This window comes from Miniopterus schreibersii (assembly GCF_964146895.1).
Source record: "Miniopterus schreibersii genome assembly, chromosome: 4".
NCBI classification, from domain to species: Eukaryota; Metazoa; Chordata; class Mammalia; order Chiroptera; family Miniopteridae; genus Miniopterus; species Miniopterus schreibersii.
This window is the reverse complement of record NC_138105.1, coordinates 64,134,134-64,257,846: the sequence shown is the minus strand read 5'-3', so window position 1 is coordinate 64,257,846 and position 123,713 is coordinate 64,134,134. Positions and strand designations below refer to the sequence as shown.

General features: G+C 52.4%; 5 protein-coding genes and 1 pseudogene across 13 annotated transcripts; 3 read left to right on the top strand and 3 right to left on the bottom strand.

The window, feature by feature from the left end:
- The first annotated feature begins 14,480 nt into the window (after nt 1-14,480).
- On the top strand, nt 14,481-39,159 carry PWWP3A (PWWP domain containing 3A, DNA repair factor). 7 transcript variants are annotated; one of them, XM_081134476.1, is made up of 15 exons: nt 14,527-14,567; nt 15,683-15,807; nt 16,390-16,475; nt 17,559-17,629; nt 18,380-18,446; nt 19,137-19,925; nt 20,920-21,021; nt 23,536-23,606; nt 25,224-25,300; nt 25,954-26,014; nt 28,018-28,093; nt 28,539-28,589; nt 29,183-29,619; nt 34,996-35,084; nt 37,318-39,159. In XM_081134476.1, the coding sequence occupies exons 5-15, from the start codon at nt 18,404-18,406 to the stop codon at nt 37,403-37,405; spliced, it is 1,884 nt and encodes a 627-aa protein (XP_080990602.1). In that variant the 5' UTR covers nt 14,527-14,567; nt 15,683-15,807; nt 16,390-16,475; nt 17,559-17,629; nt 18,380-18,403; the 3' UTR covers nt 37,406-39,159. The 7 variants fall into 7 exon arrangements, with proteins under 7 accessions (XP_080990598.1, XP_080990602.1, XP_080990603.1 ...); XM_081134475.1 differs by having other exon boundaries at nt 14,538-14,702; XM_081134472.1 differs by lacking the exon at nt 18,380-18,446 and having other exon boundaries at nt 14,481-14,567.
- Nucleotides 39,160-42,246: 3,087 nt separating this feature from the next.
- Nucleotides 42,247-50,490, top strand: NDUFS7 (NADH:ubiquinone oxidoreductase core subunit S7). Of its 2 annotated transcripts, XM_081134650.1 has the most exons (9): nt 42,247-42,560; nt 42,754-42,856; nt 44,205-44,238; nt 45,135-45,203; nt 45,739-45,856; nt 47,454-47,633; nt 47,707-47,753; nt 48,632-48,720; nt 50,324-50,490. In XM_081134650.1, the coding sequence occupies exons 2-9, from the start codon at nt 42,841-42,843 to the stop codon at nt 50,419-50,421; spliced, it is 651 nt and encodes a 216-aa protein (XP_080990776.1). In that variant the 5' UTR covers nt 42,247-42,560; nt 42,754-42,840; the 3' UTR covers nt 50,422-50,490. The 2 variants fall into 2 exon arrangements, with proteins under 2 accessions (XP_080990776.1, XP_080990777.1); XM_081134651.1 differs by lacking the exon at nt 42,247-42,560 and having other exon boundaries at nt 42,629-42,856.
- Nucleotides 50,491-51,184: 694 nt separating this feature from the next.
- GAMT (guanidinoacetate N-methyltransferase) lies at nt 51,185-54,553 on the bottom strand. The gene is made up of 6 exons (XM_081136723.1): nt 54,281-54,553; nt 53,255-53,400; nt 53,031-53,094; nt 52,624-52,691; nt 52,372-52,482; nt 51,185-51,828 (listed from the first exon to the last, which is right to left on the bottom strand). Exons 1-6 carry the CDS (start codon nt 54,459-54,461, stop codon nt 51,688-51,690), a joined length of 711 nt encoding a protein of 236 aa, XP_080992849.1. The 5' UTR covers nt 54,462-54,553; the 3' UTR covers nt 51,185-51,687.
- A 3,306-nt stretch (nt 54,554-57,859) lies between these two features.
- Nucleotides 57,860-58,069, bottom strand: LOC308555510 (large ribosomal subunit protein eL39-like pseudogene; annotated as a pseudogene). Its single transcript has one exon. The product of its transcript is annotated as a large ribosomal subunit protein eL39-like pseudogene (transcript).
- A 7,935-nt stretch (nt 58,070-66,004) lies between these two features.
- On the top strand, nt 66,005-116,198 carry SBNO2 (strawberry notch homolog 2). The gene is made up of 32 exons (XM_081135233.1): nt 66,005-66,063; nt 78,831-79,022; nt 84,156-84,229; nt 84,823-84,919; nt 99,527-99,688; nt 101,711-101,794; nt 102,071-102,173; nt 102,617-102,771; nt 102,991-103,124; nt 103,207-103,297; nt 103,368-103,511; nt 105,942-106,059; nt 106,428-106,533; nt 106,954-107,107; nt 107,970-108,146; nt 108,658-108,755; nt 109,427-109,509; nt 109,903-110,094; nt 110,365-110,534; nt 111,019-111,150; nt 111,623-111,758; nt 111,889-112,001; nt 112,118-112,189; nt 112,269-112,377; nt 112,555-112,629; nt 112,708-112,851; nt 113,560-113,654; nt 113,731-113,823; nt 113,988-114,119; nt 114,407-114,483; nt 114,760-114,950; nt 115,038-116,198. The coding sequence occupies exons 2-32, from the start codon at nt 78,903-78,905 to the stop codon at nt 115,514-115,516; spliced, it is 4,110 nt and encodes a 1,369-aa protein (XP_080991359.1). The 5' UTR covers nt 66,005-66,063; nt 78,831-78,902; the 3' UTR covers nt 115,517-116,198.
- Nucleotides 116,199-117,528: 1,330 nt separating this feature from the next.
- GPX4 (glutathione peroxidase 4) lies at nt 117,529-119,962 on the bottom strand. The gene is made up of 7 exons (XM_081135175.1): nt 119,820-119,962; nt 118,728-118,822; nt 118,510-118,654; nt 118,228-118,379; nt 118,102-118,126; nt 117,858-117,917; nt 117,529-117,781 (listed from the first exon to the last, which is right to left on the bottom strand). The coding sequence occupies exons 1-7, from the start codon at nt 119,901-119,903 to the stop codon at nt 117,749-117,751; spliced, it is 594 nt and encodes a 197-aa protein (XP_080991301.1). The 5' UTR covers nt 119,904-119,962; the 3' UTR covers nt 117,529-117,748.
- Nucleotides 119,963-123,713: the final 3,751 nt, after the last annotated feature.

The following is a 123,713-nucleotide window of genomic DNA, read 5'->3' as shown; positions in this document are numbered from 1 at the left end:
CCGGGGTTCTTCCGTGAACTTGCGGGGTCACGCATCCTGCTCTTTTGGACTTAGGTCCTGGAGGAGATCTCTGCATACTTCCCATCACTGATAACTGGGCTGTTCCATTTTCTAAACTTATTTTGGAGTTTTGTGTGTTTTACTCATTTTATGACCTTTAAAAATTAAATGATACCACGTGTTCTGCAGTCCTACATTCAATATCTACTTTGTCTTGCTTTTAAACTTCAAGTAAAGGGAATCATACTCTGGAAAACAAGTAAAGAAAAACTCAGCTCCCAGAATCTAAAAACAAAAAGTAACAGTTTTGTGTTTTTAAAAAAAATACTCAACTTTTGGTTATTCATATTAAAAAATGTATGCCTTTTTCTGGATTTCAGGAGGAAATAATTCTTTTAATAGCTGGTGGCTTCTCTCTAGGACTATTTTTAAAAATTGTATGTTCTTGCCCTGGCCAGTGTGGCTCAGCTGGTTTGGCATCATCTAGTGAACCGAAAGGCTGCTGGTTCAATTCCCAGTCAGAACACAAGCCCAGGTTTCAGGTTTCAGGCTCGATCCCCGGTGGGGGGCGTGCAGGAGGCAGCCGATGTTTCTCTCACATCAATGTTTCTCTCTCTCTCCCTTTCCCTTCCTCTCTCTCTAAAAATCAATTTTTAAAAATTGTATGTTGTTTTATCTGAAAAAGGCAGCACGTCAGCTGAGGCAACTTGAATAGAGATTTACACACAGCAGGACTGGGGTGATTCTGCCCCCAGGGGACACTGGGCCATGCCTGGGGACTTCTGTGGTTGTTGATTGTCCTTGTCAGGACTGGGAGTGCTTCTGGCATCAAGTGGGTGGGCACCAAGGATGCTGCTTAACACCTTATGGTTCCCAGGATGGCCCCCACAGAGATGACTTTGCCCAATGACCCCAGTGTCCAGAAGGTCACCCTGAACATTCCCTTGTGTTTGTGTCTGTATTCAAATTTCCTTTTTTTTTTTTTTAATAAGGACACTATAACATTGGATTAGGGGCCACCCTGCTCCAGTGTGACCTTATCTGAATAAAAAGCATTCTGAGGTCCTGGGGGCTAGGACTCCAACATGTGAATTGGGGGGGGTCACAATTCAAGCCCTGAACCTACCTTCTCTTTGTGCACTGGAGTCCCTGCCACCAAGGTGGCATGTCGATAACTTGTCAAGATCATTTGGATTCTAGTCTTATCTTCCCATGTGTCTTTGTGTCAGGACCATTTGCCTTGGGATCCGTGGGTCTTTCATCTTTGGGGAAGCAGCCTGGAGTGGCTGTCTGTCCCCCAGTTCTAAGGAGACAGTGTCATCAGATGGGACAGGCTCCTTTGGGGAGCCACCGCAGTCCCCACTGTTTTGCAATTCCCAGGCCCCCCCAAAACGAGCAAGGTGTGTGGCAAGCCATGGGGCCAAATGGCTCCTGGGTTGCTGCAACTTGTCAGGGGACTTTATTTTAGGCCACTGCACTCCCTCAGGGGCACAGTGGTAACCTTCTTCCAATCTAGGGAGTCCTGTGGGTTCCACTGTACCTGTGTTTTCCTGATCCTTTGGAAACCTTTGCTTACACAGTGAAATATTAATACCCTCCATTTTAACAAAGACAGAGGAGGTCTATCTGTCACACAGGTGACAAGTTTGCAAAAACACAGTGTACTGTGGGGTTTTTAAATACAGTGCAAGGCTTCTGTCCCTGCTGAGCTGGGGCCCCATCAGTGAATACACACAGTTCTCATCCCCCTGCGCTCTCCACTCGTGTGCCTGGGAATGGTAAGGTCAGCAAGTCTCCTGGACAGATGGGAATTCATCCTGATCAAATGGAGTGTGTAGGGGGACACAGAATCCAGAAACAGGGCAGCTCTGATGTGGGGAGGACCTGCCCACATCCCCACAGCCTCACTCCACTCCCTGCCTCCTGAGGGGGCTCCGTGGTTGGTCTTCCACATGGTGTGAGGTCAGATAGGCACCACTTGTCTCTGTCCACAGTGCAGCCCCACCAGCTTGGGGAGACAACATATTTCTAGAGCATTTCCTTTTTTTGTGTTTTTAAATGTACTTTTAAACTTCTTATTTTGAAATTAGAGTCACTGAAAGGTGCAACAAAATATGAAGGGAGGTCCAATGTACACTTCAGCCAGCCTCCTCCGGTGGTAACAGCTTGTAACTAGCGTGCCAAGATACCAGAGTACTTGGATACTAGAGAACCTAGATACCAAAGTACCTGGATACCAGAGTACTTGGACACTAGCGTGCCTGGATACCAGAGTGCCTGGATTTAGAGTGTCTGAACACTTGAGTGCCTAGATTCTAGAGTACCTGTATTCTAAAGAGCCTAGAAACCAGAGTTTCTAGGCACCGGAATGCCCGGATTCTAGAACGCCTGGAGAGCAGAGCTCCTAGGTACTAGAGTGCGCAGCTACCAGAGCGTCTGGATACCAGAGTGCCTAGGAACCGGGGTATCTAGGCACTGGAGTGTGCGAGCCAGAGCACTGGCATAATACCAGCCACAGAGCCTGTTCGGATCACATCAGTCAGCGTTTCCATGCTGGTCAATCACACGGGCAGATGCGGGCCACTGCTCCTGCAGTCACGTTAGAGAAGGGTGCTGCCCACCGCCAGGAAGGCTGTCCACCTGCAGAGACTCGGGAGCCATGAGGGTCCTGGGGACAAAGTGACTCGCTGAACTAGCAGACAGCATCAGCACATCCGTGACTTGGGGAAATAGCAAATGTATGTTGTGTCACAAAAAAAGTTTCTTATTTTCTCTCCCATTTCCCTTGCTCCCATATATTCTGATGTATGATGCTGTTGAAAGCAGGTGTAGAATCCTCATACAACCAAGAGAAAAAAGGGTGTTTTCAGGTTCGTTTACAGCTGTATTGTACCCAAGAAACGATGACAAACACTGGTAAGCTGTGACGTGCGGTGGCTCCCGCAGCCAGGCAGGTGTTTAATGTGCTGAAGTCCCTAACAAGGAGGAGGCGCCCTAATGATGGGACGATGTTCCACAGACGGACCCCACGCACCCCTGAGCGACCCCCACTGCACACGGGGCCCAACACGGGGAACAGCAGGCTTCTCTTCCTGACATCCTCCTCAGCCTCTTGGAAACCTTACTGTGTCTCCAGCTTTTCTCTCGCTGACACAGACGTGTGGGTTTTAGACATTTTTTTAATTCATCAGTTTCACATGCAGAGAAAGCAATTCTGGAGGGTAGGGATGCCGACACTCCTGATGTCATGTTGTACCACGTCTTAGTGAGACGGGGAAGTGAATCCATCTGGTCCTCATGAAGAGAATTAAAAAGCCTAAGACACTATGGTTCATATCATGAGCTGATCTTGGAACTGCAGCACATATATAATACGAGTCTACTAAAAGGAACGCCTGCAGGGCCCTGGCCAGGTAGCTCAGGTGGTTAGAGCATCGTGCAGATACACCAAGGTTGCCGGTTCAACTCCCAGCCGGAGCACATGCAAGAAGCAACCAATGAATGTATCAGTAAGTGGAGCAACAAATCAATGTTTCTCTCTCCCATCAATGTTTCTCTCTTTCTCTCCCTTCCTCTCTCTAACAAATCAATAAAAACATATCCTCGGGTGATAATGAAAAGAAATGTTTAAAATGGTCAATTTTATAAGATGTGTATTTTACCACAATTTTTAAAAACTGCCCCTCTGTGAGAATGAGACATAGGAATAAACAAGTTTCCTTGGAATCCATTTCAAATCCAAACTACTGAGCTGAGGCACATCTTTCCCATGTGGGATGAAGGCGACAGTTAATATGATTAAGGTCCAGATGATTTGTCCTAGCCGGTGTCCAACCTGCAGGGAAAAGCTGGACTGTGTGCACATATCCTCAGTGCTCTGGTGTGGATGCCCAGGTTCTGCGGGACTGAACAAAGCAGAATCCTTACTTCCACTCAGCGTGTTTTAGGTGGAACTGGAACAGGGTTAGAGTGACCCTGAGAAATTTGCGTTCTGGATACCAGGTGGGGCTCTGGCTTGTATGCTGAGGGGGGGACTGGAAAGGGCGGTTGAGTGGGGGTTGCCAGCTGTGTCCGGGTGTAAGAGTTTCAAACCACCAGGAAAATTATGCCTGGTTACAATGTGAGGTGAGATGATAGAGGACCTTGAAAACAAATAAAAGATGGTGGTAGATTACCCACAGTGTGGGGGAAGAAAGGAAAGGAAAAAAGGAAGAAAAGAAATCCTTGTGAGGTGCTTTTTTGAAATGCAGATGACACTGTGCAGCTTTCCCTGCAAGGCCTAATAGTTCAAATGAAAGGCTTGCTTAAAAAAATCAAAGGCAAACAGGATGGAAATTCAGTGGGCCTAATCCTTGACCCTTTGTTGAAGAGACAGGGCAGCGCTCGCCTTTTCCCAGTGGGGAAGGACACAGAGCTAGGAGAACAATGCAGGTGAGGAGGACCCGGTGGGGGGGCTGTCCCTGGTGGGGTCAGTTCCTGGCAGGGTGTCTTTCACTCTGATCTGAATGGTGAACACCTCCGGGAACATCCCACGTGGTATGGGAAATGTTTGCTTGTAGGAATGGGGTATCAAACAATATTTAATGTGGCAGAAGAAGTACAACATGAAATTTTAACCACTTTAAACCAGCGTAACCATTTTTAAGTGTACAGTTCAGTGGTGTTAAGCACACTCACATTGTTATAAAACTGTCACTACCATCCATCTCCAGAATCCTCTCATCTTCCCAACTAAAACTCCATCCTCATTAAACACTAATCCCCTCGTCTTCTCCCTTAGACCCTGGCTCCTACCATCTACTTAATGTTTCTACGGATTTGGCTCCTCTAGGGACCATGTAGAGTGGAATCGCACAGGATTTGTTCTTCTGTGTCTGGCTTATTTCACTCAGCATAATGTCCTCAAGGTTCATCCATGTTGCAGCAGGTGTTAGAAGGCCTTCCTTTTCATGGCCGAATAATATTCCATTATGTGGATGGGACCATGTTTCATTTGTCTTTTCATTTGTTGATGGACAATTGGGTTGTTTCCACCTTTTGGATGTTATAAATCATGCTGCTGTGAACATGGGTGTGCATGTATGTTAGAGTCCCTGCTTTCAATGCTCTTGTGTATGGAACTAGCGGTGAAATTGCTGGGTCATATGGTAATTCTGTGGTTACCTTTTTGGGGAACCACCACAGTTTTTCACAGTGGCTGTCTCATTTTACCTCTGTACCTGCAGCTCAGGCCCCTGCTGAGCCCAGCAGAGGGTGGCCTCCAGCACTGGTACATGTACACAGTGTCCCCTAGAGACCAGGGGCATGTTGTCTGGAGAGCTCACTGGGAATGAGGACTCTGGGCACAGAGAGGCCTGGTGGCAGCAGGGGCAAAAGAAAAAATCTGGTATTAGTTACCTAAGGCTCCTGTATTTGCCTGCTCTGGCTGCAGTAATGAAACACCACTGACAGGGCAACTTCAACAACAATTTATGGTGCCCAGAGCTGGAGGCTAGAATTACAAGATCAAGTGTTGGTGGGGCTGGCTGCTCCTGAGGCCTCTCTCCTGGGTGTGTAGACAGCTGTCTTCTCCTGGTGTCCTCACATGGTTGTCCCTCTGTGTGTTTCTCTGTTGTGATCTTCTTTTAAGGGCACCAGTCTCCTTGAATTAGGGCCCACCCTAAAACCTCATTTTTACCTAATCTCCTCTTTAAAGACACTGTCCAAATAGTCAAATTTCCAAGTCCCGGGGGTTAGGACTCCAACATATGGATTTTAAAAAAATATATATTTTTATTGATTTTTCTTAGGGAAGAAGGGAGGAGAGATAGAAACATCAATGATGAGAGTCATTGATCAGCTGCCTCCTGCACGCCCCTACTGGGGATTGAGCCCCCAGCCTGGGCATGTGCCCTGACCAGGAATCGAACTGTGACCTCCTGGTTCATGGACAGATGCTCAACCACTGAGCCACACTGGCTGGGCAACATGGATTTTTTTGAAGAGACTCAAGTCAGCCTTTAGCAGCTGCTGAAACAAATTACCACAAACTGGGTGGTTAAAACAACCTAATTTATTCTTTTTCAGTTCTGGGGCCAGATGTCTGAGATCAATGTGTTACAGGGCCCTGCTCCCACTGGAGGCTCCAGGAGAGGTCCTTCCTTTCTCTTCCAGCTTCATGGGGCTCCAGGTGTCCTTGGACTTGAGGCTGTATCACCCCAGTCTCTGCCTCTGTCTTCATGTCGCTTCTCCTCTTCTGTGCATGTCTTATCTTCCCGCCTCCCTCTTATAAGGACACTTGTGGCATTTAGGGCCCACCTAGACAATCCAGAGTCATCTTCCATCTCAAGATACTTAACTTAATCACATCTGTAATTCCCTTTTTTTTTTGCCAAATAAGAAAACACTCAAAGGTCCAGGGATTGGGATGTGGATATATGTTGGGGCCATTATTTAGCCTACCACCTCACATGGTGGAATACTACTCAGCCATGAAAAGGAGTGAAGCATTGACACTTTCTACAACATGGATGGACCTTGAATACATTATGCTCAGTGAGAGCAGCCAGACACAAAATGCCACATAGTGTGTGATTCCATTTATGTGAAATGTCCAGGACAGGCAAACCCACAGAGATAGGAAGTGTGTTAGTGGTTGTCAGGACTGGAGAGGGTGACTGCTGATGGGGATGAGGTTTTCTTTTCAGTGATGATAATGTCTTAAATAAGGTTATAATGATAGTTGTAACTTTGTGAATATACTGGAAGCCAGTGAATTGCACACTTTAAATGGGTGAATTATATGGTATGTGAATTGTAACAGCAGAAGCCTACTTAGCATTTGTCCAAATTTCAATAAAATTAGTTTTAAGTGTTTGATAGAAAAAAAAGGGGGCAGCCAACATCTGTTTTTAAAAATATATCTTGTTACCATTTTTCCTCAGTTTCTGGAACACACACATGCAAACACATACTCACACACATATTGTTGAAAACTTCCCTATTTTTGACAAGACTCCAACTTTGGTGCCTGTCAAAGATTCTTGCAGAAATAGAAGAATCAACGTTATGCCTCCAAGTTCCACTTGTACTTCCCCATACAAGGTCTCTTTGTAGAAAAAACTCTATAAATTCAATTAATAAAACAGGGTTGTCAGTGACCATTATATTTATTTTTTATTTTTTGTTAATACTCACCCGGGGATATTTTTTCCATTGATTTTTAGAAAGAGTGGAGGGGAGGGGGGACAGACAAAGAGAGAGGAGAGGGAGAAACATTGACTGGTTGCATGTGTGAGAGAGACACATCGATTGGTTGCCTCCCGCATACGCCCTGACAAGGGTTGGGGATTGAACCTGCAACCCAGCTACGTGCCCTTGACTGGGAATCAAACCCGTGACCCTTCAGTGTGTGGGCTGATGCTCTAACCACTGAGCAATGCCAGCAAAGGGCCAGTCACCTTTAAATTTCATGGACATAACACTAAATTATTAATTATGTACCTAATGTGTCAAATTTGTATACAATATATATCTAATAATTTATAGTGAATTTGTGTTCCTTATGTATCTAGTATGTATCTGATATTTTGTATATAATATGTAGCTAATAATTTAGTCCTGTATTTTATCTGGCAAAGCCTAATCTATGAGGCTGCTGCTAATGACGTTGGATTTGGGGTTGCTTGATGAGGAACTTCATAATTCATTGCGATATTGTTATAGGTTGAATGTGTTTCCCAAAAAGTTATGCTGACGTCCTAGGCCCCAGGAACGCGTAAATGTGACCTTATTTGGATGTAAGATTTTTGTTGATGTAGTTGGTTAATATGAGGTCGCATCCTGGAGTGGGGTGGCCCTAATGCAATGACTGGTGTCCTCATAAGATATGGGAAATTTCCACACTGACACACAGGGAGAAGATAGCTATGCAAAGACAGAATCAGAGACTGGAGTGATGTGGCCACAAGCAAGGGACACCAAGGGACCTTGGATCCTCCAGAGACTGGAAGAGGCAGGAAGGACCCTCCCCTGGAGCCTGGGGATGGAGCAAGACCATGACACCTTGAGTTTGGACTTCTGACCCCAGAACTGGGGGCCAATAAATTTGTGGTGTTTTGTTACAGCAGCCCTAGGACAGTCACACAGTGGTTGTGTTCTGTGCAGAAACTTGGGCCAAGAACTCCAAGCTGTCACTCCAAGTTGTTAGCATCCCATCTGATACATGTTCACCCATGTCCGGACAGCCTCTGGTGACAGCACTAAGTTGTGAACTCCAGAGGAATTACCTCAGACACACCAAATACAAATGGCTGGTGACAGAAGTGTACGTCGGGTTCTCTAGAAGGAATGTTTTTGGTGAAAAGGAAACCAAGCTATGTTCGCCAAAATCAAATTGGGAATGCCAGGATCTGATGGAGGGAGAAAGGGCGGGCTGACCATGGGAACAGAAGTAGTTCCCCAAGGGGCTACCCAGTCCCTGGGCTGTCCGTTTCTCCCCCCGTGGCCCACCCCAGAGGGGAGTCTTAACAAACACGTGGAGGTTCTGGAGGGAAATTCTTTCATTTGTTCATATCCCAGGTATATGGATGCTGGGCGCAGGACACCCCAGGAAGCAAGCTCACCCCATCACAGCCACATCCAGGAGTGAGGGCCTGAATGCAATTAGTCTATGGTTGTGGGCCTCACCCAGGACAGTGCTGCCCCTCAGGAGACACTGCGCCATGTTTGGGGACACTGGGGGTGCTTCTGGCATCAAGTGGATGGGGGCCAGAGGTGCTGCTCAACACCCCAAAGTGCCCAGGAAGTCCCCCCACAGAGAGTGACCCAGACTCCGTGTCCTCCACTCTGAGGCATTAAAGTTGGTCAGTGACATGATGGGTCAGTGCAGAGAATGAGGTGCAGGGCCCTTTCAGAGCTGTCATCAGAGCCATTGGTGAGCCCTGAAGGCCAAACTAGGAGCCTGGGCTCCTGGGACAGCTGGTGGCAGGGTAGCTATGTGGACAGGGGTCATGTTGTATGGCAGTGGTCAGTTTAGTGGCGCTAGATGACTCCTCGAGGCCCAGAGGGAGGCAGTCCCAGATCAAAGAAGGGTTAGCATTACATAGATGGTTTTAAATTTAACTTTTTTGGTCTTTAAAAACAAAAAGAGAATACAGGTCCCAGGTAACCAAAGGAAGCTGAGGAACCTGAGAGAGTTCTGCCTAACCCCTCCTCCAAGAGAGCCCCATACCCACTGTCCAGCCAATGTCAGCACAAAGTCGTTTGACTGGGCCAGGTCTACAGGCTTGGTTCCTTGGTGACCTGAGCACTTTAGGGTTTTGTTTTATTTAGCAGTTTGGTTCTCCTTGGGTTTCTTGTGAATTGCAGGTGTTTTCTGATAATCAAGTTAATTTTCATTCCTTTTGGCCAGCACTGTCCATCCACTGGGTGCTGGCTGGACACCTGGGTGCCTAGCTCCCCCTGGGTGGTAGGCTCAGGGTTGTGCAGGCTTGTTCTCTGCTTTGGCTGAGTGTATCCAGCTCAGAGAGGATCTGGAAGAGCCTGCTTCATGGCACAGAGGTACTGAATGGAATGTCGATAGTCTCTAACTCCCACCTGTCTGCCTTTGCCCCCCATATTGTCTATCTCTTGATCTCCATGGCTCCCACCTCTCACAGCATCTCCCTCTTCTCTCAAACAGCAGCTACCTGTAATTAGGGCCTTTCTTACTGCCCCCTCAAAATGAGTTGTGGTACAAGCTGGTCAAATTACTTTTTCCCATCCTCTACGATATGATAATGAATGATACACCACCTCTCATCAGTAGGAGATCAGCATCTGGGGGAAGACAAGTGTGTAAACAAATAATTACATTATAGTGAAATTAACCCCGCTTTCTGAGGCAAAGATGCAGTGACCAATGCCCTGCCCATCAGCATCACAACAAAAGGCAATGCATACTGGCCATGGCACTTTGGCCCAAGCAAGTGGAAGTAAATTCACCACATACCCCGCCCCCCAGGAGAGAGAACCAAACAAACAGGAACAGTGCCAGTGGCCACCATGATTTAGGTGCAGACTGGCTCAGAAGGAGGGGCTAAAACTTGAGCTTGGCCATGGAGTACTAAGGGGCAGGCAGAGCACAAAATGAAAACTGAGGAAGGCGGGGGAGGAAACTGGTAATCTCACCATGGTGGATAAAGGGGCTCCTGTGTATTTGTTTCCTACTGTTGGGCTGGGGTCTCTGCTCAGGGTCTCCAGGGTGGCAATCCATGTGTAGGTGGGATTGTGTCATCTCTGAGGCTAGGCTCGGGCCTCTCCTAAACTCACAGGTTGTTGGCGTAATTCCCTGCCTGGCACCTGAATGACCCATGGCATCCTGCTTCTTTGTGGCCCACAGGAGAGCCTCCGTGACCTCAGTAGGACCTCATTCCCTCTTCTAAAGGGTCCCCCTGATTAGGCCAGGCCCACTTTTGATTAAAGGGCAACTCATTAGGGACTTTAATTCCATCTGGAAAGTCCCTTTGCCTTTGCCATATAATATCATATAATCAGGGGTGCAGCCCCCATCACGTCACAGGTTCTATGCACACCCAAGGGGAGAAAAGTGAGCCGCTGGAGCCCTAACCTATTGTTGGATGTTCAGGTAGTTTCTGATTTTTACATGATATAAATCATGGTGCACAAAACTGTTGCACACACATTTTTGGGCATGGTTGTCTGTGCCCTTAATATAAATCACTGGAAGCGGAAAAGGCGGGGCTTGAGGGTCTGAAACATTTTCAAGGAATTTGATAGATAAGTTGCTTTTCAGAAAGGTACCAATTCACATTTCCCAGCTGCCCTTGTTACAAAGACCCACATAACCCCGCGATAGGGCCAGGAGTGGTTTATTTCTTTCCTCTTTGCTAGTTTGATGACAGGTGAAAAATGTTTAAGTCTGTTATCGAACCATGAACTGAATCAAAGATTAAAACCTACTCATCCATACACACCTAGTAAGCCAGCCTGAATCAGAACTGAATCTATATTTTCTAAAGTGATTGAAATGTAACATCAAAATAGCCTCTGAACTGAAACTCACCCAGTGTTTCAGTCCATTCAAGTCCCTAATTAGGCCATAAGGGACCACACTGGAAACCTTGACCATGCCTTGACCTTGTTAACACCGACTACAATCCAATAGGCAGCCATAGCCCTACAGGAGCTTTACAGGTGTCAATGACAGTCCCCCTTAAACTAGCTTAATATAAATTCAGAAAACAAAAGGCAGATGTGACACTGTAGGAGTCAGGTAGGTGGGCAGACAAAGGCCTCAGGGTTCATGCCCTGGGGTACTGCTCCTTCCCTCCTTCCCACCTCTCTCCCATCTGGAGCCCTGAGGCAACATTAGGACCTGAAAGGCCCTAAACCCTGAAAAGATGTAAATGAACCCCCACTCACCAATTTTCATTTTCCACCTGACATGACACTTCCATGCTGGGCCCTTGTTAGCCCAGGATTAAAATATGTCAAGCAACAGAAAATATATACATACATCAAATTGTTACGTTGTACACCTTACACTAATTTATAGTAGACCCCCCCCATGAGTGGTTTCAGTTATCCAAGACCAATTATGGTCTGAAAATATTAAATAGAAAATTCCAGAAATAAACAATTCATAAGTTTTAAATTGTGTGCCATTTGAGTATCAGGATGAATTTTCTCAATGCCTGCTCCATCCCCACCATTCCCTCCAGGTATATCATCACATTGTTCTGGACACACTCCTACCCTTAGTCATTTAGCAGCAATCTTGGTTGTCACAGGGACTCAAACTTTTTGTGTTCAAGTCACCCTTATTTTACTTAATAACAGCCCCAAAGTCTCTCACACAACTTTTATTACAGCATATTGTTTATCATTGTTCCATTTTATTATTGCTGCTATTAGTCTCTTACTGTACCTAACTTATAATTTAAACTTCATGTACCATTGACCCTTGAACAACATCGGTTTGAACTGCACGGGTCCACTTATTTGTGGATTTTTTTCAATAAATACACTTGACCCTTTACAGGTTTCACATCTGTGGGTTTCACATCAGAGAATTCAATCAACTGCAGATTGAAAACAGTATTTCCACATTCCTAACTGCAGATTTTTTATTTTCTTCTGGCCAGCTTGCCAAAACTGTGGGGACTAAAAAAAATAATACTTCTCCTCCCACCATGTAAGTTCTTCTAGCTGGTATAATAATCAAATTAACAGGGACAGGTTAACAGGAGAAAATAAAATTTTAATACATATGCATGGCGAATTTCCGTAAGCATGAAAATTCTAAGGACAGTGAGGCAACATCGGGTATGTGACATTTTGGACAAAGGTGAAAAGGAGGAACAGGGTCTTACATTTTAGAAGTGAGAGCAATTTATAGTAATTGAGGAAGAGCAGAACCCAGGGCAGGTAAATTCTTATTAAACAACCTAGGAACAATGGGACAGGGGCTATCTAGCAAACAGGTCCCCCGTTTGACGCCCTCCCACCCACCATACTCAATGCAAATTAGGCTAAGGCAACATCCTAAGATTTCCCTCCTGGAGCAGATCTTTCCCTCTGAATTTCTCAGGCAGGAAGGGGTGAGGTGTTATAGAAATAGATTTGTGTGTGTATTAGAGTCAGGAGGATAAGTTTGATGTGTGTATTAGACTTGACATAAGTAACTCCATTTTGTGTGACTGAGTGTAACTGCGATGCCTGCGTGCCACGATAAGATTAACACTTTGTAGCCCCGGCCTCCAGCCAGGCCCCCGCGCTCTGTAGGACCCTGATAAGACACACTGAAGAAGCACCACACCCTTCAACTGAACTGTTAAAAGCAGGAGCTTTTCGGCCACATCCTTGGACGCTGGTCTGCCCTCCACAGACTTCGTCTCCAGCTCTGGGAAAGCTGACCCTGCCTTGCTCTGCCCTGCACCTCTCTGCGAGAACTTCCAGAGGGCTGCAGTGACGACGCCATCGCGGCCAAATCCCCAAACCTCGGGTGTGTCTTTCAGCGGATCCTCCGGGTGGCCCTGCTGGTGCCGAGAACCATCGGGAACTGGTAAATAAACCCTGTGTGATTTGTTTTATGTTCGTCTCTGTCTCCCTTTCTTGATCTTGAGTTATTGGCTTGGTCTCCTTGAACCAAAGTGTCTCTCGACCCTCACGGTGGTATATCCACGTATTGGGAGTTAGACCACCTGCGTATACGTCTCCAGAGAAACTGGGACAATAGGTCAAAAGTTCCGTCTGAGTCTTGTTTCTTACTAACCAGCTTCAAATCAATATTACAAAAGGCAGCTTCAGGATGGCAAAGTCTTGGTCCCCTTCAGTCCCAAGCAACATTGGTTGAATCCACGGATGCAAAGGGCCAAAGGTGGAGTCAAAAGGTATGGAGTCAAAAGGAGCCCTGGCCCAGTGGTTCAGTGGTTAGAGCAGGGGAGGGTCACAGGTTGGGTTCCCTATCAAGGGCACTACCTGTGTTGCAGGTCAGATCCCCCGCCCTGGGGTGTAGAAGGCCACCAATTGATATGTCTCTGTCACACTGATGTTTCTCTCTCCCTCTCTCTCCCCCTGCCCCCCTCCTACTCTCTCTAAAATCTATGGGGGGTAAAAATATCCTCAATCCTCATAAAAACAAACAAAAAAGGTATAGGATTTTCGTTGGCACAGGGTCTGCACACCTCACCCCCACCTGGGTCAAGGACCAATGGAATGGGAAAAAAATGTGTGTGTAGAGAACTGGGCACTCCCCACGGTTTCAGACCTCAGTGGGGTCTATGGAAAGTCACGTATAAGGGGGGATGACTGTTCTAAGTCGATTTTACCGCAATTGAACATCATAGAGAGATTCAACTGCACAGCGCGGCGGGCTTCCAGGGTCCACGCAGGAGCCCTGCTTCCCCATGTAGCAGACTAAGTAGGTTATTTGCAACACGCACGGCTCCCTTTGGGGGCCGCTGCGCGGGCTCCCCGAACTTGAATGGTTTCAGCAGAGGCTCCTGAGGAACAAGAAGGCTCTGCAAGATTCTGGAAGGTTCCCTCAGGGTCCTCGCCAAATCGCGAGAGTCTTACTGCAGGCAGCGGGCTCCCCAGACGGGTTTACAAAGAGCCTTGGGCCAAAGCCCCTCACAAACTTGCGTGGGGAAGCGGCCGGGAAGATGGAGGCCGCTTGCCCGCCAGTCAGCCTACCGCGCGCCCTCACCTCACCCAACACCCATCACTGAGTTTGCGCCCGCCCCGCGCAGGTCTCTCAGCCTCACGCCCTAGTCGGTTTGTTCCTGCCCACCCGCGCCCGTCACTCAGCCTTGCGCCCGCCCACCTTGAGTCCACAGTCAGTCTGCGTTCTCCTCGCGCCCGTCAATCAGCCTTGCGTCCGCCCACCTCGCGCTCGTCACTCAGTCCGCGCCCGCCCGCCCCGCGCCCACCAGGCAGTCAGCCAGCCTCCCTTGACGCCCGGCGGAAGGGGCGGGCAAAGGGGCGGTCGCACGCGCCCCATTGGTCGGCTGGTGAGAAACTCGGCGGCCCCGCAAGGCTAGCTCCGCCCCCGGCTCGGGGGAACGGCGGAGGCGGCTGTGGAGGTGGTGAGCGCAGGCGTGGGCGGCGGCGGCGGCGGCGGCTGCTGGGGTGGTGCGGGCGCTACCGCCGTTGGGCCGCCGCGGCCTCCTAGCTCTCCACGCCGCGCTTGGAGACGCCGCGCTGGGGAGGCCAGGCGTCCGGTGAGCCCGGCGCGCTGTACTCGGGTCGGCCGGGTCCGAGGCCTGAGGCGGTCGGGCCTGGGGGAAGGAGCGAACCCCGAAAGAGACCTCTCAGGGCGTTCACCCGCGCTGCCGCGGGAAGCCCCTCCCCTGCTGCGTGAGCCGCTCCTCCGTTCTGACTAACCTCTACTGCCTGAGCCCCCCTGCTGCAACCCGAACCCCCTTGCTGCCTGAATCCCCCTTTGCTGCGTGAGTCCCTCTCTGCTGCCCGAACCCCCTCCTCTGCTGACTCAACCCCGCCTTTGCTGCCCAAACCCCTTCCTCTGTCCCCTGTACCTCCTCTATGTGGACCCTTCCTCTGCTGTTCCATTCCCTTGCTTTACTGCCTGAATCCCTTCTGCTGATTAAACTTCTCTGCTGCCTTAATCTCCATCTCTGCCTGAATCCCCACCTATGCTGACCCTCCTCCCTTCGCTGCTGTGGTGAACCCCTCCTTTACACAAACGACCCCCCCCCCCCTTTTCGTTTGTGCTGACAGCCCAACCAGCATTCCCATTGATGTAAGGACTGCCTGCAGCTGTCCCGTCCTTCAGGGACATGGCGGCCAAAAGAGCAGGCCTTTCCCTCCGATTTTATTTTTTTGCTCTGAGATCAACTGTTAGTTCCCCAAATGGGGGAGGATTGTGGATTTTGTTAGTTTAAAATGCTTCCGGTGCTGAAGTCCGGAGGTGGTCTACAACAGAGAGGTGATTTAGTCAGGAGCCTTTAAAAAACAATCTAGACACAGCCTTTGGGGAGGGAATTTGGCTGTTTTATTTATGAAAAAAACCCAGGTGCCTCCTTGGGTACCAGGGTCAGTCATTCCCTATTTGATATCAAGCATCTGTGTGCAGGGATACAATGTGAGAATAAACCCCCATAACCGTGGACTTGAAGGGCTGTGTCTGCATTAAAATCGCCAGCAAACCACGTTAGAAAACACCCTGCAAATTTTGTTGCAGGGTCCTTCGCACCAGACCTTCAAGCACTTTGTGCCATATCTTTACCATTTGCCACATGAGTCCGAATCATGACGGATGCCAAGTATGTCCTCTGCAGATGGAAAGAGCGATTATGGCCAGCAAAGGTGACAGTGTTATTGTCTAATTTCAGGAATAGAAATGACTTTGGGTGACAAGTAAAATCTTTATCAAGAGAGATTTAGGAGTTGCTTCAGTGGAATAATTGAGCCTGAACAAGTTGGCTGCTGTTTTTGTTGGCATCAAATCTCATTCTGCGTTTAATGGGTTTTTGGTGGAGTGCTTACAAGGTTAAACTGCTGGAAATGTCTTTTTTTTCACACTAAAAAAAAATTAACAGAGTCAGCTTTAAAAGGCATGTATGGCTGTAACTCAAGGAAGTTTTTGGCAGGGAGCCCCGTGATAGTAAATAATGAGAGGATCTGGGGAGACTTTCCAGCCAAGTGATAGGAAGAGAGTCAAACTGAAAGGCAGAGAAACCCATTCTTGTCAGGGTCTGCCAGTGACCTCTCGTGCCTCAGTTTCCCCACTTGCAAAATAAGGGAGATTAGATAGAATATCTCTGAAGTTCTGTGCTTTTATACTTTTAAGAATTATATGCTACATTTGTATCTGTTTGTTGTCACTACATCTTACTCTGTCAACTGTTGTGTCTTAATAACAAGGATTTTTTTTTTTTTGAAACATAGGTTTTGACCAGAACTGAGATGTCAACAACAACTAAGAGAAAAAAGAGATTTTTTCTAAATGTTCAAATACTCTCCGTAGACAAAAAGTTAAGTGTTATGGGTTTTTTAAGACTATTTATTTCCCTTTGAGATTTCTGATACCCTGCCCCCCACCAACAAAAGTGAAGTCCATCCCTAAATTAACTCTTCAGTTATTGTAACTGATTAGTGCTCATAATAACCTTAAGAGGAAAACAACTGATTTTAGTGTTATATCAGTTTGGAAATTGAAGATCTATAAAAGGCATTGTGTGTGATCTCCAGGGAGACCAGTACAAAAATGGAATAAATATAAAATTACAATAGGGTAAACTCTCATCATTGGTGTTCAAATAGGGGTATTTCCTTCCCACAGATTTGTGTGCCTTTTTTTCAGAAACTTGTGTAATAGGCCCATCGGTTTTGAACTATTTGATGTTTGAGCCTGCCCCTCAAATAAACTATTATTTAGAATTCAGAAGGCAAACCCTTGACTCTGGCGGCTCATTGCTGTTTTGTTGATTATCTGGGATGGAAGGACATAAAATAATCTAGAATGATGAATAGATCATGTAAGACTGGCTTCCTGTGTCTGATGAAAGAATTCCTAATTCTAAATAGAGAATTAAAACCCAGTGGGCTCCTGGTGCAGATCTCTACCCCGCTTTTTCAGAGCCTCCTCCTAAACTTGCTTAGTCCCCAGCTCACACTTTTCCTGAGCCTGGAAAGGTAATTGAATACTCGAATTTGAAAGGAAAGCACATCCTTTTAAACTAAAACATACCTGCTGGGCTGTAAACACCTATTAGTGACATTATCTCTACTTAGACAATTTAACAAAGGGGTTATCCGTGCAGTTGAAAGTAAGATTTGCCTTATAAAAGTCACAGTTTGAATTCATTTTTACTCTTAAATTCAGCCAACCTTTTCTGTCTTAAAAGGAGAAAAAAACCCACAAAACATTCACCAGGATCCTTGCTGACTCTTAACTTTAGGCACACAGATTCCTAGTTGGCTGTAACTTGGCTTAAGTGGAAAGTTGAAAAGGAAGAAAAGAGGCCTAATTCCTTTGTCATCTGAAGAAAAACATGTTTGAAAATGTCTCCATGGCCTTGGCAGGTAGCGTATGACAGTCATTTCTGTCCCTGCAGAGTGAGAGTGAAAAGCACGGAAGCCAAGATTCTGAGGAAGTCCCACATCGAGGACATCGCTGCCTTATTGGGTAAGGAACTGTGAGGCCTTAACAAAGGAGAGTTTGGGACATGTAGGGACACAGCTCTCCAGGTCAAAATGACCTGACTCACCTGTTAGTCTTGTCACACAAGGAAATGTGAATTCTCTGAGCCTAAGGAGGGGAAGATAATAGGTGTACTTTCTAGAATTTGCCCCTAGAACTGATCTGTGCTTGACTCCCAGAGTGGCTGGCCACAAGTGTCAGGATCTGCTGGTCACATCCCTGATCTCCTGGGTACACAGGATATGGAATGGGTTTACTTCCTTGAGAGGTAGAGAGAATTCCCCCCCCCCCCCCATCCCAAAGTAAGACCGTAAAATGGTGATGTTGCTGGTCTGGTCTATGCCTGAGATTTCAGAAGCAGTAGGTTGTGTATTTAAATTCCGAAGCTGAGCCCGAGCGGCTGGCCTGCCATCAGCATTCCTGGCTACCTGTAGTCTGGGAAAGGGAACTTGGTGACCCCACCTCCTTTGCATATTGCATAGGTAGGAGACTTTGCCTGGGCGTGTAGCAGGTAGTAGGGTCCTGTTGGGCACTGCTGAGCCACCCCCACTCCCCAGGAAACTCCCATCGAAGGCAGCCCTGAGTTTTCTCTCCTCAAAGTGGGAGTGCTTGTCCCATGTGCAAGGGGACTGTTTGTCTTGTAAAAAGGTCATCCAGAATTCCCTCCCATGGCGTTTATAAAATAGGGTCTATATTCCTGTCTTTGGAAAAGCAGCTGTTTATTTTTCAAAGCAGGTTTCACCCTTGCACACCCGTGGCATGTCAACCATCACCTCTCAGTCACCGCCATCTGTTTGCTCAGGTAGTGTTGGGGGCCAATTATTTGTGGGTGCCTTTATATGAAACACAGGAAGTCCTGTGTTGATGGAGGTTATACCTGCTGAGCTTTCAAGTTGCATCTGTCAGCTAGTTCCCATGAATAGCATCAGGTCTGTGTATTGGAATGAATAAATGACGCTGTTTCTGCAGAGAGGCCAGGCTGAACTCCACACCCAGGGTGCTCTTTCCTGCCTTTGAGATGCCCTTGCAGAGAAGTATGGAAAATTGACCGGCCCACAAGGAGTCCTTTCAGTCTGCTCTTTCCCACCCTACCCCCTATCCCAGAACACATTGCCTCCCAGTTCTTTATTTCCTTGGAGTGGGTTCTCATTGACTCTGATTGAACTGGAAGTTGTCAGGATACAAGAGGATTTGTGAAACATCTGAATGTGTTTCTCTGGCAGGATTGTTTTGTAATCCGGAGGAATTAATTTTTTTAACCCAATCAGGTTAGGGTCACTCAGTTTGTTTTTTAAAAAACCGAGCCCCACAGGCCTGAATGCAGACCCCAGCCAGCTACGGTTTTGTAGCCCTGTCCCCCTTGGAAGACAAGGGAGAAGTGTCAGTTCTCCCTTTAGTGGAAAACTAGCTACGGAGCCTGTAAAGTGATGCTTTTATGGCAGTGCCCGGGCATCTGGACGTCACTAGGCTTTGTTTATTTACCATCCTTCAGCCTCACAGAACAAGGTTTCGGCCAAACCCGTGGAAGAATTAACCTACAGACGGTCACTTCGAGTGGCTTTGGATGTTTTGAACGAGAGAACCAGTTTGCATCAAGAAAGCTCTACAAGGGAAGAAGGAACTGCCGTTTCTGCAGGAGAGAAGCACATGGAACTGGCGTCCTCACTCTGTGATCCCAACCCTTCATCTCTTTTCCATGAGGGGGTGTTGGGCAGGTCAGGACCTGAGAGAAGGGAACGTGTACACCAGAGGCTCTCAGGCTCGTCCACTAGTGAAAATGATCTCAAGTGCCAAGTGGACCACAAGAAGGGGATTGGGGAAAGTGAAAGCCCACTCACCCTGGTGGTCTCAGCTGAAGGTGGTTCTCAGGACTGGAGTAGATCAAAAATACACCTCAAAAATGGGACGACCCTGAGTAAAAGGGGGAAAAATTTGGCACAGGAGCCGAGCAGGTGTCAGAACGGCTCTTCACTTTCAGTGGGAGATCGGGAAAAAGAGATCAAGGAAGAGACAGGCAGCCCTGCAGCCCAGAGCTCACCTTCTGCAGTTAGGGAGCAGGGTCTGTGTGCCAAAGGTCATCACTCAGGTTTGTCATCAGGCAGCCCCACTATGCACCCAGCCTACCCGGATATTGGAAGCCCACCCACTAAGCAGCTGTGCGCTGGTGGCAGCCAGAGGTCTGGGCTAAGGGGATGCATGACTCTGCGAAGTGCCAGTAGGCTTGGCCCGCCCATCCTCCTCACTCCCTCCGAGGACACGAGTCTCCCTGTCTTGGAGGAAGGTAGGTCTGTCTCAGCCCTGGGACGGGGTGGGGTTCTGATCCTCCCTCAGCCAGATCCAGAGCCAGGCCCCTTGTATTTTTAACCAGGTGTTAATGAGATCAGTACCAGAATAGATCCAGAACAGAGATCTCCCAGTTCCTTTTTGTCTGCCTGTTAATGACTCCACTTCTCCCCATATTCATGTTGTTATTTTTGTTTTGAAGGGGAGAAGATGGAGTGGGGCCTGGGGCAGCTTGCCCACAGCCCTGTGCAACCCAGTTGTGGGAGGCACTGTGGCTGTGAAAATGCTCCCTTCCAGGATTAATTCAGTTCTTAAACTGTTGCAGAGATGAGAATACGGGAACCTCAAAGTAATGAACCCACTCCAGAGGCTCCTTCTGACTTCCCATGTAGATACATTTCTATGTGGCTTCAGTCAGACTCTGATTTTTTTTCCATTTTCACATTGTAGCATCCAACTTTTGAAACGTTAATTGAGAAGTCTTCATTTCTGCTTGCTTGGGGTATCTGGAGTTCTACTTGCTAGCCACCTACTTCCCAGGGTTCTGCCCTGAGTATAAACTTCCTCCATGAAGCCTACACCCTGGCATATTCGCAGGTTGCAGAGAACTGGTTCACACCTCCCTGTGTTCTGACTACAGCCTTGCCTTGTCCCCCAGTTGCATCCCTGTCTCTGCACATCCACTGAGTGATTCACACTAGAAAGGAATAAGCCCCACAAAAGGAATCTTGCCCAGAATCCAGTCAACCTCCTGTGACTTTTATTGCTTTTTGTGCTTTCCATCCTTGGCGTAAAAGGCGTCTGTGCCCTCTGTCTCACCCTTTGTCTCATTTGTCTTTTAAATGCCCTCTAATGGAAATGTACCCCACTTGAATCGGGCAGTGTGGAAGTCTGTAACATGGGATCTATTCTCCCTGATGGTCATGGATTACAAAGTGTTTTTCTTGGGATGAGTCACTGACCATGAAAGTCTAATCTGACATTATTGGCAGACCGTCAGTCTTCTGAAGAGTCAATGGAGTTGGATCCCATTAATTCCATCCTGGAGGAGGAGGAGGAAGATGAGGAGCCCCCAAGAATCCTTTTATATCACGGTAAGGCTTGAGAATGATTCTGGGGTGGGGGTAGAGTAGGGGGAATATTCTCCGGTGTCTCGATCCTCTGGAAGGAAGTATGCATTCGTGGACCACTGTGACACCTTTGCCTGAAGGTCTGTTGCTCTTTCGTTTTTCTCCTGCTGAGCCAAGAACTTGGAAAGTGTCATGTTTTTGGTTCCCTGCCTTAAGCTTAACCACACAAAGGAAGGAGGAACTCTTTGTCAGCACATGACTTTCTTCCCTTGTCCTGGTTTCCCGTCATGGGAACAGGACAACCAAATGGACAGGTGGGCTCTCTGGTCACCATTAGGGTGTGGCCTGGCACTTCTCACAGGCGTTTGGAAACAGCGCCTGTGTGTCTTTTAGAGGCAGGAGTTCTTGCCCTCCTACACATGCTGGTGCTCTGAGCAGACTGCCCTGAACAGATCAGAGCTAGGGACCCATTTGCTTCATGAAATAAATAATCAAGAACTGGTTCCCTAGTTAGACTTGCCCATTAACCTCTCAGGTTAAGTCTAGTCTTTTTTTTTTTTAACCTTTCGATACTGAAAGAATTACAGATTCACAGGATGTTGCATAAATAGCACAGAGAGGGATGGGGACCTGTCCCCCATCCTCCCAATGGCAACAGCTTGCAAGACCAGAAAGCCACATGAGTATAGCCCCATGGTGTCACCATGTCTCCCATGCTGCCTGCGTACCCTTGTCACACTGTTTTTCCCCCAAACCACCAAGTGCTTTTCTCTCACTCTGTCACTGTACTTAGAGGTTTGCATTTTCCTTTTTTTAAAATTAATGATAATTCAGACATTTTTTACATTTCCACATGGTGGTCTGATTATTCTCAGTGGAAACTAGTTACTATTTGCTAGGAGTGACGCAATCACATACGGAGCTGTCCTCACCGTTGGGTGTCTGGATTGTCCCACAACTGTGGGGCCACAGTGCCTGTGATGCATGCTTCTAGGAAATAACTCTGTAGCATCAGCTCCTGGAGCAGGGCTTCCTGGACCAGAGACGGGAAACTGCCTTTTTCCAAAGGGGTATTTCTGTCCCCACTGCCACCAGCTGGAGGTCAGGTTGCCTCAATCCCCAAACTTGGATGTTTGTTTTTTCTCCTGGTTTCTGCTTCCATTTGGTGTGGGTTTTCCCCTTCACCCTGACAGTTTGTGTTGGTCCTTGAATTGGCTGGCTGTCCCTGACCCATTGTCTTCTGAGAAAGGGAGGCTTCTCACGAGGTAACAGCCCCTCACAGACCTGTGGAAGGCAGTTTCCCAGTTTGCTTCTGTCCTCCCTAAGTCTCACTTCTCACTCTGTAAACTTTTAACTGTTAGGTAGTTTGACAGCATGGCTTCCCTTCTCCCACAGTAGTGTCAGATGGAGGATCCTGGCTCTGTGTCAAACACCAGCCTTTCTTCTCCAAGGTTTTGTAACCCAATTTATTTGCTCATTTGGGAGTTTTTGGTGGAAAAGAATTTAATTTTGTTCAGAAATAATTTTGTAGATCTCTGATCATTATTTAAATAATTCTTCTTTCCCCTTAAAAGCCTCCAGTTCCTCAGACAGATGAGCTTCTCAGAAACTGAGTTCTCACATTGGGTCTTCATTGTGTGCTATTGGCTCCTTTCTGTTTTCTACCAACACTTAAACATATAAAGTTTATTGCCCTGGCTGGTTTGGCTCAGTGGTTAGAGCGTTGGCCCTCGGACTGAAGGGTCCTGGGTTTGATTCCAGCCAAGGGCACCTACCTCAGTTGCAGGCTTGATCTCTGGCCTTCGTTGAGGCAAGTGAAGGAGGCAACCAATCAATGTGTTTCTCTCACACTGATGTTTCTCTCACACTGTCTCTCTTCCTCTCCCTTCCACTCTCTGAAAAGCAATGTAAAAAAGATCCTCAGGTGAGGATTAAAAAATAATAATAATAAATAAAGCTTATTTTGGAGTAATTTGAGATTTATAGAGATGTTGCTAATGTGGTACAGAGTCCCTGCTACCAGCTTCCCTGTTTTACCACTTAAGTGACCGTGGTATTTTGTCATCTTTTGGAAACCAGCATGGTGCCTTGCTCTTAGCCGTTCAGCATGCTCCTAATCAGCCCGGAGATTCTAGTTCTAGGACAGAAGTTAGAGACCTTTCTAGTCCTTGTGATTTTTTTTTTTTTAATATGTCTTTATTGATTTCAGAGAGAGGAAGGGAAAATGAGTGAGAGATAGAAACATCAATGATGAGAGTCATTGATCAGCTGCCTTCTGCACACCCCCCACTGAGGATCAAGCCAGCAACCCAGGCATGTGCCCTGACCTGGTATTGAACCAGGACCTTTTGGATCATAGGTCAATGCTCAACTGCTGAGCCACGCCAGTCGGGCCTTGTGATCTTTTAAGTGAACTGTATTAACATCACATTTAAACATTGTCACAGTAACTGTTTTCTCAAGCTGATGCATTTGCTGCTTGACATGGATCTGACTTGTCTGTTCTCTAGTTTTATTTTTCTTTATTTTTAATTCTAGAACCACGTTCGTTTGAAGTAGGAATGCTGGTCTGGCTTAAATACCAAAAATACCCCTTCTGGCCTGCAGTGGTAAGAACAACACTTTTTTATATATATATATATATATATATATCTTTATTGATTTCAGAGAGAGGAAAGGAGAGGGGGAGAGAGAGATAGAAACATCAATGATGAGAGAGTCATTGATCGGCTGCCTAGCCCGCATCCCGGGCATGTGCCCTGACCGGGAATCGAACCCTGCTCGCCTGGATCCTCGGTCGATGCTCAACCGTTGAGCCACGCCTGGCCGAGCAAGAACAACTCTTATCTCCTAAGTGCAGTTACTCAGCCCCCTTGACAGTTGGACGTGGACAAATGTTTTCTCCATTTCATTATTACTGGGAAAAGGGATGGGCTTATAAGCAGGATTTCTGGAAGCACATGTACCTAAACAAAGGGAATTTAGTCATCATGGCACCATTGGTAAGGTTTACAAGTCAAATTTTTACAATCCAGGCTTAGAAAAACCTGCTTGAGAAAAATATCCCAATTTGCTCATTTTAAATGTTGTGCATTTCAGTTTCTTCCCTGTAGGAGCTTTTTAATCTTTTAGATATTTGGGTAGGGACCCATCGTACATAAAAAACAGGTGTTTGAAGCCCTCGCTGGGTAGCTCATTTGGTTAGTGCATCATCCTCATACACCAAAGTTGCAGGTTTAATCCCCGGTCAGGGCACGTACAATTATCAACCAATGAATGCATAAATAAGTGGAACAACAAATCAATGTTTGTTTGATTTCTCTCTCTCCCTTCCTCTCTCTGTCTAAAATCAATAAATAAAAGATAAAATAAAAACAGGCATTTGAGATCCTGCCCAGTGCCCCAGTGTGGTGAATAAGCTTAAATGTAGCCACGTTCTAGGCACAAGATGGCGTGACTTCAGGAAGGGCAGCACCAGACCCTGCAGCGTTTATGGGTAGAATTTGTAGCTTGAACACGTCTGGTCAGCTGGGTGTTTCAATACAGCCCCTGGCACAGTTGTGGTGGCCTTTTCGGGGCCCCCCTCCTTCCTCCAGCATCCACTTCCCAACAGATGCCACAGCCCGCTTGCAGTAGGCACCCTTTTCTCGGCCCTTGCAACCCTTTCGGCTCTGAAGGCACCACACCACTCCTCATTTCCACCAGTTCCCTGGGGGCCCTGCTGGTTAATGGGTCACCAACATGACATATTCTTGGGGCATTGGTGTCCACACCCACCCTTGCCAGTGAACCCTGTGTGCAGCCTGTGAGGCACTGCAGAAAGGGGTTTCTTGGCCTTCACAGTCCAAGGATGCAGGTTTGAGTCAGGTCCTGCCTCTATCTCATGTGCCCTCAGGTAGTCCTGCTTAGCCACAGGACAATCAGCCATGATGATTATGTAGAGATGGCTGTCAGCAGCAGTAATGCTTTTATTTAAAAATGTAAGAAAACCCTGCCTGATTCTGCTCAGTTGTGAAATCTCTCCGAGCCGTGCATGCAGCAAAACTCAGGCAGTTCCTAACCATGTTACCCTGTGGGCTTTACCTCAGTCCCCCAGCCAGCGGCATTCCCGTCACACGTGTCAGTTGGTCACCTCTCTCTCTCAGTGAGGTAGTGTCAGAAAAGTATTTAACACCCATAGCTTCTCCTGGGTTCTCAATGCTTTGTTTTCTTGGCTTTACTCATAGGTCAAGAGTGTGAAACGGAGAGACAAGAAAGCCAGTGTGCTTTTCATTGAAGGAGACATGGACCCAAAAGGGCGAGGGTGAGCCCATCATCCCTGCCTCTTTATGGACACTTCCCAGGATAGGAGCTGGGGAGCAGGCATCTCGGGCCTGCCTGGTCACGCAGCTCAGTTTTCTAACCTTTATTTGCTGGCTTTGAAACGCCTCCTAGCCAGACATACATCAGACCCCCAATTCCCAGAAACTAGCAAAGGTGGCTCCCTCCATGTAGGGCATGAGCGGTGATCCTGACTCAGTCTGAGTTTTGTCTTTCTCTACTCACCCTTTGTCCTGGGGTGAGAATACATACAACATGTCACTCGCTCCCAACAGGCTCTGAAGGCACCACACCACTCATCACTCACGTGACTGTGTAGAGCTGGTCCTCTCTGACCCTCTGGCACTTTGGTGCTTTCACCTCTCCCTTGGTCACCAACATTGTGGAGATTGTGCCCTGGCGTTTATCCTGTACAGCGGCCCCAGCTGTGTCCCCTTTAGGGACCCACTCAAGGGTACCCATCACTCCAGGACCTGGCTCCAAGGGGCTTCCTTGGGCAGCTGGGGACAACAGTCACTTTGGGTGACCTGGTCTGGCAGAGGTCCCAGTTTGGCCCCTACTTACTCTGTCAGAGAAAGAGAATGTTTTTTTACGGAGTGCCTTACATATGTGTAACCTTACCTCTGCTTTCTGCAGGATCACAGTGCCTCTGAAGAGGCTGAAGCACTTCGACTGTAAAGAAAAACAGGCGCTTCTGGTAGGTGGCTTGTTACCTGCTTTGCTAAATAGCTCCCTTATGACTGGTGACAGTGTCCTTCACGTAGCCTTTGAAACCACTATCGTGGGGTAGTACTAGGCACCTTCTGTGTCAGCTCTGGCCACTACTCTCAGGGGTTTCTGCATGGGACTCTCAACCACCCAGGAGTTTGCCACCTGTCTGCCCTGCTGTGCAGGGGTGGAAACTGAGGCTGTGGCATGGGGAACCGTTTGTTCTGGGCTGGGGGGTAAGGTGGAAGAGAGCCTGGACAGGAGGCCTGCTCCCTCCAGTTCCTTCTGAGGCTGCCCCTTGGGATGGGGCACCCAAGCCTCTTGGGGTAGGGACCCTGCCCACTTGGTGCCTGAGCACAACATAGATTGGGGTGAGGACACTCCCCAGTGTACCTGCTGTGCTTCCAGTGGCTGTGTCCCCACAGTTCTGTGATCAGTTTTTTTATATATGGGTCCATTAGCCATGAGGTGCTGCTCCATTCAACATGCTGTCTGTTTAGCTTTGAGACACCACTCTTTGTTATTCTAGCTTTTAAAAAAACAAACCAAAACTGGGCAGGGCAGGGAGGCTCCTGCCTATACCCCACTGTAGGGGTTCCCATGGCAGTTGCCAGGGTTTCCAGGTTGGGAAGCAGCCTGTATCTGAGTTGTGTCCTCCGAGTGCTGGGATCTGGAAAGCTCACTGCCCACAAGTGTGCTGTTTTCTTGAGGACAGCAGGCCTTGGGCTGCAGGGACGGGTGGGTGTTTGGAAGATTGGCATCCACACTAGGCCCCATCCCTTCCTTTTTTCCCTGATTTGCCCATCTCCACAACATGAGCCTTGCTCCTTTTGTCTGAGTTTGTTCACTGCTACATCTAACTTACAACCGGTGCTGGGCACCCAGTCCCCATTAGAGTGCCTGTCGGTGGGGCCTGGTTCTGGAAGGGGCCTGGTTCTAGTCTTGCAAGGTTCCAGTCTTCCTGAATGCCAGCCTGTAAGTACAGGGAGCTGTTAACCTAGCCTTCCAGGCCAGGGTTAACTGCTCTAAGTGCTGAGTGCATTCTTAGGATCCTGGTAGCTTTCCCATGGTGGGGGTATGGTGCAGAAAGGAGAGCAGGAATCTTGCTTTAAGATCTGTTGTGAGAAGATGGCATGTGGGCCTCATGTGGCCTATATTCCTGGAGGGCATCTATGGCCAGCTTCCTGTTCCCCAAGTTCACTTGTGAGATTATGTAGGGGAGCACAAGGGGTTGGTTCCTTTGAGTAGCAGTGAGCAGCACATCCAAGGGTTAGATGTGTTGCCTGTTCTGGGTCGTTGACAGATTGGCTCTCATGGCCTCCACTGGCTTTTATGTGATTGTCACTGCTTTGCAGCATCTCTAGGGCCCTGTGTGTCTCCTTCCCTGAGGAGCCAGACCACCTGCCATCCCAGGTGCCAGTCAGTTTGGCCTTCTGGAGCTGCTTGCTGTGCTTGCATCCCTCACCTGCCTCATGTGACCATGAGAGGGTGGCCAGGCCAAGGCAGCAGTAACATAGGATGTGGGTCTCAGGTTCATCTTGAGCCTGTGAATGTTTCCTGGGAGCTCATTCCAGGTTAGGAAGCCTTGCCTGTTATATTGTTCTTGGCTTGGTGGTGGCCGAGTGTCACTTCCTCTAGGCTTATGCTGCCCCTGTCTTAAGTGCTGGGCACAGAGACATCTCTTAGAAAGATTTATTTCACACTTTTAAAGTCCTCTCCTTATGATGGTCATGGCAGCTGTAATTTGGGGTGTTTATTCACCTTCCTCCTTAGAGTCTTCAGGTCTCTGGTCCAGAGCCAGGCTAACAAGGGACCATGTTCTGAGCAGCCTGGCCCCACACCTGGGCCTTGCCGGGCATTCCCTCCCAGCCTTGGGAGCATGGCCTGGGGACATCTTCCAGGTGCCCTTCCTGGACAAGGGCGCCGAGATAGTAGGCAATAGGGAGGAGCCCAGCAGACTCCCGTTAACACCTGCTATCTCTCTCATTGCAGAACGAGGCCAAGGAGGACTTCGACCAGGCCATTGGCTGGTGCGTCTCCCTGATCACCGACTACAGGGTCCGGCTTGGTATGTGGGACCTCCACAGCCTCAGACAAAGGGAGCAGGCCGGGCAGCAGCATGGGGCCTCCTTTACAGACACTCTGGTGGTGAAGGCTGAGCACGGCCCATTCCCCATGATAGTCTGGCCCAGCCCCTGACGGTTGTGTCCCCAGCACAGGTGTATGAGCAGGTGACTAGGAAGAGGTGGTGATGTTGGGCATGGACAAAAGACGGGGCCTTGAACCAGAGCTGGTTTCTGTTCACCCCAAGTTGGGGGCTGTTGGGAATCTGAATCAGGTTTGTTAGTAGAAATGCCTGGCCTTTTTGTGGCCTCAGGCTCCATGCTGCACCAGCCCTCCCACTGGAAGGGGTTTGCTTGGGGCTGACGTCGGAGCAGCCTCACCCTGCAACCTGGAAGGAGTTTCCAGAGTGTATCTCATGTGTGCCTTCTCCCCTCCTCTCTCCTCTGCAGGGTGTGGTTCCTTCTCTGGCTCTTTTCTGGAATATTATGCAGCCAATATAAGTAAGTCCACCAGCTCCTCTTGAAATGCGTTGCCCACTTTTTAATCCAAAAGCAACAGGTCCCCAAGCCTTCTCCTGGATTGTGGGACCGTGCAGCCTGGCCTGGTGTCTGTGGGGTGTCCCCAGGTCTCCTCTCCCTGCCGTTGGGGCCTGGACAGCAGGTTCATATCCAAAACTGCCCTGTCAGTGATAAGCCCAAACATTAACACATTGCAGGTAGTTTTTATCACGCGCTCTACTACCAGTTAATGTAAAACGTATAAATACGTTTCCCGCATACAATGTGTTAAAATACATGCACAGCACTTTCTGTCTGCCTTTTGTCTCTCTGCTTAGTGACAGCCACATACTGTCCCATTCCTTAAAGAGAGAAGTAGATGAATTAATGCTTCATTTGGGGGGCTGGAGGGGCTCTGCTGTTTGAGGTTAAACTTAGCTGAAGGGCAGAGTTGGGAGAGAGATGAGGGCTTCTGTCAGAGGAAGAACCCTTTAGGAATGGGGCTGCCCAGGGTTGGGGTCTCCTCCACACCCCCAGGTCATAGTAAGGGGACCCCACCTGGTCTGCAGTTCCACAGACACATGCCTTCTCTGTAGGCTATCCTGTCCGCAAGTCCATCCAGCAGGATGTCTTGGGGACCCGGTTCCCTCAGCTCTGCCATGAGGACCCTAAGATGCCTGTGACCAGGAGTCCCTGGGGCGGAAGGAAGCCCCGCAGAAAAGTCCTGCCTGATAGGTCGCGAGCTGCCCGGGACCGGGCCAACCAGAAGCTGGTGGAGTACATTGTGAAGGCGAAGGGCGCTGAGAACCACCTGCGGGCCATCTTGAAGAACAGGAAGCCATCCAGGTGGCTGAAGACATTTCTGAACTCGGGGCAGTATGTGACATGTGTAGAGACGTATCTGGAGGATGAGGAACAGCTGGACCTGGTGGTGAAGTACTTGCAAGGGGTCTACCAGGAGACAGGCAGTAGGATGCTGACGCAGATCAACTGCGACAGAATCCGCTTCATCCTAGACGTTCTTCTGCCTGAAGTGAGTGGCCTATGTGTGAGGGTGGTCTGTACAGGGCATGGGGTGGTTTGGTGCTGAGTGTCACCCTCCCAAAATCTGCCTGGAGGCGCCTGCATCGTGGAGCCCCAGAACTCTCCAGGCCATTCCATGGGCAGTGGCATAGAGCCAGGATGTTCAGATCTCATTGCCAGCCCTGGGAGGGGAATAAGATGCAGGCTTCATCTGTGTGCACATGTAGTGACTGTTCCAGAATTTACTTGGGAAAAGGGAGTTTTAACTTTCCTCAGTGCTGGGGCCAGGCTGGGCAAAGAGCAGACATGGCTCCTTGGTTACTGTGAAGTTCAGAAAGGGCGCTGCTGGGCGTGTATGCACTGTGTGGACAAGACACTGTCAAATGCAAATGTGTTGAACTTTATAATTGTAGAAAGTTTCAAATATATACAAAAACAAAAGAACATCATGAATGTATGTGCTCATCACCTGGCTGGAATGGTGACCTCAGTCCGTATGTGCCTCCAGTCCTCCCTTCAGATTAGGTTTTTTTTGGAGGGGGAGGATCCCAAACACTTTAAAAATTTTTTGATACATTATTTATTTTTATTTATTGATTTTAGAGAAAGGAAGGGGGAGAGAGAGAAACATCTACTTGCTGTTCCAACTATTTATACATTCATTGTTTGATTTATTTTTTTTCCTCTCTCAAAACTTTTTGTTGTTGACATTTGAAAAACAAGTTACTTAACATACTACTAATGAACAGTATGTTGTTTGCCTATTTTTTCTTATGGGTAGACTACAAACTAATATTTCAGCTGTCCAAAAGCTCAAATAAATATGTAAGATATAAAATCAGATACATCTTTTTAATGTATCAAGTTATTCTGCAAGATAATCCTCTTTCATACCAACTCATCAGGATTACAGGTTTTGTAAAAATAAGATGTTTGGTAGGAATGGAGTTTTTATTTGCAGTATTATTACAAACCAGTTTCCTCTCTCAAAGAATAGCTGCTATCTAAGACCATGACTCAAACTTTCGAATAAAAATAGAAAGAGAATACTGAGTTTTGAATCCAAATAGTAAAGGCTCCTAAGAGTGGTTTTTATAGGCCACGGCTTGCTTTCAGTAAAGGAAAAAACCCCTCATACTTTGCAGTCTAATTTTTACTAGCTTGTATTTCTTAGTTCTTGGCAAAGCTTTTTTTCTTCTTAAACATTTGCTGAAGTGTTAAACTAGCTTAGTCATTGGTTGATTCTTGTATGTGCCCTCACAGGGGATTGAACTTGCAACCTTGACACATTGGGACAATGTTCTAACCAACTGAGCTACTCGGCCAGGACCCAAACTTTTTATTTTTTATTTTTTTATCTTTATTGTTGAAAATATTACAGATATCCTTTCTCCCCCATTGATCCTCTCCACCCCACATCCACCCCCCCCCCAGGCCTTCACCACACTATTGTCTGTGTCCATGGGTTATGCATTATATGCATATAAGTTCTTTGATTAATCTTTCCCCACTTACTCCCCCACCCCCACCTTCCTGTTGAGATTCATAAGTCTGTTCCATGCTTCTATGCCTCTGGATCTGTTTTGTCCCTCAGTTTGTTTTGTTTATTGGGTTCCACATATGAGTGAGATCAGTGTAAAACTGAATCGGGAAGAATCAGAAAACCTGAATAGGCTAATAACAGCTGATGAAATCAAAGCAGTAATAAAAAAAAACTCCCGGCAAACAAAAGCCCTGGTCTCGATGGCTTCACAGGGGAGCTTTCTAATTCTTTAAGTTGTAGGGTTAGATAGTTTTCTAAAAATTTTTCTTTTTGAGGCATGCCTGTAGTGCTATGAACTTCCCTCTTAGGACTGCTTTCGCTGTGCCCATAGATTTTGGGTTGTTGTGTGTTCATTCCATTTGTTTCCAGGAAGTTTTTGATTTGTTTTTTAAAAAATATATCTTTATTGATTTCAGAGAGAGGGAGAGGGAGAGAGAGAGAGATAGAAACATCAATGATGAGAGAGTCATTGATCGGCTGCCTCCTGCACACCCCGACTGGGGATCGAGCCCACAGCCTGGGCATGTGCCCTGACCGGGAATCGAACCTCGATTTCCTGGATCCTAGGTCGATGCTCAACTGCTGAACCATGGCTGGCCGGGCTTGATTTCTTTCTTGATCTTATTGGTAACCTATTCATTATTTAATAACATGCTATTTAGCCTCAGTGTGTTTGAATGTTTTTGAGTGTTTTTACGGTAGTTGATTTCTAATTTCATGCCATTGTGATCTGAGATGCTTGATATGATTTCAGTCGTCTTGAACTTGTAGAGATTTGTTTTGTGTCCTAACATGTGGTCTATCTTTGAGCATGACCCATGTGCACTTGAGAGGAATGTATATTCTGCAGCTTTGGGGTGAAATGTCCTGTAAATATCAATTAAATGCATCTGATCTAGTGTGCCATTTAGAGTCACTGTTTCTGTGTTGACGTTTTGTCTGGAAGATCTATCCAGTGAAGTCAGTGGGGTGTTAAAGTCCACAACTATGACTGTATTGCTGTTGATCTCTCCCTTAAAGTCCTTAAGGTTAGTATTGATAGGTCCTTATTTATTACCATTTTAATTCTTTATGCCTGTGTTTCTCTATTTTTTATTATTATTACAGCAGTCCCTTTAACATTTCCTGCAGTGCTGGTTTGGTGGTGATAAACTCCTTTAGCCTTTTTTTGTCTGGGAAGCTCTTTATTTCACCATCTATTTTTAATGCTAGCTTTGCTGGATAGAGTAGTCTTGGTTTCAGATCCTTATTTTGCATTACTGTGAATACTTCATGACATTCCCTTCTGGCCTGTAGAGTTTCTGATGAGAAGTCAGGTGACAACCTTATGGGAACTCCTTTGTAGGTAACAGATTGCTTTTCTCTTGCTACCTTTAATAATTCTCTCTTTGTCTTGAATTTTTGGCATTTTAATTATTATGCGTCTGGGTGTGGGCTTCTTTGGATTCTTCTTGTTTGGGACTTTCTGTGCCTCCTGAACTTGTGTGACTTTTTCCTTCACCAAGTTAGGGAAGTTTTCTGCCATTATTTCTTCAAACAGGTTCTCTAGCCCTTGCTTACTTTCTACCTCTTCTGGCACTCCGTTTATGCGGATATTGTTACGTTTGATGTTGTCCCACAGCTCCCTTAGACTGTCCTGTTTTTTAATTGTTTTTTTCTTTTTGGATCTCTAATTGAGTGATTTTTTTCTACCCTGTTTTCTAATTCGCTGATCCAATCCTCAGCTTCCTCTAATCTGCTGTATTCCTTCTAATGTATTCTTTATTTCTGCTATGTCATTCTTCATTTTTGACTGGGCATTTTTCATAGTTTTCATACCATTTTTCATGCTGTTGAGCATCCTTACAATCAGTATTCTGAACTCTATATTTGATAGATTGCTTATCTCCATTTAATTTAGCTCTTTTTCTGGGGACTTCTCATATTCTTTCATTTGGGGCTTTTTTTGTCTCCCCATTTTGGCTGCCCATTTGAGTTTGTTTCTGTGTATTAGGTAGGCCTGCTAGGACTCTCAGTCCTTTTGGAAGGTCTCTGGTGCAGGCCAGTGTCAGATGCTGTTTGTGACTAGCCTTGAGTACCCTGTTTGGAGCTATCAACAACCCACAGCTTGAGGTTTCCTCTTTGGGGCTGGGTGCATTTGGACAGGACCAAGATGCACAACAAAATCTGCTTTTCCAAGGCCCGGCTCCAGAAGCAGATCAGGCAAAGAAAGCACTCTGAAGTCTGCCTCTGCCTGCATGCTGATCAGCCTGATTCTCCTAATGAGCCCCAGGCTGTAGAAACTCCACAGGATGGGGTGGCTGATTGTTATCAGTTTCTTATTGAGCCTCGGGCTATAGTAACTCCAGTAGGGCGAGAGGTTTTCCATCAGGATGGGGCAGTTGCTCCTCCCTCAGGCAAAAGCTGCTTGGAAGGTAAATGTCTGCCTCTGAAAGATGTCCTCTGCAGTATGGGGGAGTGACTTGGCACAGGAATCCAGAAGGATGCTCTCTGAGCTCTGTCTCTAGAGCCCACAACCCTAGATTCTCCCCACGCAGCTCCAGTCCACTCTGCCCTCCCTTTGCTGGAGCCCAAGGTGAGTGGCTGCACCCAAAACTTTGTGTATTGGCTCTTTAAGAGAGGGCCTGCATTTCCAGCCATCTCTCCCTGGCAAACAGAAACCCTGCTGCTTTTCACAGCCAGATGTTACATGGGCATCTTTCTCAGTTCTGGTGTTCTTGGCTGGGAAGCCCAGCCTGGGGGTTAGGCCCCAGAGTCCTCAGTGGGAACCCCCACAGCTGAGATCTCCCTCTGGACCTTCAGCTGCTGGCTGTGGGAGCCCCGCCAGCCCTTTCGCAACTCCATACTTCCTACCAGTCTCTATGTGGTCTCCACTTTTCCTGCTTGGTTATGAGGGTGCTCTCCAGCTCATCTTCAGTTACAGTTGATTATTCAGGATGGTTTTTCTGTATTTTAGTTGTAATTCCAGTTTTGTCCCAGGAGAATGTCAGTGTAGCTTCCACTCAGTCCGCCACCATCTTTAATCTTTGGCCCAAGCTTCTTTTTAAAAAAAAAAAAAAAATCTTTATTGATTTCAGAGAGAGGAAAGGAGAGGGAGGGAGAGAGAGAGAAACATCAATGATGAGAGATCATTGATCGGCTGCCTCTTGCCGCCCCTGACTGGGGATTGAGCCTGCAACCCGGGCATGTGCCCTGACCGGGAATTGAACCCTCATCACCTGGATCCTAGGTCGACGCTCAACCGCTGAGCCACACCTGGCTGGGCCCAAACATTTTTTATTCATAAATACTTCCTTGTATATTTGTAAACTGGGGTGATCCTGCTTCCTGGGGACATCTGGGGTTGTCACACTAGGGTTGCTCTTGCCATTGATGGTGTGGGGTTCGGCATGCTTCTCAACCACCCAGTGCCCAGGACAGCCCCACAGAGAGTGCCTTGTCCCTAATGTGTTTTGATATAACCACAGTGCTGTTATTTCACCTAAAAAAATTGACAGTGATTCCTTGATATCAGGCATCTATTATGTATTTAAGTCATCAGTATTGTACCTAGTTGTTTTTTTAACGGTAAACTCAAAAAATTTCAAAAATGCACTTGTTGGTTTGGGTGCTGCCTTTTGTTATATGCTTTTAGTGATGGGAACTCTCATCTTTAGTTCAGAAGGTAATGTTACTGATTTAATTCATAAACTATTACAAGTGGAGATTTCACAGTTTCTCTATGTATCTTTTAAGCCATAAACCAGAATGTGTCTGGAAGCCAGCATGTGGCCCCTTGCTAATTCTTCAAAGCTCAGCACCACGAATGGGTTGGCCCAAGGTTGACCTGTCCCCCTCTTGCAGGCCATCATCTGTGCAATCTCTGCAGTCGACGAGGTAGATTACAAGACAGCCGAGGAGAAGTACATCAGAGGACCTTTGCTGAGCTACCGGTAGGCTGCTCAGAGCCCTGCCCCAACCATTTTACCACTTACCTCCCAAGGCTTGTATTTGCACACTTGCTCATAGCTGGGACTGAGGCCCCTCTTGACATGTTAGACCAGATGCCCACTTGGTAAATGAGTTACATAAACTTGAAAATACACATTAGCACTTGGCTGATGGAGTGCCAGACGAACCTGGTGAAGCCTGCAGTGGACATTCCTGTCCTCTGGCGAGTTTGGGCCGTGGGCCCTGGTCCCTGCACGGGACACAAACCGAGTGCCCACATAGTGCCCTATAGGGGTGGCCAGGGTGACTGTTGGATGTGCGTTCTGGCCTTTCTGCCTAAACTCCTGTTGCTGAGGGCTGATGTTTGTATTGTCAACTCTCTTCCCCTGTTGCTGCAATGCCGTGGCTGTTTGAGAACAGGCAGTACTTGGCCTGATGGGTCCTCACCAGTCAGAGAAGGCTCTGATCAAGACGTTTCTCTCACATTGGTGTGATTAGCTGCCCTTGGATTTCTGACCCTGGAGCCCCTAATCCCTTCTGGGCATGCTGCCAGGCCTTGCTGGAAACAGGCGTGGCTGCATGCCAGTGAAAGGCTGAAGACTCAACTAGAGTCACAGGCCAGGGGCTCCATCCAGGGCTGACTGGGCACTGTCACAGGACACTCAGGGGTGAAGACACTTGGTATCCTTCCCAGGCAGGGCCCCAGCATGTGTGGGGGGAGCGTGGGGGGTTGCCTGTCAGCCTTAGTGGATGACAGCCCTCCTGTGCGTTGCCCACAGAAGAGTCACTTGGCTCTGTGTGCAGCTCACTTGACAGGAAGGGCCTTTGGAAACAAATTTGGTGTCTCTGTCCCCAGATTTCAGGGGTCTGGCCTGATGTGATTCATACACGAATCAAGATAGTGGTCTTGGGAGGAGGGTGGAGCAATGATATCTGGGAGCTCAGCTTTCTGCCCCTGTGATCATATTTCCATCTCCACATTCTCTCCTCTGCTGGGTTGCCAATATTAAGAGTATTAGGAGTTCTTTGCAGCCTCTGCCTGCCATGAACGTGTCAAATGCCCCCTGGAAGTGAGGTTCATTGGCTGACGTGACTGAATTAGGGTGAAAACACTGGCCCCATTTTATTCCCTTGGGGACTAAGGAACACAATTAGTGACTGGCCTCTGTTTTTGTCCTTTGACCCCAGTTTTCAGCCACATGGTCTGTCTATCATGGGATCCATTCACCCTTGTGTCCCTCTCATCTTAAAAGTTAAGAGGTTGTGCACACATCTAACTTTTTACTCTGTATTGCAAAGATGTGTGTGCTGTTTCCATTGTGCTCATTTTCAGGCTCCCTGTGTTTCTTGTTTTGAACTAATGCATGCACATTTACCTCACCAATGTTCCTGTGTTTAGCTGGGCCACCTCAGAATTGATGTTCCTTGTTTATTTCTATCCGGAATGCAGTGGCTGTCCGAGTGATTATTAACACAGCTTTTCTGAATTGGGAGTCACTTAATAAAGACAATTTGATATTTCATACTTTTAAAAATAATTTTTATTTATTTGTGGTAAAATATATATAACATGACTTTACAATCTTAACCATTAAAGAAAACCTTTTTATTATTGATTGTAGGGTGAGGGGAGAGAAAGAGAAAAAACAACATCAATTTGTTGTTCCCACTTATTTATGTGTTCATTAGTTGATTCTTGTATATGCCCCGACCGGGCATTGAACCCACAACCTTGGCATATCAGGACAGTGCTCTAACCAACTGTTAACCATTTTTGTTTTTTTTTTAATCCTCACCTGAGGGTATTTTTTCCATTGCTCTTCAGAGAGAGTGGAAGGGAAAGAGCGGGGGGGAGCAAGCGAGCTAGAAACATCAATGTGAGAGAGACACATTGATTGGTTGCCTTCCGCTTGCATACCAACCAAGGCCAGGAATCGAACCTGTAACCAAGGTACATGCCCTTGACCAGGATCGAACCTGGGACCCTTCAGTCTGCAGGTAGATGTTTTAACCACTAAGCCAAACCGGCTAGGGCTATCTTAACCATTTTTAAGTGGACAGTTCAGCAGCATTAAACACATTCACATTGTTGTACAACCACCACCACCATCATCTCCAGAACTTTCCATCTTCCCAAACTGAAACTGCCCCCATCATACACCAGCTCCTCTGTTTCATGCTCTTTAAGACATGATTAATTACTAAAATGAAGTTGTCACTTTTTGTCTTCTGAAGGGAAAAAGAAATATTTGACAACCAGCTCCTAGAAGAAAGGAACCAGCGATCCCGATGTGGGAAGGCACCGTCATTCCATCATTTGTAGTGACAGTTGCCAGAGGTCCCTGGTCTGTTGCACACGCTTTCTGAAGATGGGACTGGGGAGATGTGTACATCAGATCTGTCTGTGGGTTCTATTTTCCTGGCTTTTTGGGGAAGGTACAGTTCCTGAAAGGTTTTTGAAAGGACAAAACTGACTTATTTTGCTTTGTTTCATTACTTGTGACTGTACAGAATAGTTTAATATAAGGTACACATTTGTCTTTTTATGTTAAAAAGCATTGTATCCGATATTAAACGGGAGGTTTTTTTAAAAGAGTCCGATATGAATGTATAGCTCCAGAGTTATAGTGTATTTTCCCCCCCTCCTTTGTGTGGTTTCCTCTTAAGGTGGTTCCTGAGTTTGCTGTGCCTCATTATACTTTTTTTTAGGAAAACCAGTGTTTGTAAAAGGCAGAACCTCTTATGCTTTAGCATTTGCTATGTTGCTCGTGCAGGACAAGAGAAGGACATAAATCTTCCCATGGCCTCTTTCCATTCGATCTCATGGTGGGGGGTGAGTCTCCCCTCCAGATGAATGTGGAGGCCACCTGTCCCCTGTGGATTTCCATGCCTGACAGCATGTCCCAGTGCTGAGCATTGTCACAGCCCAGCCAATGCTGTGGTAGTCTTGGTAGTCTACATGGGTGTCTGTGATGATTCTGTGTGTTTGTTGTTCCCACATGGACAGCTAAGGTCATCGTGTACATGCCCTGGCCCTGGCTCTTGGTCTGAAAGCCACAGGATTGGGCTCTTGTTCCTACTCGAAGCATGACCTGGCTTGGGACCCCAGCTGTATGCAAACCCATGCCTCATTTTTACTTGGCCAGGCCTTGAACATGGGTACCAGTCAGAGCCACACACCAATGAGTTATTTATTCTAAGCTGATGAGACACTGTATGTGGCAGTAAACATTGTTGGTGATAACTTCGAAGCCCTGCCCCATTGTCACCACCCTGGCTTCATTGTTACCCATGGGCTGAGGTCAGTGCCCCCACCATGATGACAGCACCCTCTCCCCCAATGTCCCCCTTACCTGACAGGAATTACCACAGAGGGCAGTCAGAAGGAGATTCTCATGCTTGAGAATGCGTGAGGGCAGGTGCCCCGATGCCAGGAGGTTGTCTGAGCAGGAAGGAGCTGCAGAAATCACCTCTGGTTGATTAGAGAATGTGCTGGGGAAATGGTGTGTCACTTTGGGGCCCCAGAATCCTGCCAGCAATCTTGTCTCAGTTGATTTTGCTCAAATCTAAGAGCAGGAAATTGTTACATGCAGCTCTAGCAGCCCTGCCGTCATCCCTCCCAAGATGGCCGGAGGGGTGACAGTTTAGGGCCATGCTTGGCAAAGAGGGACTGGTGGCCCAAAGCCAAGACCATGGTGGGTGGGGGTCTGCATCTGATGGGGAAGGTCCCTGATGCCTAAAAGCCTGGCCCTGCACCAGTCACTCTTCTTGGACAGAGAGCCCTCTACCCCACACCGGAGGGCCCCAGCAGCACTGCCACAATGGCCCTACCTCCATTCCAGAAAAGTTTGACAGCACTGTCTACTGACAGCAAGTCTCCGATGTACAAATACACTGGCTGCTCTCTTGGGTCACAGATGTCCATGAGGCCCCATGGAAACTGGCCCACATGGGGCTATTTCATCATTGTGAAGTATTTTTTAAATTCCTATTTCTTTGATCTTCACTGTGTTTCAAGGCTGTGCTTGTAGACTTGAACCATTCAGACTGGAAGTAAATGCTATTTTGGAGCTCTGACTGCTTTCCTGGGCTCTGCATGTGGTCTCCCTCAGGTGGGCTTGGAGTTTGTAGGGTCCAAACCTGGCCCCATCTGGGGAGGCTTCTAACCCACATCCTGGTCCCACGTCCCAACAGGTGTTTTCAATGCTTGCTATGTTTTTGTGGATTCTAAGGGTGTTTGTGTTCAAACTTTGTCCTGAGGCAAGGTGGCTGTTAGGGTGGTGGGGGTGGGGGTCTATTCTTCCTCTGAATGGATGGATGGTGGCAGTAGTTCAGGAAGTCCCAGCCAGTTTACTTGCTAAGTGAGAAATGCCCTAGAAGGCCTGAGAGGTGGCCACTGCCCCTGGGGAAGCCAGTGCTGCTCAGGTGCTTCTCAAGCATGGAGAAGATAAGACAGACTTCACCCAACACAAGGTGGGGCTGTAGCTGGGGCACCCCACCCACCTGTACCCTCCTGCACCCACCATTCTCAATGGTGATGGCTTCCCTCCGGTGTTCTGGCAGCTGAGCCTGTGTCCCTTACAACAGGCTCTCCCCTCTGCATTGCTGACACAGGGTGGGGGGTGGGGAGTGGGAGGCATCCTGGGCACTGGAGGGGGTGTTGAGCAGCATCCCTGGCCCTAACCACTTGCCAGGAGCACCCCCATAAACCAATGGGGATCTTGCCACCTTTCCCTGTCACCTTTGGTGTGTAGGCGGTGACTCCTGCGTGCCTCCTTCATCCCTTCCCAATGGGCTTTCTCTAGCTAGTTGCTCAAAGCTGCCAGCATCTCCGCTGTGTTCTCTCTGCTGCCCCCTTGTCCTCCCCCCAGAACCTCCTGGACACTTTCCTCCACCCCTGCCTTTCCCAGCCCGGCCATCCACTGAACCTCATCCAGACCCTGCCACCCTGCCACCCTGCGACCACACAGATGCCTTCCCTATAGTCAATTGGCTCCCAACACCAGCCTCCACAGCAGAGCAGTGAAACCCACCCTCAGGGAAGTAGCCAGTTTCTACAGTTTCTACTTTCTGGAAAGGGGATTTCATTGCATAGCATTGGCACCTCTGCAAGTCTGTTATCTTTAAAAAATGATTTTTAAAAAGTAGCATATTGACAGTAAGAATCTCAAGCCACAAGAGACGCATAAGCCTGTCTGCACAATAAACGTGAGTCACCCTTGCACCAGGTTCACAGCCTCTACTGTCCCATGTTTCCTGTGCTCCCTCTCTTCCTCATGCCTCTTGTATCTCCTCTCTCCCTTCTCCCACCCCACTCTCTCCAAAGATCGGGGTTCCTGAGGCAGGCTCTTCCCCTATTTATTGCTATGTAACAAATTGCACCAGATACCCAAAAGTTAGAAACAACATTCTAATTTCTGTGGGTTAGAAATTCAGGAGCAGCTTGGCGGGGAGGCTCTGGGGTCCCCTGAGGTCTCTCTCAGTCAGATATGTGCCTGGGCTGGGGCCTCAGCTCCCAGGATGCTGTGCTCACAGGGCAGGAACTTTGGGGAAAACAGGAAACCCAATAAGACGGGTGTCCTTAACAGTGTATCCACATTGGTTCAGGAGTTGTGATAGTGAATCTCATCAATGTAACATGTTAACCACAGGTGTGTGGTACACTGGAACTATAATACCTTTGTAACTTTTCTGTAAATCAAACTAAGATATAAAGTTAATTTAAATATAAAAATCCAATTGCACAGCATGGCCAGTTGTGGGAACTACAGGGAAAGGTTATTTGTGCATCTGTCAGAATTTCAGTTGTGTCAGAGTGGCCACCCTTTTTTTATTATTATTTATTTAAAAATTTTTATTGGAGAGAAAGAAATTGACTTGTTCCATTTATTTATGCATTCATTGGTTGAGTTTTTTTTTAAATATATTTATTGATTTCAGAGAGAGACAGAGAAACATCAATGATGAGAGTCCTTGATCTGCTGCCTCCTGTACGCCCCCTGCTGGGGTTCAAGCATGCAGTTGGGGAATGTACCCTGACAGGGAATGAAACCTCAATCTCCTGGATCATAGGTCGATGTTCAACTGCTGAGCCATGCTGGCTGGGCGAGTCTCTTTTTTTAAAATATGTTTTATTGATTTTGGAGAGAGAGATAGAAAACATACATTGGCGATGAGAGTCATTTGATCGGCTGCCTCCTGCACGCCCCTTGTTGGGATGGAGCCTGAAACCTGGGCATGTGCCCTGATCGGGAATAGAACCACAATCTCCTGGTTTATGGGTCCACGTTCAACCACTGAGCCATGCCGGCCAGTCTGTTGGTTGAGTTTTATATGTGCCCTGACCAGGGATTAAACCTGGCAACCTTGATGTGGCCGGACAGTGCTCTAACCAACCAGGCTACTGGGTCAGGGTTGGGCCACCCTCTTCATCCACTCTTTCCCTCCTGTGTGTCACCCCATTAGCAGCAGGGTTTTGGCCTGGTGCCAGCCCCACACCTCTCATTCCCAAGGGACCTTGAGCTTCTTAAGAACTGGGACCAGGCCTTGCTCAGCACAGCACAGAGTAGGGAGTGGTCCTGCTAGAAGGCCAACTCTATCACCTGCCTTTGCCTGATTGGGCCTCAGTTTCCCCATACATAAAATGGGCAGAACAGCTACCCAGCAAGATTGTCAAAATGAAACGACATACAAGCGGAAAGTGTGCTTGCAAACTAGTTTTGGTGTTCAGTAGTGTTTGATTTTGCAATTAGCACTGGTTCTAATGCTACCACTTTAAAAAAATCTGGTTGCCCTGGCTGGTGTAGCCAATTGGTTGAGTATGGGCTTCTGCACCGAGGTTTCGGGCTTGATTCCCAGTTAGGGCACATGCCGGGGTTTTGGACTCGATCCCCGTTAGGGGGCGTGCAGGAGACCGCCAATTGATGTTTTCATTATCTCACATCCATATTTCTCTCCCTCGCTCTAAAAATCAATAAAAGTATTTAAGAAAAACACACTAATCGTTGCTTTAAAAAAATCGGGTTGATGAAACGGGACGTTTAGGCTGGAATCCTAGTCTTGGAGGTGGGGACGGGGTTTTGAGTGCGGCGTTTGAATTCCTTGCTCTGTCCGTCCTACGTTGGCATGAGTGGCAGCCCAGCTCTTCATCTGCGGAGTGAAGACATTCTGGTGAAGGGAGAAACTGTACCAGGCGAGAGAGAGGATGACGATGCTCGCCGGGGGCTCTGAAACGCTTTCCGAAATCCGGATCGAACTAGAGACCTTTCAATCTGCAGTTCAGCTCTTCCAATTGAGCTTTTTGGGATGAGTGGCAGGTGTCACTGTCGTCTCCGTTTCATCCCATTTAGCGGGACGCGCAGGCGTATTTCGCCCCGCGCTTACTGGCCGCGCATGCCTCGTAGGGCCGCGTCTGAAGCCAGCAGGCAGCTTGGTCTCTGTGGCGCAATCGGTTAGCGCGTTCGGCTGTTAACCGAAAGGTTGGTGGTTCGAGCCCACCCAGGGACGCAACTTTACTTTTGATTCTCAGATAAGGGAAAAGTGGGCGGAGCGCCCGCTTTTGTGGAGGCGTACTCCCCTTCCTTTTATCCCTCGTGGGGCATCGGGGGCGCACAACATGGGGGACGTCCACGGCGGCGGAACGTTCCGAGCCTGGGTTCCGTTTTTCCACAGCACCCGAACCGCTTTGAGCGACGGCCCCGGGGACTCGGAGCACTAAAACGGACGGACCGCAGAGGTTGTCTGAAGGCCGAGGCCAAGATGGCGGCGCTGGCGGGTGAGCGGGTAGGGGCGCCCAGGTCAGGGTCCCCTTGGGAAAACTGAGGCCCTGGTAGCGACGCAGGGCCCCCAGCCTCGGGAGAGCCTTGGGGCAGGGCCTGAAGGGGCCAAGGCTCGGCCCGCGGTGTAGCCTTGGAAGTTCCCGGGAGAGAGGGGGCCTGTAGATTGCAGCCTCGACTGGCAGGGAAACATGAGGCCCGGAGGAGTGCAGGGATTCCCAAGGAAAGTGACATCACTCGTACAGCAGGGGTCCCCACCTGGCCTGCTCCCTAGACCTTCGTTCTGAGAATAGTGAGTAAATGCATAGGATGAAATCCACAGGCTTGCAAAGAAAAGCAGTTACCCCGAACAGTTGTCAGGATTTTGTTTAGAAACCGGGTTGACGAGTTTCTCATTCAGGTTATTAACGCCAAAATCCAGACGCAGGTCCGATTGCTGTGGTGTTGAAGGATGGGGTGATGTCTACAGCCCTTGTGACATTGTTGGTAAACATCTGAGATTTCCGTTGGTGAAAACCATGGGTCCTGCTAATACGGGTCCTGTGGTTTGTTGGTGACACTCGGAATTGAAAGGCCAATTTTCAGTAATTGGCAAAGAGGGTATTTTTCTTTCCCATGCAAGTTCACAGGTCTGCTGATCTGTGAAGGGCATTTACTGGGCTGTGAGCTTATGCAAAGCCCTAAATTTTCAGGTGGAGAAACTGAGGCTCAGAGAAGGGCAGCTTGAAGAGGAGTCTGGGGCGGGTCAGCTAGCCTGTCTTGTGAGGTGGTGTCTCTGGGTTTTTTTTACTCAACACACACTCATCACCTACAGCTCAGACTGTGGGGACACTGGGGAACCCCTGGAGGCCCTAGCATTGCTAAGGAGGCAGGCACCACACAAGTGCGCATAGGTGGTGATTGAACAGGGTGACAGGATTGAGGACCTTCTGTAAACCCAGTGAGAAGTGAAACCTGCCTCATGAGAAGGGCTGGCTGTGTGCACATGTGGGGCAGAGTGCTCCAGGCAGATGGAATAGCATGTTGGAAGGCACTGAGGAAGGAGCAACCCTGACATGTGAGGAAAGGAAGGTGGCCCTGGTGTGGAGAGCCTGGCTTTTCTTCCAGGGGCTGTGGGGTTTTAAGCAGAGGATTAGCACTATCTGGTTCATATTTTGAAAGACCCCTCTTTACCAAACGTTTGTTAAAGTAAAATTTAGATAGACTGAGGGTAAGACTGAAGGCAGAGGGAAGGTGCACCAAGCAGGAGGCCTGATGGGCAAAGGCCTGGCTGACCCAGGCTCCTGAGTTTGTGGTCTCTGATGCTGTCCAAAACTCACTGTCTGCACCCTGTGGTTCTTTCTGCAGCTCCCAGCCTGCTCCGCCCGATCCTCACTCTGTGGTGAGTGCCTGTGTCTCTGGCCCTGGCCCCCATCTAGAGGCCCCTGAAAGGAGGGCTCAGACTGGGAGGGGGGGATGGGATCAGAGTACCTCAGAGCTGGGAGGGGCTTGAGCAACTACAGACAGGGTCCTGCCTGCTGAAGGTCACACAGCAAGTCGGGCAGCACTGGGACTGTCAGTCTACTTTCCAGCAGGTGGTATGCAGGCCCCTCGGTGGTGACAGTTTATATTATGTCAGAGCCTGGGTTCAGACCCTTGTTCTCCTGTCCTAGTGCCCTCAGGACTCACTCATAATCGAAAGCAATCTGTGCTTTTGCTCAGATGGCAGCCCCATGCAGGCCTTCTCGGGACAGGAAGGCTGGTGGCCACTGGGGCCTCTTCAGGGACAGAGCCTGGAAATCAAACCCCTGGGGTCCCAAGGACATGGCACATCTAAGGAGAGGGTTGTCCTAATGGAGAGAAGTCGGGCTTTGAGGTGGGCGTAGATTTGGGCTGAGTATGGTTTTAATAAAGTCTCTTTCCTAGGGATAAAATACATATACACTATAAAACAAATGGAAAATGGGGAAAATGAAAGAAGTGTAAAATGAAAACCAGGCACCTTAGAGCCCAGGGGTCAGCAGACTTTTTCCTGAAGGGCCTAATGATAAATCTTATTGGCTGTGTAGGCCAGATGATCTCTGTCAAGACTACTCAGCTGTACCTTTGTGAAAACAGCTGCAGACAGCAGAGACAGATTGATGTGGCTGTGTGTCAATAAAGCTTTATTTACAAAAATAGGTAGAGGGCTGAATATGGCCCCTGGCTGCAGTTTCCCCATCCCTGCTCCAGGGTAGCCCCTGTAACAGCATCTCAGGATGTCCCAGGCTCCTCTTCACATATGCTCTGTCTCTGCAGCTCCGGCATGGGTGCAGCTGCTCAGGTACGATGTGTCCATGGGAGTTTGGCTGCTGACAGCCCAAGCAGGTGAGGCCAGCCTTCCCAGTGGCCCAAAAACCCTGAAGCATCCCCCTCCCCCAGCACAGTAGCACCCGTGGTGACTCCAGGGCCCTCTCACACCCAACAGAGCTATGTGGTCCCTGCCCTTGGAGCCCTGTCCAGCCCTCTCCAGGCTAGTGGCTGCACATCTCCAAACCAGAAGGACCTTTGCTGAAGAATATCAGTTGGCCCCTATTCTCCAGATGGGGAAACTGAGTTCCCAGGAAGACAGGGGCCTTTTGGGGCCACAGTAAGGCAGGCTAAGGCACATCTATGCCGTCTTTCATTCCTTTGTTCAGCAGACCCAGACCTGGATGCTGGGATGCTACAGCCCCAGGGTAATCCCCAGCCCCATGGATCCTCCCAGCACTACCTTCAGGACCAGCTGTGACCACAGCTTTGTCCTGTGCTCTGAGAAACTGCTCTGTGTTAGGTTCCAGGGTGGAGGCTGTGGGGGTGGCCAGTGCTCATCTCCTGGGATTCCTGCCTGGCTAACACTCCCTGTGCCATGTCTCATGCCCAGCACACAGCCCGCCATGTCCAAGGCTGGAGCCATGGTCCCCAAACCCAGCTCACTTCCCAGCAGCCGCGGCGAGTATGTGGTGGCCAAGCTGGACGACCTCATCAACTGGGCCCGCCGGGTGAGCCCCCAGCCCTCCTCCATCCCTCCAGCCTCTGCTGCATGCTTGCATACCGTGCACATGGGCAGCACACACACTCACCTGCCCCTGTGGTTCAGGGAGCCTGCTGGGTTCCCCCACAGGCTCGTGATTATGTCAGGATTCATCCTCTGACCCCCACCCCATCAGCTCCTGGCCATGACATCCCCTCAGTGTCTCTGTCCTACCTTCTTGTCCCTCCCTCAGCCCTTAGTGAAGACAGCCTGCCTCCCTTCTGTAGTTGTCTTCTGTTCATACCTTTTTTCTCTTAACATAAAAGTAACCTTTTTAACTAGAAAAGTAATGTGTGCTGAAAACAGTAACTCCTCCCTGGCAAAAATTTTAGAAGCCTGTCCTCCTCCCAGCATCAGCCACGAAACAGTTTTTGTCTTGTATCCACTCCTGTAAGTCGTGTGCATGGCATGTCTCCCACTGGGCACATGTCCTTTCTCTCAAGACAGAGGCTCCTTTCAGTACCCAAGGGGTGCTGGGCCAGGACAGGCCATGTTAACAATCCCTCATTGATGGCCATGTTCTAACTCAGTCTTTTGTGTGTCTGTGTCACACACAGCACCACAGCAAACACCTTATCAGGGCTTCCAGCTCCAGGACAGAGATGTCCATTGCAGCCTTGTTTATGACTGAACACCCAAAGACGAGGTCAGGGTCAGCCAGCTCAGGAGCCGGTCAGTCAGGTGGCCTAGCCCTGTTGGGCAATCCTTGCACTGGCATTCACACTAGCATATCAGTGGGGCATTGGGGGCCACTTCCTAGTCCCAGATTAGATTCAGAGGAGTAGAGAAAAGTCTGGCCAAGGAGCACATCTGTGGGGAAATCAGGCACCAGACAGAACAAAGGAGTCAGAGGGCGGCCAAGGCCATCCAGGAGGGCTTCCTGGACGAAAAGGCATTCGGAATTCTTGAACACCAGGAGGTATCCAAAAGAAGATCCTCAGGGTTAGGCCTATGCTACATGTGGCTGCCAGGCACTCAGAGCACCAAGTGCCCATGTTGGAAGGATGGGGTTTAGGATGTACTAGGTTACATCAATGGTATTATTAAAACTAATTTTACCGTTTTTTTAATTAGAAAGAGGAAGGGAGAGGGAGAGAGAAAGAGAAACATCAGTGAGAGATAACCATTGGCTGCCTCCTGCATGCCCCCTACTGGGGATCAAACCTGCAGCTTAGGCATGTGCCCTGACCTGGAATTGAATCAGCAACCTTTTGGTGCACAGGATGATGCCCAACCAACTGTCCACAGTAGCCAGGGCACCTTTCTTTTTTTAAAGCTTTTTTTTTTTTTTTTGTAACGTGGCTACTGGCAAGTGTTCACCCACAGACCTAGCTCACTTTACCTTCCCATTGGGCAGCCCTGGGCTGGGGCAGCAACCTTAGGCTGGGTCCGAGGGCCCTGGAGGTCACATGGTTGCTGTGTAAGGTATGTTGGGGGGGCGGTAACTGATGTGTCATTCTTCAAAAAAGGCTAGAAATCAGGTTTTTCTATGTGAAATCGCCCAGTTTCTTTAAACACAATGGGCCAATTGTCCACTCATGGGTTGACCAACCTGGCCCCCTCAGAGCTCCCTGTGGCCCATGACCTTTGGCCTGGCCTGCTGTGCCGTGGAGATGATGCATATGGCAGCACCCCGCTATGACATGGACCGCTTTGGTGTGGTCTTCCGAGCCAGCCCTCGCCAGTCAGATGTCATGATTGTGGCCGGGACGCTCACCAACAAGATGGCCCCTGCTCTCCGCAAGGTAGGCCCAGCCCTGACCCTACCCATCTGCCACCCAGGCTTGAGCTGCACATAAACCCTGTCGTGTCTTCCAGGTCTATGACCAGATGCCAGAGCCTCGCTATGTTGTATCCATGGGGAGGTGAGTTCCAGGTGGGGCTGGGGCCAGAGACAAGACATACCTGTGACACACTGGCATGTTTTCCCCCAGTGCTTTATCTGGGCTTCTGTCTGATCAAGGTCATAGAGGTGTAATTTACACAGTAAAACCCCTCACCTGCAAGGGAGCAGGACAGTTACCCTGATGCTTTTGCTGTGTACACTGCCCCCTCCCCAGAATGTCCCCTCCTGTGCGTTATTATTGCTCCTCTACCTCAACAGCTCTTCTGATTTGTCTGTTTCTCTGCTTTATGAACACATAAATGATGTTCCCCTCTGTAGACAGTTTACATCCTCCTTGCTTTTTAACTTATAGTCATTTCCCCACATTGTTAAAACCTGTTAAATCACTTAATTATTTTTTTTTTTTTTGGAGATAGAATTCACATAGCAGAAAGTTCGCCCTTTAAAGTGTGCAATTCAGTGGGCTTTAATGCATTCACAATGTGTAAAACCATCCCATCTGTCTAGTTCCAGATCATTCCATTATACCAACAATAAGTCCCATCCCCCCATCAGCAATCACTCCCTACCTTCTTTCTGAGCCCCTGGCAACCATGAACTCAATTCCTGTCCTGTGCCTGTTCTGGACGTTTCACATAAATAGAATCACACACTGTGACCTTTTCTGCCAGGCTTCTCACTGACCATTATGTTTTCAGTGTCTATCCCTTAGCTTCTGCTCTACCTGGTCTCAAGTGACTGTTATCTTTCCTGTGACTTCATATCCCATTCTTGCCCTTTTTGGCAGTCTAGTCACTTGCTGTAGTTGAAGGTGGGTGTGGATTAGGGGCAGGGCACTGAGGAAAGAGCAAGGCCAGGGTGGCCAGTGAGGCCCTCAAAGCACTCCTTTCACTCCAGCTGCGCCAATGGAGGAGGTTACTACCACTACTCATACTCCGTCGTGAGGGGCTGTGACCGCATCGTGCCTGTGGACATCTATGTCCCAGGTAAGTCCACTGCCACATCTCTGGGCAACCAGGCCTTCAGGTCCCCACAGAGGAGTCCCCATACTCCTACAGACAGAGTGGGCTCTCCCTGTTTTAAGAATGAGAAGATTTGGGTCTAAGAAGGGTGACACTCAAGTCTTTCCTTTTTGTTGTCCCTGCATGGGCTCCCGATTTCATCTAAATGTTGGACCAGGCCAACATTAAAAGGGTTAGGTTGAGCTGTACGGAATTGCTTATATTTGGCCATTTTTAAGCTACAGTTTTATATGATTCTACCTAATATAAAAACAAAACCAAATAAATGCAATTTAAAAAAACAGGAAAAAAGTTCCTGGAGGACATGAACGGTGTCCTCGGGGTCTTATACTCATGATGGGTGGTGAGACACCCCCTTCCCCTTGGACCCAGGATCACCAGGGTGTCTAGATTCAGCAAATAAAAATGCAGGGCACCCAGTTAAATTTGAATGTCAGAGAAACAATGAATAATATCTTTTTCATTATAAATATCCGTGACATTTGGGATATAATTATACTAAAAAAGGTATCAGTAGTTTGTCTGAAGTTTACATGTAACTGGGTAATCTTTATTTTATCTCACTGTCCTACGGGTCTCTCACACCTCCTCACCTGGCCAATCAGAAAGGGGTGTTCTCCCAGGCATGTGCTGGCACTTCCCAAAGGCAGAGAAACAGGTTTCTACTTTGGATTAGAGTTCATTGGAAAATGGAATTGATTTGTTTAGCATTCTGCAAATATTTATTGAGTGCATTTTCCAACCCTGGGCCTGGCTTGGGCAGTACTGGGCCCGAGAGAGGCCTTGGCACCAGACCAAGCCCTGGGGAGCCCCCAGGTTGGGAAGATGGAACCTGACACAGACGTGCCCAGCCCCACCTATTGGGTGGCAGAGGGTACAATGGGTAGGACTTGGAAAGATGCATAGGAGTCTACACTGCAGGCTTGTTAACCTTGATCAGAAGCCAGACCCTTGGTCAGTTACTGCTTGTTTGACTCATGACCTCAGGCAAGTCTCTCCAAGCCTGTTTTCCCATCTATCAAATGGGCCTTTGTGATCAGACCGACAGGCACTGAGCACCCCAAAGTCAGGTGGAAGTAAATAAATGACTGCGACAGTTCTTTATCCAGCCACCCATGGTGGCTGGCCTGTCAGGTCCTGGCAAATCCTCCAGGTGGCAATGTGCCCCTCTGCTTCTTCCACCTGAGACTATGGAGATGGGGACTGTGAGGACTGTTTCTCTGGGGGTTCCCTTCTCAGTCTGTGAGCCTCCCTGCCCACCTTGCTGGCTACTTCCAGTGATGGGCCAAACTACCTGGCCCCTCCCGTGCATTCTTTGAATACTGGGGTGGGGGCCTCTCTCAGTCCTCCCCACCTTGGGAAGGGGCCAACCAGCCCTTAGCCCACCTGCAACTCCCAGATCACTTTTCCTAAGGCCCTGAGTGGCCCAGGCCTTTCCTGCTAGTTGCTGCCCCCAGCCAGGCCCTTTGACCTTCCTTCTAGTTCATGTGCCCTTTGCCTGGCCACAAGGGGGAGGGGTGGTGCCCCTCCCCGTGGGCAGACACTGAGGCAAGGTCCCGCTTCCCAGGCTGCCCACCTACAGCTGAGGCCCTGCTCTATGGCATCCTGCAGCTGCAGAAGAAGATCAAGCGGGAGAAGAGACTCAAGATCTGGTACCGAAGGTAGTGCCGCCCGACTGCCACCCTGTGTCCCCTTTGTCATCCTGAGAGATGGTCAATAAATTTGAGAAACCTACCTGGACAAAAACCTGCCCTCATAATGTATGGACAGGGGGCCCTGGGAGATAGGGAGGTGCCTACAGGGCAGAGTACCCCCTGTGCTTGGTGTGGGTGGGCGAGTGCTCCCTTGGACTAGGTCAGTCCTTAGAGATGCTGAGGCCCTGGAGGCAGATGGCTCAGTCCACACCAGCCCCTCTTAGGGGCCCTGCACTTGGTCTCCATGCCCCACCATGAAGGAAAGCCAGAGCATTTATGGAGCCAGGTGAGGACTGGGCTGCCCCTGCACTGAGACTGAAGGGGGCACTGAGACAGAGGAAAGAAGACAGTTGGAGAGTCAGACCTCAGCAAGTGACACTGCACTTCTCAGGTAGCTGAGGGTCCTGTGAGAGTCCCGGTGTAAAGATTTTGCTTTATTTTGAGGTTCAGCCTGACTTGGTGGGACCAGAAACCCTCTTCAGTAGCCTAAGGACTGGGCCTTGAGCTGCTACCCTCCTTGCTGTCCTGACCTAGTTCTGCACCCCCTGGACCCCAACTGCCAGCCACAGGGAAGGGAGATGCAGCTGCCCTGGCTAGCTGGGGGAAAGGGCCGTAGATGATTGATTGGCAGTATCTCCCTTGGGCAAGATAGGGTTCACAGGCTTGTACACAATGGAGCATATAGCTTGCCCACTGGCTCCCTGAAGGTCCATTAACAGATTTCTTTCTTTTTTTAAAATATGTTTTTATTGGTTTTAGAGAGAGGAAGGGAGAAGGAGAGATAGAAACATCAATGAGAGAGAAACATCAATCGGTTGCCTCCTGCATGCCCCATACTGGGGTTCAAGCCCACAACCCCAGGTACATGTCCTGACCAGGAATCAAATGGAATTGGTGACCTCTTGGTGTATGGGACAACACTCAACCAAATGAGCCATACCAGCCAGGCAACAAATCTCTTTTTTCTTTTTGGAGGATTGGGAGGGGTAAGTGAAAGTATACCTTTACGTTGTGCTGGTGATTACCTAGCCCAGTGTTAGCATTCATTTTCATCCCTATGACCCCAGAAGGAGGCTGGTACTGGTCCCCTGGCAAGGTTAGGGAAGGTGGCCATGGTCACACAGCTGGTGCTGCCTCAACTAGAACTTGGGCTATGAGGCCAGAGCCTGAGCTCCCCGCCCCGAAGGCACTGGGAGTGGGGGTGTGGCATAGGTGGTTGAGTTTGTGGCTGCCAAACTTAGTGCTTGGTGACCAGGGGTGTGATCATCTGTGGGAAGGCATAGTAGCGGCAGTCAGCAGGCGGGACCAGCTCCATCACTTGCGTGTGGATGTTCTCCCGCCGGAAGCCTGACTCCAGCAGTGCTGGTACCTGCGTCTCCTGTGACAGGGAGGTACCAGGTTATGGGGCCTCACTCATACACACGGTGCCTACCCTTCCTTGCACAGCATTGCTAGTGCCAAGGCCCCCAAAGGCTGCAATAGCCCCCACCCAGGCCCAACTGCTGTGACATGGAAGCCCAGGTCTGAGTGGAGATCTCCAGGAGTCTAAACTTGGGCAGCAACTTCCTGGCTGTCACAGGTCATCACCAGGCTGCCCAACTGTGCCCCGCAGGCAGAGGGAAGAACTTGGTCAAAGGCCCTGTTACAAGTGTGGTGGAACCAGCAGTTGCACCGTGGATGGAGGAGGGCTTAATGAGGGGTACGGGACCTTTCAGCCAGGTGGGGAGCTTGGGCTGAGTCCCTGTGTCTCAAGACACGAAGGAGGGACCTTGCCTGATTTCCACGCAGAGCACAGAATCCACCTAAGAGAGCATCCTAGAGACAAGGGACCCTCCCAGGTCCAAGGTGACTGCAGCTCCCTCAGCCTGCCTGGGGTGGGTGGGTGGGTAGGTAGGGGCCCTGGGGAGCTAGGCTGCTGCACCTCAAACATGGTACTGATGTTGGAGTACTTGGATTTCATCAACTCCCCCCAGGAGGTGAGGTTGCAGTAGGTGAGGATGCCTCCTGGCTTCAGCAGGCGAAAAGCGTGGCCCTGGAAGGGGGTTAGAGGTCGGGAGGGAGATCAGAGAACCAAGTGGAAGGAGGGGTACCCTGTATGTGGATGGCATATACCCCCACCCAGCTGAACTCCCATGCTGAGGGCTGAAGACCCCATCCCTCTGTGTGGTCCTACCCTGATGAAGTTGAACTGGTGCGTATGCCAGGTTTCCTCAGACAGTGGATATGTGTCGTAGAGGATTCCTGCATGGGAGGACAGAAGCCACATGGTCAGGGGCAGCCGCACCAGGACAGTGGCTACACGTGAAAGTGGAACTCAAAGATGGCCCAAGAACCCCAGCAGCTGTACCCTAAGTTCACTATGCTGCCACCTCCTCTAGGTATCATGTGCAATTCAGTAGTTCCTTTAGGTATCACCACACTCCTGCTGAGTCCCAGGTCTCGTGTATGTCTGTGCCCCCTGCCCAGACTCTCTTGCCCCAGTGACATGTTAGCACATGTGTTCTTTAGAAGATCCCTCAGCAACTGAGGAGGAGATTCAGGCAGAGGCTCCCCCTCACCCAGTGCCCAAAGCCCCCTCACCATCAAAGTGACCATCTGGTAAGGTGGGTGCCACCTCTTCCCACAGGCCTTTCAAGGGAACCACCTTGGGGTAAGGAAGAAAAAGAGAAGGCTGAGGGTCAGAGGGGTCCCCAGGACTTCTCCACTGTAAGGAGGGGGTACTCCCAAGGGAGAATACTCCCCCCCATCCCGTGCCTGAGACCACCCCAGGAGTGGGGTGGGGGGCCTGCAGGCAGAGGTGGCACCTTGTGTGGCTGACGCTGGGCCCAGTCCTGGAGCCGCTGGAAGACACCATCATTGCACTCAATGATCCAGTGCTCATCAATGGCGGCTTCCTGCACCTTGGTTGCTGCGATCGCCATGCCGAAGCCCACCTCCAGGACCCGGCCCCCTGGACACAAAAGGCAGGGAAGGGCTGGGGAGGCTACCAGGAGGAGGAGGATCGGGCGGCACCTTGGCACAGAGAAACTAGAGCAGGAGAACACAGAGGACCTAGGGACACAGTGGCCCTGAGAGGGAACAGCGTGGGCTCTGGTCAGTGGCCAAAAAGGGATGGCCTGCCAGGGAGGGAGCAGAGCGGCTTTTGGGTCCGTTCTTGGTGTGTGGGGGGTGGTCAGGCCCTGGACTTTGAGCTTGGTTCTGGCTGTGTACCGCCAGTGCAGCTTATCTCTTGGTTACTTTTCTCTCCCTCTCCCACTGTTCCCACGATGACGTTCACACGAGAAGGGGGGGGGGAGCAGGATTCCAGACCACAGCCTGGAACAATCGGGGTGGGGGTGGGGGTTGGCACCCACTGCACCACAGACGGAGGCCTACAGGCCACGGGCCCAGCCCTTGGGGGACCTGAGCACTCCTAGGACCCTAACACCGGAGCGTAGGTTCACCCCTCCACAGCTGTCTCCCAGCCTCAGCTGTCCCAGCTTTCCCGGAGCTATTCTTAGCTGGGGTGGGTGGGGTGTTCCGCGCTCCTCACGTGGGCCTGGGCAGCGCCCTCCGCCCGCCGCCACCCTCTGTACCCGACCTCAGGCGGGCACGCGGAGCCTCATTTCTCCTGAAGAGGAAGTTTCTGGTACTTAGGGGGCGCCTACTGGGTGTATGCCCCGTGCCTGCAGCACCCCTTGTATTTCCCCGTCGTCTTCCCCCATTAGCAGCCCCATTCCCCAGGCTAGGAAAGAGGCACAGAGAGGCTCCGATGCGCATCAGCCGGAGAGCAGGCTGGCACCGGGTCTGGTCACCCACAGCGACTACCCTGGGGCCGGGCGCGGAGCTACCTCTGGATGCGGCGGCGACCGCCAGCGCGTGCATGTAGGGGGTCTCCCAGCGCTCCATCACTGGCTTGCCCAGGATCTGCAAGTACGAGTCCGACGCATCGTAGGACGCGGGTGCCGCCAGCCATGCGGGCCTGCAGTTCTCTCCAGGCGCGAAGATGGGGGTCGCGGCAGGGACGCTCATTCTGCAGGTGGACTGACGCCCCAGACTCGGTCCAGACGCGGGGAGCTGGTCTCTGCAGCGCCTTCTGGGCCGGAGCGTGCGACGCGGCTGGCGGGGGCGTGGCCGCGGCGTTACGTAATGAGACCCGGCCGGAACCCGTGAACGGGGATTCGAGTGGCCTCTAGCGGCTGCGGAGCAGAAGACAGCCCCACGTGGGTCCGGACCTCGGCCGACTCCACCTCCTCGCGGAACCTCCAGCGCCTAGTCTGCGAAACCGGCACAGCATCAGGGAAACCTCAGGGTCCCTACCTTCGCCTTTTCATTCTCCTGCCTGTTTCCTCATTTGTCACCACCGCCGAAAGCCCCTCTTCCCTTGCTGGAGTGAGAGGATCTAACGATTTTCCTGGCGCTGTTAGAAGTGCCTCAGGTATTTAAAAAAATCGTTCAATCTTCAGAGATGCTGCAGTGGGTTCTTTATTGTCCTCATGCCACAGATGGGTAAACTGAGGCTCCAATAGGTATAGCCAGCAGTCTCATGGCCACGGATGTGGGAGGGTGAGGAATCAGGATTAGAATCCTGATAGCCCCCACTTCGACCACATGCCAAGCTGCCTCTCCTTTTTCAGGAGCTCACTTCATATCCCAGGATCCCAATGGGGGCGCTCATCCAGCAGAGAGAGGCTTGCAGTTCTGGGGACCTAAATGTGATCCCAGCAGTTGGCTGTCTCTTATACCCAGGAAGTTGGGTAGTGCAGCCCTGCAGGGACATGGAATTGAGGCCTTGTCCCATCCCAGGCCAGCTCCTTGGAGTCAGCTGCATCCTTTCTGCCTGCCTGGGACCTACCCACAAGCAATGGCCTCCAGTCTCTGTAATGTGACTTCCCTTTTCCAACTCTCTGCACACCGGGCCACCAATTATGAGCCTGAACACTCCATTCCTGCTTTCCCATTGAACACAGGGAAAAACAGGCCCAGAGACACTGAGGTCGCAGGGTTTGAACCCAGGCAGCCTCTTTTTTTTTTTTTTTTAAATAAACATACCTTTATTGATGTGAGAGACAGAGGAAGAGGGGAGAGAGAGAAAAACATTGATTTGTTGTTTCACTTATTTATCCATTCATTGGTTGATTCTTGTATGTGCCCTGACTGGGGATCAAACCTGAAACCTTGGTGTATCCAGACAACACTCTAACCAACTTAGCTACCAGACCAGGGCCCAGGCAGGCTCTTAAACAGTTCTCAAGTTTGGTCACTTCCCTGCACCTCTATGTCCATCTCTCACAGCCCTGACTGACTGACTGAGCTCCAGATTACTCCCCACAACCCCTGCCTACCATCTGCAGAGCACTCCTGTGTCCCTCCTACTTCTGGGCCTTTGCACATGCCCTTCCCTTGTCCTGGACAGCTTCTCCTTTCTCCTGACCTGGTGTGGGCTTCATGCTTGAGCCCACACCTCCTCTGGGAGGCTTCCCAAGTCCCCCCAGGTGGTTTTATCTCTGAGCACTTCTCCTTGGCATTTCACTAACTGAAGGTATTTATTTCTTCATGGCTCTATTGTCGGTCTGATGGGCTTGGTGCATAGAAAGTGCCTGCTTGATAAATCCTGAGGGCACATTGGGATCTAATGCAGTCTGAATGTGATGGCTCTGATTTCACAAGAATCTCAGGAGGAAGTAAGATGAGTAGGTGCCATCAGACACCTGGGTTGGTCTCATGCTGCTTTTTGCCTCACATGAGTCCATTTGGTCTGGTTTCCCCACCACCAGCCACTGTCATGGGCACCATGATGGATACTTTGTGGGCCGGTATCCCAGCATCCTTGGGCTGCCCAAAGGAAATGGCCCAGGATGCTCCCTTGTGCATCCTGTGTAAACAGGTGGCACTCACTAAACAGGTGGCACCCAACTCAAGGGATGCCCTAGAATATCTGCCTGAGACAGGAGAAGGAGGCTGTATTCATTAGCACTTGCTATGTAACAAATCACCTCAAATGTAGCCACTAAAACAAGGCATTTATAATCTTAGTTTTATGGGCCAGGAATCCAGGTGCAGCCCAGCTGGGTCCTCTCCTTCACCCAATGTGCCCTCAGGATTTATCAAACAGGCACTTTCAAGGTCTCACCGGCTGCAGTCAAGGTGCCTCTGGTGCTGAGGCCTCATCTGAAGGCTTAGCCAGGGAAGGGGCCTTTCCAAGTTCATTCATTGGTTGTTGGCAGCATTCAGTTCCTTTCGGGCTGTGGGTCTCCAGGCCCCAGTTCCTGGCAATGTGGGCCTCCCTAGTGTGGCAGCGCGCTTCATCAAAACTGGCAAAAGAAAGCCTGCTAGCAACAAGAACTGACATCCTTTATGAATTCGTATGCAACAAACTCCAGCAGATGTTAGGTGAAAAGGCAGGGTGGCGGGGAAATGTAGAATGTGCCACAGACTGTGTGACAGGTGTGGGTGTGTGGGTAGGCTGGACCATTGTTCACAGAGATTGCCCTGGAAGGACACTCAGGGAGATGGTCATCATGGCCAGGGCACTGTGGGGGGAGATTTTAATTAGTACACTTTTTATTGTAAAACACACATAACATAAAATTTACCATCTTGCCCTAACTGGTGTGGCTCAGTTGGTTGAGCGTCGTCCCATGTACCAAGTGGTTGCCAGTTAGAACCCTGGTCAGGACACATGCCCAGGTTTCCCAGGGGCAGGCATGCAGGAGGCAGCCAATTGATGTTTCTCTCTCTCTCCCTCTAAAATCAATAAACACATACATTTTTTTAAATTACCATCTTAACCATTGTTTAGTGCATGGCTCAGTGGTATTAAGCACACATTTTTGTGCACCCGTTGTGACCATCCATTGGACACTTACTCCCTATCCCCCACCCCCAGCCCCTGGCTCCTACTATCTATTTTCTGTCTCTATGAACTTGACTCCTCTAGGGACCTCCTATGAGTGGAACCACAAAGTATTTGTCCTTTTGTGTCTGGCTTATGTCACTTAGCATTATGTTCATTCACACTGTAGCAGGTGTCAGAATATTCCTCCTTTTTTTTTTTTTTAAATTGATTTCAGAGAGAAGAAGAAACAGGGAGAGAAAGACAGAAACATCAATGATGAGAGAGAATCATCAATCGACTCCCTCCTGCACACCCCCTACTGGGGATTGAGCCCGAAACCCGGGCATGTGCCCTGACCAGAAATTGAACCATGACCTCCACGAATCAACCACTGAGCAACACTGGCCAGGCAGAATGTCCTTCTTATTTTTTTTATTTTTATTTTTTAAAAGGTCTCACATTTATTACTAAACCAACCTACTACTGCAGGGGGAAAAATCAAAAGAGAAAGCACGCTTCCAAAATTTTCACAATTAAGTCGTTCAACTGTCCGGACAGTAGTGATCTTCTCAGTCATTTAAAGTTGCAGGCAACCTGGATACAGCATAAATGTGAGCCATCTCTCCTGTGTGATTCCTTACAGACCCAGTATGGTTCTTCTTCAATGTCTCCTCTTGGAGTTGTACCAGATTTTATTACCAGTTTTCATCTGAATCCATTGTGGATTGGGCCGATTCTGCTTTTGTTTCTTGACTAGGAACCTCTTGATCCTGAAAGTCTTGTGAGAAGACATGGCACAGGAGAGCCAACCGTGCACACCACGATGGTGGAGAAAGAACAAATGTCCTTCCTTTTAAAGGCTAAATAGCCCTGGCCGTTTTGGCTCAGTGGTTAGAGCGTTGACCCACCGACTGAAGGGTCGTGGGTTTGATTCCAGCCAAGGGCACGTACCTGGGTTGCAGGCTCCATCCCCAGCCCAGTTGGGGCCCATGCAGGAGGCAACCAATTGATGTGTCTCTCTTACATCGATGTTTCTCTCTCTTCCTCTCTCTCCCTCTCTCTGTGAAAAGCAATGGAAAAAATATCCTTGCGTGAGGATAAAAAATAAATAAAGGCTAAGTAATACTCCAGTGTGTGGATGGACCATGTTTTGTTTGCCCGCCCATCTGTCCATGAACACAGCAGTTGTTTCCATCTTTGGCCGTTGTGAATCAGGCTGCTGTGAGCAGTCGTGTACAGGCAAGTATCTGTTTGAGTCCCTGCTTTCAATTCTCTGGATTTGAAAGGAGTGGACCTGCTGGATCACATGGTGATTCTATATTTAACATTTTGAGCAACCCAGACTTTTTGCTCAGGGTTACTCCCCATTCTTCCAACCCAGTCCAGAGGATTCTTACCTCATTGGCTAACTGCATACACCTCGTTGGCTCACCTCATAGGGTACTCACTACGTTGGCTAACTCCATATAACCATGTGGCCCACCTTAGCCAATTAGGGCTTTCTACTGCCTGGTCACAACAATTGATTGAACATGTGATCAAGATTGGGCCAATCAGAACCTTCCCTTGAACTTTAATGGGCTTTTTCCAGGAAGAAGTGCTGACCTGCTGGGGCTGTTGAGCTGCTGGAGCTGCTGGAACCCTCTTTGTCCCCACAAATGAGACTGTTGAGGTAAAAAGTCAAGAGAGAGAATGACAGAGCCAAGAGACGAAGAGATGGATGAATCTTTGTGGCACTGCTTGGAGGTCCTGGATCCAGTGGAGCCTGAAACCAGCTGGACAAGTGTGTCTCAACCAGGGGCGATTGTACCCCCCAGGGAACACTGGGCGATGTCTGGGAACATTTGTCATTGTCACGATGGGGTGTTCTCCTGGCATTGAGTGGGTGGGAGCCAGGGATGCTGCTCAACACAAAGAAACATCTGATCCCAAATGTCAGCCATGCTGAGGGGAAAAAACCCTGATTTACATCTATCCCTGGACCTTTCAGTTCCATGAGCAAAAAGTTCCCATTAAAAGAAAAATAAAAGTTTCAGTTTCTGTGAGTTGCAACAAAAGATTCTAACCAATTTGGGAGGTAAGACCCATGCAGGGGGTTTGGGAGATAGGAGCTGCAGATGGCTGGCCTGTGGGGCTTCACCTCCATGAAGCAGAGTGCCCAGATGGAATAAATAATCAGGTGGAAGGATATGGGTCAGGCCCTATACTTTGATTATTTTTTTTCAAATTTTATTTTTGTTTAAAATATTACATATGTCCCTTTTTCTCCCCAAGACCCCTTCCACCCCGTCCCTTCCCCCTCCCCAGTCCCTCTCCCCACCATTGTCCATGTCCTTGGGTTTTGCATATCTGCATATAAATTCTTTGGTTACTCTCCCCCTCCACCCACCCGCCCTCCTCCATCCCTCTGACATTCGTCAGTCTCATCTATGCTTCCATGTCATTGAATCTATTCTGTTCATCAGTTTATTAAGTTCTTTAGATTCCACGTATAAGTAAGATCATGTGATATTTGTTTTTTGCTGCCTGGCTTATTTCACTTAGCATAATATTCTCCAGGTTACTTTGATTGTTTTTTAAAAATAGGATTAGTTTTAGATTTATAGAAAAGTTCCAAAAAAAATATGGCAAAATACCTGGCACCCACTTTCCCCTGCTAACATCTCATATTAGTGTGTGACATCTATCATCGATGCCTTATTATTACCTAAAGTCCTGTTTTTTCAAATTTCTTTAATTTTCCCTTAATGTCCCATTTCTGCATCAGGACCCCACCTGACATTTAGTCGTCATGTCACCTTAAGTGCCTCTGGGCTGTGATGGTTTCTCAGACTTTCCTTGTTTTGATGATCTGGTCAGACTTGAGGACTGATTGGGTAGTTTATAGAATGTCCCTCGATTGGGTTTTGTCTGTTGTTTGTCTCAGCGTTAGTTAGACCAGATGATGGGTTTTGAGGGCAAGACCCCTTTCTCATTCCATCAGATCAAGGGTCCCTGCTGTCCACAAGCCTGATCACAGTCAATAGCCATGGAACCTCTCTGTGGGGCATGCTGATCAGAACCAGAACTCTGACCTGAACATTATCGGGTCTGCAGCCTTAGTATTAGATGTGAGGAGGCCCCAGCTGTGACATCTATCACTTCTTTAATGGCCAGGGTTGATTATCTTTCTTTTTTTGATGAAATTCATATACAATTGACCATAATAAAGTGTACAGTTCAGTGACATTTACTACATTCACAATGTTGTGCAGCCACCACCACCCTCTAGTTCCATAACATCCCACCACCCCGAAAAAGAAACCCCATTCCATCAGCAGTCATCCTCATTCTCTTCCCCAGTCCCTAATAACCACTAACCCACTCTCTGTCTCTGCGGGCTCCCTGTTCTGGACATTTCATATAAATGGAATCACACATTGTGTGGCCTTTTGTGTCTGGCTTCTCTCACTGAGCATTGTGTGTTCAAGGTCCATCCAGGTTGTAGCAAGTGTCAGTACTTTGCTCCTTTTCATGGCCGAGTAATATTCCACCGTGTGGGTAGACACATTGTGTTTTTCTGTTCATCTGCTGAGGTACATTTGGGTTGTTTGCACTTCTTGGCTGTTATGAATCATGTTGCTATGAATTTGCCTCTTTAAACATTTTACCATTAAGACCTCACCACATCCCAAGTCCTGCTCCAAACACTTAACACATACTGGTCCTCACCAAACTTTCACAAAAACCCTCCAACGGAGTTACTATGGTTGTATTCATTTTGTAGATGGGAAAATGGAGGCACAGAGAGGTTAAGTAACTTGCCTGGAGTCACACAGCTCCTGGATGGCCGAGCTGGGATTTGGATCCTGCAAGTCTTAACCCCAGTGCTCTGCTGTGGAAGCTCCACTCTGCCTGCCATACTTGCAGCCCTGGGGACACAAAGATGACCAAGAGGGGAGGAAAAACATTGTAGACCAACTCCAATACTCTCCCCCAATTCCTCACCTGTTAGAACCCAGATTCTGGCCTTTGCTCCGCAGATTGTGATGGGGACACCCTAACTGAGGCTGGGAAGTCTGGCTTCTTCCACAGCCATAGGGACCTGACGTGAGTCACCCAGCCTGGCTGCCCTGGAATTTCCCTGTGGGGTTGGGCAGATCCAAGGTGAAGGTTCAGGAAGTCCCAGTGCAGGTGACGTCAGTGCTGGGGTGGTGGTGTAGGGGTACAGCCTGGGGGAGGGGGGAGGCTCCATTCACTTTCTCAGACCCTCACCTGGTACTCATGTTACAGGGACTGGCCAACATATCGATGGAAGGACCAACATATCAATGTCTTGTCCTGCAGGGATGTCCCACTCCCTAGGGGCCCAAGAACATCATGGAGTAGGTTCTGTTCTCCATTGTGTTCCTAGGGCCTGGCCCCAAAAGGCACCCAGTGAATGCTTCTCAGATGATGTGTGGCCTCCCTCACCTTCTGGACCACCTCCTCCTGTGATCACCTGCACACACACCCACACACACACCCTAGCTGCCTCTCCCCTGGTGCTCTAAATCCCCCCATAACTCCCCATTGCTCAGGCACAAAGCCAAACCAGCTGAGTCCCTCTCTGGCATGGGGTTGGAGTAAGGGGACATTCTAAGGGTCCTCCCTCTTCTTCCCCTCAACTCTTCAGCTCCAGTCTGGCTCACAATGGGCCCTTGATAGAAAGAAATTCAAAGTCTGACTGCTTCCCTTGGCTTCAAGCAGCAGGTCAACTTCCATGGCCTCCATCTTGCCACTAGATGAGCTTCAGAGATGTGGCCCCTCAGTCTCACCCTGTCCAGCCCATGTGGGCAGATCCAGTGATCTCCAACCCCATCCTGACCATAGCACTCCATTGCTCCATAACCTTCCATGGCTCCCTACTGCCCAAAGGATGAAGGCTTCACCCTAGTCATCTGGGGCCCCATGATCCTACCACCTCCTCCCCAGTCTTATTGCCCTGCTCCAGGATGCTTTCACCCCTCAGAGCCTTTAACCATATTATGCTCTGTTCCTAACAGTCCTTCTCCTCTGGGCTTGACTGGTGGACAGCTGATCTTTCTTCTTTCCTGCCTGCTCCCCACCCTCAGGGCCCAGCCCTGACCCAGCCTGGGGGGTGCTCTGTCAGGTGTCACATTTAACCTCCTGCAGTCTGAGTGCCCCAGCCTCAGGCAGAGGCAGTAAGGCCTGTCTGGGGTGGATCTCAAACTTGTCAGATGGGTTTGGGTTCGCTGTTCTCTGAAGTTGTCCTGGCTCAGAGGCAGCCTTGGCCAGGCCTGGCAAGATCCTGCTAGGGGCTCGGGCCCGGCCACGACGGTGCCAAGAGAGCTGCAACCTGCCAGCCAGAGCCATCTGAGGACACCTGGGGCATGTGGCAGGTGGGCCAGGATACAGGGAGGGTGTGGTGGCTGAACCAGGTGGGGCAGGCTTGGTTAGAGGAGGGGAGGGTGGCTAGCCAAAGACAGAGATAGAGGTTTGAACAAACTGACAGACAGAGATGGAGAGAGAGAGACAGAGATGGGGAGGGAAAGAAGGAGAGTGACTGGGAGAGTGAGGCCAGGGGGCACAGAATGGCTTGTGTGACCTAGGCAAGCCCTGCTGCTCTTGCCTGTCTCCTCTTCTGCACCATGGGAAGGGTGTGATTGAGACTAGAGAGGGAGAGAAAAGAGGGGCATGGAAGAAGAGACAGGAAAGAAGGGGAGGAGGGGGACTGGGAAGAGGGGGGCAGGAATGAGCCACTGGCCATGGTGGGGGGCAGCAAGGGGAAGTGGGTGTGGAAAGGAGAAGTGGTGAGGGACCCAGGCCTGGGAGCAACTGGGAGGGAGGTGCTCCTGCTGATCAGGAAGGCCTGGGGCTTTCCAGAATGTGGAGAAACAGGAAGTGGCTTCATCTGTCCCCTCCCCCACTTGGGCCAGGCCCACCTGCCATGTCTCACCTGCCCAGGTCTGAGAGTCCCGCCTCCCTGGACATGCCCTCTGTTTGCCTCTGTCTCCTTGACTGCGAGATGACCATAACCCTAGAGTCCTCCCCAGGAGGTAAACTGAGGCTGGGAGTTGGGGAGCTCCAGGGTGGCACTTCTCAGAAGGAAAACTGAGGCTGGGGGTCTAACCAGTGGCACCTCCCAGATGGAGAAACTGAGGGTAGCCCAAGAATCTCGTAGGTTCACAGGGAAGCCCCCAGGGAACCTGATCTTTGGGTCTGTCTGAAGTTTTCTGCTGTTTAAAGTAGTTAAAACAGCTGACCCACACTGCAAGCTCACTGCACATCTTTTCCTTTCTGTGTGTTGGGCCTTCTGACTATGTCCCTTTAGCAGGAGGGACACTGAGGCTCAGAGAGAGGCAGCTGCTCCCCCAAGCCTCCTCTGGTCTGGCTCTGGGACCCCATTTCTGTCTGTGGTCTCCCCACATTGGGTATCCCAATTTCACCCGTAAAAACACAGCACTCTGCCCTAGCTGGTTTGGCTCAATGGTTAGAGCATTGGCCCTCAGACTGAAGGGTCCCAGGTTTGATTCTCGCCAAGGGCATGTATATCAGTTGCAGCCTTGATCCCTGGCTCTGGGAAGATGTGAATTTAAGATACACAAAGGCTACTTCCTTAATGTCAGTATGTCCCAAACATTGCTTGGGACATACACTAAAAAATTATTTTTCATATACCTGCAATTCAAATGTAACTGGACATCTTGTGTTTTATCTGGCAACCCTACTTCCATGAGCCTGGTAACGGTGTCTGGGGGGACCTCTGGCCTTGTGTGAGCACTGTTCCCCCTGTAGATAGTGATTGGTGAATGTTCACTTAGGTGACCCTGTAGTCCAGAAGCATCACCTGCAGACATGTTAATAGCTAAATACTAGGCACTGCTCACTTAGCTGTTTGAACAACTTAAAAAGCAGCTACTATTATCATCCCCATTCTCATTTTGCAGGTGGGGAAACAGAGACACAGAGAGGTTAAGTAACTTTCTAGGTTCACACAGCATGAAAATACAGCTGCACCCGGGCTAGGGCTGGAGCTCCAAAACTGTGTCCCTTCTGCTCTCCCAGGCTGCCTCTTGCGATTCCCTGGAAATCCCCGAATCTGACTAATTCCCTAGACATCCTCAGACTTGGCAGATTCCTCCATGCTGAGATGGCTGGACCCACCCTGGCCTGGGCAAATTGCCCCCACTTTAGGCAAAATTACTTGTAAAGACCTCGTGGTTTCCCAAGGTGGACGTGGCAGAGATCAAGTCCACGCCTGCCTACCACTCTTGGTGACCTTAGTTCTGCACCTCGGTTTCCCCACCAACAAAATGCAGGTAAACCAGTCCCTGTCTCTGAGGGCCATGGTGGGAGCAGGGCTGGTCTTATGTGTTGTGACTTAAATTTCACCCAGGCCCCACACTCAGGGGTCAGGAGCCCCTATTAGGTTTAATCTCTGCTGTCACCGCCTTGAAATTCTGAACCCTTTTTGAACAAGAGGCCCCACATTGTCATTCTTCATTGGTCCCTGAAAATTGTGTGGCTGGTGGTGTGTGGGCGGAACTGGGAAAATGCAACCGGGCTTGTTTGCCCTTTTTAATCTTCAGTGTCTGTTGCTCAACTGGATTTCTTTTCATTAGTTCTGAAAAATAGTTTCAAAGTCAGGGTTACAACCCAGATTGCCAAAGTAATGCTCACTCTGGATAAATCACTTCTCTCTGGGTCTCAGTTTCCCTGTCTGAATCTTTTGTGCTTGTAGGTTTGGGCACAGGGGATCTTTGGTCTGAATTTTGTAGGGCAAACAGGTTTTAAGCATAATCTTCTCCCTTACCAGACCAGTCATTTGAACAGCTTTTATACTTTGCCTGGACTACCCTTTCTACTCTTGTCTGTTTGGCAAACTCCTATTTAAACTTCAAAGCCCCAGTATCACCATGGGGTGGGCTGGCCGGTTCAGGTAGATCCATTGCTGATAACCCGGCTGGGGAGGGAGTTGTTCCTCCTGCACTGGATCTACCTGAACCGGCCAGCCCACCCCATGGTGAGTCCGGTGGGCTCAAGTCACAGGAAAACTGCTTTCCATGCCAGGGCCTGGCCCCACCCTCTTCTGTCAGTGCCCCAAATCTGTCTGCATCAGGCCCCTGGAAGCCTTAATGGGAAAGGAGCCAGCAGGGAGCCACTCAGATCCCTCTGGCCCTGCACGCTCATGAGAGGATTCTGCTCTACCTCTGGGGGGCCCCTGGGACTTACCAGACCCCCCCTCGCACCCGCCCAAGTGCTAGGCTCTGTGTTGGGGGGTCCAGGGCCCTAGAACTCCCATTCAGATGGGGAGACAGATTAATGAGCCAACTACTGTTGATGGGGAGGCAATCAAGGGAGGAGGCATGACTGGGTGGTCAGGGGCCATTTCAGATGGTTGCAAGGAAGTCTCTGAGGAGGGGGCTTTAGAGGCAAGATCTGGGTTGTACAAGAACCCCAGTGACTTAAGGTCAGGGGTAACAGTGCACCAGGGAGGGCACAGCCGCGCAAAGGCCTGGAGGTCGCAGTGGTTGGTTCTATATGCTGTGGAAGAGGAAACTGAGGCTCGCAAGTGTAAGCCACGTGCCAGGGTCTCAACGGTAGGCGGCGGGTTCGGAATTCAAATTCAGAGCCTAAGCTGTCCCACCCCTCACCAGGCTTTGGAGCCAAGGGCTGCACCGCGCCCGCCACCCCCCCGCCATCCGCCCCGCGGCGTGACCGGAAGTGCGCGAGTCCACAAGGTGGCGCCAGAAACCCGGAAGCGAACGAGCAGCGAAGCTCAGAGGAACGGAGTCGGCCCGGTCGGGGTACGAGGTGAGGCGCGTTCGGCCCGACCCCCGCCCCAACTCCGCCGCCCCCGCTGGGCCCGAGTCCCGCTCTCAGGCCCGCGTAGGTCCGGCGCCCCGGGCCAGGGTTTCCGGGATTCCGGGGTCGTCACGGGCGGGGGAGCGCGGCGGCTTGTCCCCGCCCTTTCCCGCGACCCCCGACCCTGCGCTGCTCTCTGACCCCCGTCCGACGCGCTTCGTAGCGGCGAGCCGCTACCCAGCGCGGCGGTGATCCTCTGTTGCTTCTTGGTGACCCTCTGTCCCGCGCTTTTGGCTGACCCCGAACTTTACTTTTTTGGTGACTCCTAACTCCATACTTCTGTGCGACACCCCAGAACCTTGTGACCCCCCCACCTCCGCTATTCCCTGACCCCTCGCTTCTTGTGACCTCAACCTCCGTGACCCCAGCTCCTCCCTCTCTGTGGAGCCCCTGATCTCTCCCATCTTGGTGACTCCTGACCCCAGGCTCCTTGGAGTTTCATTCACCTTTTCTCAGTGTGCCTCCTTCCTGGACCGCTCCTTTCCTGGCTTCTGTCCCCAGGTCTCCAAGAAGGGCAGACACCCTCTCAGCTTTGGGATGGGGCCTTGCTTGTATTAGCTGACCTGGCAGAGCATGTTGGGGTAGGAGTGTCACCCAGAGTTGGTAATGAAACCGGCAGCCAAGGACAGGCAGGGGGTGGGGTAGGTGGGGGATGCAGAGATGGCCCCCACTCCAGAGGTGAGGAGGAGCAGCCTGTGTGGGTAGATGGGGAAAGCAAGGCTGCCAGGTGGGTCCTGCCCACCAGGGCTTCTTCCCAGCACCCCAGAACCCCAGAGCAGGAGGCTGGTGGGGCCTGGAGGGACTGGGCGTGGACAGCCAGGCAGGAGCCATGGAGGTGGTGGGGTGTCTCCCTGCATAACATTACTGAGGTTCTAGGAAGGGAAAAAGGATTGAGTAAAAGGTGTGTCTGGGGCAACCCCAGCTTCTGCTTCCCCAAATTCACCTTGTTCCCACCTGCCCTGATGTCCTTCTTGCCTATCCACTAGCCTCCCAGGCTGGGTTTAGTGCCATCTGTTTGCACTGAGTACAGGAGAGTGCCTGGTTGGAAGCTGGCTGGGATGAAGCTTGCTGGCAGTTTAGGGGCTTGGTGAGTGTTTCAGGGTGTCACAACGGAGCTGGTGTTGGACTGAATTTAGCTGGGAACCTGCCTACCTGCTGCAGGGCACGGTGAGTCTGTCCCAGTAGGCGCTTCGGAAAGGTTCAAGGAAAATGGGGCTTGGCCCTGGGGGCACCGCAGATCCTGGAAGGAAGAAAGGCTGCTTGTCATAGGCATTGAAACCCCAGAGACCATTGGAGGCTGGCCTCAGTCAGTAGATGTGAGAGTGGCTCTTCCTCCAGGCAGAGCCGGGCTGAACCTGACCCTGCAGTGGCTTTTCCCTGCCTTGGGCACTGGGTACCTGGATGCCTGGGGACACCATACCCTTTCTGACCCTGTAAGCAGAGGAGTGGCACTTTCTTTGAGGCTAAGACCTTGGACCCCATTGGCCAGCCCATTTGTGTCCTTTCTTCCAAGCACCCTGGATTTTCCCAGGGGAGGCCCCAGAGTTGGGCGGTGGTTGCTGTCTGGTTGGGGCCACTGTCTCTGTAGTGCCATCTGCCTTGAGTCCTTGTGGAGAACACTGAATGTGAAATCTGCGCCACGGGATGGGTGGGACCAGGAAAGGGCAGGATGCGGGTGTGAGAGGGCAGGGCCCAGGGCCCTCCACAGTGGGCGAGAAACATGCAGGTGCCTGTCAGACCCTGTGGAGCCTTCTAGGAGCCCTATGAGTGCTAGACACTGTCCATAGGGAAAAGCCAGTGCCGGTACCTGGGAGAAGGTGTTCTGAGGTTTCTGAAGGCATGAGGGTGCTTTTGTTTAACTCAGAAGGGTGTCTGAGCAGACTTCTGCTCACAGTTTTGGAGCGAGGACCCGCCCAGAGAGAGTGTGTATATGTGTTGGGGAGAGACATCTGTGCTCTCGAAGAGGGGTGGGGGAATCCTGGGGCCAGATGAGGGTCTGAGTTTCCAGGGGGGGCCATTGGTTTTGAAGTTGGGGCTGGTGAGGCAGGCCACAGGTGGGCAGCCCAGGATTAGTACTCTCCAGCTGTGTGACTTTGGGCCAGTCACTGCCCCCACCTAAGGGAAACCAGAGCCAGACCCCTGCAGCCCTCACCCCTCTCCCACCCCAGCGGTGTGACCAACCCAGGCAGGCCCAGCTCTGTTTTAGCAGTTTCAGATGCCCCTCCAGCCAGGGCTGGCCGGAAATGCTGACCCAGCGCAGGGCTCTAGCCGCGTGAGCGAGCTCAGTTGGGAATAAAGAGGCAACTGTGTCCAGTCTCCAGAGGCAGCCTCCCCACAGGATGGCCTCTGCTTTTACTGCCAGCATTGGGGGTAACGTAATCTCAGAGTGTAAATACAGCACAAGGCTGACATGGCTAAGTGGGGAGGCAGCTTCCGTGGCACCAACACAGTCCCAGGGTCTGCATGTGTGTGCAAGTGCAGGTTTTGTGTGAAAATGTGTGCAGCACCATGCATATACTTGTGCATGTGCATGTATGTGCACATTGTGAACATACATGTGTTTGGTACTCACGAGTACATGCATGTTTGTTTCCGTGTCTGTTGTGTGCATGTACACATGAATGGGCTCGTATTGTCTATAAGTGTGCATGTGTTTGTGTGTTCATGTGGGTTGCATGTGTACAGTTGAGAGTAAATGAGCACATGTGTCATGTGTGAGTATGCACATGCATGTGTGTGTGTGTGTGTGTGCATGCAGTTCATTATAGATAGGCTTGATGCATCTCCAACCACTTTTCCCCCAGCATAGGGCAACATGGTCAGATTGCAGGGCTGGGCATGACAGGCTGTTGGGTATAGCCAGAGAGTGCAGTCACCCAGTCCTGGTCAAGGCCTGGCCTGGAAACTACTCCACCTCGTCTTCCTGATCTGCCCACCCCCAGCCATGGCCTTGAGTACCGGTGTCCCTGGGGCTCCTGGCAAGTGAAGGTCACCTCTCCCCTGAGTAGAACCCCCAGTCCTTGTCTTTTGGAACTACCCTTTCCCTCCTCCTGCCACTGGCTGGTCAGTCCCACATGAGTGGCCTGAGCGGGGCTGAGACAGAAAGCAAACTTCTGTCATCTTTATCATCCTGCTGGTGGTGACAACTGCCCTGAGGTCTCCTGCTTCTCTCACTGGGAAGTTTGGCCACCCTGCCAGCAGGTGGGTGACTCAGGTGAGGGCCTGAACTGTGGTTTCTGATGCTGGGGCTCCATCACCTGTTCCCGTGGGCTTGCCAGGCTCCCTGGGGTAGCAGAGACAAGACCTGTTGTTTATGTTCTAAAACATAGATGAACCTTCAAAATGATGCTCAGTGATAAGCCAGGCACAAAAGGCCATATAGTGTGTGATCCCATTTGTGTAAAATGTTGAGAACAGGCAAATCCATGGAGATAGGAAATGGGTTTGTGGTTGTCAGGGACTGGGAAGGGGATGGAGGTGACTGTGGATGGGGATGGGGCTTCTTTTTAGGGTGATGGAATGTTCTGGTATTACATAGTGATACTGGTTGCAAAACCCTGTGAATGCACTAGAAGCCACTGAGGTGTGCACTGTAATGGATAAAGTGTGTGGCATGTCAATTGTGTCTCCATAAAACAAAATGTTAAAAAGAAAAGAAAGAAAGCAGGGTGTGTCCTTCCCCCTCCGATGCCCACATGCTGTGGCCTGGGGGTGGGTGGACTCTGGGAGTGGCCAGCTCATACACAGTTGCTGGGTGGTTTGTGTCTTCCCACACACGGTGGTGGCAGAGGAGGTGATATCTCTGTATTATGGAAGGTGAATGAGGCTCCTTAGGTGCCCCTCACTAAGCCACTGCTCTGCGTCCAACCAGTGCATCGTGCAAGAGGTCCTAGGGAATCTGGACTCCTGGTGCAGGGGCGCCTTTGGTGGGATGTGAGTGGTGGGGGTGGGGGGCCCAGAGAGCAGCTCCTCCCTGAAGGCGACTCTTTGGGAGGCAATAGACAGGAAGCCTTGCCAGGCTTTGCTCTAGGCAAGGTTCCCTCGACTTCCAGTACATGCTTGGGCGCTAACCTCTAGCCACTTTGTGCCTGCTCAGTCGGCATGTAGAGGAGGCCCCCAGTTTCCCATCGGATTGGCCTCCATCCTCTTAGGATAAATCCCAAGTGAAACTGAAAGAGGCCTTGATCCTTTTGAATGTGTCCACACCCAGAAGGCTGTCACCCATTTCATGGGAGTCCACCCCAAGGGTGAAAGGCCACTGACACAGGAAGCTTCGATGGTGGGAAGGAGGAGGGGTCCGACTGGGGTCCCAGCGGCAGTAAACTTTTATGGCCCTGACTCACCTACACTCTACAGCAGAGATGGCCCACAGGCACTGGGAGTGTCTGTTGTCCCTCTCGACCTGCAGCCCAGGGCTCTGAGTCTGACCATAGTGAGAAGGCATCTTCCTCCCTACATGAGGTAAACTGAGGAAAGGCTTACTCCTGGGGACTGGGAGAGCACAGGCATTGGGAGGGGAAGCTGCGCTCAGGCTCTCTCATGCCCTTGGTTCCTCCTGTGGTCAGGCCTATATGACCAGAGCTCTGCAGGGCTGCTCCAGGGTCTGGGATGGTCTTGGTGGTTTAGGGGTATAGTTCTTCCCTGGAGGCTGTGAAGTGGGGGTATAGGGCATATAGAGCCCCTTCCTGCCCCCACCCAGTCTAAGGTGGGTGCTGGTGACACAGGGTATGGGAGCCTCTCCTGGTATCACCAGCAAATACATGAGCTGGCCTGGCCAGCGGCATTTTGGGAGGGTTTTCATCAGATTCTGGCCCTCCAGGAACTTGGCTCACTGCTTTGGGACTCAGGGTGAATGATACCCCAGGTAGATGTGGGGGGCTGTCAGAGACAGCCCTGGGGGAGGTGCTGGGTGGTAACAGCACCCCCCCCCCGGCTGGGCAGCTCCATTCCCAGCACTGTGGGAACCTGGAAGAAGGTGCCCCACAAGGTGGGTTGGGCATGACAGCTGGACTGCCAGCTTTGAGAAATCAGGGGCTGCCACCTCCAAATCCAGACTTGCCGCTTCTCTTGCAAAACCAGCCCTTCTGGAAGCCTGGGCCACATTCCTACACCAGCCAGCCCCCCACTGCCTGGCCCCTCCAAGGGCCCTGGGGAGGCTTCCAGCAGAGAGGGTCACGTGCGCTTTGCTGCTCCGAGCACCTATGGGGAGAAGGGCTTGTGTCCCCAGAGCCTGTCACTAAGCAGGGCAGGGTCAGGGTGGGGGGGAGCTTGCTGTTTGCTGGTCCATTTGAGAGCTGTGTCCTATCTCAGTAAGCCCCAGAGCCGTCTCTGTCCCCGTTCTGGTCCTGGGACCTGTGGACATGTCGCCTCACATGGCAGAGGGGTTTCGTAGATGGAATTAAGTTGAGGATCCTGAGGTGGAGGTGCTTATGGATTCCCAGGAGACCTAGTGTCATCATAGAGTCCTCGTAAGCAGAGAACTTTCTCCACTGGAGGCTAAACAGAAATGAGAGACTTGAAGTTTGAGGAGACACATGTGCTGCTGCTGGATGTGAAGATGGGGGCAGAATGTGGGTGGGTGGCATGGGCAGGCAGCCTTCATAAGCTGAGACCCAGCCCTGCCAGCAGCTATGTGAACTCAGAAACAGCTTCTCCCCAGAAGATGTGGCGTAGAGCCTGGCCTGGGAGCCCCAGGGCCAAGGTAGCCGTCTGCCTGGACTTTCAGCCCACAGAACCGTGGGAGGGCCCGTTGTGCCATTTTAAGCTGCCAAGTCTGTGGTCACTTGTCATGGCAAGAGAAACAGGTCCAGGTTCTTTTGGTAGGTCTTGGGATTCTTGCTACCTGCGATTTGGAGACCTCTGCCTTTTTCCCAGGGGGGGCACAGGGTCTAGCCCAGCCAAAGCCAGGAAGGACCTCCTCCTTCTATAGGACACCAATGCCCTTCAGTCTGGGACAAATACCCCTTATGATGTCTTGGCACCAAGCTGGACAGAAGGAACCCAAGGAGAGTGCTGACTGCTCAGGCCACTCACGTAGGACTAGCGTGACTAGCAGCTGCTATCCTGCTCAGGCTCTCTGAGGAGTTGGGTAGAGAGACCTGGCATGCTGGCCAGCCTGAGGTATGCCCAGCATCAAATAGGGGCAGCAACAAGTGCCAAAAGGGACAGTCCATTCTCCTCATGGACCCTATAGACTGCTCAAGTTGGTGTCAAAGGACCAGGAAGTTAGGACCAGGGGGATTTGGCTTAACATTCGCTCAGGGGAAGAAGACCTGGGGTCAGAGACCACAGTGTGTCTAAAGCTTTCTAAAGACCACAAGTAAGCACAAGACCTGAGCGGGCACTTACCAGAAGATGATGCCTGCATGGAAGATGCTCAGCCTCCCAAACGCTGCACAACTCTGCTGTGTCCTTATAAACTCAGAGACTGTCCTGGGATCTAAGTTGCTTTATAAAGCTCCCACCTCACCAAACAGCTGTCAGAACATCAGCATTCTGCCTTGCCTTGTGTGGAGGTAACTTGGTGACCAGTTGGTCTGTCTAGACAAGTGGATAGGTCTATGGGCTCACAGTCAACAGATGCATTGGCCGGAGACAGACAGCCAAGGTGACCCCTGATCAGTGCCCCTGGACCAGCCCAAGAGCCACCTTTACTGCATAAATGTTTGTTTCACCAAATATCACTCCCCAAATATGGGCTCGGTTCTGTTTCCCCAGGTGCAGTTTCTCCTAATGGGCCTCCTTTCCCTCCTCGCTGTTTGCCTGTCAGAGGTGTGTATGTAGAGGGGGGAGCACCAACACTTGTTGCATGCTTTGCCAGTTGGGTCTCTCCTCAAGCATGTACCTGCTCACTATCCTGGGCTCCTGCGCCAATAGCATCGTCCCTGGGGTGCCAGGTGGGGGTCACCCTTACTGGCCCCATATGGTCCATCTCTGCTGCTTTCACTCTTGGGGGTGAGGCTGGAGTGACAGGCTGTGTGGTCGATCCCCCACCAGAGCCTCCTCCATTCATTGTCTGCTTACGGGTCCTCTGTTCAGCCAGGTGTTTCGTGCCAGGGTATCACTTGAGCAACCTCCCTGTTTGGCCCTGCAGAGGATCTGTGGGATCCCTGACCTGCCTGTTGCCTTGGCCTAGAACTTGGGGGGCAGGGGTTTCTTGTCCAACAGGTTGGGAGGTTTTATAAAAGATGGCTGCATCAGTTCAGACACCCTCTGTGGGCAAAGTGTGTGAGTTCCACCCAGGTGGGGGCCTCTGGTGGGCCCTGGGATCCTGTAGGCCACCTTTTACTGCATGAGTGCAGAACTGGGAGTTTGACCCCTGTCCACCTACACTCTCAGATGGGGCTTCCACGTGGCCCACCTGGTCCTCCTTGTCGTAGATGGATGGGCTTTCCACTCCTGCCCCACCCAGCATGTGCATGGGGCTAGGGCCTTTGCCATCTTTGTCATCCCAGAGCTCTGTGTTCCAGACACCTCTTGGGGGCTTTGTAAAAATTCAAGGTTACATGCTTGGTGCCAATCTGGCCCTGGTCAGTGGTACTCCTGGTCCCCAGGCATCATAGGGTTTTGGGCCAAGGGTCAGTGTGGCTCCAGCTGGGGTTTGCCTCCTGTTCTGGTCCAAATGTTCTGGGATGGCTTTACTGATCACGTAGTGGGTGGCTGAAACCACAGAGATTTGTGCTCTCCCAGTTCTAGAGGCGAAATGTCCAAGATCAAGGTGTTGCAGAGCCATGCTCTCCTTGAAGGCCACAGGAAAGGGTCTTTCCTGCTTCTTCCAGCTTCTGGGTGCTCCAGGCATCCCTTGGCTTGTGGCCCTATCACCCCAGTCTCTGCCTCCATCTTCATATGGCTTTTCTCCTATATGTCTGTGTCCATATCTGGGGAAGGGGGCAAGATACCAGTTTGTAGTAGGCCCAGTCTGATCCAGCATGACCCCATCTTAACTAATTTCATCTACAAAGACCAGATTTCCTAATGAGGACCCATTCACAGGTTCCCAATGGATGTGAGTTTGGTGGACACTGATTATCCCAGTATATCTCCTCTGTCCCCCCACTTCCTCCTGTACCACTTCTCTCCCCAAGTCCCCAGTCCCCCATTGTTCCCAGCTGGCGTCCGTCCCCCTGTTGGCCCTTGAGCCCTGGGACCTCACCCTGGTCCTGTGTCCCCCCCCTTTGCTGCCTTGTCCCTGTGCATCTGACCCAAGTACCCCCTGGCCTCAGTGGTCTGTAGATGAGGAATGGGCTCCCAGAGCTTTTGTGAAGGAAAAAAACAGAGCTGTCACATCCCTCAGAACCCTCCCCCCACAACCTCCTTTTCTCCTTGCGTCTAGCCCACCCATGGAGGCAGCTGTCCAGGGATGAGTGCCCCATTGGGGGTCCTGGAAGAACTGAGCTGTGCCCACAAACCCAGGCAGGACTTTAGTACAGAGCTGGTGCCCCCAAGACAGGCTGCTGGGTCTCACCCCATGCTTAGCTCTGTTGGCTTGGCCCCCTCCGCCCGCAGCTGCACATCTCTGCCCCTGACTCCAGCATGCCATATCTCAGTCCAGCACCTCCATCTAGGAGCAGAGCAGCCTCTCCAGGATGCCCCCATTCTTTTTCCTTCCTGGGTCCCTCATTAGGGACTGACCCCAGACTGGCCCTGACCTGTGAGGCAAGGAGAGGGCTCCCTACACCCAGCTCTGTAGACTTCACAGATGCCCCCCCCCCCCCAACAGTCCTGGTTTGCCGAGTCAGGCCCAGCTAGGCCTCAGGAACTACTGAGGCCTCTGCCTTAATACCTGAGCCTCATGGAGCCCTGGCCAGCCCCTGTTCCGCCCTTGTCTGGGTCCCAGGGCCCTCACTTGGAGCCTGAGGGAGGGATAGCTGGAATGTCTACCATCCTGTACCTTGTGGGAGTCCAGCAGGTCCCTGCCACACACAGATACTGCTCCAGGGAGGACAGCCTCATTCTGTCCTGGCAGGACACAGAAGAGGTAACAAGTGGCCAGCAGGGTCCAGGTATCACCAGATGGAGGAACTGGGCAGCTGGCTCAGAGTGTGTTTGGGGGCTGAGCCAACAGAGCTCAGTGTGAGGTGAGACCTGTGGCCTGTCCTAGAGCTCGGGCTCTCCCAAACCTTCTTCCCCCAGTGGTCCTGTCTAGGCCACCGACTCCTTGATCTTTGTCTTTTATAATGACTCATGAAAACCTGATCTCAAAAGGAAATCCTGTGAATATAAATCATGATGGTGACTGCAGGCCCCTACCTGCCGAGAGCACTCAGCCTTCTGTCATGAGACCTGCATCTAAAAATACTCACCGGGGGCCCACTGCACACCCAGCTCTGATCTTTGTGCCCCAAGACCCCACACTGTGCCCCTGGGGTGGATCCCCTCTGGGAAGTGATATGTTCACACTCTGGAGCTTGGGGGCTGGGGACAGGGTCCAGAGCTCTGGACCAAGGAGCAGTATAGTGGTTGTCAGCAGATGCCAGAAAGTGAGGGGATGGTACAGGCTGTGTTTGGGGGACAGGGGAGCAGGAAGCCTGAGGCTGTGGAGGCACCGGGGCAGTGAGAGGTGATGTTGGACCTGGGCATTGGAGGAAGGAGCACCATAGGGGTGGCCTCTGGGGGCATGGGGATGGCAGTGGGCTTTGTCCCTCCTTCCTTCCCAGCCTCCTTTCCCACACCCTAGCACCCACTAACCCACTTCCTGTCTCTGTGGGTCTCCCTCCTCTGGTCATTTCACATAAATGGAATCACACACTCTGGTCTTTTGTGTCTGGCTTCTCTCACTGACTCTTGTGTTCAAGGTTCATCCATAGTGAGTGTCAGTGCTTCAGTCCTTTTCATAGCTGAGTAATATTCCAGTGCAGTGATTTTCAACCTTTTTCATCTCATGACACACATAAACGAATTGCTAAAATTCTGTGGCACACCAAAAAATATTCTCATCAGTCTGACAAAAAATAGATATAATTTTGATTCATTCACGTCAGGCAGCTGTTGTTGTGTTGGCTGTTGTCATTTTTTTAATTTGACAATCTAAGGAAAGAGGTTGGTGCCCAGACTAAACAGTCTGGTATTGCATGTTTTAAAAATGATTGCTGCACACTAGTTGAAAATTGGTGTTCTAGTGTATTTGTCTATTCATTAGCTGATGGACACTTTGGTGGTTTCCACTTTTTGGCTGTTGTGAATTGTGCAGCTAAGGACATCTGGGTACGGGTTTTATGTGGACTTGAGTCTTCCTTTCTCCTGGGTGGCCACCTAGGAGCAGAATTGCTGGATCTGTGGCGACTGTGTTTAATTGCTTGAGGAACTGCTGATGTCCAAGCAGCCATACCCGCCCACCACGTGCTCCATGGGCCCTAACCCTGTCTGTGAAAGGAGAGGATGCACACGCTCCCCAGGGTCTTAGTTCCCTGGGTCTCAGCCCTCTGGGTCTTGGCTCCCAGCAGAGTCTGGAGCCCTCCCCACAGATGACAGACCTCTTTCTCTGAAGGAATGTAATGGCTGGACCACGGGTGAGGGAGGACACAGTGCTTGAGCTTTCTGGGGCTGCCAAACAGGTTCCATGGGGGGGCGGGTGTTTGTGGACACAGCTGACCCTGGTTCCTGGGACGGGCTCCTGGGGCTCCAGAAGGGGCAGGAGGGGCCATGCAGGTTAGAGGGATGTGGACGAGGGGTGAGCATGGGGGCAGACGTGCTGCTGGTGGGGGTCTCTTGGGCACAGTGCATCCTGAGGACAGCCCAAGGATCCCTGGGAGCCACCCATGGTGCCCCCCCACCATGCTCGTTGGCCTCAGGCTTGGATGGTGCTTTCCAAGGAAGCAGCTGGGCCCTGTGGCCACAGGGCCCAGAAGCACCCTGCATTGATTGGGGTCTGCTTTGTTCAGGGATGTGACTTCTGCAAGGGGGAGCCATGGTGGGGAAGGTCTCGGGCCGGGGACATGTCCTGTCCTAAGCATCTACTGCACGGAGAAGGGATAAGAGCAAGCCAGCCAGTGCCCATGGTCAGCTTTGTGAGCTTTCTCTGTTGAATAGAGGTGGGTTCCACCTGTCTGCTGTCCCAGATGCTGGGAGCACACCTTCCTCAAGGTGTATCCCCTGAATCAAGGCGCTTCCTGGTGAAGGTAGCAGTTGCTTAAGTGGCCACCAGGTTGCAGAGGCCCCTGGTTCTGCTAAGGGCCTGATGAGCCTGGTCCACAGAGCCTTAACCAACCAACTCATTCTCCGGATAAGCAAGCAGAAGCTCCAGGAGCTGAGGTGCCCTGAGCTGGCCAGTTATCCAACTATTCAACCTTTAATCTGTCTGCCTGACCCCAGAATTTTTATAAGGACCAGCCAAGACCACAATCAGAGTAGCTGTGTATTCATTGCAGGCAACCCCAGGGCCTCCCACTTGCAGTGTCTAAGCCTGTGTCCCACCAAGTCTTGTCTGTGGGAGCCTGGAGGGTGCATTTAGGAAGTGGCTGGCACCTCCAAGGGTCCAGGCCTCTGGGGGGCGTGGGAAGGGTTATCCCTCCAGCAGACATGAGCCTGAGAGACTAAGGGTGGAGGCTGGAGCAGAGCCGTAGGATGAGGGGTGCATGGCCAGCAGGGTGCAGAGTGAAGCCCCCCTCCCCCCCACAGGATTGCACAAGAGGCTCTTGCGACTGTGATTACTGGAAGTCCAGAGGATTTCTTCACTCAGGGCTTGGCTGGGAGTGGCGGCTGCCTCCCTGGGTGATTAACGTCCTGGGGTGGCCTCTTTCCTGAGGAGCACGCTGGCCAGCCTAGGGTCTCTGCTCATAGTGAGGGGTGGGGCACAGGGTGGGGGTGTTCAGTCACAGGCCACAGGGCAAATGGAAGTCGTGAGGAGCTGGGGTCACCCCTGTGGCTTTTCCTTGCTGGGTGTGCCTGCCCTAAAGAACAGGGACATTCTTGGTGGGGACGCTGTGTATCCTTACCCCGAACCAGGTCTGGGGACTCTTCCCAGCTCAGCTTGGCCCTGACTCCCCAGAGACCCTCTGGCAAGCCTATTCTGGCTGCAGAAGGATAGGGCTGGCCCATGGGCCTGGTGGGCACACCCAACTCAGAGGTGCCAGCTGGTTGTACTCTGCCTCCCAGCCAGACGTGCCAGTCACAAAGCCAGGTGCCCAGGGGTCACCCCTCACATCAGGGGTCCCAGAGCTCATGGCTCTCTATGTGGGTATCAGGAACATTCTTTGGGGCCACATGTTATTCGGTGGGCCAGGCCGCCTGAGTCAGCATGACCAGCAGGCGGGAATGAGGCGGGGTCAACTGGCCATGCTAAAGAGGCTGCCCTCATCCCAGAGGTCCAGACCCAGTGTCCCCAGGAGGGGGCCCAGGGAAGTGGGTGGGGCCTCCTGTGGCCTTTGAGCATGGAGGCTGAGTAGGAGTTCTGCCCTGGTGTCTGAGAGGACCCCTCCCAGAATAGCTGCTGGGGAGAGGCTGGGAACTAAGAAGCATCCTTGGCAGCACTGCAGTGTTTGGGAAGCCTCAGCTTACATCCTCCCCATTGAGGTGGGGCATTCAGGGCAGGTGAGGGTGTGGTACATGGCCCATGGGGTCCTACGGCTGAGGCAGAGCCTGGCGGAGAGGGGGAGGTTGACCCCTTTGTGCAAGCCCGGCCTAGCTGTCCCTTGCCGACTGTCCCTTGTCCCCGGACAGGGGGTCTTTGCCCGCTGGGGTCAGAGGCTGACCTCAGGACATGTCGTATCTCTCTCCAGGTCATGATGCCTCCGCCTTGGAGCAAGAAGCCCAGATAGACGCCCCCGTGGCCCAGGTCGAGGAGCCGCCTGATGCTGGCAGTGGGGCCCACCATGGACGGGGAGTTCCCACAGCATGAGGCCCCGCCAGCTGGCAGCATCCTGTACAGCCCGCCACCGCTGCAGAGCCCACTGTGTGGGTCCAGTGTCCAGGTGAGCCTGGCCCCCCAGAGTTGGCCTTGGGGTGGGACGCTGCCCTCAGTGGGGAATCCTCTCTGCCACCAACTGTCCTGTCTGTTCCTCAACTGTGAGCCACTAGGTTTCTTTTGCAAAGATGATGACTGGCCCTTGGGGAGCCACCTACGCTTGACTGCTGCCTTCACCTGTGGGACTGGAACCCCTGCAGTGGGCCATGGTTGTTTATTTTTCTTCAGTATTTTTTCTTTGTGATTCAGTAGACTTTATTTCTTAATTGGTTTTAGATTTATAGGAAAATTGTGCAGAACGTTTCCATATACTCCTCCACCACATCCCCTATCGTCAATGTCTTGGTTAACGAGTGAGCTACCTTGTTAAAACAAAGGAGCCAATATTGATACATTGTTATCCACTGAAGTCCACAGCGGACATCAGGCTTCTTTCTTGGTGTTGGACACTCTGTGCATTTGTACAAATCTACAATGACACTTATCCACCATTATAGCATCATACAGAGTAGTGTCACTGTCCTGAAACCCTCTGTACTCTGCCTGTGTATCCTTCCCCATCCCTGGCACCCACAGATCCCTTTCCTGTCTCCACAGTTCTGCTCTTTCAGAATGTCCTAGAGTTGAGATTATACAGTATGCAGGCTTTTCAGATTGGCTTCCTTCACTCAGTAATATGCATTTGAGGTTCCTCCATGTGTTTTTGTGGCTCGATAGCTCATTCTTTTTAGCACTGAGTAATATCGCATTGTCTGGATGGACCACAGTTTTATCCATCACCTCCTGAAGGGTGTCTTGGTTGCTCCCAGGTTTTCATGACTATATTAAGTATCATAAGTAACAAAACCACCACAGGTGCCAGCTGGGCCCTCATGTCACAGAGGCACAAGTGGCCCCAGGAGGAGGGTCCAGAAGTCTCCAGCGAGTCAGGCCTGGGTGGAAGCAAAGCTCCTCTTCCACTGTATTTCTTGGCGGGGAGACTGCTGAGGAGAGCAGGTGGGGTGCTGTGCACCAGAGAACAGCCTGGGAAGCAGCAGGGATGGGCAGAAGGCTGGGTGGGCAGAGGAAACTAGATTCAAGCTCAGGGTCAAGAGGAGCTGGGTAATGGGCAACAGGGAAGCAGAGCTCAGGTTCCAGTGCTGGAAACCACTGGGAGGCACCAGGCCCATACCTGGAGCATCAGAACATGCTGGGGGACTCGGAGCCAGGATTTCCTCCAAGCCTAGCTGTGCCCACATGGTATCCTATCATGACAGCATGGAATCTGAACTTACTCCATGTCAGCCTCGAACACTGGGCAGGCACTGAGTTGATAAACCACCTGCAGCTCAAAGCCTAGCTGAGATCCAGCAGGGCCTCCAGTAGGGTCTAGGCAGCTCCGTGAACTGGTGCAGCCTCCTCTCTCCTTCCTGTTGAAGCTGTGTGTACATGTCCCCTGATCCTCCCAAGCTTCTGCTCATGTTGTCACAGCTGATACCTTCCCTTTTCCCCTCTGATCCCCTTCACTGTCCCTTTGTGCTGTCCCCTGAGTGGTATCGGGTTTGTTTCTAGGATTCCATTGTGCCTGTTTCTCAGGCTCAGAGCACAAACTTGCCATTCTTTTTTTAAAAATATGTCTTTATTGATTTCAGAGAGAGGAAGGAAGAGGGGGAGAGAGAGATAGAAACATCAATGATGAAAGAGTTGTCATTGATCAGCTGCCTCCTGCACGCCCCCAACTGGGGATCGAGCTCACAACCCAGGCATGTTCCCTGACCAGGAATCAAACCGTGATCTCCTGGATCCTAGGTTGATGCTCAACCGCTGAGCCACGCCCGGCCAGGCAAACTTGCTGTTCTTATAACACACAGGATTCTTCCTTCTCAGCATCTCATAATTTGCTTAATTATTTCCGTAGTGTTGGACCTTTGGGGTGGTTCCAGTTTTCTATTACTATATATAGCACCCTGTGTTTTCCTCCCCCTCGTGGATTTGTCCCCCGGCTGTTTCTAGAATATAATTCCTGGGTCTGGGCCACCCCACGCCAGGCTGTGCACTCAGCCTGTTCTTCTTGAGCCACTGATTGTGGAGTCTGCCCCTCAGACCACACTAGGTCTGGCCAGGAAGCTGCTGGCAGACCCTATAGCTCATGCGGACTGCAGGTTTGTGCAAGTCGGTGTGGGCAACATGCTCCTTAATTTTGCTTCCTAGCTGGGTGGAACCAAGCTCAGGAAGGGGAACCAGAGTGGATCAAGTGGGAGGTGGAGCTGCCCCAGGATTTTCAGTGTTGCTCAAGTGGCCAGATTTAGTAAATAAAAACACAGCTGTCCAGTGAAATACATGTTTCACATAAACACACATAATTTTTTACTATGTATGTTTCATGCAATACTTAACACTAAAAAAATCACTTGTTGCTTATCAGAAATTCCAGTTTCACTAGATGTCCTGTATTTTATCTGCCTCCCTAGCAGGAGTGACATCTTCCTAGTCAGCTTACAGGAGGCCTGGGCAGCTAGGGCTAATCACCTAGTGCCTGTCCCTCCCAAGGAGAGGGCTAGCCTCTGTTTAAAGATGGAGAATCCCCAGGCAGGCTCTGAATGACGGGCTGGAGTCAGATGTCTGTCTTGGACCAATCACATCCAAGGGCCTGCCCTCAGAAGTCAAAGCCACCACTTCTGGCTGCACTGGAAAATCCCAAGGAAGGCTCTGATTGGCTGACTTTGTGGTGCCACCTCAGTAGGGTGAAACTGGGTTTTTCCTTATTTATTTATTTATTTATTTATTTATTTATAATCCTCACCCAAGGATATGTTTTGTTTTTGCTTTTAATTGATTTTTTTTTAGAGAGAAAGAGACAAAGAGAAACATCCATGTGAGACAGAAACATCAATTGGTTGCCTCCCTTATGCTCTGTGACCAGGGATTGAACCTGCAACCTAGGTGTGTGCCCTGATCTGGAATGAACCCCTAACCTTTTGGTGTATAAGATGACGTCCCAATCAACTGAGCCACCCAGCCAGGGCCAAACTGGGTTGTTCTTGATTGGCAACCTTACTAGAGAGGCTGGGGAAGGAGGTTGGGGTTGCTGGGTAGACAAAACGAGGAGTCACCCCACCGTCCTGCCTCCCCAGCTGAGGCCTTAAGGTCCTCGAGGACCTAGGGGTCTCCTGGCCCAGGAGCTCCATGAAGGCTCCCCAGGCCTGATCTAAAGTGTAGGTGGAGAAGGTCAGGGAGTAAACAACCCCCTCAGTCCTCCCCATCCCAGACACCTGTAGCCTCCAGGCCAGCTGTGCTCCTTGTGGGTTTACAGTGTAGGCACCCACTCCCTGGACTGGCCTGTTCCAGGCGCTCTCCACATGCCCTGAGACCGTTTATGCTAGCTCATCTAAGAAGGCCAAGCCTGGCCTGGAGTAGAATGTTCCGGAAGTGCCTGTGACCTTGGGAAGTTCACATCCCTCTGGAGCTGGATTTCTCTTCTCAAATGGGGCCACAGGGGGGGAAGTGACCCTGGACCAGGGCCCTGGGGAGAAGTAGGGTTGCTAGGGTACCCCATGCTGCTCTCCCAGCCACAGTTTCCTTCTGGAGGCTTCCACAGCAGATTCCTTGTGGCCTTCATGCTGGGGAGAGGCCCTGCACTTCTTTTCCCCCCAATTCTTTATTTTGATTTTTTTTATTTTGCAGCCTGTGCAAAAACTGAGAACTGGCGGGAGGCCTCTTCCAGTCCATAATGTCTCAACATGTCTCTCTCCCCTTCTTCCTTGCACTGATTCTCTGGAACTGGACATCTGGACACTGGCAGGCCCCTTCAGGGGTCAGGGGTGGGGCACAGTGATGAGAATTCATGGCTGACATTCATGGCTGGTTCCTCCCCTTGGCATGGAGGGGGTGCAGGAGAATGGAGCTCTAGTGGTTTTGGCCATCTGGGCTGGTTCTGGGCCAGATCTGGGTTAGGGTCTCAGAGAGGGAGGACATGGCAGCCAGGGGAGTTGTGTCCATCCACTTTACTGAGGACCAGGACCTGCGTGGGCCAGGCAGTAGGAGGCTGCTGGCTGCTGGGCTTCTGGGCTCCTGCCTCAGACTTGCCATCCAGCTGGGCCAGCTGGGAGAAGTGGAGACTGTGACTGTAGCCAGTAGGCCTCTTCCCAAAGGACATTTCTCCTGACGGGGTCATATGTGAGCTTCATTGACAGGGCTGTGGCTTGTTTTAGGGGAGGGAACTCCTGCTGAATTGAGCTGTGTAAAGGTAGGACATGCCACACCCGTTGTACAGAGGAGCTAGAGTGTTCATGGTCCCACACCTTCAAGCTGGTCCTGTTAAATCGCAGTGCAAGGTCCCTTATGTACCCACTGACCTCAGGCTCACTCTTCCAGCCACGTCCCTGGTGTTTCCCAAAGCAGGTTCCTTGGAACCCCTGCCCATGCTGCTCTCTTGGGCCAGACAGAGTGAGCTGATACTGGTAGCCCCCTTGGCCCGTGGGAGCTCTGAGAAGGGTGATCTCCCAGCTTACCTAGGAGGGGTTGGGCTGTGAGGGTCTTGCTAGGGCAGGAGCCAGTTCATGGTGCTGGTGGGAGCCCCTGGCACTGGCCTTGTCCCCCATCCCTCTGAGAAGTCCTCTCTCCCTGGGCAGGCCACACATCTCCCCCATGGGGCCTGGCTCTGCAGGGACTTGCACCATCTTGCTTTGCATGTGGTCTTATCCTTCACTTGTAGAATGGGGGTGGGAGGCTCCTGAGCAGGGTATTGGGCCACCAACACATGGGCCCTTGTGAAATACAGGTTCCTGGGCCCCAGGCCTGGGTGTCAGAACCTCAGGTGGCTGGCAGTGTTGACTGAGGGATTCTGAGACCATACCCACCCAATCCTCTGGGATTCTGGGACCACACCCACCCATCCCCACCTGGTCCTGCACATGTATTGATCAATACTTTCATCTTCACTGCAACCCTCTCAGTGGGTTTTCCCATGCACTTAGGGAAGCTGAGACACACAGCAGTTAATTGACTCCCAGGTGATCCAGTTAGGGGCCAAGGGTGGGGCTTGTACCCTGACCTTGGAGTCCCTGGCTCTGGACCACTGGAACCCTACCCAGTGAGTGGGGCAGGTTCCCTCCTCTCCCATCCCCTTTAGCCCCCTTCTGATGCACTCGCTCTTTTGCAGAGCGCCGTGCTGCACTACCGGTGGTGGAACCCCTTCCCGCCTACGCCATATCCAGCCTTCTCCAGTGAAAACCAGTAAGTACCACTGCTCGGGTCCAAGCCTGCCTCACCACGTCCCATGGCCACTCTGCCTTCCCGTTCCGCAGTCATGAATTAAACAAAACTAGAACTCGCAGAGCTTCAACCTCCTGCCAAGTGGGCCGTGGGCCTGATCTTGGCTGCTCTGAGGCAGTTGAGATCTGTCTTAGTGAGAACCCACCAGGGAAAAGGGCAGAGGTAGTGGAGACAGGTGCCAGAGAGGGCTCCACTGTGGGGGGTGACAACAGGTTGGGGTGGTGAGAAACTCTGGGGGCAAAAGGAACCAGGAGTGCATTTTCCTCTAGAGGGCAACGGAACTGGGTTTTGTAGGGTAAATAGGAGTTTTCAGGGAACCAGGCCAAGGAATGACCTGTACGAAGGTCCTGGGAGCACATGTATCTGGACCCTTTTTTTTCTGTATTGCTGTGTCTTGGGATGTGGGTGCTTGGGCCCCTCCTTTAAGCTGAGTTTCTGAGACACCAGAGTTCTTTCTGTTAGCGGGTGGCCCCACTTCTGTCTTGTACTCAAAGTGGGGAGGACAGTGCCCCCACCACACCCAACAGCTCACCTTCTTTCCTATCTCTCTCCAGCCAGTTTATGAACTTTGTGGGTCAGCCCTGCGCAGATACCAGCTATAGCCCTGCGGCTGCCACCCCCAGCTTCCTGCCAAAGAGCGACTTTCCTCAGGTAGGAGACCCAAGTCAAAGTAGCCCTTCGAACCCCCAATGGCCAAGTGCCTGCCCACAGGACCCCTGCTGCACCCCAGGTCTGCGCCAACAACCTCTGCTGAGCCATGTGGAAATAGGGCTTATTTTGGGGAATAGCAGTGCCCCTTGGCCCTGCCAGCCTCAACTACAGCCCTGCTCTTCTGATCTGTCAGAGGCAATTTCACCACAGTGGAGAGCTGGGTCAGAGGTTATATAACGAAGGATGGGAGTTTTCCTTGTCACCCCTTTGGTCATGCCCTGTGTGTGGGTGGTGGGGCTGCCTTTCAGAGCACCTGCTTCACTTTCCCCAAACCTTGGTGCCTTCCTCCTTCTCCCAGCAGAGGCTTTGTGTTCACCTTAGTGTCTAGGGGAGGATCCTTGGTCTCCATGCCCCCAGGCAAGAGTGGTGCCCCTCAGTGAGTGTCTGTGTCCCCAAACCTAGCAGTCATTTGAAAATGTGACCCACAGTCAATGTTTGATTTATTCTCTTGGGGGACATGGGGCAGCTCAGCTCTCAAGGAGTCAGGTGGAACCTGCCTTCGTGGCCTCGTCCTTAGGGTTCTTGCTTAGCGCCCCTGTCTCCTCATGCCAGCTCTGGAAAACCGAGCTCTGCGGGGATGATTCTTGGGAAGAAGCCCACGCTCACTCTAATGCCGGCGCCTTTGCTCTGATGTGATCACCCGGGGCCACTGGAGCCTTGGCACTGCATTTCCCTGGGAAACTTCAAATACTCGCCTGAGCCTGTTCTCTGTAGTGGGGTGTGTGTGTGTGGGGGGGCTCAGCATACAGTTTGGGAACCACCCAGTTGTGAGGGTGCTGAGGCCAATCAAGGAGTGAGGGGGCAGCAGCCACTCAGCTCCTAGCCTCCATCCTCCTTGTGAAGTGGGGGCATGTGAGGCCCACGAGGGGACAAGCTGTGGAGGGATGCAGCATAAACCAGTTAATTCAAATCCGCTGGACTCACTTGGATCCAGACAGACCATTCATCTGGCTCACACCCACTGGAGCTGGCTGTTCTGTGCACTCAGGGCTTCAACAGGACCGGGCAGAGAGCTGGACCAAGGGAGCTATACTGTGGTAACCAGTGTTCTCCCTCAAATCCACACCCACCTGGATCCTCAGAATGTGTCCTTCTTTGGAACTAGGGTCTTTGCAGGAATGATGAGTTAAAAATGGAGTTGAGAGGATGCTGGTTATCTCAGCCTGGCCCTAAACCCAGCGCGTCATTAGAGAGACAGAAGAAGAGACACAGACACAGAGGACAAAGCACATGACCAGGGAGGCAGAGACAGGGCCATGTGGCCACAGCCAAAGACACCAGGAGCCAGGAGGGGCAAGAGGGACCCTCCCAGACGTTCACCCTCCAGGGCTGTGGGAGTACATGTCTGTTGTTTAAGTCACCCCTTGGTGACCCTTGTGGCCACCCTGGAAAAGATGAGGCTGGGCCTCTCAGAAATGGGAGCACAGGGCTCATCTACCCTTTGGGGGCCATGTAGAAGAAATTTGAGCCCCCGAGTCTCCCAGGATAAGGGTAGTGATGTGACAGAGATGAGGGGCCCTGTGGACCTGGCCCCCCAGCCTTTCCATTCGCGTTTGCAGTTTCTTCCTTCAGCTCTGGAGTATGACACCTTAGGCCTCTGTGGTTTGGTGGATGCCATTGCCCAACCTTGGGAGGTGCTGGTGTCCAGCGAGGAAGGTCCAGTGGGGGTCAGGGTGCCCTGGCTGTCAGCTCAAGACCCTCCCCCATCTGCTGCGTCTCTGGGTGTTGACTTATCCTGCAGGGCTGGTCGCCTTTTCAGAGCTCTGATTAAGTTCCTCTCAACCCATCTCAGACACTACTCCACATCCAGACTTATCTCCTGATGTTGTTTCCCCAGCTGGGGCATCACCTGATGTGTGAATGAGGAAACTGAGGCATGGGGTATGCAGAGTCCATGGCTCTTGGAAGCCTCCCAACCCCTGTGGCCACCCACCCGGCTTTACTCCCCCATCTCTCTCTCTAATGCATTTGGCTCCCACCACCTCCCCTGCTCTGCCAAGAAACAATGTGGTTTCTCAGCCTAGAACCCCTTGGGGCGTCACAGATGCCTTTCCTAGCACTCAGAGTTCATGTATCCATCTCACAGATGTTTATTGAGCGCCTGCTGAACCCATAGCAGCCCATCCCCCACTCCAGTCACCTTGCTAGGATACCTTGGACCCAGATCTCCCCCCTATTTTTTTTTTTAAACCCTCACCTGAGAATATTTTTTCCATTGCTTTTCAGAGAGAGTAGAAGGGAGACAGAGAGAGAGAAACATCGATGTGAGAGAGACATATTGAGTGGTTGCCTCCCACACATGCCCTGATTGGGGCCTGGGCTCAAGCCTGCAACCGAGGTGTGTGCCCTTGGCCAGAACTGAACCTGGGACCCTTCAGTCCATGGTGGGACACTCTAACCACTGAGCCAAACCGGCTAGAACCAGATCTCCCTTTTAAAACAGCAGGACTGCCGTGGCTGGGTAGCTCAGTTGGTTGGAGCATTGTCCAGTGCACCAAAAGATTGTGAGTTCAATTCCTGGTCAGGGCACATACCCAGATTGCGCATTTGATCCCCAATTGGGGAGCATACAGGAGGCAACGGTTCACAGGAGGTAATTCATCAATGTTTCTTTCTCACTTCGATGTTTCTGTCTCTCCCTCTCTCTCTCTCTCTCTCTCCCTTCTTCTCTGTCTAAAATCAGTTTTAAAAAACACCATATCTTTGGGTGAGGATATTTATAAATAAATAAATAAATAAAGCAGAACCTTCTTCCAGCAAAATCTCACCCCAGTGCTGAGTGTGGGATCGGACAAACATGAAATCAGAGTTGGCTCAGGGCATGGACCTGTTGGTCAGCCTTCTGCACCTCTCCCATGACCCCCATGACCCCAGGGCCTGTGAGCCGAGCCAGGAAGGAGTCCAGACCTAGCCTAGTATTCGAAGCTCTTTATAGCCCAGCCCGGCCCACTGGGCCCACCACAGGCACCCTCTGTTCCTGATTCAGACTAAGTGACATCACCATGGTGGCTGGCTCAGGGACAGCTCCAAATATATCCCCATCCTGGTCCTGGAACCTGTGGACATGTTACCTCATGTGGATGTCACCTCATGTAGCAGAGGGACTTTGCAGATGAGATTAAGTTAAGGATCCTCAGGATTAAGCCTGGATTACCCAAGGGGCCCAGGACCCTCCATTCTGAGGCACCTGGAGGAAGCTTAGGGCTGGAAAGCATCTCTGTACCTGCCCCCTGGCCAAGCCAAGTGCTCTCCAGACCTTTCTGACCCTTCTGACATCCAGCTCTCTTTTTTTTAAGATTCTTAAGTTGATTTTTAGAGAGAAAGAAAGGGAGAGGAAGAGAGAGAGAAAAACATCAATGTGAAAGTGAAACATTAATCAGCTGTCTCCTGTATGCCTCCTACCAGGGATTGAGCCCACAACCCAGGCATGTGCCCTGACTGGAAATTGAACCGGCAACCTTTTGGTGCATGGGATGACGCCCCACCAACTGAGCCACACCACCCAGGGCAGACATCTAACTCTTAAAAACCTGCTTATACAGTTTGTTTTCAAGTCCCAGACATGGGAGCTGGGGAATCCCAAAAGAAAGAAAGAATGCATTTCACTGAGTGGGTGTGTTAGAACGCAACCCCAAAGATGTCCCCATCCTGGTCCCAGCACTTGTGGATATTACTTCACATAGTAATATGCAGGTAGAATTAAGTCCCAGGACCCTGAGATGGAAACAACCCTAGATTCCTCAGGGGGCCCAGGGTCCTCATAAGAGTGAGGCAAGAGGGTCAAAGTCAGAGAGATGGAAGAGGCTGTGCTGCTGGAGGAAGGCGTAGGGGTGCAGTGCTTAGAAGCTGGAAAAGGCTAGAAACTATTCTCTCTGGAGCTTCTGGAAGGACCAGCGGTGCCCACACCTGGGTTTAGATCTGTTAGACCCATGTCGAACTCTTGACCTCTAGAACCATAGGTAATAAACTTGTGTTGTTTTAAGCTAGGAAGTTTGTGGTAATTTATTATGACAGTCAAAGGAAACTGATACATCATGCAAAGCCCTCGTGTGGCCCATGGCACACTCTAGAAATGTTCCCTACTGCTGTATAAATTGGAAGGAATTGAAATGGAATATTTAGAGCCGGGCTGGGGGCAAGGAGTGAATATAAACCCGTAGGCCTTAATAAACTTCCTGGTAACTAAACTTGATTCCCAAGTTTCCTGGCAGCCAAAGCAAAAAGAGCAAGGAGATGAGCTGTGTGTCTCCTGTTACCTGCAAGGAGAAAGCTTCCTCCAATTTCCCTTTAAGACACGGAGTAATTCCTCCAGGGTCAGCATTCTGTCCCCCACCTCCACGGGGAATGCATTGGGACCTGTGGTTCCCCAGCCTGTGGTTGGCCTCAGACCTGGCTTTGCTGTCTGAGGTCTTTGCTCTTCTCCTGTCTCCTGGGATGAATCATGGAACCCCAGGGGTATTGGGTCCCTCCCTCGATTTCACACTTGAGCCAACCCAGGTCCAGGAACATTGGGGGCAGGTTGGCCATGCCTCTTTGGGACCCCCTTCACAGATCCCAGGGGGCCTGCAGCATGGGGGATTCTGCAGTCCAGATGCCTCTCTGAGGCAGCTGTGCTGGGTGTGGCCCCCCCATCACGCTGCCCTGCCCAGGGCCTGAGACCCAGGTTCCAATGTGGTGAGGGTTCATGCACCCAGGGCTCTCTGAAAATTTAAGCTCTGATGCCTTTTTCTGCATGTTTGAATGTTTTCATGACAAAACAAATTTTAAAATATTTTAGATTTACAGAAAATTTGCAAAAATAGTACTGAGAATTCCTGGCCACCCTCATTCAGCAAGCTTCTGTGTACGTCATCATCCTACATAACCTCGGCCCATGTGTCACAGTGTTGGTGATAGACCCAAATGCCAGGTAGACACTGAGGCCTCTGAAGAGTTTGCCTGGGGGCCTCTTGCTGAGACTGGGGCCCTGCGCTTATGGCAGGAATCCCACAAATAAGACCCTGTGTCCTCAGTGCATTGTCTCTGCAACCCTGGTATTGATGTGTCTCATTGCCAGTGGGATTCACCTTGATCCCCTTTGGGGTGGCCTCCATCAGGTCCCTCCACTGCCCACTGTCAGGCTGCTACTTGTCTCTCATGCTGGGAGAGACACCCAGGCTGTTCCCCTTGTAGTGGGGGTGGGAATGACCTTGTCATCTGTTGGTGGGTGTCTGCTACAGCAGTTGTGACTGAGGCGTCCATCTAGCAGAGATTGTTGTCTTCACTGCTACACTGATAGCTAGCATTGTGTAGAGACAGCTGTCCCCTCCCCTTAGCCATTTAGTCATTCATTTATATCAGCGTGGGCTCTGATCAGGAGTGTCTGCTCAGGATTTCCTGTGTCCCTCTGCATTGCCATTGGAACATTTCCTCCCTTGTAGCCACTTGGGCTGGCCTAGGCTCATGCTGTGTCATCCCTGCATTGGACCTTGTATCACCCACATCCCTGAGGAAGGGCCTCCTCTCCTTCTGACTCTTGTTGACATGGAGCCATTCAGGCCCCAAGTCCCTGGTTGGTGATCCGAACAGCTCAAGGGGCCCCACATGAGGTCTCACACGGGTGGGTGTGCTGAGCACTGGGGGGTCTGAATATGCAGCTTTTCTTTCATCATTTATTTTTAGATTGAGATACAATTTGAATATCATACAATTCGCTGGCTTTTGTTGTGTACCCATTACTTCTGTCTTCTATCAGAACACTCCATCACCCCAAAAACCCTGTCCCCATCAGCAAGCATCCTCCCCATTCTCCTCCCCAGCCCCTAACAACCACGAATCCACTTTCTGTCTTTGGATTTGCCTGTTCTGGACATTTCACATAAATGGAATCACACACTGTGTGGCCTTTTGTGTCTGGCTTATCTCACTGACCAGCGTGTTTTCAGTGTTCATTCATGTTGTAACTAGTGTCAGCGCTTCCCTCCTTTTCATGGCTGAGTAATATTCTACTGTGTGGATGGACCACATTGTATTTGTCCATTCATCCATTGGTGGACATTTGGGCTGTGTCTAACTGTTGGCTGTTGTGAAACCTGCTGCTGTGAACATTGTGTACAGGCCTTGTGTGTGGACATGTGTTCCAGATGTAGCTGAATCTGATTGGGGGTGATATTTAGGGAGATGTCGGAAATGCGTTAGGGGTGAGAGACTCAGCATTCCATCCCCCCTGCTGCCCCACATACTCATTCACTGGAGTAGATGCTGCCCTGAAACCTCCTCCCTAGGCCACCTGGACCCCTAACATCTTATCTTGGCTATGTTCTGGGGACAGCTCTTTCCCATGTGCTGAACACCTCCCGGCGCACACACACATACAAGGCAGCATTGCGTCTCTGGGCTTCTGAGAAGCAAAGATGAGGTCACGGCTCAGAAAAGTGCTTCAAAAACTCTCAGCAGCTCCCTGTTTGGGGAGAGGTGGGTGGCATCAACTGCTTGGCAAATGGATTTCACGGGATCAGAGGTCTTGGTTTGCCAGTGGGTTCTTAGCAGTTACCAGCATTGGCAAAAAGAGAGTGTGAGGCTTCTTCTCACAGGAGCCTGTTGGTTCACACTCAGCCATGGCCAGGAACCCTCCAAGGTCTGTGCTGAGGACCACAGCCAGGAACCCGCCTGTTGTAGTCTGTGCCAAGGGCCAGGAGCATGGGTGTTTGTCTCCAGAGAGTCTCTATGTGGAAGTCGGGGCACCCAGGCACCTGCAAACAAGGAAGTGAGGGAGGTTTTAAAGGCTGGGGGCTGTCCCACAGATTGTACTGCTGGAAAGCGGTCAGGAGTTGCGTGCTGGTGAGGCCACTGGGGCCACACCAGGCGCTGGCCCTATGATGGGCTGACAGAGCAGAGCTCTCAGGAGGATTATAGAAGTGTCCTGGGGCTACCCCACTAAAGTACCACAAACTGGGCAGCTTAAAACCAGAGAGATTTACACCCTCCCGTTTCTGGGGTAGATTTTGCAGGGCTACCCTCCCTCCTGAGGCTTCAGGGAAGGGTCCCTCCTGCCTCTCCCAGCTTCTGGGGACTCCAAGCATCCTGGGCTTGTAGTCACATCATGGTAGTGTCTACTTCTGTCTTCATGTTGTCTCTCCCTATGTGCCTATGTCCATATTTCCCTGTTCTTATAAGGACAACAGTAATTGCATTAGGACCATCTTACTCCACTGTGACCCCATCTTAGCTTATTAAACCTATTTCCAAATAAGGACCAGTTTACAGGTTAGGACTCGAACCTGTCATTTTGGGGGACACAATTGAGCTCTCAACAGGAACATTCTAGCAGTGAGGTGTGCTTGAGGAGGACCTGTAGTGCCCTCCCCACTCCTCTGTCCAGTGAGTGCTGCCCACTCCCCAGCCTCAGCTGAACTCACTGTAACTTGGGGACAGATAGGATACCTGCAGCCCAGGCCAGTGGTTGCCCGAGCCCTCGAGTGTGTGTAAAGAAACTGGCAGGGCAGGTGGAGAAGGTAAGGGATGAGACCCCAAAAACACGTGGGGGCATTTTCTCAGGAAACATGAGGCAGTTGGGCCATACCCACCCATCTGCACCCAGCCACATAGTGGAGGGTCAGCCTGGGGGCCAGAAAGGGTCCCGCCTGCTAGGCAACCCACAGCACAGACACAGCCAGACAGGGACTAGCCACATTCATGGGGCTGGATCCGTGGCCATCCACGTCTTCTGGTGTGGCCCCTACCCACACTAGCACCCAGGTCACTTGCTTTGCCTCCACCAGGACCTCTGCCCAGACCTGACTCAGCCCCCTAACTACCATCCAGTCCCATCCAAGACCCACAGGCTTTGGTGGGCAGGTGCCCCCGGGTGATGACTTTCTTAGGCAGGAGCCCTTCCTTGCCCTCAGACCCCCAGTCATCCTGGGCTTCCCTGTCTCTTTAGGGTCATCTTTGCCAGTTGGTCAACCATCTGGAGATGAGATATGAGGGACAGAGTTTACAAACTTTGCTGGCAACTTGATCAGTTTTATGCCCATTAAACCTAGTAATAAAAAGGTTTTTTTCATTTATTATTTTATTATGTTTTCCTTTCATTTCAGATTCCAAGTAATTCTTTTTAAAATCAAGACAATTTGCATACCTTAAAATTCACCCTTTTAAAGTATATTCACAATGTTGTGCAACCATCACCTCTCTCTTGTTCTGGAACGTTCCTTCACCCAAAAAAGAAGCCCCATCCTCCTTAGCAGTCACCCCCCTTCCTCTCCCCCAGCCCCTGACAACCACTAACCCACTTCCTGTCCCAGTGGATTTGCCTGTTCTGGACATTTCACATAAATGGAATCACATACTGTGTGGCCTTTTGTGTCTGCTTCTCTCACTGAGCATCATGTGTCCAAGGGCCGTCTAAGTTGTAGCGAGGGTCATTGCTTCACCTTTTCTTTTTTTTTTTAATTGATTTTAAAGAGAGGGGAAGGGAGAGAGAGAGAAACACTGATCGGTTACCTCCTGCACACCCCCCAACTGGGGATGGAACCCACAATGTGGGTATGTGTCCTGACTGGGAATTGAACCCGCCACCTTTTGGTATATGACACAACGCTCCATCTGAGCCTCACCAGCCAGGGCACGTCACTCCTTTTTATGGCTGAGTAATATCGCAGTGTGTGGTTGGACCACATTTGTCTGTTGATGGACATTTGGGTTGTTTCCACCTTGTGGCTGTTGTGAGTCTAGCCTCAGTGGATGTATGTTTACAGGTTTCTGTGTGAGCATGCTTACATTTCTCTTGAGTGGACACCTAGCAGTGGCATTGCAGGGTCATGTGGTGACTGTAGACCTTTGGAGGAATTGCTCACTGTTTTACAGAGACACTTGTTGCACATTCTCATGTTTGTTGGAGGTTCCGACACTTCTGCGTCCTCGCCAGCACTTGTCACTGTTGTCTGTTCAGGTTTAGCAGTCCCTTGGGTGTGCAGTGTATCTCATCTTGCTGGTGACCTCTTTCCCTGCTGCTTTGTGGTTTCAAGTATCTTTTCCTGAACTTACTGCCATATGTACATTTTTCCTCCCTCTCACGGTGGCCATGGCCTGGCAGGTTATCCCACAACTCACTCTGTTGTTGGGGTCTGTGTTGCCCCCTGGCTGTATGGGGAGACAGGACCAGAGCTGCTACAGTGGCCTCGTTGGACTGCAGGGTTGGACCCTGTGACTGCTCATTCTTCCTGACTCAGTGGGTGGCCCAGGGTCCCTCTTCTCAGCATGTGAGGAGTGATCTAAAAAATAATAATTCCCACTGGGTGGGTACCTGTGCCTAGGGCTCAGCCCACAGGGTATGATGGTTTTGCATACCTTGCCCACCAGCCCTTCCTGGACCTACTCCTATGCTGCTGGACTGAGGGAGGCAGGGGCAGGTGAAGTGGGGAGGAACGGAGCTTCAGGGGCAGGCAGAGCCCTTGACAAGGCTGGAAGACAAGGAGCAGGGTGGGCCCGGGTGCCCAAAAGGAGGAACTCTAGGTGGAGTCCCAGCATAGGCAAAGGCCTTGGGGCACCCAGGAGGCACTGGAGATGGCTCCAGGGTGTCAGGTGAAGGCCATGGACCTGGGTCCAGGCTGAGGAGCTAGGGACTGGGCCTGGGAGGGTGTGGGGGAGCATGTTAGGAGTTGGATGGACCTGTTTCTTCCCTGTTTCCTGGGGACCTGTGCCCCTTAGAATCACTGCTGTGGACATCTTGGGAGCCACAGAGGGTCCCTACCAAACCCAGTTCTCGAGGGGAGGGGGCCAGGTAGAACAGAACCTAGTACACCAGCAGTCTGGGGAACCAGACAGGGCTGGGAAGATCTGTCTGGTTGTCCCAGCCATGCCCCCCAATGTCCCATCTGAACCCTGAGTGTCTGCAGAGGGGCCTGGCGACAGTGGATGGGGCACCCGGGGCTGGCAGGGTGCAACCTGGTGGGCTGGCGCATTGTTGACAGCGTCTGTCTGTGGCTAGATTCCGCCCTGTACAGTAATTGTCCCTGCGCTGCCAGTAATCGCCCTGACTTACCAGGCAGGCATCATTTCCTGAAAGTCAGAGGCCTTAGGGGAAGTAGGCGCTGGTGGTGACTAAACCAACATGCAAATGCAGCTGGGCTGAGAGCAGAGCCGTCAGCCTGCCCAGCACCCAAGGTCATGAGGGAGCGCTCCTTCCAGGGGACCCATCGGCGGCCAAGCCATGTCCCAGCTGCAGTTCTGGCTGCAGTTGGCAGCACTCAACAAGGTAACCCTCCCGCTCCCCCTCAGGAGTCAGTCGGGCCCCCTCCCACCTGGCAGGCAGGTCCAGCCACCTGCCGACTGTGAGGACTGACTGGACCCACCAGATCCTGGGGTCTCCTCCCCTCCTCCTGGCTCCCGTAGGCTTTTTTTGGCAGAGACAGTGAATCTGCAGGAGTTTTCTGAGAACCAGTGGGGACATGGGGAGGGACCAGGGAGGCGCTGCAAAATGAAAGTGCTTGTGGCCAGAGGGGGAGGTGGGAGGGGCTGTGTCTGTGTGCTTGCTCTGGTCTGGGTGGTGAGAGTCTCACTGGCTCTGGGGTGTCCTAGGGCAGCCATCAGTCTCTCTGCCAGCAGCAGTGGACACAGTTTGGGATTGGCTCTGACTGGACAGGTAGGAATGGGTCCCTGTAACAACTCCTCTCCCCATGGACCCAGGCAAGCATTCAGCCCCTGCCCCAGGGCAGTGAAAGAACCTGTTTGAAGGTCATTTCTGGGGTCTGAGCAGCTGTAGCCATCCTGCGGGAGGCCCAGAGCCAGGTCAGGTGTGGGGGGCCATCTTGTCCCATCCAGCTGGGCTGTGGTGGGGAGGGGGGCGCTGTTACTGTCTGGGCAGCTCCAAAATGGCCCTGCCAGCTCCTTACCTGGTTCAGGGGCTCCCAAAATGCTGCAGATATGGTAACCACAGCAGATGACCCCATGCTCTCCGGGTCCCCCAGAACTGTCTGGGTAACCAGCCAGCTCCCTCCCCATTCAGGGGCTGCAGCAGGGGTCCTGGGGTCTGGGGAGCAGGTGCTCCAGGTGGTGACCTGTGGAGGGTGGTTTTGGGTTTGAGTGGTCTTGGGGGTTTGCTGGTGGCTGCTAGGAATTAGGTTCCCACACAGGCTGGTGGGCAGGCTGCCCACCCTGCACAGGCGGTGGAGCTGGGAGGTGCTCTGGGGCCTCACCTCCCCCTGGCCCCTGGTGACCCGTGCGAGGCCCCTCCTCCTTTTGTCGGAGAATCCAGGGACTCCCCCCCCCACCCATTGCCAGCTGCTTGTCTGAGCGTCTGGAGGTGGTGTCCATAGAGTGGGGCAAGAGCAACCACTTAACAGATGATATATTTTTAAACAGTTTTAGATTCACAGAATTATTATGGATGGTGTATGTTCCTGTGTGCCCCTGCCTGGTTCCCCTGCCCACACCTGATGTCACTGCAGTACCTTTGTCACAGCCGATAAGCCAGGACTGAGATATCATTAATAACCAAAGTTCATATTTACTAGATTTCCTGTTTCCCCTGATGCCCTCTCTCTGCCCCAGGACCCCATCAGGATCCCCCATGACAATGATCACATCCCCTTAGGCCCCACTGACTGAGTCGGTTTCTCTTCTTTCCTATGTGGATGCCCTGGCTGTTGTGTCCTACAGGATGTTCCCAGTCAGAGTTTTCTGTTGTCTTTCTCATGTTTGCACTGAGAGATGTGCCCTGCTCATTTGTCACATCAGTGTCCCTGTGTCCCCGTGGCTCCTCATGGCTGATGTTGATTCTCATCTCCCTGCCGGGGTGCTAATCAGGCTTCTCAACTGGGAAGCTCCTGCCCCTTCCACTGTCCTCTCTGGAAGGGGTACCTCTGCACACCAACATTTTGCCAGGGCCATTCTTCCTCTGCCTCCCAGACCCTGCCCACCACTCAGGGACCATTTGGCCTCCAGGAAGCAGGGCCCCCTCTCGCCAGGGAGGGGTCCCTTCTCACTCCCATCCAGCTGCCCACCCTGCACAGGCAGTGGAGCTGGGGGGTGCTCTGGGGCCTCCCCTCCCCCTGGCCCCCTGGATCCCTTCTAGGGCCCCAGGAGCTAGCATCACTCTGACCAGGCTCATGCAGTGCCCACCAGGGTCGTGCTCAGATGTGGCCCCAGAGGGATTTCAGCAAAGACATCTGGCCACCTCCACCTACACCCAGACCCCACCCTGCCAAGCTTGCTGGGGTCTCAGGGGTCTCTACCCCTCTCACTTCATAGGGACCAGGTAGCAAGACATAGCCTGGCCTTCCTTGGCATTGTCCACCAGACTTGGGCTGGGCCACCTCTGACTCCCCCTTCCCTGGGAGGGGCAGAGCCCAGGGACCTAGGGGCAGAGCCCAGGGGAGGTCCCCCCTTGGAGTCAGCAGGGCCAGACTCACCCATGGTTACCTCAGTTTCCCCTGAGACAGCTGTGCTAGCCTTTTGAGTCACTGGGCTCTCCCATGAGTGGGCTGGGCACCCTGGGAGTCTCAAGGTGTGCCTCCTTCAGCTCCTGCCTCTGTCTTGGAACTTGGGGCTTTTTTCCTTTTTTTTTTTTTTAAATCCTCACTCAAGGAGTGAGGATATTTTTTCCATTGCCTTCTAGAGAGAGTGAAAGGCATGGAGGAGAGGGAGAGAAACATTGATGTGAGAGAGACACATCGATTGGCTGCCTCCTGCACTCGCTCCAACATGGGGTAGGCATCAAACCTGCAACCCAGGTTAATGCCCTTGCCCAGGAATCGAACCCAAGACCCTCCAGTGCGCAGGCCGACACTCTAACCACTGAGCAACACTGGCCAGGGTGAACTTGGAGCTTGTATTAACCTACCTAGGCCACCGTCTGTGCCTGGTGCCTGAGCGGGTCCTGCCTTCTATCAGGCAGCTGAAGGCCCCACCTCCTTCCCTGTGTGCTGGAGGTGGGGGGGGAGGCTCAGTCTACATCCCTCCCCCACCCCAGCCCCCACATGGATCCAGGCTGCTTGTGGGGCATGGGGGGAGCAGGGGTGAGGACAGGCCTGGTCGTCCGAGCTCTGTCCTTACACACCACGGGAGCATGCGGCTGGCCCCTATGGCTCCCTATGTGCACAGATGGCCCGGGCTCTGGGGAGGGTAGCAGGAGGCTCACTCAAGGCCCCCAGCCTCACACCAGCTCACTTGGCCAAGGGGATCTTTCCTGCACACCCCTTGACCCCTGGTGGCGCCAGGACCGACCTTGTCCAGCAGATGGGCAAGACTGAGGCTTCTGCATCCAGCCATCCCTGGAGAGGCTGTTGGGTGGACCCCAGTTCCATCTCCTCCTCACCTATTCCCTTGGAGCCTACCTCTTCTGGGTCTGTATGTACACCAGTGTTAGAATCAGAACTTCTGGGAAGTTGATGGGGTCGCCTGCATATCCCCACCTCCCCACCCTCCACTCCGGAATAGGAATCTGATTCAGACTCAGATTGCTGGGAGGGGAGCTCCAGAAACATGGGCCTCACAGGGGCATGGGTCAGGCCTGGGCGCTGGCTGAGACCAGGGCCAGTTAGCTGTGGCATCACAGGCACATCAGGATAGGCTACAGAGTCCCCTTCTTCCCTGGAGTCCACCGAACTGAGCCCCTAGGTTCCTGGGACACCCCCATCCCCCCACCACCAATCAGCCATTCTTCTTGTCTTCCCCTACTGGTTGGCAGGACACACATGCATCCCAGTACACCTGGCCATGGCTCTGTAATGCCTCCAATATGTAAGTGGTACACAGGGTCTGGGCCTCCAGGAAGGCAGCCCTGCCTGGACCCTCGCTGTGGCTTCTGCCAAGGCCACTGGCCCTGTCTGCTCGGGAAATGCTCCCACAGACAGACTGAAATGCTTAGGGCCTAATGTCAGCATGGACTGGCTCTCTGTGGCCTCAGCTGGGCAGGCTGGAGGGGAAGTGCTCATTTGGGAGGGCTTGTGGGTCTTTCTCCTGGTACTGTTGGCTGAGGGCTACTCCTCTGCACCCTCCTCTGCTCCTGAGCTTTTGGGGCCCCTGTCTGCAAAATGGATACCCACTGCTCTGTCTTAATGGCCGTCCCTGCAGAGAAGTCTGGTTGGGGGCTCGTTCCCCACCTGTCCAGGACCCCTGAGCGGCTGGTCCCCACATGTCCCCATGTCCAGTGCAAGCCAGGCACCTGGTGCCAGCGAGGGCAGCACAAATGTCCCTGGCATTGTACCTGATTTTCTTTAAATTTAGGATTATAAACTGTGTGTAACCTCCGTGCAGCAGGCTTCACGCAGGCCCCACAGGTATGGGGCCCCTGAGTCCTGACAAATCCCTACACTGGTGTCACCTCCACAGGAATGAGCACGAAGCAGGTGTCACCTTCTTCCCGTGTCATTCAGTGGGGTCAGTGCACAGCTTGTGGGGTCTGGCTTCTCTCATAAGTGTGGTGTTTTCAGGGTTCGTCCATGTCATGGCTAGTGTCAGAGCCTTGTTCCTCTCATGGCTGAGCAGCATCTGCCCCGTGGCTGACCCCTTGTGTACCTGTCATGGGGCCACCCTGGCCATGCCCTCACCCGGACTGTCTTCCAGGAATCCTCATACCTCGATGACCTCTCCAACGCCTCCATCTTCTCCTCATCTGTGGACTCCCTCTCGGACATCGCGGACACCCCTGACTTCCTGCCCGCTGACAGCCTCAACCAGGTGCCCACCATTTGGGATGTGAGCACTGGCTCCTCTGCCCAAGATAAGGTCAGTTCACCCTGAGGCCTCCATGTCAGTAGGGGGGTCAGGATTGTTCAGAAACTGATGAGGCTGTTGGGTCCTCACCTTTCCTGTACAACCCAGAAAATGCAAGGGTTTGTGGGGGAAGCTACTATGTTGGGCACCTTGCCCCTCCTTCTGTGTAAGTGCTATCATAGCCAGGCGCCCCCCCCGCCCCCCCCGTGTCTCCGGTGGCTGAGTCTCCATGCCTGCTCTGTGTTGAGCCTACTGAGGAGATGGGGGTCCCCAGGATGTGAACAAAATGTCATTTTTCATGGTTCTCACCCAGGGTGGCCCTGCCCCCAGGAACACTGTGTCATGTCTGGAGACATCTCTGGTTGTCACAGCTGGGGGTGTTCCTGGCATCTAATGGGTGGGAGCCAGGGATGCTGCTCAACCCTCCACAGTACTCAGGACGGTCCCCTACAGAGAATGACCCAGCCCCAATTTCAGCTGTGCAGAGGGGGAAAGATCCTGAGCTAGTGAAACACAAAGTTATGTGATGGGATAGAAAAGTGGTGGAAATCCTTCTGTAGAGGCCACTTTGGGGTTGAGGGATAGAGGAATTGTGGGCCAGGACAGGTGGCAGGAACAGCTCTTGCAAAGACCCTGTGATAGGAACTAGCTGAATGGACCTGAAGGTCAGTGGTGGGCCTTGCACCTGGCCAGGTGGAAGTCGGGAGGTGAGGCTAGCTCAGAGGGATCACAGGTGAGCAGAGTCCCCCAGTATGCCAGGCACAGACTCCAGCATATGCCCAGGACCAGGCAGTGGGGGCACCCAGCATGGGGCCAGCAGGGGGACAGGGAGTGCCCAGGAAAGCCCAGTGAGGTCCCTGTCCTTGGCAGCCTTAATGGACAATCCAGGCTCATCTTAGTGTCTGGGTGAAGGGGCCCAGCAGGACAGCAGCATTACCCAAGTCTCCCAGGGCCCTCTGGTGGCTTCTAGCTCTTGGGAGGAGGGCTTGAGGGCAGCTGAAACCTAACACTCACAACATGCAGTGAGCCAGCCCACCCGCCAGGAAGCCTGACTCAGCCTTCTGGGAACCTGGCTGAGGCTGTTTATTTTTGTTAATTCAAAAAAAAAGGAGAGGGACTTGAGCATAAGTTTTTGATTTCCCTGTACCTCACTTCCATTTTTTCTAATTTATTTTTTAATCCTCACCTGAGTACACTTTCACTGATTTTTAGAGAGGTGAAGTGAGAGAGAGGGAGAGGGAGAAACATCAACCAGCTGCCTCTCACATGTGCCCTGACCAGGGCTGGGGGGTTGAACCCACAACCCAAGTAAATGCCCCTACCAGGAATTGAACCCTTGACCTTTCAGTGCACTGGACAATGCTGCTACCCACTGAGCCACACGGGCCAGGCGTGGCTCAGTGGTTGAGTATCGAACTAGGATCCAGGAGATCGAGGTTCGATTTCTGGTCAGGGCACATGCTTGGGTTGCGGGCTCAATCCCCAGTCGGGGGCATGCAGGAGGCAGCCAATCAATGACGACTCGCTCATCATTGATGTTTCTTTCTCTCTCTCTTCCTCTTCCTTTCTCTCTGAAATCAATAAAGACATATTTTAAAAATTGGAAAAAAAAAAAATCTTTGGCCATGTTCGTAGCCTTTGGAAACAAATGGAGTTATAAAATCAAGTCAGCTATCACATTACTGAATCCCCTGGTGACCCTTTTTCCTCTGAGACTGTAAATGACACTTGTGGTCTGGGGCACCCAGCACTCATAGTCATTGGTCTTGGGATGGCAGAGGTCTGTGAGGAGCCAAGGAGGATGGCCACATGTTACTTTCATGCAGCATGTTTTATAATCACATAGTAGGTCTTGGCCACCAGAACCAGCTGGCAGGCAGCAGGAAGGAGGCAGATGGCCGGTGCTGGGCAGAGGGGCATGATGGCATGGAAAGCCTGAGTCCAGGCCGGTGGTCCTATCGAGGTGCTCCCTTGCTTCCTTGGCACATCCAGCCTGCAGGCTCATGTTTACTCTCTCCTTCATTTCTTCTCCAGTTGTTCCTGCCCAGTGGGCCATTTACGGGCCTTGAGGACCCAGTGCCCTCCCTCGCCAGCACTCCACTTCTCATCAGCTACCAGGTGAGCTGGGCCCCTTCTTCAGCCCTGCCCACCCCTCCTGGGACTAGGAGGGCCATTCACACTCAGGCACCTATTGTGTGTCAGACCCTGGCCTGCTTAGAAGCAGGGTCTGCCCATTTTACAGGTGGGAGGTACCATGTTGGGGCAGGGGACAGGTAGGCTCTCCCCACCACCCCCATCACTGGGCTGGCTGGTGGACCAGGCCCCTGCCCCTTGGGGAAGGCAGGCCATGCTGAGTGACAGGACTGTCCCTGCCATGATGACACCGGTCTTCAGTCTCAGAGTCAGAGTCAGCCAGAGGAGGAGGAGGAGGCGGAGGAGGAGGAGGCAGAGGAGCTGGGCCACACGGAGATCTATGCGGACTATGTGCCATCCAAGTGTGAGTGCATGGCCTCCCCTAGTCCCTGGCATGCGGGAGGAGACCCCTGGAGGACACCCCCAGTAGGCAACCACAGGTCTGCACAGACCCACCAGGCTTCAGGGCTCCTGCGTGAGGGCACCCAGTCCTGGGGTCCCTGAACCAGCAAAGGTGGGCCTGGTAGGGGTGGAGGGAGGGCCAGTTCTATAACTGTGGTAATCTGAACCTTGTCTAAAACTGAGGTGGCTCCAAAGGTGTGATGTAAGCTCACCTCCTCTTAGCCCAGCCTCCTCCCCACCCAGCTAGGGTTTTATGGGTCTGCCCCCCTCTCTCCTTTGTGCAAAGCACTGATAGGTCCCTTCCCCTTCCCCTTCCCCCCTCCCCTAGTCCCCATCCTGGTCCCTCCCCCATCCTGGTCCAGTCCAGCTGAGACCCTGACCATGCCCCTGACCACACCCCTCCAGCCAAGGTTGGGAAGCAGCACCCTGACCGTGTTGTGGAGACCAGCACACTGTCCAGTGTCCCACCACCAGACATCACCTACACCCTTGCCCTGCCTGCCTGGGACAGCGGGGTCCTGTCTGCCTTGCAGCTGGAAGCCATCACCTATGCCTGTCAGGTGACCCCAGTGTTTCCCACCTGACCCTGTTTCTAGTTGGAGGGTCTCAATGCCCCACCTGGTTCTATATCCATGGGGGTGTTTGGTGCCCACCCAACCCATCCCACATGGGGAGGTATTTCCGTGTCCACCCAACTGCATACTATAGGGGGGGGTCTCAGTGCCCACCTGACCCCGTCCTTTGTGAGGTTTTCTGATCACTGCCCTATATACCTACAGCAACATGAGGTCCTGCTCCCCAGTGGGCAGCGAGCGGGCTTCCTCATTGGCGATGGTGCTGGGGTGGGCAAAGGTCGCACTGTGGCAGGCATCATCCTTGAGAACTACCTGCGGGGCCGCAAGAAGTCCCTGTGGTGAGTGTCCCCCCTGCATGTGGGGTGGGCAGGGCCAGCAGGGGTGGGAGATAGTAGACACCCACCAACTCGCACCCTCCAGGTTCAGCGTCTCCAACGATCTCAAGTATGACGCTGAGCGTGACCTGCGCGACATCAATGCCCCTGACATCCCAGTGCACGCGCTGAGCAAGGTGGGTTGGTGGCCCCCTCCCCCATTGCCTGGTGACCCGAAAATGTGCCCACACCCATCCCTTTCCCCAGATCAAGTATGGTGACAACACTACCTCAGAGGGCGTCCTGTTCGCTACCTACTCCGCCCTGATCGGGGAGAGCCAGGCTGGCGGGCAGCATCGCACGCGCATCCGGCAGATCCTAGAATGGTGTGGGCCGGCCTTTGACGGCGTGGTATCCTGTCCTGATGAGGGGTGGGAGGGAGGAGGGGCGGTTGGGCACAGGAGGATAAGAGGGGGTTGGAGAGGACAGCAGTGTCAGAGGAGGGGGCAAGGTAGGCACCAAGGGTGGGAGGAGGAAGGGACTGAGCGGTCAAAGAAGGGGGAGGAGTGGGTAGGGAGGGTGGCACTGAGCTGGAGGGGGTAGGGCCTAGGGGCGAGGAGGAGGGCGGGGCCAAGGGAGAGAGGTGTGGCTGCAAGGGTGGGGTTCAGGGTAGGAGCTGTGAGTAGGAGGGTTAAGGGAGAGGCTGGAGGGGCTGTGGGAAATCTGGAAGCCAGGGACCTGATGCTGGCTGGGGAGGAATTCTTGTCAGAGGACTATGCTTCGGAGGCTCGCCCCCCAAGGGAGGCTCCTTCTCAGTGACTACTGTTCTCAGCCCCTCACAGTCTGGCTGGGCCTCCTGGCTCCAGCCTGCAGGACCGTGACCACAGACTGGGTGGTGTTTGGTAGTGGGAATGTGCCACCTGGGTAAGAGGTGTGGGGTGCGGACCCCTTCCTCCTCCTCCTCCTCTTCCTCCCCCGTCCCCACCCCAAGATTTAAAGATTCTACCTTTCCCTCCTTATCTCTGAAAACTTGGATACTCAGGTAACTTTGTCTTCTCCTCCTACCAGACTATAAGAGCAAAGAATAGGAAAGTGGCAGCAAGAGCATAGTTTAACATGTCTTTGTTAACTTTTGTAAACCCCAGCCCCCCACATTCACCCCCCAAGTGAGACACCAGGTGGGAGGCCCTCAGCTCCTGGGGATTTGTGCAGGGCACCCCATTCCCTGCCGCCCCCCCCGCCCCCCCAGTACTCAGGATCTGCCCCTGGTGTGGAGGCCACTTCTCATGTCCCCTCTGTGCAGCCCTGGGTTGGCTTGGTGCTATGGGCATCCTGTGGGTGCTCATCCTCCTGTGCACAACCTCCCCAGGTTGTCCCCTGTGTGCCATCTCATGTCACTGTTTTCCCCACCAGAGCTGGGGAAAGTTAGTTTGTCGCTGTGCATCATGCTGCTCTGTTCTGTCCTTAGCCATTAATTACCCTGTCACAGGGACATTCCTGGGGTTTCCAGCCTCTGTATTATACACAGTCTTGTGTGAGCCCCATCACCCCTTCTCACTGTGTCCTCGGGGTCATTCCAGAAGTGGGGTGACCAGCTTGGGCACTCCTGGTCCCAGTCAGAGATAAGAAGAGGAACATGGGCCCTGTGTGTCCTTTCTGGTCACATGAGCAAGTATATGGATTTACTGGTTAGGAAATGCAGAACAGCTCCTGTGTGCCCAAAGACGAAACAAGGTTATTGGTGTGTCCTGGGCACCCATATGACACCTTGCACAGCCTGGGGAAAGGGATAGTGTAAAAAAATACAACATTAATGTTCAACCCCAGGGGCTGCATGCTCAGTTCCAGACTCACCTTTTCATTTGGATTTCGTAAATTCTCTGTTGACCCTTTACATGCACATCATATATACATGTGCATGTGTGTGTGAACATGAGCTTTGTTTTTTAAATAGGCTCATGATAGGCATACTTGTCTATAACTTTTTTTTTTAATTACAAGAGAAAGTTTATTTAGAAAGTTACAGAGGTAGTAGAAGTGAGCCAGCTGGGCTGCATAGGTTCAGGAAACAAGTTAGAGAAGCAAAAGAAGGGCCTTTGGAGATTAGGAGAGGGAAAGGCAAAGGTAATGTGCCTGGGGAGGAAGAAGGGGACAGGAAAGGCGAAGGTGTACTCCCGAGAGAGAGAGCGCCTGCCTGTAACTATTTTCTCCTTAAAATATTAAGAACATTCTACATATTATTACAATTTGTTTCTTCAGTATCTTTTTTTAAATGGGGTCAGTGTAGATTTGTGAGGAGTCATAGAGAGAGACCCCAGTTCTGCATGGGAAGCCATGGCTCCCTCTCTTATTCAGAGGCTCCCTTTTTTTCACACTCAGTGGCGCATGTCTGTGTCAGTGTCATCTGTAAGGTCTTCACAAGGCCCTCACACGCATTTCCATTAGTAGTCGAGTAGGGGGTAGGGGCATAATCAGGGGTGGGGAACCATTTTTCTGCGAAGGGCCATTTGGATATAACATCATTTGCGGGCCATACAAAATTATTACTGCTATGAAAAAAGCTCCTAGATTTATTGACTTTCCAGCCCCACCTGCGGTTGCCTTGGCAGGGCCAGACCAAATGATTTCGTGGGCCTTATGTGGCCCACGAGCCAGACGATCCCCACCCCTGGCCTAGAGACTGTTTCTCACTCATCCTGGTGGCCTCACACACCCCAGGGTCCCCACCCTTGGTCAGACATAGACACACGCCCCAGATACCTTGCTGAGTTCCCTGAACCAGGAAGGGGCAGGCTGGGATGGTCACCTTCCAAAACTGTCCTTAACTCACACCCGCCAACGATCGTGTTTGATGAGTGCCACAAAGCCAAGAATGCCAGCTCCACCAAGATGGGCAAGGCCGTGCTGGACCTGCAGAACAAGCTGCCTCTGGCCAGGGTGGTCTACGCCAGTGCCACAGGTGAGGGGGCAGCTGCCAGGGACAGGGAGAAAGACTGATCACCCACACAGTCGTCAGCGATGTCTGGCCTGGTGCAGTCAGAATGAGGGTATCACAAGTACCATCCATTCATTGACCTCACAGCTTGGCCCAAAGGTGGAGCTTACTCTCCCCAGGCCAGTGGTAACTTACACAGTTTCGTGAATGCCAACCCCTATCAGGGGCTCCCCTCTGCCAACTGGCTTCAGCTCCCTGGCTGTGGGTACTTTCCTGGGACCTGAAGGTCCCTGTACCTGGTCCTTGGGTCATTTCTAATGCCATGTCCCTTATCTCCTCCAAACCTTACTGGGTTGGAGGAGCTGAGGGTGACTCCCACCCCCAACCCCCAGGCGCCTCTGAGCCCCGAAACATGATCTACATGAGCCGCCTGGGCATCTGGGGTGAGGGCACACCCTTCCGGACCTTCGAGGACTTTCTGCATGCCATTGAGAAGAGGTGAGCACCCCTACCTGTCCATGACAGGTGGCTGGGGGGCCTTGGGCCCTGCTTATCACATGCAGAGGCCTGCTGTCAGTGTGCCCAGTTCACACCCCAGCCCACACTCCTCCAGCAGCCAGAGTGATCGTAAAACACAAATCCTGCTCTTTCTCTGTCCAGCACTTCCCATTGTTCTAGGGTAAAGAGCCCCTTCCTGCTTTTCTTGTACCCTCCCCCAACCCCTCCTCAGCCCAGCAGGATCAGGCAAATGGGAGCAAAGGGCCTTTGCACCTGCTGTCTGCATTCCCTTTGTGCACCTGGTCCAGGGCTCAGCTACAGGTGTCCGCCCCTCCACGGAGTAGCTCCATCACTTCATGGTACTCAGCATGTGGTCAGGCAGGTCCCTGCCAATGCTCAGGCAGCCCTGTCTGTCCACAGGGGCGTGGGTGCTATGGAGATCGTGGCCATGGACATGAAGGTCAGTGGCATGTACATTGCGCGCCAGCTCAGCTTCAGTGGTGTTACTTTTCGAATTGAGGAAATCCCACTGGATCCGACCTTCGAGCTTGTCTACAACCGTGCAGCCCTACTGGTGAGCTGGCTGGCCAGGGGCCTCTAACTGCGTGAACACACTGTGCATTTCCTCTTGGAATTACATTCCTGTCACCTTCAGCATCTGTCTTTAAAGATGCTACAAGGATTTGTCAGGTTACAGAAAGGTGGAAGCAGCCAGACCACCTGCTGGGGTCTTTGGCTGGAGCCTAAGGACTCAGTTCTGTTCAAGGCAGAGATTATGTGACTGTAGTGAAGTGGGCACACAGCTGGGTCCTACCACCCTCTCCATGATGTCACGAGCACTTTGTCCCTAGGCTGTTTCCAGTGTCCACATCTCTGTACACTGTGACCTAGCCCTTATTTTCACCATCTCCTCCCTGTGTGGTGGGTTCCTGTTGTCCTCACTGTCAGATCATACCCACACAAGACAAGCCCTGAGCATTGGCTCTGCCTGTGCTGTATCCTTACCTCAAACCAAGATAGGGTTTCCCCCTCGCACTGCTGACATAAGGACCAGGTCATCCTATGTGGGGGTCTGTCCTGGGCACTGCTGGGTGCTGAGCAAGCATCACTGGCTCCCACCCACTCAATGCCAAGAGAACCCCTAGTCTCCAGTCATGACAACTACAGATGGCCCAGTGCCCCTGGGAGTAGGGTCACCCAGGGTGAGAGAGCCCCTGGTCTAAAGTGTCAAAAGTCGACACTTCCCCTTCTGAAATCATGTCCCACACATGGCATCACATTTTTGTTTTTTAACATTTCTGACTGTTCAGGTATCGGCAGAGCCTTTGTGTTGCTCTACATATAAGCCCCCACCCCGGCTCCAAATTCCAGCAGGGTTGGGGCTGGGGAACAGCTGGGCAGTAGTGAGTTCAGCCACTTGTGACATGTCGTTGCAGTGGGCCGAGGCCCTGGGCGTGTTTCAGCAGGCAGCTGACTGGATTGGTCTGGAGTCCCGCAAGTCCCTGTGGGGTCAGTTCTGGTCGGCCCACCAGCGCTTCTTCAAGTACCTGTGCATTGCCGCCAAGGTGCGACGGCTGGTGGAGCTGGCCCGGGAGGAACTGGCCCAGGACAAGGTGAGTTGGCAGCAGTGGTGGCTGGGCCTCATCGCTACACCCTGGACCCCTGCATTCATGCCTGAGGGGGCAAGTTGGTGGAACAGGCACCAACATCTATCTTACAAACAAGCCCGAATGTGGCTGGCTGAGTACATGAGGACAAGGGTGAGCCGAGGTCCAGAAGGTTCTGGTCCCACCTGACCCCAGCTCCTTGCAGCAGGCGGCAGGAGTGGCCTTGCCCTGGGCTCTCCATGTCCAGGCCTGGCGGATCCCCAAAAGGAACAGAACACAGAGTAATGAGGGGGTCTGGAGACCTAAGGCCAGATGTCAGCTGCAGTACAGAGTTGCCTGATGGGTTTGGGTGTGTGAGGGCCTGCAACCAGCGGGACCCAAAGGGAGGAAGGAGGAGAAACTGAGGCAGACTGGGTTTTCTAACTTCAGGGGCTTCCCTCTTGGCCCCTCTGGGGCCATGCTCCAGAGCTATGGGTGGGGGTTCCAAGCAGGTTCACCCCCATCTCACCCCCCACAGTGCGTGGTCATTGGGCTGCAGTCCACAGGCGAGGCACGTACAAGGGAGGTGCTGGATGAAAAGGATGGGCAGCTTGACTGCTTTGTCTCAGCCGCTGAGTGAGTGATGCACATGGGGGTGGGCAGGGTGGCCACACCAGGGACCCCGTCACCCTGTGGCTCACTAGGCCTCGCCAGCAATGACCTGTGGTCTGTCCTTGTCCCGTGACTTCACCCATGGGAGCCTGGGCACATTTCTTGAGCCCTGTCTTTAGAGACTTCAGGCCCAGCTTACTTTTAAAGCCACAAAGCTTAACCGTGGTGGCTCAGGAATTAGAGGGTCAGTGGAGGGCCCCAAGATTTCAGAATGAGCCCGTCCCCCATGTGGGAATAGTGCTGTTTTAAGGAGGGACTCCTCAAAATTTAGGGACTGGCCTGCAGGGCACCCAAAGCCCCAAACCTCTCTTCCCAGCCCATAGTGAGCAAGGGTTCCAGTATGGCACCCCCATTCTGACTCATCCCCCATGACCCAGCATTGCCTCCTTTTTCAGGAAGCCTCCAGCCCCATGCACCTACCCCACCTATCCTGGTCTTGGGAGTCACCAAATGTGTCTACCCCCTTTTCCGTCAGAGGTAGTCAGCTCCACCTAGACCCCTAGTCCCACAACCAGTCCATCGCAGCAAAACTGCCCCCTTGAGACTCTTCCCCACTGTCCTCTGAACCTAATCGCACACAGGCCGACAGCATGCTCGTCCTCATAGTGAAAATAAACTCTGCTTCTCACTTTCAGGGGTGTCTTTTTGTCACTAATTCAGAAGCACTTTCCTTCAACCAAAAGAAAGCGAGACAGAGGGGCAGGCAGTAAGAGAAAACGTAAGCACCCGCCCTGCCTGCAGCTTTGGCTTGTGGCCTTCCTGGGGCCTCCCTTCCATCCACTTTCCTGCTGCCTCTCTCTAGCCCCTCCTTTCTGAGCATCATCCCAGGTCAGCTGGTCACTCCTGCTGCTCCCTCTGGCGCCCCTTTCCCAGCATCTACCTGCAAAGGTGGGCTAGGGAAGAGTGAAACCACAGACAGCCTGCAGGGAGGGCATCCAGGGGGCAGTAGGCACAGAGTGCCCCGACCACAAGTTCCCAAGAGAGAACTGATGGGGGCAGCCTCCATCCACATGCCCTGTCATGAGTTGCCATAAGCTGGGCCCCAGGCCAGACCCCTACAGGCCGGAGGAGCAGAGCTGGGCCGAGGTGACCCCTAGCTCCTCCCCTTCAGGGCGGCCAAGGGGCCGTGGGGCCAAGGCGTCCAGGCCAGCATACGAGGCGGCAGGTGTGATCCGAATCAGTGATGACAGCAGTACTGAATCAGATGCCGGCCTGGACAGCGATTTCCACTCCTCCCCTGAATCCCTGGTGGACGATGATGTGGTCATCGTGGATACCATAGGGCTCCCTGCTGACGAGCGCGGTGAGGCCTGTGACCCAGCCTTTCCCTTCTTTACCTATAGAGAACAGGCTCAGAGAGGGGAGGTCAGTGTCCCATGTTCAGTCAGCAGCAAAGCTGGGTTCATACAGGCAGTCTGGGGTTAGGGAGAATGAGCCCCCACACCTCCCCTGCACCTGGCTGTCCCTGAGGCTGGTGGGGACCACTTTGTCCTTGAGGACCCAAGGCTGAGTCTGTGAGTGGGGCTGTGGGCAGGTCACCTGGTCGGTCCTCCCTGACCCTGCGGCCCCACAGGCCCTCTGTGCCCCCCACAGCGGGACCCCCATGGCCCCGGCATCCTGGAGCGGGTAGAGCGGCTGAAGCAGGACCTGCTGGCCAAGGTGCTGGTACTGGGCCGGGAGCTGCCAGTAAACACCCTGGATGAGCTCATTGACCAGCTGGGGGGCCCTGAGCATGTGGCTGAGGTAAGCTTCAGAGGGGCTCCCACCCAGACTCTGGTGCTCCCTAGTGGCCACTCCAAGTCCCTGCCAACACTGCGAGGTGGTGGGGCAACTACAGGGTCCGACATCCAGTGGGGGGAGGGGGTGGGGACGTGCCTACCTCCCACAACATCTCATGTGCCTCTGGGCCTGTGGGGTTTGGGTGCGGTCTCAAGCACCAGGCTGAACCCACACCGTGAGTTGTCCCTGCATGTCCTCCCTTCCCATCCACACTAACTATACTCTTTCCTGGGATGCCCCTCTGTTGCCACCTCAGGTCTTTTGTGGCCCCAGGTGGCTGGTCTCAGGGCAGAGACCATGTTCTGGCTCAGGGCCCATAACCCCGCCCCTCACACACACAGGGCAGAGGCTAGGGGTGGAGGGACAGGGGAGATGAGGAAACTGAGGCATATGGGAACCAGCCCCTGTGCAGCCACATGCTGACAGCCTGTCCCCTGCCCTGCCACAGATGACCGGTAGGAAGGGCCGTGTGGTGTCCAGGTCTGACGGGACTGTGGCCTTCGAGTCTCGGGCGGAGCAGGGCCTCTCCATCGACCACGTGAACCTCAGGGAGAAGGAGCGCTTCATGAAAGGGGAAAAGGTTGGGGGCATGGGGGCAGGGTGCCAGTGCACATGGGCAGGAAAAGCTTATGAGAGGCCCCTGGACAGGGGTGGTGCTGGGGTCCTAAGTCCTAAGAGGCTGGCTCTGGGCCACTGACCACCCCAGCCCTGCTATGGCTGTGTGCATATGAATGTGCTGTGCTTGGGTGTGTGCCTGAGTAGGGTGACACATGCTTCCCTGGCTGTCCTGCCTTCAGTCCTGGTGGAAGCTGCCCAAAGAAACAGGAAAAGTGGGCACCAGTGGGGAAGCCTTTGTCTCCAGGAGTTACCCAGGGATGGTCCACACTCCATTCTAAGCCCCATGTGGCCACCCCCTACCATGGAAGGTGCCTCAACTTACTATGTGGGTCATCCTAAACACCTCAAGGTGGCCCAGGGCATATGAGGTACATGGGAGAGGGAGAGCAGGCCGCCACCCACCCCACTAACCTGACCTATCTGCATCCCCCCAGCTTGTGGCCATCATCTCAGAGGCCTCCAGCTCTGGAGTCTCACTCCAAGCTGACCGTAGGGTCCAGAACCAGCGTCGCCGGGTCCACATGACACTTGAGCTGCCCTGGAGTGCCGACCGTGCCATCCAGCAATTTGGTGAGCCCTGCGCCTCCCAGAACACCCCTCCCCAGGATGCCCAGGCCTCACTCCTGTCCCCACCCCAGGACTGCCCTCACCTTGGACCTGCCCCACTGGGGCAGCCCCTAAGAGCCTCCTCTGTCTCCAGGCCGAACCCATCGGTCCAACCAGGTCTCTGCACCAGAATACATCTTCCTCATCTCGGAGCTGGCTGGGGAGCGCAGGTTCGCCTCCATTGTTGCCAAGAGACTGGAGAGCCTGGTAAGTGGTCAGGCTGGACCAGGGTGAGGTGGATGGGAGCTAGTCAGGGGGACTGTTGGGGGAACTTCCTGAGGAGGGAAGTAGGGAGGGATGTGATGGCTCCCCATCCCTGGCAGGGGGCTCTGACACATGGGGACCGCCGTGCCACTGAGTCCAGAGACCTGAGCAAGTACAACTTTGAGAACAAGGTACCGGGGAGGTTGGTTGCCTGGAGAGGAGGGTTCCTGGGTGCCAGAGCCCAGCCTCTGACCTGGCCCCTCTACTCAGTATGGCGCCCGGGCTCTCAGCTGCGTCCTCAACACCATCCTGAGCCAGATGGAGAACAAGGTGCCCCTGCCCCAGGGCTACCCAGGAGGGGATGCTGCCTTCTTTCGGGGTGAGCTGGGGGTGTGGTGCATGGGGGTCCCCCTGGGAGACCAGCTTGGGGCATGGGGACTGGTAGACTGGATTTGTGTCCAAAGATCCCTCTGACACACATCAAAGGGACACTAGTAGCAGAGGGCTGGTGCGGGCTGGTGCAAGGGGAATGTGCAAAAGCCCTCCCTTCCTGCAGACATGAAGCAGGGCCTGCTATCAGTTGGCATCGGTGGGCGAGAATCCAGGTCCGGCTGCCTAGATGTGGAGAAAGGTGAGTCCCCCTTTCTCAAGTGGACCAGGTTGGGAGTGGGTGGAGCTGACGCAGCCTGAGGCCCTTCTGCCTCCGCAGACTGCTCCATCACCAAGTTCCTCAACCGCATCCTGGGACTGGAGGTGCACAAGCAGAATGCGCTGTTCCAGTACTTCTCTGACACCTTCGACCACCTCATTGAAGTGGACAAAAAGGAGGGCAAATATGACATGGGCATCCTGGGTGAGTGCCACCAAGGGAGAGGGAGGGGCCTAAAGGAACTGACAGCCAGCACCCCACACACCAGGCCCTCACCAAGGGCCACCCTAGCAAGTTTGGCTCAGTGGTTAGAACGTTGGCCTGTGGACTGAAGGGGGTCTCAGGTTTGATTTTGGCCAAGGGCACATACCTAAGTTGCAGGCTAAATTCCCAGCCCTGGTCAGGGCGCGTGCAGGAGGCAACCAATTGATGTCTCTCTCACACACTGATATTTCTCTCCCTCTCTCTCTCCCTTTCTCTCTGAAAAAGCAATGGAAAAAATATCAAGTGAGGATTAAAAAAAAAAAGGACATCAAGGGCCAAGGGGCTTCGTACCAATAAAGCTTTAATCATAAAATCTGCAGAGGGCACAGGCCCCTACTTAACTGTTCCCAGGACAGCTGTGCAGAGAAGGGTCCTGAGGGGCATGTTGTCTGTGGTCACACCTGGCATGAGGGGCCTGCAGGTTGTGGTTGGGAACCCAGGCCACCAGACTGAAGGGGCCACTTGCAATCTAGGGTGCTGGGCAAGATTGGGGCCAGGCTGACTCTGCTAGGGGAACCTCCCCTTCTGCGGGGCACCTGAGAACTTGGGACTGATTGCCCCCTCAAAGCCCAGAACCTGGAAACATCTGAGCAACACTGGGCACATGATCCCCAGGTGGAATCCTGTTCATCGTTTTCCTCTCCCCAGACCTGGCTCCGGGCATCGAGGAGATCTACGAGGAGAGCCAGCAGGTATTCCTGGCCCCCGGACACCCGCAGGATGGGCAGGTGATCTTCTACAAGGTGAGTGGACACTGGCCTGCCCTTACCCCTGCCCTGTACCCCCACTCCCACCCCTAACATGCAAGTGCCATGGCAGATCACTGTGGACCGTGGCCTTAAGTGGGAGGAGGCATACACCAAGTCGCTGGAGCTGACAGGCCCCCATGATGGCTTCTATCTCTCCTACAAGGTGGGTGGCCCAGGGGGAAGGACCCCAGGCTCGGAGAAGGGGGGTACAGCAGAGGGCAGAGGTCCAGCTCCCGGCCTCATGCCCTCCCAGTACACCCACGCCATGGGGACACCCATCTGGGACATTCAGCTGCCTGCCCCAATCTCACGACACCCCCTGTCCAGGCTCGTGGCAACAAACCAAGCTGCCTCCTGGCTGAGCAGAACCACAGCAAGCTCTTCACTGTGTACAAACCCAACATCGGCCGGCAGAGCCAGCTGGAAACCTTCGACAGCCTGTGCCGGAAGTTCCACCGGGTAGGGACTAGGGTGGGGGAGGAGACAGGCAGGGAGGCCCCACCATGCTCACGTCCCTGGGCTTGTCTATCCCTATTACTCTAGTTGCCCCCACTGTGACCCCTCCCTCCTGGAGCTTCTGCAGCCTCCAGGCCTGCCCTTTTTGCCCAATCCAGCTGGCCACCAGGAGGGGGCTGCCAAGTTTGAGATGAGCCAGGCTGGGGTACTCCAGGCCTGTTTCCCCAATTGTGCACTAGAAGTGTGGATGGGTCTCTCACTCAGGGTCTCATACGACTGTGTCCCCCTAGGTGACGGCAGAGGACGCCAAGGGTCCCTGGGAGAGTAACTACACCTTGTCGCTGAAGCACTGCAGCCACACTTCGTGGTGAGGGCCAGGGTTGGACTGAGTGTATGGCTGCATTAGACAGTCCTGCCCCATTTTCTCTGCGCAGCTTTACTAGGGATGGTCCAACACACCATACAGGACAAGGGGCCCTTTAGGCATCTGGGGTATCCCAGGACCCCCAGGAGGTGGCACTTAGGAATGAGCCAGCTAGAATGGGGGAGGAGCCTGCAGGGCTTGGGGAGGAGCCTGCAGGTTACAGGGGGTATGTGCGTGGGGCACTTCGTGTCTGAGCCGCCCTGCCTGCTTGCCATGCAGGAACCGGCAATGCCGGCTGGTGCAGGAAGGGAAGGACTGTGTGCAGGGCCTGAGGCTGCGGCACCACTACATGCTGTGCGGGGCGCTGTTGCGCGTGTGGGGCCGCATTGCCGCTGTCATGGCTGATGTCACCAGCAGCAGCTACCTGCAGATTGTTCGCCTCAAGACCAAGGACAAGAAGAAGCAAGTTGGTGAGTGGGTAGGCATGCCAGCTAGAAGGGGGTATGGGGGTTGGTGGGCTCTGCACCAGAGGCTCTGACCTGCCATGTGCCCTGCAGGCATCAAGATCCCCGAGGGCTGCGTGCCCCGAGTACTACAGGAGCTGCAACTCATGGATACAGATGTGAAGCGCAAGAATGCTCATAGCCAGGGCTTCCCTGTGCCACCATCTGCCCTGCGCCCACTCGCACTGCCCTGTGGCCCCGGAGAGGTTCTCGACCTCACTTACAGTCCACCAGCCCAGGTCTTCCCACCCCCCTCACCCTTTACCTTTCCACTACCCCAGGACCCTGCACCCGATCTACTGCTGGGCACCCCTGATGCCCCGGCTGACCCCACAGCCCTTGTGCACCAGGGCTGTGACATCAACTTCAAGGAGGTGCTAGAGGACATGCTGCGTTCCCTCAACGCTGTGCCGCCCCCAGAGCCCCCTGGCCCGCTGGGAGGTGGTGCAGGGGTGGCAGGGGTGCCAGCGGGTGGGGGAGGCCCTGAGCGGCAGAGCGTCATCCAGTTCAGTCCGCCCTTTCCCAATTCCTAGGCTTGGGCTGTGGCCCATAGCCAGGCGTTCTTCCTGGATGGAACTTATCTGTAATACACCACATCTACAGAGACAGGTCTTGTACCAAAGTGGGTGGTAAACAGGGCTCAGGTCCCCCTGCCAACTACTGAGAGGAAGGGGAGCTGGGGTGCCCCTCATCTAGCTAACCAAGGCCTCCACTGTAGTGCCTTCCTGGTCAGTGCCTGGGCAAACCCCTCAGGATGCTGCCACCCTGCCCAGTGGGGCAGCAGGTGTGTTATGTCTCACTCAGGGGCTCAGGCAGGGCCTGGGGGTGGAGCTGCCCTCTCTGTGCCTCTCCTATCCTGCCCTCCAGGCCTGGACAGGGCTCCCCTTCCCAGCCCACCCCTTCCGGCCTAGAAATGCCAGAACCCCTGAAATATACAAAACTGGGTGGCCCCTAGAGCTGGAAACTCAGGAAACCCCCGGTTCTCAGGGCCTTGTCTCTGGGAGGCTGTGTGGGGCAGACCCCCCATTAATATATGCAATCTCCCCCTACCTGCTCTCTGCTCCCTAAATTATTGCCCAGCTGCCTCTTCCAGGCCTCAGAATCTGCCTGTGGAGCTGGAGGGGTGGGCGGCCCCTGGTTTCTATGTGTATTTATAATTCAAGTGTATATATGTAAAAAGATCTTTTTTAAATATATGTGCCTTTTCACTACTTCCCCAGCTGTCTGCTCCTCTGGCCTGGCCTGCGGGGTGGGGGTGGGGGGGTGTTAAAGAGTAAGGGTAGGGTGCCCAGCCCCACTTTGGGAAATGAAGTCAGAGGGTGGCTGCCACCTGTGGGGGATAGGGGGTGGTGGTGGTGGTGGTGGTGGTGGTGTGTGTGTGTGTGTGTGTTGGTGTGTGTGTGTGTGTTGGTGTGTGTGTGTGTGTGTGTGTGTGTGTGTGAGAGAGAGAGAGAGAGAGAGAGAGAGAGAGAGAGAGAGAGAGAGAGAGAATTGGCCCACTTTTTGCCCAGACACCTCTCCTTAGGCCATTGCTTTCGGTCACAAGGGCTCATCCCATTCACTGGCCCTGTGGATGACAAGCCTGGCGGGATGGAGAGATCCACCCAGTAGGGCCATTGTCCACTGTGGTCCTGGCACCAGCATAAGTCAGCTGCCTCTGGACTGGCTAAGCCAGGCTCGTGATGTCTTGGACCAGACACTGCCTCCTGCCCACTAGAGACATGAAGCCCACCTGGGACCCTAAAGGTGGTAAGACCAGTTCCTCAGTGTGCAGGGCTTTGGTCTTCTGTTTTTTCTCAGGGCTTCCTCAGGGCATACTGGTTCCAGTAGGCAGGGCAGCCCAGGGACAGGAGAACTCAAGCTGGGTCTGGTCTGGAAGGCAGGAGTGGACACCAGGCCCCTCCTGGGAGCTGTGGGGAGTACACCAGGCCTCTGGTCCAGAGGCAGGGGGCTGCCCCCGCCAAGAAGCTGACAAGTGGGCAGGAGCCACCTCCTTCTGCAGGTCCCCACCCCCTACTGTTGGCTTTCCCTGGGGCTACTGGAAGATGAGGGCCCAGTCATTCTCCATCTATGTCATTCCCCACCAACTGGCCTCAAGCTATTCCCCACCTTCCTAGGGAGAACTGTGGACAACTACTCCCTGCTTACACCAAATGAGGAACATGAACAGGCTTGGGTGCCCTGGCTCAGGGTCCATACAATGAGGCCAGTCTGTTGAGCAGGCCATGCCCAGCATGGCTCTGTGCCAGGAGCAGCTTGGTGGATGCTGGGCTCCAGGTGCCTGCCTCCCTGACCCTCCCACCTTGGCCCACTTGAGAAGACCACCACCCTGGGCAGGCCCTGAACAGCTGCCTCAGATCAAGTTATGGCTCTCAGCCAGGAATAGCACCAGTTAGGAATTAGTGCCTCCAGGATCAGCTCTGCCAGTGCCCAAGGGGTGGGGCTGCCAAGATTAGAAGCAGGGCTGCAGGGTGGGTACCGCCCTCTGAACCTCAAGGAAATTCTACCCCCATGACCTCCCAGGGAGGCAGAAGCACTCAGCAAGGCAATTTGTGTGTTTTATTCCCACAAGACAGGCAGGGGTGGGGATGCTGAGCTGTGAGCCAGGCCGGGCCAAGGGGCCTTCCTCCGGCAGGAGTGCACGCCAGGTTCTCGGGTCTGCCCCACCAGCGGGCTGGTTTTTAGACAGACTGTCATGGGTGCCGGGTGGAAGGCTCCGAGGGGCACAGGCGGTGGGCTCAGATGGGGGGTGCACACTTGTGGAGCTAAAGGTAGCAGGGCAGGTCCTTCTCTATGACCTGTGGGAGAGGCAGGGTCAGAACACCTCTTCCCATGGCCCCACCCCCAGCAAGCTCCCTGGGGAAAGGCACCTACCAGGGGCTCTTCCATGGGACCATACCGCTTCACCACACAACCATTCTTGTCAATGAGGAACTGCCGAGGTAGGCGGTGTTAACAGAGGAGGCCACCATGGGGCCCCTGCAAGAGGGCTGGGGGCAAGCAAGCAGCCCCACCTGCTGCCCCATTAGGCCCAGGCCTAGGGCCTCCTGGGGTGGGGGCACTGAGCTGGCCCTGGACACAGTCCTGGCCTGTTCTGCCCCCCAAAACCCTTCCTTACCTTGGTGAAGTTCCATTTGATGGCACTACAAAAAACGTGAGAAGTCATGAGGAGCCCCATGGCAAATGTAGCCCCCCACAGCCCTGGGGTCCATCCTGCCCTGCCCTCCCGCCCCTCCACACTCACTTTCCCAGGATTCCCCTCCCCTTGGGCTGGACTTTCATCCATTTCCACAGAGGGTGGGCGTCATCTCCGTTCACACAGATCTTGCTATACATATCGAATTTGACATTATAGCCGGCTGCAAACTCTTTGATCTCGGCATTAGTCCCTGGCTCCTGTGGCAAGCAGGGGTGCTGGGGTGAGTAGGGAGGAGTGTGTACCCCATTTTGCTCCCCACATCCACCAGCGGGACCCTCTCCCCATGCCCACACAACAGGGACACCCAGGGACACAGGGGCCACACACCTGCCTCCCGAACTGGTTGCAAGGGAAAGCCAGGATCCGTAAACCACACTCAGCATATCGGGCGTGCAGGTCGACAAGCTGAGTGTAGTTTACGTCTGTTTTGCCTCATTGCGAGGCCACGTTGGTGACGATGCACACGAAGCCCCTGGAGATGGGATGGGGTGGTCAGAGTCGCTGACCTGCCCTCTGCCTCCCCCACCTGGCAGGTAGGTACCCACCGGTACTTGTCCAGGTTAACCATGTGCCCGTCGATGTCCTTGGCTGAGAATTCGTGCATGGACTGAGCACAGCGCCAATCGTCGCGGGATGCGCACTGCAAAGCAAGGGGGCGGCTGATCGGCTGGTGGACTTTGAGGCGCGGAGACGCCGGCCCACTCGTCCAGCCAGTCGTCCCTACGGTTGGAGGAGATCCCAGGCGGATCCCTGCTGAGAAAGACAGGACCCTGGGGCAAGAAAAAGGTGAAGGCTTCTCAAAGGTGCACGCACCATACGAGCCGGGGGCATTTAACCGCAGACACCGAGACCCAGGGAGGGTTGGGGATCCCGCCAAGGTGCCCCAGTGGGTGGGGGGCGCCACCAGTGGGTGTGGGGGCCCCGCGCGCACCGGATCCTGATACTGGACACAACAGTCATTCTTCCAGGTCGTGGGCTGTGCCTGCGAGCATGCCCCACCTTCCGCCGCATTCTTGGGACAGGACACCTTCCGCCGGGGGCGAGTCCTCCTCCGGCCGTACGCCGGAGCCTTCCGCCGCCCGGGGATTCGGCGGCGCTGCCGCCGGCCCCGCAACCGGCGCCGCTGCCTGCAGCGACCCCGGGAGCCGGCGGCTGGGCGGCCCATGCCAACCCTTCTCCGGACCAAGTGCGGGGTCCGGGGGACAAAGGACCGGTGGCCAGGGTTCCCGGCCGCCCATCTGTGACGCCACCGCGCAGTGTCCCGGGGCGTACGGGGTGGGGGAGGGGCGGTGACGCCCCGAGGCTCGTGACCCCGGATTAACCAGCCCAAGGGGCGCCCTCGCTCCCCGGGCCCCAGGCTGGGCAACAATGGCCGAAGGCCCCCAGCTGTCCCGACGCTACAGGCCCTGCACGGCCCGAGGATCCCGACCGCTCAGCCCTTCACGCCCAGCAAAGACCCTCAGCCATGACCCGGTCTGTACCCCTGGCTCGGGAGCTACCCACGGCTCCGACGGCCGCCCAGCGTGCACCCCGGCCAGCGAGCTCCCACCCAAGGTCACCACGGCCCTGCGCGCCACGATGGAGGCCGCGCGCCCCCCTCAACGGCCCGCCGGCCTGACCGCGGGCGCCGCTCTTACCATGGTGCTGGCCACACTTGGCCCGGCAAGAGCACCGCACACAAGTGTAGGCTTCAGCAGGCGGAACAGGCGGCTGAAGCTCATCACGGCGGCGGGGGCACCCAGGAGGCAGCGGCTCCTCCCCTCGCCGAGCCGACCAATGGACGCGCGCTAGCGCGCATCACCTCCCACCCCTTGGCCACGCCCACCAGTGCCCTCATTGGTCGGTCGCTAGGGAGCTGTGACGCGTAACAGCGACAGCCATTGGGAGGCCGGGGTGAGGAAGTGAAGGGGCGGGGCCGGGCCGGGCGGCTGTTTTGTTGCGGTCTGGAACTGCGCATGTTCGCTGGCGGGTGCGGGGGCTGCCCCTGCGCAACCCGCTCGTTGGTCGCCCGTTGACAGTTACCTGAGTAGTTGATCACAGCGCCGGGGAATGCCCGACAACTTGAAAACGATTGGAAACCCGAGGGGAGGGGTCTGGAACTCGCAGAAAAATCGTCCAGCTCACTGAAAACTGGGGGTGTTGTGTGTAATATCAATAAAACCAAACTGGGGTCCATACACCCGTTCTCTCGAGACTGCGGGGGGGGCGGGGGGCGGAGCTCCTCGGCCCATCTGTGGGCGCCCAGCAAGGGCCTGGGGGTCACCTAGTGGTGAGTGTCCCGGCCGGAGTCGTCCACTGCCGCAGTGTCTGCCATACCGCGCAGTGGCGGCGGGGGTGGGGGGTGGGGGTGGAAGAGCGGGAACGGGGGCATCGCGGTCCTTGGGAGCTGGACTTTTAGCCGCTTATATGTCACACCTGAGCCCTGGGCGGGGGGTAATTAAAGCAGGCTCCTTGGGATCCCACCTCCCAGGGAGAACACGAGGGGACGCCCAGGTGTGTGCTTACATGGAAAAACCACCCCAGAGTGATGTCTCCACTTCTAACATTACAGGCAGGTGCGCACACAGCACGGGAGCAGCCCCACCTCTGGGCTCAGACACTTGGCCACAGAGGGCAGAAAAATGACCCGCCTCATTCTTGGGACCTGAGTCATGGAATTTCCCGGCAGGCCTGGCTGCCCCCCATCACCAAGCCATGACTGGACCTTGGCCTTGGGACAGTAGGGTGGTTTCAGCTTTTTCACATTCTGTCAACATATTATCCCTTTCTTGGATCCTCCCATGAACATTTCTGCAAAGTCCAGGGCAGCAGGACTCTTGGGGTTGGGTTCATTTAGGGGAACCCTTGAGTCCCCTCCCTCTGCCCCTGACCTAGGCCTGTCAGAAGATAAAGCTGGGAGCTTAAATGGGTGAAGTTGGGTGGTAAAGGCAGTGGAGAAAGAATTTTTCCCCTGCAGGGTTGCTACATTCCCCTTCTTGCACAATTGTTTTCACTGTGGCTTCTTCCCTCCAGCCTGGCCACCATAGGCAGAGTTCTCAAGTTCTGGGAGTCACCCCTGGGGGTGGGGGCATTGTTTCATTGGGCCACCTCATTTTCTCCCCTTGGCAGCACTGGGTATTACAACCAGTCTGTCTGGCCCTTAGTAAAACTCAGCTGTTTCCACTTTTGTTTAAGTTGTAATCTGTTGTTATTTGCTGTTATTCATTTCAGAGTTTGCCAGAAAAACAGCACAGGGCAAACCCCCCATGGAGTGCACCAAGGGTGAGAAATGGAGGGTGGGTGCTTCACCCCATTCCTGACTTCCTCCCAGTTAAATGGGAGATAGGAGATAAGAACAGGAGAGGAGATAACAAGCCCATGGGGCCCCAGCTGCCCAGTGGGGAAAGTGCACCCCAGGCTCTGGGAGGGGTTTGCCTTTGGAGTTTCACAGCTTTTGCCAAAGGGATCCCAATTTACAGATGGAGTTCATGGAGTCTTGGGGCAGTCTCAAGACTCCATGGAGGCTCCCCTGTGATGGCCAAAGTCCCTCAGCGAGGAAGGGAAGTTGCCCACTAGGGCAGAGGCCTTTTCAGAGTAGCAACCAGGTCCAGGAAGGACTGGGTAGGACCTGAACTGTGGCCTGATTTCTTGCTGTTGTTTTTTTATCTTCATCCGAGGATATTTTTTCCATTGCTTTTCAGAGAGAGTGGAAGGGAGGGAGGAGTACAGAGAAAGAGGAAAGAGAGAAACATCTAACGTTGATATGAGAGAGACACAGCAATTGGTTGCCTCCCGCAGACACCCCAACCGGGGGTGAGGGGATCTACCTGCAACCCAATATGAGCCCTTGACTGAGAATCAAACTCAGGACCCTTCGGCGGAGAGGGGCCAACACTCTTAACTGCTGAGCCACACCAGCCAGGGCCTGATTTCTTTTTATATTTTTAAAAAATATTTTTTATTGATTTCAAAGAGAGAGATAGAAACATCAATGGTGAGGGAGAGTCATTGATCACCTGCCTCCTGCATAACCCCTGCTGGGGATTGAGCCCCAAACCTGGGCATGTGCCCTGACCGGGAATTGAACCTCAATCTTTTGGCTCATAGGTCAACGCTCAACTGCTGAGCCAAGCTGGCCGGACTGATTTCTTCTTTTTTAAAAATGGATATAAAAGTCGCATAACATAGCCTAGCCAATGTGTCTCAGTGGTTGAGCATTGACCCATTAACCAGGAGGTCATGGTTCGATTCCTGGTCAGGGCACATGCCCAGGTTGGGGGCTGATCCCCAGTGGAGGGCCTGCAGGAGGCAGCTGATTAATGATTCTCTTTCATCATTGATGTTTCTATCTCTCTCTCCCTCTCCTTTCCGCTCTCTGAAATCAATAAAAACATATATATTTTTAAAAGTCATATAACATGAAATTCACTATTTCAACCACTTTAAAGTATGCAATTAAAGTAGTTTTTAGCATATTTACAACGTTGACGGTCACCACTATATTAGTTCCAAACTTTCCCTTCCATCATCTCAAAAGAATTCCTATCCCCATTAGCAGTCACTCCCTACCCCACCCACCCCCAGCCCCAGCCCCAGCCCCAGCCCCAGCCCCAGCCCCAGCCCCAGCCCCAGCCCCAGCCCCAGCCCCGACAACCATTAACCCACTTCCTGTCTATGTGGATTTGCCTGTGTATGGTAATGGGAACATGGGCCCCTTCCCAAGCTCCAGCTTCCCCTCTCACTCTGAGGGAAATACAGTGAAGGATATCTGTAAGCGACTGTGAGACCTTGTGTTACAAGCACCTTTCACAGACACTGGAGAGGTGTTATCGGACAGCCCCCCGAGTCAGATGGAGAGGGCTGTCTCACCCTGGTTCTTGTTTTCTCATATAAGTGAATTTAAATGAAAGATCCTGATTGCATTGTGATAAAGACAATTTATTAAAGCAAGCAAATTTATTAAAGAAGCAAGGCAAACAAATCTATCATCTGGCATAACACTGGTGGATGGGCTCTCAGCTAATTTGAAGAGCAAGTTGGGTGGGGATTAGGCATTATATGCCTGAAAGGTTAACAGTTCGGTGGTGCTCAGTCAGGCTAAATAGCCATCTCAGACAGGTGAATAAAGAAAATTAAACTTATTTAAGAAAAAGGGGGTAAGGGATGGGGATATCCAAAGAGAAGGGCTACACAGCACTGAGCTAAAGGGAATTGGGTCCATGATGGCAGCAAAATATACTTGGGGCAGTGAAACAAGGAAGATCATAGAAGAGGCAACAGGAGAGCCTAGGCTGGGCTGCTTTGGCTCACTGAGAAGTCAGAGAGAAGGGGCCTTGGAGACAGGTTCAGGGGATAAGCCCACGACAAGCTGCTGCTGCCATTGCTCCCCTGGTTGCAAGTCTCAAGGGGTACCTACCCTTGGAGGGACGTAGATGGCACTGGTGTGTTCCCCTAGTTGGAAGTGTGAACTAGATCCTCTGTCCTGAGCTTATTTATCTCTTTCTTGCTGGTGGAAATCTTAGGGGAGGTCTCAGGGGAGTGTCTCAATAGAA

Bases quoted from the DNA above. Each gene is read 5' to 3' on its own strand.
- PWWP3A (XM_081134472.1), top strand. From the start codon at position 15,751: ATGACGGATGCCAAGTATGTCCTCTGCAGATGGAAAGAGCGATTATGG. The intron at 16,476-17,558 runs GTTAAGTGTTAT...CTGTCCCTGCAG, and splicing joins ATACTCTCCGTAGACAAAAA to AGTGAGAGTGAAAAGCACGG. The intron at 28,590-29,182 runs GTAAGTCCACCA...CCTTCTCTGTAG, and splicing joins ATATTATGCAGCCAATATAA to GCTATCCTGTCCGCAAGTCC.
- NDUFS7 (XM_081134650.1), top strand. The intron at 45,857-47,453 runs GTGAGCCCCCAG...TGGCCCCCTCAG, and splicing joins TCATCAACTGGGCCCGCCGG to AGCTCCCTGTGGCCCATGAC. The intron at 48,721-50,323 runs GTAAGTCCACTG...CCCGCTTCCCAG, and splicing joins TGTGGACATCTATGTCCCAG to GCTGCCCACCTACAGCTGAG.
- GAMT (XM_081136723.1), bottom strand. From the start codon at position 54,461: ATGAGCGTCCCTGCCGCGACCCCCATCTTCGCGCCTGGAGAGAACTGC. The intron at 53,401-54,280 runs GTAGCTCCGCGC...TTTTGTGTCCAG, and splicing joins GGTCGCCGCCGCATCCAGAG to GGGGCCGGGTCCTGGAGGTG. The intron at 53,095-53,254 runs GTGCCACCTCTG...CCTTACCCCAAG, and splicing joins CCCAGCGTCAGCCACACAAG to GTGGTTCCCTTGAAAGGCCT.
- SBNO2 (XM_081135233.1), top strand. From the start codon at position 78,903: ATGCTGGCAGTGGGGCCCACCATGGACGGGGAGTTCCCACAGCATGAG. The intron at 110,095-110,364 runs GTGAGGCCTGTG...GCGGCCCCACAG, and splicing joins GCTCCCTGCTGACGAGCGCG to GCCCTCTGTGCCCCCCACAG. The intron at 112,190-112,268 runs GTACCGGGGAGG...CCCTCTACTCAG, and splicing joins AGTACAACTTTGAGAACAAG to TATGGCGCCCGGGCTCTCAG.